Source organism: Notolabrus celidotus, chromosome 20, assembly GCF_009762535.1.
Source record: "Notolabrus celidotus isolate fNotCel1 chromosome 20, fNotCel1.pri, whole genome shotgun sequence".
NCBI lineage: Eukaryota > Metazoa > Chordata > Actinopteri > Labriformes > Labridae > Notolabrus > Notolabrus celidotus.
The window spans coordinates 8,807,159-8,918,221 of NC_048291.1; the positions used below are offsets into that span (position 1 = coordinate 8,807,159).

General features: G+C 40.0%; 4 protein-coding genes across 6 annotated transcripts; 1 reads left to right on the plus strand and 3 right to left on the minus strand.

Moving 5' to 3' along the window:
- Positions 1–7,423: 7,423 nt before the first annotated feature.
- Positions 7,424–21,032, minus strand: casc3 (casc3 exon junction complex subunit). Its single transcript, XM_034711352.1, has 12 exons — positions 20,814–21,032; positions 17,983–18,007; positions 17,118–17,173; positions 16,284–16,595; positions 15,588–15,736; positions 15,124–15,297; positions 13,838–14,835; positions 11,533–11,706; positions 10,489–10,587; positions 10,236–10,405; positions 9,840–10,047; positions 7,424–8,914 (listed from the first exon to the last, which is right to left on the minus strand). Exons 1-11 carry the CDS (start codon positions 20,997–20,999, stop codon positions 9,901–9,903), a joined length of 2,490 nt encoding a protein of 829 aa, XP_034567243.1. The 5' UTR covers positions 21,000–21,032; the 3' UTR covers positions 7,424–8,914; positions 9,840–9,900.
- A 9,212-nt stretch (positions 21,033–30,244) lies between these two features.
- On the plus strand, positions 30,245–34,248 carry LOC117832340. The gene is made up of 5 exons (XM_034711432.1): positions 30,245–30,266; positions 30,818–30,875; positions 32,139–32,612; positions 32,711–32,830; positions 32,922–34,248. Exons 1-5 carry the CDS (start codon positions 30,245–30,247, stop codon positions 33,892–33,894), a joined length of 1,647 nt encoding a protein of 548 aa, XP_034567323.1. The 3' UTR covers positions 33,895–34,248.
- Positions 34,249–35,981: 1,733 nt separating this feature from the next.
- eif3d (eukaryotic translation initiation factor 3, subunit D) lies at positions 35,982–43,819 on the minus strand. The gene is made up of 16 exons (XM_034711803.1): positions 43,688–43,819; positions 41,750–41,875; positions 41,592–41,637; positions 40,302–40,438; positions 40,124–40,209; positions 39,935–40,007; positions 39,597–39,718; positions 39,377–39,509; positions 39,138–39,285; positions 38,922–39,052; positions 38,745–38,830; positions 38,490–38,619; positions 36,885–37,027; positions 36,577–36,769; positions 36,362–36,455; positions 35,982–36,092 (listed from the first exon to the last, which is right to left on the minus strand). The coding sequence occupies exons 2-16, from the start codon at positions 41,870–41,872 to the stop codon at positions 36,079–36,081; spliced, it is 1,659 nt and encodes a 552-aa protein (XP_034567694.1). The 5' UTR covers positions 41,873–41,875; positions 43,688–43,819; the 3' UTR covers positions 35,982–36,078.
- A 6,243-nt stretch (positions 43,820–50,062) lies between these two features.
- On the minus strand, positions 50,063–78,805 carry sstr3 (somatostatin receptor 3). Of its 3 annotated transcripts, XM_034710555.1 has the most exons (4): positions 78,756–78,805; positions 78,518–78,589; positions 77,167–77,347; positions 51,288–55,142 (listed from the first exon to the last, which is right to left on the minus strand). In XM_034710555.1, exon 4 carries the CDS (start codon positions 55,054–55,056, stop codon positions 53,683–53,685), a length of 1,374 nt encoding a protein of 457 aa, XP_034566446.1. In that variant the 5' UTR covers positions 55,057–55,142; positions 77,167–77,347; positions 78,518–78,589; positions 78,756–78,805; the 3' UTR covers positions 51,288–53,682. The 3 variants fall into 3 exon arrangements, with proteins under 3 accessions (XP_034566445.1, XP_034566446.1, XP_034566447.1); XM_034710554.1 differs by lacking the exons at positions 78,518–78,589; positions 78,756–78,805 and having other exon boundaries at positions 50,063–55,142; positions 77,167–77,525; XM_034710556.1 differs by lacking the exons at positions 77,167–77,347; positions 78,518–78,589; positions 78,756–78,805 and adding an exon at positions 64,611–65,002.
- Positions 78,806–111,063: the final 32,258 nt, after the last annotated feature.

Below are 111,063 nucleotides of genomic sequence, written 5' to 3' on the forward strand. Positions count from 1 at the left end.
GCAAGACATGACAGATGTGTTTGTGGACTATCTTTTTAAAGCCTGTGTTTCGGCGTTTCAGGATTGCTGCCCTCTATTTTGGATCAAATTTAAGAGTTTCTTCAACCTTTTAAAGACCGAAGCAGAGACAAATGAACTACATTTTTGCACAGCAGAACGGAAGCTCACACAGGTGTGGCATAATAAAAATAAAAAATACATCCCAACAGTTCAAAAGGTTTTTTGCATATCTTACAAGTCCCCTACATAACATTTGTCCAGATCATTTCCTGTGTTTCATCTTGAAACTCAATTTCCTTGAACTTGCATGTTCTCAGTTTCTGCTCCTCCTCTCGCTATCTGAACGCTGTTGATTTGGTTTAGTACTCAGACATGTCCCAACAAAAACTTTAAACCTCTAGTGAAAATATATAAGACTTTTATGAGCTTAAACTTTCAAAATGCAATTTAAGGTATTTTAAGACCTTCAAGGACCTGCAGGGACCCTGTGTTTTGTCGATCACTTTCCTAAGAATGTATTGTTATCATTATTATAATAATTACAATAATGATGATAATTATTATAATAAATGTAATACTACTACTACTACTACTAATAAGAAAAATATTACTATTATTTTTCTAATCATTATTGTTTGTTTATTTATTTATTCATAATGATAATAATAACTATTAAAACATTCTAATAACTTTTTATGGACATTTTTTGGGACATTATGACAAAAATATGCGAGGAATGGGTATTTCTGGAAGAAAACATTTTGAAAAACATTTGTGTGTTGGGGGGGTTATGAGTTGGTCATCTTTTTTTATGACTCAAGTTTATTGGATTTTGAATTTTTAACAACACATATCAACAACATACAGGACAAGATAGTGCCAAGCCGAAGAGTGGAAAAAAAACAACAAAAATCACGATAAAATGTGTGATGAGTTGGTCATCTTGAAAATTGAGGCTGTTTTTGGAAAGGCGGCTGCTGAATAAACAACAGCGTTTGAGGTTTTTATTATTGTTCATAATTTTGGAAATTTATTTTTTGGTGATTATTTCTAAATCAAGGGTGGAGTTTTGAAGTGAGGACAATTTTAATTGATCTGGGGCTGTATTTTTTATGTTCTAGTTTTGGGGGCTTTTACACCTTTATTTTTATAGAGGAGAGGACAGTGGATAGTGTAGGAAACTGGGAGAGAGTCAGGGAATGACATGCCGGAAAGAGGCCACAGACTGGCTTTGAACCTGGGCTGCATGCTACATTGGCGTGCAACATAACCATTAGGCAAAGTCTGCACCTGTGATAGTATACTTTTGTGAGTTGGAAACATTTTCAGTGACACACTTGGCAAAGTAGGGGATCTGTTTAACCTGATATAATTTTTTGAATTGTACCTGGGGTAGTATTAAAATTGAGGCCATTTTTCAATGTGGGGACATTTTAGGGGACCAAGGGCAATTTGAGAAAGAGACAACTGGGAAATAAGGACATTTTGGGCAGTTGCAAAAAGAATTGAGAGATTATTTTATAAAGACAGCCATTTTTCTACAAAAGGGTACATTTAATCCATAAAGAAGTGAGACACTTGTTTTTGTAAAGTTATTAACGCATTTTAAAATCGAGGATGTTTTTCTGAAATTAGGAGTTGGAACTTTTTAAAGCCGTCTTTAGTAAACTGGGGACATTTCCGTTTCACCCTTTTTATGGTTCAGACTCTAGTTTAGTTTCAATTTTAGAGTCAGATTCTGGACAGTGACTGACCTCACAAAGAGAGCATCACGTTTATGTAAGTGTGTCAACATCAACATGTGCAATATTGATCTCCAATGGTGTCGCATGACCCTTCATTGATCTGTGTGTATGTATGGATGTATGGAGTCATTATGTGAGTGTGTGTGTGTGTGTGTGTGTGTGTGTGTGGTAATCTGATCATGTCACAGGTTCATAACCGCAACAATCAGCTGGTCACCAGGCTGTAACTCAATACACTGTGACCCTCCTCCTCCTCCCCTGTCAGGAAGACAGCATGAAGCTGTCAAGTCTTGAACATTGAAACTTGAAGCCCTCAAAGCTATGACAGAAAAACAAATATTAAAAAGGCATATACAGTTTGTTTTGTTTTTACCTTAAAGGCTCCCAAAGACGCCATCTTTAAATTTGACTATTAGTCATTTGTTCACTGTTCTTTCACACAGTGATCAGATGTAATTAGTTAATTTTTCTACTGGACCGGTCTGATCTGAGGTCTGTTTATGTGTCACTGAGCAAAAACACAACAAGACAACAAGACCCACTGTTTGTGTTACATAATACATTACAACAGTGTGCATTCGTGAGTGTGTGTGCGCTCATGTCTGGATTCAAACAGTATGCTCACGTCCAACGCATCACTGAACATGTGTGTAACAGTGTGTGTGTGTGTGATACATCAGTAGGCTGACAGAATGGGAGCTCACTTTTGCACACGCTCAGTGGCTCAGATGACAGACAGACACATGACTCAGTTTGGGGAAACACACACACACACACACACACACACACACACACACACACACACACACACACACAATAAGTGTGTCATGAAATTAAACAACTTTCTATATTTATATGTTCATTTAAATAAACTGGGGAATTACAGCAACATGTCACTGTAAAAATGATCTAATTTTCTATTGGGTGCTGTTAAAATTATTTATATATTCATATATATCTTATCATTGTTTTTCTGTTAATTTTTGTTATTTTGTGTTCTCGATAACATCGACTTTTTTCAACTTTTAGTTCTAACTGTTGGTTTATTTCCTCTGAAGCTACAAAGCGCTAATCTCAGGTGTTAGGTGTTGAAAAATGAGGACATTGTAAATTTCCAAAATCTGCAGTTCTTCAAATGGACACTGAAGGCAGTGTCCAAAAAGAGTCAATCCCAAGCAGCAACTTGAGAAAATTAAGCTAATGCAGAAATGCTAACACCTGCAGTTCTTCATGTGTCCACTAGGGGCTAGCTGCAAACTAAACGTGTTTACAGCCTGGTTCAAAAAATTATCTTGGTTTGAATAGCTCACAATGTTCGGGGTCGAATGTTTTTATAACTCATTAGTATTAAAGTTATTACAGTTACATGTTTTGCATAATTAGGGGCGTGGCTGACTTGGCTTGACTGACAGCCGTGCATACTGTAGCCCTTGGAAAGGAGGCTAAAGGCTTTAACTCCACCTCTTTGCTTCTTTAGGTTGAGTCAGCATTTCCAACATGGCGGCCATCGCCATAGGCTTCAAAACTCGAATTCGAAAACTCGAAAACTTGAAACTGCCTGTTACATACTACCTACGAACGTACTATGCAGTACGTACTACATACTGCATACTACATTTGAAGGTAGTATTTAGTATGACAGTTCTTTTTCATCTGTTTTGCAGTATGCCAGGTCGGGCGTCACAGAATTTCCAGTTTCAGAAAACAATGGCCAAGCTGATTGTGAAACTGCTTCTTTAGCATCCACTTATGATTAAAAAAGTAAAGAAGTGGTTTATATGGAATTTAATTTTCACAGCACCTAAAAACATAGTTTCCCTGTGTCATGTAAGGACAAAAAAGAAGAGGAACGTTGGCGTTAGTGAGAAATTTTCCCAAATCAGTAAGACAACCGGGTAGTTTCGGCATACTGCAGATTTTGCTCATTCACATACTACATACTGAATTTAGGCTAAATCAGTATGTTCTGCTGGTATAGTAGTCGGTTTCGAAAAAACAGCCTATGTCCGTGTATCATACAGTCTATGGTCAGTTCCCATAGAGCTCCATGATCAAATGTACAACTCTACAACAAAAATATGTTTACAGCCTGGTACAAAAAAAAGTATTTGTCTTTAAACTTGTTTCATTATCTGTGACAACTGAGGGGGTGAATTGTTTTGGTAATTCAAATGATTTAAAGGCTAACAGTTATGTGTTCATTTGCATATTTATGGGAGTTGCAAGTTTGACTGACAGGAGGAGGTCAGGTGTCACAGCTATTAGCTAGTTACTAGACAAGATGGAAGTTAGTTGAATTATTTGTTTCCAATATGGAAACCGACATCTTTGGGCATCAGAAACCTCTTCAGAAACCAAAGGGTGATGTCACTGAAACTAACAGGATATGATTGCCATTCCGTCAACTATGTTTGATTTTGTTCACTTGTGTCTTTAGTGTATGTAAATATACAAATTAAGAGAAAATGACAAAAAGTGTTGATCTGAGTTTTAAAAGTGCTTGTAAGTGCATTACTTTTGACAGTCAGCCTAATTTTTTCCACGTTTCCAGTCTTTATGCTAAGCTAGGCTAACCACGATTTGAAATACATCTAATATCTCTTTAAATATTTTACTGTTTTTTCATAAAACCTTCTAAACTTGAAACATAAGATTGATAAGCAAATTATTACTAGAGTGTGGTGCCCAGGTGAAAGACAGAGGAAGGATGGAAGAAAGGAAATATGAAGACGGATATAAAAAGAAAAAATGAAGTGACAAAAAGATAAAAGAAAAACCAAATACAGGTCGAAGAAAGGATGAGTGGCACAAAAAATGCAGAAGGATGGCAAGAAAAAGTAAGGATGAAAAAAGACACATGGACAACAGAATAAAAGGAGGTCAGGCAGAGAGATGGAGGGGAATAATATGAGTGGTCGTAGGCTGTTACATCATCATAACGAGCCAATCACAGAGCAGGAGGCTTCACGTCCCTCCATTGTCAGGAAGCAGAGCCGTTACATCATCACCCACTTCAGCTGTCAATCACAGCTCATCGCCGTGGTGCAGCCGGACCAGCGACCAATCAGACAGCAGGGAACAACACAAAACCTGACTTTTGACCTCCACGTCATCTTTCTTCCTTCTGGCCTCCATTCCTCTTTTCTTCCCTTCTTCTTTTCCTCCAGCCACTTCCTCTAATCTCTCAAATTTCCTTTCAGCCTTTATCCTCATTTCTACATTCCTCTGTCCTTTCCTCCATCCTTTCTTTTTCTTTTATTTCCATGCTTTCTTCCTTTCCTCCGTTTTCTCCCTTGTTTCTCTCCAGCTCCCTCCTTCCCATTCCTTTTCACCTACTTTTCTTTCATCTGTGCTTCCTTTAAACTCTCCTCCACCCCTTCATAATCTTTCTTTATCTCCTTTTTCAGTAGTTCATCTTTTCCTCTCTCAATTTTCCTTCCATCAGTCACCTTTCTCCCTTTATTTTACTTCATCCTTTTTCCTTTTATATTTTTTTCTTCATCTTCTGTTCTTTACTCTTTCCTCCCCCTTTTCCCTTATTCTCTTTTGCCATCTCTGCTTTTGCCTCATTTTTTATTTTCTTCCTTTCTGCACTTAAATCTTAAATCTATTCTCCCCTTCTCTTTTCTCTTGCTCCTCATTTTTTTAATGTCCCTGCCTCTCAAATTATTTTTATTGTACTCTTTCCTTCATCCCTTCTTTCCTCTTTTCAGACTTTCCTCTTGTTAGCTCTCTATTCTTCCTCTTTTTCCATCCTTCCTTTGCAGTCTTTTTTAAAAAATTCTCAGCTCTTTCCTTCATCCTCCTTTCTTTTTGCATCCTTTCATTTAAAAAAAACAATTTAAGAAATGAACACAACAAATGATAATCCAAATAAAATGAATGAATAAATGGAGAGAACAATAGAAGAGGGAGGTTGTGTTTCATGTTTGGCTGCAGCTCTAGGACTGTGAGCGAGTCTCTCTGCCAGTTAAAGGGTTAAATAAATTGAGCGGTCTTCTCCTTTAACAGCTGAGGGGTCTTTGTGTCCAGCAGCTGCTGCTGAATATTCACAAACCAATCTTCTGCAAGCCGATTGGCTGTTGGAGTCTGTCAATCACACTGTTTATTCAAGAAGTGCCCTCCCCCTCCTCTCTATACATATTCATATCAACCGACAGCGCAGCTGCGTGAGAGTGTGTGTGTGTGTGTGTGTGTGTGTGTGTGTGTGTGTGTGTGTGTGTGTGTGTGTGTGTGTGAAATGAAACTATCTTTTCATGAATGTGTGTTTGGAAAGAAGAAAAGAAAGGGAGAAATAATAAAAGTGTAGAGAGAAGGAAAGGGGGATATAAGGAAAGGTACAAGAAAGAAGATGAATGGTAGGGAAATAAGGTGGGAAAAAGCTGAAGTCAATAAGCAAAGAGAATGTAAAGAAGTTCGGAAAATGTAACATTTTTTAAACATTAGCTAAGAAAAATTCAAACCAGGATGCAGTGAATTTCCAACCCATTTGAAGCACCTTAACAAATGTTGCAGTTTCTTTAAAAATCACAACATTTTACAACCCGTTTACTCCCACATGACAGAAATTCAAGTTTTTATTTTAGTTTAACAGATGCAGCAGAGTGAGATGTCGACCTTATAGAGGATCTCTGCATGTCAATTTTAAATCATCCCAGATAAATAATCCAAACTTGATGGTTTTGAAAATGGACCTTTTGATTTAGACACTAATGAAGAAGAAGCGGTGACACAGAAAATTTAACATTTTTTTTACATTATCTAGGAAAAATTAAAATTACTTTGAAAGACACTGGATCCTGGTCCATTTTCAAGTACCAAACCCATTTGAAGCACCTTAAATGTTGCAGTTTCAATAAAAATCACAACATTTTTACTACCCGTTTACTCCCAGAAGAAGGAATTCAAGTTTTTAATTTAGTTTAACAGCTGAAACAGAGTGAGATGTCAACCCTATAGAGGATATGCATGTTGATTTTAAATCCTCCCAGATAAATAATCCAAACTTAATGGTTTTGAAAATGGAACTTTTGATTTATACAATCATAAAGGTGTGACAAAGCTGAATGGTAGTGAAAAAGGGAAACAAGGCTGAAGTCAAATAGCAAAGAAAAGGATGAAAAAAAGTTCAGAAAAATTTTACTTTTTTTTTTTTAACATAATCTAAGAGCAATTCAAATTACTTGGGTACTGGAAAAGGGACCAGGATGCAGTGACTATAAAACCAAATTGAGGCACCTTAAAAAATGTTGCAGTTTCTTTAAAAATCAAAATTTTTACAAACCCTTTCCTCCCAGAAGACAAAAAAATCAAGTTTTTTTGTAAATCAACAGCTGCAGCACAGTGAGATGGCGACCCTGTAGAGGATCTCTGCATGTCAATTTTAAATCATCCCAGATAAATAATGCAAACTTGATGGTTTCTAAAATGGACCTTTTAATTTAGAAGCTCATGAAGAAGATGTGACAAATATAATATTTCGAACCCTCTGGAGTTTAAAGTTTTTTTGTTTTCTTATAGTAAGCTCTGTATGTTTGTTTCAGGATCACTCAGGTGTGTTGGTTTCATTTTCAGGTTGCAGTTTGAGTCGTTAGTTTTCAGTCACAACAAGCTTTCGATTTCACCCAATTTTGCTGCTCATGAACTAGAGTGTAAAATCAGGACTAAAACATAATCCGTAAGACTTCTCCTTTTTTATTTGACAACAAACCAGGAACATTCTTTACCTTGAATAGAAAATGAACAGCTGGAATAGAGGGAGAAATGGAAAAATACACTGTAACAAGCTTTTCTGGTTAATTTCAACTCTGAAAATGTCTTTTATTCATTTGTAGAGAAGGAGTTAGTCGTTACGTTTTATAAAGTGTTTTCCTCACTGTGCCTTTGAGGGTGTTAACATGTGAAAACAAATAACTCATCGTTTCTCTCCTGCATTCACTAACAATAATAATAATAATAAAAAAAAAACAGTATTAAAATTAAACAGTGACATTTGAAAAAAAAAAAAAGGAAAAACAGAAAACAGACAGAAGCTAAAGTCACACAGCTCCTTCTCTAAATTAAATCCACCGTTAACATTCGAGGTCCCTGCCGATGTGTTTCAATCAGAAGCTGAATGCTCTGTAGCTCTAATAATCTTATTAGAATCTGTTTACTGCTCTATTTTATCTCTTCAAGCTCCTATTTACACATTTAGATCTCTATATACAGCAACCAACGGAGAGAAATGACAGCAGAACAACGTCAACAATTAACCATTGTTTGATTCATCTATTTCTACATAGAGAAAATTAAATGACTATAAATCTGATAACTGTTATAATACTTCAGTGACTTATGTAAATCAGATCCTCCCAGGATGCAGCTTCTTCAATGTATTCTCTTTTATAGAACGATAATCTGGATCTCTGACAAAACAGGACATTTGAAGATTTGGTTGTTTTTTTTCTTAAACTATTTTCTGACATTTCACCCACTCCACTATTATATTTCATAGCTTCTTTAACTCTAAAAACTGTCTGTGTGAGAAGGAAAAAGATCCAAACTAACAAACATCTTCTTATGTAACATGACAGTAACATGTAGAAGTTTTCAGGAAGCACCAAGTCCACTGAGATCTGCACACAAACAACTCACTCTGAAGAGAAACTCAGGTTTTTACTCAAGTTTGTTTTTGTTTAGGGGTAAAAAAAACAAAACAAAAACACATTAGCCTCTTGTTGGTCAAAGTCAACAGCTGATGTTCAGGTGGAATAAAGTAACTGGAAAATAAAAGTGTGGGGAACTCCACACAGATAACTCTCATATTTGAAATCGCCTGTTTCCAGGATTCAGGACAAACAAAAAGACTCTGATGCAGTTCTCCTGCATCTGTGACTCTGTGACGTTAAATGCTTCAAAGTAGCTCTAAAGGGTTAAACTCATCAGGCAGATGGTTTCAGGTTCAAAGACACGTTGGTGGGATCGAACCTGTGACGCAGAGTTACAGAACAGTCTGTGCACGGCTGACCTGCCCGCTACACGCCTGAAAACTAAGAAAAAGAAAAGAAAGAAAAAAAAAAAAAAGGAAGAATCTGATTCCACCTGCAGTCCGTCTTCTCGTCCCTCTCTGGATGTCTGATGTCTGCTGTTTGAGACCGCAGCTCCTCACTGACCGTTCCATCCCGCTCCTGAAAACACAACAAAAAATAAAATCAGACCTCCTCAGAGAAAGAGTCTATCAAAAAAAATGAATAGATTAAAAAGACAAAACCAGGACCTGCTGTGAGTAGAGCTGGGCGATATCAACAAACATGTTACCACCATCACATTTTTAATATCAGTTGATATTGATAATTATCACGATGAATACAAAATCATTATTTCATTTAAATTTAAAGGCAAATTTTTGGTCCTGCGTGAAAGTTGAAGACAGTTTGTTAGCTTGTGTCTGGGATTTAGTTCTCTGATAAGCTTCTTGAATCCATCATTTCTGACGCTGCTAACAGGAAGCAGGACTTTTGTGTAAGATGAGATTTTTGCGTATTTTTAATTTGTAGATTCTTATTTTTCACAGTTTGAGGTTATTTGCATAATTTGACTTACATTTACAACAAAGATATTTCAAATTATACACTGTGTATCAGTTTAATGGAGTTTTGGTTTGAGTTTTGACTCCTTTTTGTTTCCCACGGTGCAGTGAATGCATCACAGTTATTCAGTGTTCAGTCGTACTGCGGTTACAGTGGACATTAAACATGTTAGAAATGCACAGCAGAAGTTGTCTCCGTGCTCTTCCTTCACCCACATCCTGAAAGCATATTTAATAAAGTGTAATAAGTTAATAGTTAACGCAGAGTCAACACAGTGTTAGACTAACGACTCTGCTTTGAGCTGGTCGGTTTTGCATATTCTTCAGTGTGATGCGATGTGCAAAATTTTAGAGATTCTAGAAATTTGATGGAGCATGAAAAGTATGACATTATAAATCTTTCCTCAATTTGTAAACGTCTGGGGCCCCTTTGTAGAATCATCTTGCAGAGCTTCAGTCTAAATGAACTGCAGCTCGTTTGTGCTGCTTTATCTCGGGTCACGAGTTTGTCTCGAGTCGCTCACCTGTACTTTTGTGATCAGAGTGAGGCTGAGCCTGGGAGGCGGAGAGGGGTGAGGGGCGGGGTCACTCTGAAGCGTAGGGCACCTCTGGAGGGGGGGGCTTGACAGTGACGGGTTGGGACGTGCGGCGGGGAGGCGAAGGTTTGGGCTGAGCCTGCTGCTGCATGGTGTCATAGTACGTCACGCCTCCGTACGTTACCTGGGCCTGACCCTAGAAACACACACACATAACACACACAGAGTCAAACACCACAAAACTTTATAAGACACCCACTGGAAGCAAACAGTATAACTTGAAAACACATTCTAACAGCTTGGCCTATCAGAGTTTATAACTTTAGTCAAATGGAACACTGTCGTCTGTATTATTTAGATCAATAATAGATCTTGTTAGCATACCTGTGGGGTCGGGTACATGGTGGGGTAAGGGAAAGTCATGACCCCAGGTGGAGGGTAGAAAGGCGGCGGCAGCAGCTGCTGTGGTGGTTGCCCTGGGGAAAGAGAAACGGGAGGGCCTCCGTAGATGGCTGGGTTAGCGATCGGCGCTCCTGATTGGTGGGGATGGAGACCTGAGGAGGGAGCAGAGCGCTGAGTATCAAAAACAGATCGATCAGAAAGAAAGTTGTTGCTCAAAGAAGAGAATTGGACTGACCTGGGTGGGGGAGATGCATCTCTGGCTGGACCAACATGCTTTGTGGTGGGATGGGGGCGGGGCCTTCCCCATGGGCGTAGATTGGTCCCTGGTACGACACTGCAGGACGGAGGGAAGTTATTAAGAATTTAAAAACATATTTCCTCAGAAAGAATGAAAATTAGTTTCACATTACAGGAACAGCAATAATCTACACAATGACTACTTTGAATTACGATGGAGTATTTTTGCTACTTTATCATACTAGTTTTCCAATCACTGATTGACAACCAGTTCAAAAACCGTTGTATGAACATGACCAGAATAAAAATACTCTGTATTTTGAGAATGCTGTTTGTAAAAATGAGCCCAGAGAGCTGAAATCCAACAGATCAGTAAAGCAGACATTAATGCAATGACTGATCTTTACTGACCTCTGCTGGTGAAGAGGTATTACACTAACTGCAACCTCAACCCTGCATTTCCAAACTCATGCCTTCTCTTTTTGTTTAAGTTCATTCTGCTGGGGCACCATTGAGCTAACAGTTTCAGTGCGTGTCCCATATAAAGAAGCTATAGTCCTCGTTGCAGGTGGTTGGACTACCGGCCATAGCCATTTGCTGCACGTCTTCCCCCATTCTCTGACCCCCACATATCCTGTTCTTCAGCTGTCCTATAAATAAATGTAAAAAAGCCCAAAAATACATATATAAAAAAAATAAAGAAAAGTTCCTTCTCCTGCTGTTTTAAGAAATGTCGTATTTTCCATGCAGTGTGACACAATGGGTCATTTCTATTCCGCTGTATTGCCGTCACATCCGTCGCACTAGGTAACTTCAAATCAGACGTTAACACTTTACTGTCCTGTCATGTGTCTGCGCTCTTTTATCAGAGCTGTCACAGATGTGACTCATCTCCGGCTGCAGAGGATTGTGGGTCAGAATAGCCGAGAGAAAAAAAGAAGCAGACCTACATGCTGCACATTGGACATGATGTAGTGTGGTATTTTAAGCGTACTGCATGAATCACTGAGCGGCAGAATTCAACATCTCGTTTTCATCTTACTGGGTTCGTAGTAGTGTCCCTCCATCACTCCCAGGTGCATGGGCGGTGCCGGCTCTGGGACGGCTCGCTGGCGTTGGGAGGAGTAGCGTTTGGCCCGGTTGGAGGCGACACCCATCTCCTCCATGCCGGAGAACTGAGGGGGGCCGCCGGTGAGGTGGATGGGGTTGGGGATGCCTGCAGACAGGAAGGAGGTTGAATTTACAGAATCACAGATAAAAAGATGCAGGGAGTGATGATGTCAGGTTACATTTCATATGTGTTAAAGCAAGTTAATAAGGAAGAGGTATTCTGTAACAAGGTAATGATACCACAATTTACTCCAGCTACAGAGGAGAGGAGCTCAAAGATATCAGAAGTGAAGCATCATCGTCACAGCTGCTGACTTTAGTTGAGAGCTTTCAAAAGGCATTCTTCAACAGATCACATTTTATGAAGGATTTATATTTCCCTTTATCGTGGTAAAGTTCTAACATACACTGATCAACTACAACATTATGACCACCTCACAGTGCAACACTGTAGGTCCTTGGCTTCACAACATCAAACTGACGCACTGTGTGTTCAGAAACCTTCCAATCAGAACCAGCTTTAACTCCTTCAGTTCTGCACTTCGAGCTCCAGCAGCTCTTCTGTTGAATCAGAACACACGAGCCAGCTAAGCTCCCAACGCAAATCAAGAAGTCCAGACTATTCATCTGTCTCTGGTTAACTGGTTTTCTTTCCTTGGATCACTTTTGGTAGACCTGACCCCTGTAGACCAGGAGCAGCCAATTAGAGCTGCAGTTTTTAGCCCTCATGGTCTGACAGGTGCCATTATAAAGAGAAATGACATTTAAGCAACAGTCATGATGTTATGGCTGATCAGCTATCATAACATACCCTAATCACTGTCTCCCACAGAATGAATTATGGCGATAAGGGTGGGGGGTTAAAATAAAGGAACACATTATCCCATTAATACAATGTCAAGATATCTATGAATTTCATTCCTTCAACTTTTATTCACCCCCCTTTCTCCCATCAGACCCACCCTTTGTTTTTACACTCAGCTGTGTGTCCCAACATGCCTCCTACCATTTTTTCCTCACCTTCATGTCCGATCTTTTGACAGTTTTCATCACCTCTACATTTTATAAAGACTTCCAAATAACACAACTCATGTTTCGACACATTTCACTCAGGAATCATGCTGTCACAACAGGTGATCTCACATAACTTTTAAAACAGTGGTGTGAGAAGGTTTATATTTAACATTACACATCACACCCAAGTCATTAACAGAGAGGAGTCACTGTCAGACCTCTCACCTGCTGCAGAACATTTGTCAGGTGCTGCTGGTTATATAGGACAAAAAGCAACAAGAGAGAGTCTAGTTGTTGATTGTGGGTGATCTTATGGTGATCTAATACGGTTATAGAAAAGGTTGCCGTATGTACGTCAGCAGCCAAACCAGGTACTGTGTATATGTGGGAAACACTGCCCACAGTACAAGCTGCAACTAACAAATATTTCAATACGTTTAGTCGTTGATTATTGAAACCATTAATTCACTGATCGTATCATGAATGGCACAATGACTCAAAGGTTCTCGTTTAGCGCTCAGCTTTTGGATTTAATGTTATTTAAAACCCTTAACATGCTACCAAAAATCTTAATCCATGTAAGATAAGTTTTAATGTGTTGCATGTTTACTGCATTATGGTCAGAGTTTGCTCCACTGTTAAATGGTAGGAGAGGAGGAAGAAAAAAAGGTGAGAAGAAAAGAAAGCTTGCAGTACAGCGTGTAGTATTAAGTTGGATGTATCTCTTTTAAACATCAATGGTAACATGGTGACTGATGTGCTCCAATCATGATCTACCAGACGTTACAGAATTTTACAACATCATGGTGTTGAATCAGCCATCATGCTATGTCTTACTTCTTGCTTCCTGGTCACTGTTTGTCATGTGCCACGTTAGCACTCCTCCACAATTCCATTCAAGAAAACGTTGTCTGCTCACAGCTTCAAAACGTGCACGATGATGTCACCAATTAACTGACAATTAATTGTCATTAGTTACGTACCTCAACAGATTGTTGCACATCTACCCCAAAGCCCTGAAACTGAAACCCCTCTCTGTTGCCCCCAAAACATAAATGAAGGTTCTTTGTTAAGATGTAATGCAAAGATCCGTGATCAGTGTATCACTTCTTCAGACGTCACATTTGGTGGCTTAAGCTGTTGTATCGTACACCTACATGAGACCAGTGAATGAAACTCACTCTGCAAAGTTAAAATAATCTGAAGATGAGCCATGTTCTCACCTCTCATCTCAGAGCGGATGTATGATGTAGGGCTCCGACTCCAGCTCTGTCCTGCATGACTGAGTCGAGCTACATCCTGGTCAAGCTCAGTCACTCCTCCTCCTCCTCCTCCTCCTCCTCCTCCTCCTCCTCCTCCTCCTCCTCCTCCTCCTCCTCCTCCTCCTCCTCCTCCCCCCACGGTCTGACTCGGGGCTTCTCCTACCCCTGCCCAGCTCTTTCCTCCCACGCTGCTAGGGGAGGAGGCGTTCCCTCCTGTTGCAGATTCCTCCATGGACGGCTGTTTGCTGCCCAGATCAGCCGGTCGGGAGCGAGTCCTGCGGGCCAGAGAGTACGATTTACGCTCAACCGGCCGCTCTATAGGAGGTGAGGCCTCCCGATTGGTCGCTGTGGTTGCCGATGACTGCACGGCAGGGTCAGTGTTGGAGGAGGGAGCAGCCAATCCTGACGCAGATCGGTCTACGCTTCCTCTTTGTTCCTGCTGCTGTCGCCGAGGTGACGCCGACTGGTAACTGCCCGGCTGAGACGCTGCCACTGCTGCCGTTACAGCACTGAGGTCCTGTTCTCTAGCCCCTCCGTGGCTGACTGTAACATCCTCAATGACCACAGAGGGACCCCCTCTGCCCCCACCAGCAGCTCGCCCACCCCTGCTGACCCGCTCTCCTGTGGGGTCTGACAGAGCTTTATGCCCCTGGCGTTCTCGGGGATGCATATGGGGTACGTTCGATTCATTGTTCCTGTAATGAGACTGAGGTGGGGGGTGCATCTGACTCTGGTGAGGGGGTCTGCTCCGGGAAGGAGGAGGTCTGGAGTTGCTGCTCCGCTGATTAGAGGACAGAGGGAGCAGGGGGGGAGTTGTAGAGGAAGGATGGCTGGATGAGTGTTGAGGAGCTCCTCCCCGGTTGACGCCTCCTCCTTCTCTGTTGTGCCAGGATCGGACCGCTCGCTCTCCTCCTCCTCCGTCTCTCCATCGCTTGTCTCTGCTGGGAGACGTATTCTGTCTGTTAGGGGACATAGAGACATTAAGGGTCAACAACATTAGTAATAAAGACTTTTCTAAATCATAGAGCATTTTAATAATCAGGGTCATGAAGTGCGTTAAAGAAAAGAATAGAAAAAAAAAGCAGGATGAAAAGAGAGCGAGTGTTGGTCAGTTTAAATGTGCTGACATGTTCAAAATGTTGAGCCTTCTTTGAACTGATGCCAATCGTCTCCTTAGAAACAAAACATGCTGAAACAAGACTAAACATCCAGATTACACTCCCTTCCTGAATTCTTCCCGTGCTCACCTTGGTCTGCGCTGTCGGTACGTCTGCTCTCCATGCCTGCCTCCGTTTCTGATGTCATAACCGTAGATGGCGATAAGCTCCTCGCGGCTCTTCGGCGCCTGTTCCTCCTCTCTAAATCGGTCGTGTTCCCAGCGACCCTCGTCCTTCCACAACTTCCTGTTTCGGCCTTTAGGTCTGAAATGAGAAAGACGGAAAGATTTTATCGGTCAGGATTTATGTCACTTTATTTCTTTACAGGGTCACGTGGTGGGGTGGTCTGTAAAGTGGTACCAATGACTGAAGTACTAAATTTTGGAGTAGTTTATATTTGAAGACCTCTGATTCAGAGTGAAGCAAATGGCCATAAATATGAAGCTCATTAATCAGCACATTTAAATCCAGTTTAGACCTCTCTCCCTGAATCCAAACTCAATTACATTTAAAAACAATGACTAAAAAAAGCGTGCACGTGTGATGATGCCTACCTCTCCTCCTCCTGAGTGTGTCCCCTCACGTCGTGCTCAAAGAACAGACCCTTCCTCGGGATGTAGGCCGGGTTCTTTCTGTCCTCGTCATCGTCCAGCTTCAGACCCGGCTTCACCCCCGGCTTTGTTTCCGGGTCATCCGTGGACTCCTGAGTGTGTTTGAGGGTTGATTAAGTGAAAAAGAAAAACGACATAATGAGAGCATTCTCTTTGAGTTCATCATGGCAAACACTGTCCTGATTGCTTGTGTTGTATGACTGTTGAGCTAAAGGTGAGCGGGCTATCCTGGTCACACGGCCAATGACTGATGAGACGCTGAAGCCGCCTTCTGAGGAGTTTAAGGAGCTCATGAAGGATAGAGTTTAACTTGTTTTCTATGTTACAAAAATAAGCGATCATATTTCAGGTCCATAGGGGCTGTTTCAGCTCGTGTGTAGATCAAACACACTGAATGATGAAGTGCTGCTGCTTTTAGACTGCTCTGAATAAAACTGTGATTCTACAGATGTGTGTATGTGAACCAGAATGTTCTTTCTGTCACATTCTGCCAACTTAATCAAATCTACATCTGATTCTTCTATAGAAAGAAGCTTTAGTTTTGTTATGGGCTACTATCAGCGGCAGATGAATCCCTATTTTTCTCTGTTGTGAGTCCTTAAAGTAAAGAGCACTTGAAACAGGTGCAGGGAGTCTCACCTGTCCGTCTCCGCTCTGTCTCTCTCCGGCCAGGTTTTCTTTCTCCTCCGCCTTGCTCTCCTCTTTACTCTCTTCTCCCGTCTCCTCTTCTGCCTCACCCTCCCCCTCCCCCTCCCCCTCCCCCTCTTCTCCTTCTCCTTCTCCTTCTCCCTCTCCCTCTCCCTCTCCCTCTCCCTCTCCCTCCTCTCCTCCTTGATGCTCCTCCTCTTCCTTCTTTATTGGGATGTCAGCGACAGAGGGTTTGGGCTCGCTGGCTGCCGCGGGAGCTTCTTCTTCACTGTAGTGCTCCGCCTCCTCCTCCTCTTCCACTCCCTGAGGGGACAGGATGATGTTAACGAAACGCCAATTGTTTTTTTTTTCTCTCAGCTTATAGTTCATTTCTCTTCATATTTTATTTTCTAAAAAAAACTTCACAATCAAAAGATTGCTTCATGACAAATTGCAGTTGGGTGGGTGTTTATCATTTATGTTTCTCCATGTATGTTTACTTGTACAGACTGTGGCAAAACATTTCCTTGCTAAGCACAATAAAGATCGATCTATCCATCTATCTATCTATCTATCTATCAAACTGATGCATAAAAATACACAAATAATGTGTTGGGCACTTAACATTTAATGGAGGAAGACCCTCCAAAATGTTTGCAATATCAATACAATTATAATGACCATGCTCATCGCGAAACCGTGACTACAATTGTACCACAAAAACCTCTAATCACTGCTCCCCTTGTTGTGAGAGCTGCACTGCTGGAGGTTTTACAGGATTTACATCAGTGATTCAGCTCCCTGAGTGACCTCAGTTAAACCTGTAGAAGATGATGCAGCTCTTACCTCTGAATGGGAGCCATTTTCCTCTGGATCTGCACTGTCGTAGTCGGAGAGAACAGCTGCATGAATAGAAGGAGAAATAATCTAATTATTGTAAATAAGAACACAGAGGCAACTGAAGCTTCATAGAGCAACAGGACTTGTGTTTTAGATTCAAATCTAGCTGTTCTAGCTAGGGATGGGCAATGATTTTTGAATGTTCGAATATTCATTCACTTACTAAAAATCGAAGAGTTACTTTGAATTTTTTCTCATTTTAAAAGTACAATTTTTCATCCTTTGTACCGGCGCCTGGTTGTAATACAGTATTCCGGCCAGACGGTGGCTATAGAGTGTCTTAAAGCCGTTTGCTTACCACATTAAGAACAGAAGAAGAATGCTAACTGCATTAAATAGCAAAAGAACAAGAAAACATTTGCGACAGGCGATTTTCTCCATTTCTGAATCTCACACTACTACACACGTGTTTCCAGAGACTGAGCACGGCTGTAAAATGTAAACACACCTGCCACGCTGTGTCACAGTAACACAGACGTAAAGATCGAGACAGACGCTGTCAGTGCCCGACTGTCCGCTACTAGCAGCACCTCGTCCTGCTGCTGGTTAACGTGACTGCCACACAAACGGGATGTTAATGGGGCAGGTGTGTGTGTGTGTGTGTGTGTGTGTGTGTGTGTGTGTGTGTGTGTGTGTGTGAGAGGGAGAGGGGGTTGATTATTCGAACAATCGTCGAATAGATACCAATGATTATCGAAAAAAGTGTTTTGGCTTGAAATGCCCTTCCCTAGTTAAAGCTCAAATGGTATGCCGTTTCAAGTCATCAGATTTGATGTTGTGTGCTGGATGTTTGTATGGAGTGATGTCTCACCTTCTCCTACTCCATCTTCACTCTCCTGCAAAGAAAGAAACACAGATATCAGTGTCACTACTTCCAATTCACTGAAACCTTGAGAGCATGGACTCATGAGAATGGACTCAGCTTCACTGATGGGAGTCTGACAGCTACTTTATTCAGTGATTTCCTTCTTGAAAGAGGTTCTACATAAACATCAGGACAAACATTTCCAATTAACAACCTTCTTGTTGTTTTTGTCAGCTCTTTATGTTCCAAATCGCATCTCTGTGACATTCAGAAGAGCGCTGGAAAATCACTGATATGTTCTCTCCTATTTCAAATCTACCATGTGTACGCAATCCTTTAGTCTGTTTTGGAGGGAATCAGACCTCTGTTGATAGTCCAGTTTGAAGTTACACCTCTTTAATGATGAGGTCTGAAAACATGCAGAGCAACTTCAAACGGCTTAAGGAGCACAACAGAAGCAGCTCATCAGCTTGCAGCTCTTTCTGCAGAAGAAAACCAGAAATCACTGATTTCCATTTTTACAGAATTTACCCAACCCTCCTATTATCCTTGGGGTCAATTGGACCCCATTCAATGTTGAACGTCTCTAAATGAATGACTAACATAATTTTTTTGGCTTCATATTTCATGACTTTTCCTAATTTAATAAGGAGAACAGGGAAAACGTAAAATTAAAATGTGGATATGTAAAAAAATTGTACGCATCAGTGTTCCTTAGGGTCAATTTGACCCCAGACTGTTTTAGCTGTATGTAACAAGAAATATCAACATTTTAAACACATATTTGTTTTGGTTGTTCTAGGTGATATTGAGGTCATTATAGGACACTTCCGCATGTGACTGCAGGAGCTGGGATCAAACCTTTAGATTGAGATGAGATTTCCAGCCACCATGTCTCTAAAGACATTCAATGATGTGTCCTGTCATACGTTTTGATAACATAGAAACAAGGCAGAGCCAACAAGAGCATGACAGACTCGCAGCAGTTTGATGCTATGTTTTACAAATAAAGTCCTTCTAAATGCTTTTAATTGTGTTTAAGCTAAATATATGTTTTATTTAAAGAGCTATTTAGGTAGTCAACAAAGAAACATAAAGAAACTGACACATAAACCTGGGTAACAATCAGTTTCTGGAGGTTTAAATTGCTGGGGTCAAATTGACCCCAAGGATAAAAGATGTTACCCCAGAACTAGGGACTTTACCCCTGAACTACATGCGTTTCGATCGGAGGAATCAGGTCTAAATTTAGTTCAGGGGTAATTAATCTCCCCCTGAATAGCCCCTGCTTGAGGGGAAGTACTTTTCAAAGGTCCTGGGACTTTCGGTTGAACGTAAGGGCGTTTGTGGAGTTTACACAGTTGTTGAAACACAGGGGGAGTTCCTGGGAATGGATACTAGTTTAGTTATTTATTAAGAATTCAAAATATTATTTAATATAATTTCTTTTCTCCATATGTCACAGGCCTGATTTGCACAATCTACCTGGGACTTCAGTCCGCGGTCAAAATGCAGACAGCAATGGGGGGAGAGGAACCTTTTAGTTTAAGGTAAAGTAGTTCTGGAGACTAAAAGACCCTGGAACTCTTGGTCGAAATGCACCTTTAGTAAAATTAAGGGTAACAGGAGGGTTAACAGTTAAATCATGTGCACACAGACATCCAGTCTCCTAGTGTTGTGAGGCTGCATGCTTTTGCAGTAATCAATGAAACTATGACCCAATTTATAGCACCTCTAAAAGCTTCTGTTTTCACCTTTTATCCACATTTTGATCAAATAAATGTAGCTCAAGAGAAGTTCATTCAGCTGTTAGTTTGATGTCTTTATGTAAACAAACATCTCCTCGTTGTTCACAAGCAGCGTCAACTTTGCTGGACGTGGCAGCGAGCTGCAGGGTTAGCTGGGCCTGTCTGGTTGCCAGTCCAAAATTACCTCCGCAACGGCTTCACAACAGCACACATACACTGCCCTCAAAGCCAGCCCACTCCCTGATCAAGCTGTAGCAGGAAATGTCTTAAATGTGGGGTAAAAAATCTCTAGAGGCAAAGTAACCACAGCGACTCGCGTGTGGGTGTTATGGTCAAATCTGTGACCCTGTAAATGCGTTCCAACTGGCGCCTTTACATCTCAGTTTCACCACAGAAGACACGTAACGATTAAATCATCTGTTTTAACTTCATATAGTGGAAAACACACATTATTGTGTTAAATTGTATGTATTTTAACCATCTCTGTGTTGAAGTGATGTTCCTAAAGAGCTGAGAGCTAGTCCAATGGTCGTTAACCGTCAACACACTGTACAATTGTTTCCTGACGCCGCCTCCTAGTAGAGAATCAGGTTTGTATTTATCTAAATTAAACCCTCATTTAAAAAAGCCCACTCAGGAAAGATTCTGACCACGGAAAAGTTTTAAAGGAAGCGGAATCTGTCACAAAATCCCACAGGGTGTTTCATCGAATAATGCTACCTGTCGAAATGTGCTCCCAGCGGCTTTTCTCGCGTCTGCGCGTGTGCAGAGCAACGATCCTCGGCGTTTGTCACCACAACCTGAAGTTACAGCTTCCACTGATTTTGTACGTTTCTCCTTCAAAGTTAACACATTAAGGTTGTGTGATAGAGTCTCAAAACACACCTCCAATACTCTGACAATACAATTAAATGAGTAGAAATATAATATTGACTGATTCTGTACTGATAACATGATTTAGCTGGGGGTATCTGCTCTGGATTCGCGCTCCAGTAACATTTGCGACAGTGCAACAAATCTTGACAGAACACCAGGAGACGCAGCCGTCAGCTCGAGGAGCTAGCAGAGCCCCCGGACTTAGCTACTCACACACTCGGACTCCACTTGGCTCTTCGCCTCCACCCGGGGTACTGTCGGTTCCGGTGGTTCGGGGTCTCTAACACGGGCCTTGGTACCCGGGGACCCCGACCTCCCGCTGTCCGAACCCGAACCGGACTCGTCATCGTCCTCGCTGTCCTGGGACGCGCGCCTCCTCCTTCGCCGCCGGTCCGCCATCTTAGGTCTCGAATGGCTGGAACCGGAAGAACGCAATGAATTGTGGGAGGACTGGTTCTTCCTCGCTGAGCTATTATAGGCATATCAAACACGTTGTTTTATATACTTCCCTCTTGTGGTAAGGACATCCAATTGAAAATATATTAGTGAAATTTTAAAAAAGAGTAAGAGCTGTCCGTGTGAAGTGTATTTATTCTTCTACAATATTAAGTTGAGTCATTGCATTTTAATTTTCCACGACTTTGAGAAGTGCCTTTTACTTTTACTTTTCATGTAACTGGAATCTAAGATTTAACCTGAATGAGAACAATGTTCACCAACAGAATCTCTCCCTTTCATCAGTTATTTTATTAATGGTTTCAGTTCAATTAAATGCAGTCAAAGTTTCAGCAGTAGAAGTACAGCAAGAGTCACAGCCGCAAATAATTACAGTACTCAGAAAAAATATCTGCATTATGTACTACTACTACTACTAATAAAAATAATAATAACTGGGATTTATAAAGTGCCTTTCAAGAAACCAAAGGTTGCTTCACATGGTCACGTAGTTAAACCATCACTAATAGAGCAGTTTCACTGTTAAAGAGTTAAAGTTTCACAGTAAAAGTACAGCAGTGATCTCAGTTTGGTGTGCCATAGATGCCACTGGCCCTGCAGCTTCATGTAATTAAAGTATCAGAACAAAAGTAAGGCTTTAATTAGTTGAAGTTAAAACAAAATTGAAGAGAAAAAAACACAACTGAGTAATATATTTCTATTGTGCTGGTATGGTTTCCAGCTTCTGATTGCCTCGCAGCCTACAGCTTGCAGATAAATGTGCTGATCGCCTACTTCTGATGATGTAGACGGTATACTCACTCCAATAGGCTAGGCTAAGACCGGCCCTGTGTTAAAGAACAATATTTTCTAAAGAGATATTGTAGAATAGATTTAAAATAAATTAAAATTGAAATGTTCAACTTAAAGTACCTGAAGTACAATGAGTACGTGTACCTTGGACTGTGTGCATATTTCAGCCTCACATCAATCAGTTATAGTTTTGTTTGCAATTTTATTTAGTAAATATTGATTCAAATACTGGATATATTTATCATCTGAACTAGCTTGCTGATATCCACCTACGGGGGAACCAGCCAAAAGCAGGAGACATCTGGGGGTAAGCACAGACACCTCATAATGAGCAGGTTCTGCGTTCAAATTCAGCCTTCTTGTGGGTGTTTAATTTTTTGGTGGATTGTGAACCATAATCTTTAACTTGAAGAATGTACATGAAACACCCTCTTTTAGCTCCGTCATCCACCTCCTCTCTTTCTTCCTGATTCCCTCATCATCTGACCATTGGAGAGAATAATATCATTGCTGTCATTTCATGAAATGCCATATTATGCAGATGAATGCTGTCTGTTATGCTCTGACTGAAATAACCGTCCTGTTCTCACCATACATTTTATGGATTTTCAGAGTCAGATAAGCTCAGTCATTTCCTTAAATGAAATATAAGGCAACTGCACTCTGCTGAATGTGGGCTCATTTAACTGACAGTAAATGTTCCAGGATCCTCCCTTCTAACAGAAAAAGCGAAAGAGGAATAAAAAGGTATAAAACAATAAAAATATGGTATTAGGTTTCTTTGCTGCTCGATGTTGAACTTTATACCTGTCTGCTGCCTTCTATATCAATCATAAGACCCCAATTTACTGTCAGCATGAAAAGATGAAGAAAAAATAAGATTCCCTTGTTGATGTTTTCACCTGTTTGGTTCATCTTTTGACAATGTGGTTTGAACCAGTTTTTCGACTGATCATCTGCAAAACAATTTGTGTTTTATAATACAACACTCCTCTAAATGATTGCTCTGAGCTCTTTGCTAATTCATCATAACAGTAAATGAACTTTTCAACAAACCAAAGGTCAACATTGAAAATGTTTGTGAAATATAAAATAAATGTTAATTCTTTACAAAACAAAACAAAAACATTTAGAAGTTAATTAAATTACATTTTAACAGTTATAATACTGTACAATTTCAATAACCTGTCAGTGATGCTGCTTGTTTTTTGTTAATTTTCACTGGTTTGTTTAACCCCACCTCAGTGAGCTGAATGAAGAGGAAGATCACACAGATTTAAAGTGATTTAATCAATAAGTGATCAACCATATTATAAAATCTCTGTTTAAAAAAGACTCTCGGTGTGTAAATCAGTGGCGTTTGCAATGATGCATTTTGTGCAGAAAAAATGCAGTCAATAAACTAAAGATATGATGATAGAAAAGAAAGAGGAAGAACTTGTTTCGGCTATGAAAAAAAAGGGAAGTGGTTAAAATGTGTTCCATATAGTTATGGTGATGCATTACTGTGAGTTAAAAAACAAAAAAGGTAACCATTAACAGTATGAGGGAACTTGTTGTTAGTTGCTGCATCTGAGCAGAATTTAAGTGTGTTTTATGGAAATGCAAAAACTCAATTTCATTCAAAATGAACATTTTGGACCTATTTCTTTATGAAATTAAATATCATTATGTGAATACAACCATCTCGTCTCTTGACTTTTGAATCTTAGAATTTTCAGAGAATGTGTTGTTCAATTGTTCCAGTTGACAATTCATTTCACTGTAGCCTGCTTTTTCAGCCTAATGATAAGTCTGAGTTATTGAAACAGCCCGTCTCACTCTGATAAAAACTGTGACGCTGGACTTTATAACCCTGTTTACGTTGATATACAAAACAACCAAATACCAGGTGTTTTATGGTTTTATGGTTTTATGGTTGTAACTGCACCTGGTGAGGTGGGGGAAGGAGAAATCAACAAACCTCAGTATTCAGACTTGAGTGAAGGACATCTGCTGCATCTATGTCATCAGATTCAGTTATCAATTGAGTCAGGGTAGAGATCTCTAAATCAGAAATGATCAGACTTTTGGGTTGGATATGTTTTTATTTTCACCAAGCAGATAACAAGATGAGTGGTACGACGGATCCTCAAAAACACCAAGGGATGAAACATGTCAAGGTAACAAAGTTTGATCTTCGATTAAATGTTTCAAAGCAAATTAGATAAAAGCTTTTAGTAAATAAAATAGTCAAATAAAGTAACAAGTCTTTGTAATAACAAAGAGCTAGACTGCTGAACGTCTGAAAGTTGTTCATGAATGTGATTTGATTTGTATGTTGTATGTGTATGACAGTGTTTGCTTTTATTCTTTTATTTATTACTTTTTATACCTTGATTGTTGTTGTTTTTGTTTCTTTTAAATGGCATCTAATAAGGACTGCACCTTTCAAATTTGTTGTACTTGTTGCAATGACAATAAAGGCATTCTATTCTATTCTATTCTATTCTGTTCTATTCTATTGCAGTAGAATGCAAAACGTTAAGTGTACACTTCTAATACTGCTTTACAGAAACTAATGTGTGAAATGTCTATTCTAATGTATTTTATAAATCAAAGTAAACAATCAAGAAAAAAAGTGTCTCAGAGTTGGTTAGGTTCATCACAGTACAAATCATTTAAAATCTATTTTTGGTCATTTTGTGTCTCGTAGACACTTGTTCTCTTTCTACAAGTCTCTTTGATTCTTTGTAATTTTGTCTTTTTGTAAATAAATAAATGTATGCATTTCTATTTTTTGTACACTTTGGTCCGTTTCTTGGTTTAGAAAAAAAGTATACTTTCCAGTCCATCTTCTAGTTGAATTTTCACTTTCTTAAATCGATAATTTGTAGTACCATGGTATGACCAAAATGTCACTAACACTCCATTGGGTCATATTAATCAGCCATGGATGAAACTGATTCATTGAGAGGTAGTTGAGGAAACAGAATAATAATGAAAGACAGACAGATTCTTCTTTGTGGGTGGATGGAAGGTTGAATTACCTTAAAAGAACAATGTGTACAATCAGCTGATAAAAACAACCAACTGATAAAAAAATCAGTGAAACCGAGCATATTGTGTCTTCATAGGAATCTTAATGTTTGATGCCCTCTTCTTTAAAAACTGTTTTTTTTATATCACTGAACAACTCTTACTAATAAACTCTCTCTCTCTCCCTCTTCCTAGTTTTTCGTCTCAGAAGAAGGAGAAGTAAATCAGGTCTGATTAATTTTGAAGGATAGATACTAAAGGATACCTGGTGCAGCTACACCATAGAAACACTCGACTACATCCACAAAGTGAAAGGACTCTCCCAATGGATTAATGCAAGGGAGAGGGAGTTGAAGAAAATAAAACTCATGAAACACAAGGCTGACAAAATCAAACAGGACTTTGGGTTTTGGGAGTATTATACCATATCTAGAAGGCAGAAAAGGCTGAGGAAATAGCTGAGGGAAGAGCTGGCTGGCGTATTAAAGGACACACTTGATGGTCTGGAGAAGCTCAATGACTTCATGTTTACAGTGGAGAAGCTGGCGCTCACCTCTTATCCTATGTTCATTAGGGACAGGCATTTGGTGTTTCACCTGCCTGCAGGGGTCAGCCTCAAGCACACTCGAGATGTCATCATTCGTCAACAGGGGATCAGCCCTGATGTCTTCTTTTTTAAGAAAGAAACATTGAGTGGGTCCTTCATCCCCAGACTTCAGAATCTTGAAGTGATGTTGAAACAGCTGAACGAGTCAGAAAACCCAGTGGATCTATGACTTTCTAGAGATAAGGTATGTACTGATCTTATTTATTGGCACAGTATGAAAAGTAAAATTGTGTTATTGACATTCTGAAATCATGGGTTATGTATAAGAAAAAAGTGTTTTAAGGAAATATCTGTTTAAAGGCAAATGACAAAGTTATTTACATAAAATGTATTTAATGATTCTTTCTTTTTTAGTCATTTCCCCCAGATGAGATCTATAAAAACCAAAGTGGAGCTCTGCGAGGACCTTTCTGATGATGACATTCAACATCTTGATGCATTCAGGTAAAACCTTCCTATGTTAGTTTGGCCAAACATTCTACATTTTATACTCAGTGGTCTCTGTAGTACTGTATAACAACCCAAACAACAGCTCCAATGAAAGCTTCTTTACAAAGCTGGAAGTTTTCAGTATTTTTTTAAATAATGAGTGAAGAGGTCATTTGGGGTTCTTAACATACAGGATTATGTTGACTGTAAAAACAAAACTCAGGTCTGTGTGTACATTTGTATTGGTACACAAAACTGGGCTATTATAATGGAAGTCCTCTGTACCACATTGTACTGTACTGCTTCTTTGCTACCTGTGAAACTACTTCCAATAAAGAAAGTTATTTTTTTTTAAAAGGGCTATTATATAACAGATAAAATCACAATCCACAAATAAATATGATCATGGCAGAGAGAGAGAGAGAGAGAGAGAGAGAGAGAGAGAGAGAGAGAGAGAGAGAGAGAGAGAGAGAGAGAGAGAGAGAGAGAGAGAGAGAGCTCTGTTAATATAATGCTTGAGTTGCTTTTCAACCAAACGCATCAGGAACTTTTTGTTCCAGGAACTTCTCTTCAAGGAACTAAATGGTTCCTGTGTCCAACTGTTGTCCATGACTCCACTGCGCACTGAAGTCCCATGTAGATGTGCTAATCAGGCTAGTGACGCATGGAGAAAAAAAAAATTGCACTACACTGCCAGACCAGTGGCAGGTCAGGCAGATAGAAAGAGACAATTGGTATTCAACAATGAAGACGTCATAGAAGGTGCAGAAAACAGAATAAAAATGAAAAGCCTGCTGACTCTACATTCATTGTGAGCAGATGAAAGACCTCAGGAAAACATACACCACTGTGGTTATGATGTATGAGCAAATTAATTTTCAGTAATCTTCTGCACACCTTTCCCTGAATCAATAAGTCCACAACTACATCATGTTCGTTTAGTTTAGTACAGTGACAATGGCAAATTCAATGTCTTGAAGGGTCCAATAGTCCATGGACTAATACTACTTTATATAATATATATATTATGTTCCATTTGTCTGTTCAGGTAAACACCACTAAACACTACACAATTCACCTTGAAAGTAGTGTTGGAGCCATGAAGGGATTCAAGTGTTTATATTGTGTTATTTTGAGGTTTAGGGTAGGATATTGTTTGTATACTTTTTGTGGTGTTATTCTTGTTGTTTGTTTACAATATAGTTTATTGTGGGATCATGTAATTATATTATTTACAGGTCATGTGTTAGGGGCGGGGATATTGATTTAATTTAGGCCACCTGTGTTCGTGCATCTGACAACAACTTGGCCCAGCCTCAGCCTCTCAGCGGCTTTTGGCTCTTAGTAGTCGCTGCAAGTAGCTCAAATTATTCAAAGTGCTGAGGGGGATCCATGACCTCATTTCAGGTTTCACATAATACTGTATTAAAAAACTATTGCCATTCTCTTCATCAGAATGGATCACAACTTATTCGAGGACTTCATTGGTGAGTATAAGAAGAGACAGCCCGGGATGTTGCAGTTCCTGAAGGACCTTGAGGGGGTCGCTGGGAAACTTGACTCCTTGAATAAGGGGTCAAAGATGTTTAGTGGGGTGGGATGTTCAGTGGGAGTGGTTGGGCTTGCCATTGCTGGTATTGCTTTAATTCCTTTGACAGCTGTAGCTTCTCTGGCTCTGACTGGAATTGGGATTGGGCTAGGAGTAACCAGTGGAGTCAACCATGCTGTCTCCACGGCAACAAACACTAGATTAATGGAAACGCAACAACAAAGAGCTGAGGAAATCTTCAAGAGCTTCATGAAGGATTCACAGAGTCTTCAGGATTGTCTGAATGTAGATCTCTACTTCATCTGCAAAGACAGCATGAGTCTGGCTAAAGGCAATGCGACTGAAATGTCAAAATCCATTAGAGCCATAGCTGCACAACTGGGGTCAGAGATGGACTCATGGCAGGAGACCTATGAGTATTCTTCATCATTGACAAAGAAGCCATTTTATCCACAGAAGTAAAAACTCCCATCAAGATACAGGGATGAAACAATGGACCTGTTTTGTGTGATAAAGCTGTTCTCAGCAAGCAGAGATTCATGTTTGGTAATCTTTGCAAATAGCAGCTTTACAAAATGATGAACCAAGCTTAAGATAAAAAGAAGGGATAATGTACTGAGATCTGGTGGATTTAGACTGATCACACAGCTACTTACAAAAATCAGTAATTTTACACAAATGACTTTACATTAATAACAGTTATTATTTACAGACTGTAACACTAAGTTTCACTTCTTTCAGAGGGATCACACTCCTTTATTGATTGATAATGTCGTGTTTGAGCTTTTAATAGCATTTACTTGGCATATTTGTTAAATACCAGAATAGACCAGATGTGTGTTTTATTTTAAATTTAGAGATCTTAAAGTTGTTGATGTGTAGTTCATACTTGTTGAATCCATACACTGTATATAAGAACATATTGATTTGTAAACTACATTAACCTGCTTTCTGTTATTTTTCTCTTTCAATGGGATCATAATTTACTAAGTGAACATCATGCTGTATGAAGAAGACAAGAAGCTAAAGACTGAGACCACAAACTCATTAAATAATGAATGGAGAGGCAGGACCATTTTCTCATCGATTTCTACACAGACTGCATTTTAACAACCAGTGGAGTCGCCCGTTGACGAACACTCAGATGACTACAGGTTTAAGACACTTCCTTATTGGCTTTGCTCCATAATTGAAGAACCCACTCCACCTCACTGCTTCTGTGGTTCTCATGTACTTATTTTTTTCCCCCTGTGCATACGGATAGTGTGGTCTTTTTTAAGATAACTTGTATATTGTATAACTTGGGCCATTCTTCTATAATTGTTTTAACAGTTATCACTTTGGTTTATTTCTCTGCCTACGATTTTTGAGTTTTCCATAATTGTACAGGAAAGGTATTATTCATATTTATATATAAATATATATCAAGTTCTGACAACTGTCTCAAGCATTGTATATTTAACTTTAAAACAAGCAAACATACTGGTGGCAAAGAGTCCAATATTTTTTTTATGAAGTCTATATATTTCTGGCTCAACCAGCTGAATTGAGAGAAGAACTCCATTGTTATTTTAAGTAATGAGAGCCATTTTATTTTTTTTATATAACAAGTGTTTAGAATTTTGTTTAGAATTTCAACTTACTTTAAGTCGCTTTAATCTTTCTGGTCACCATTCTTTATCACAATGTGGTGTTATTACGCAGGCTCTGAATTTTAATAGGTGGAGGAATTTATTTACCAGTTCACATAATTCTAGCTCAACCTAAGCACTTCCAAATCAAGTGAATTTCCACAACTGAAAAATCATATTCAAATGTTTGAACAATATTATAGTTTTACAATGAAACGTGATCAAAGCTGTCACATTCTTCAGTTACTTAAAACACAAATTTAAGCTATACAATTCAGATAAATACTGAAATGCTGATTCATGTTTTTATTATAAGATTGCAAAGTATATGTTTTCATTTGTTTCCTAAAATACCTCAACAACTTTAACATTCCTTTAATATTGCTGCAGCTATTATTTATACAACAGTGCCTTTTGTACTTATTGTGATTGAGTGTTCTTATCAGATCTTATTTTGTGTTGAATGTTTGAATTAAAGGGTCTGTACAAATAAAATGTGTCTTCTCTTTCCTCTCTATTATATTATTATTAGTGTTAGCATTATAGTTGTTGATGTTATTTCTATTAGTATTATTATTATTATTGTTGTAGTTATGTTATCATATCTTCTTCTTCTTCTTCTTCTTCTTCTTCTTCTTCTTCTTCTTCTTATTGTCGTTATTGTTATTACTTTGCTGAAGTCATTTCTTTCATCAATATATTCATGATATGGTTTCAGTCCTTGAGTACACTCTGGCTTCTGCTGACAGGCTTGTATGAGGTCTAGTGTTCGAAGTAAACTATTCCAAAATCAATACAGGGAAAGGGGGGAATTTCCTTCAGTCCATGTTTAGTTTCAGTTTTGCAATGATAAGCTTAAGATAATTTTATAAGAAAAATTTGGCTTCCTTTTGGCTCAGAACAAATATTTGAATTATTTTAGGTACAATTCATCCATGTTCTATAAAGTAAGAACAATAACAAGCCCACTGATTCCCATGATCAAAAATTTGGCTCATAACCCAGATTTTACTTCATGTAAACACACTCACTAAGGCACATAATCATTATTTTGAGACTCAAAATGCAATAACCAAGCACAATAAATGGCACATTAAAAAGCAGATTAACAAAAGTAAGTGGCTGTGATAAACCACATTTTCAATCAGCAGAACATAAAGACATGGAGGCTGAGAGCTCCAAAGGTTTGGTGCTTTAGCCTCAACAGCTTGATCACCTCTAATCCTTAAGGTGTACCAGAGGAGTGGACAGCAGGTGGTCATATGGTTAAATGAGTTCTGTTAAATACACTGGGACCTGAAGAATTTTGCATCAATTATAATTGATCCAGAGTCGTAAACAATAAAATCAACTTAGTAGGCCTGTATCGATCCTGATGTCTATCCATCCTTTTCCTGTTATCTCATCTTTCTGAAGATGGAAAAAAGGGCCTGTCATGATGTGCTGACTTCATCCTGTTTTACTTTCACCTTTATCCACAGCGGTATTTAAACCAGAGCGAGAGATACTGCTCTCAGACTTGTAGGACAGAGGAAGACAGCAGTGTGTGGTGAGCCCTGGATTTATGCATAGATTGAGTTTTATATGATAATAACCTTGTTTTCTTTCACAGAGAGCTTTATCTGTTCAATGATATAATTTACATCTCTCTAAAGCATTTATTATAAGAACACAGATTTAAAGGTTATTTGAGGTGAAACTCTGTTTGTTTTTTTGCCCTGAGTTGTGTCTGCAGGTTTTTTCCTTACAGCTCACCCACCCTTCATCAATAACTCGGAGCTCCTGTCTGTAAGGTAAGAGGTCGTTCTACACATTTCATTTAGCACTAAAAGATTTCTCAGCCAGCTGAATCATAATACAAACGTTGATATACTCTTGACATGTGTAACAGCTGCTCTTAGAAATCTTGAGATCAAGAGAGGGGATGGAACCTCAGGCGAGAGCTACAGTTCATCTCTCAAAGATCTACTCTGTCATTTGACATTTTAAAGTAGCTTTTAAAGACCCATGTCTTCTGGTGGCATTCAATTTAAGTCGACCACGCCTCTTCTTACCTGTTCTTTGTTTTCTAATCTAGCATATGGGCCCTCATTCATTAGGATTTCATTTTTGTCATCTCCCTGCTTGCACAGCACTTTGATATCTGTGATTTTTTTTTAAACGTGCTTCCTGTATGAGTTTAACCTAACTTAATTTGATGTTCTCTCTCAGCAGCACTTGGAATTAAAATCGGACCCGTTTTTAATCCTTTCAGCGAAGAGCTGAACAAGGACTCGTAGTGAGCACTGAGGAGACAAAGATGTCGGGGACAAGGTAGAGTCTGAACATTTCTTTATCTTCTTCAATAAAAGTGAGTTTAACAAACGTAAAGTCTATAATTTGAGCGTTATGCTTCTTCTTCAGCTTGACGAGGAAAGAATAATGTATAGTTAGCCGACACCCCTGACAAGACTCCTCTGCTTCATGTCGAGATCTTGTCTCACCCTGAGGGGATTCTATTTCGCATAACTATCGACTAACTATACATCATCCCACTTATTACCTGGCTACCAACCAAACATACAAACAAACTGACACTAAGTATTGATTTTTATTTTGGAAGATGAGTAAGAGAGCCAGGTAATAATTAGAATTAATAACAGTTGCACAGGGGGTTTTTACCAATCAGAATCAAGTCTTTAACACAACAGGGTGATGTATGAAAGCTGGGTAATAAGAAAACGGATGCCATTTTATCTATCAAACTCCAATACTGACTGTTATGAGGTATCAGCAGTGAAATTACGTAATGTATTACACAGAACCGTCAGGGCTCCTGTTTTTTTATAAAGTCCAAATAATACTTCAACAGTCATCAGTACAATTTTATTTTCAATTCATAATAAGACAGTCAAAATAAAATAAACGACTCTGTGACCATCTATCAGTTTTATACAAATAAATATGACAAGGAAAGCAAGAACATCAAAATTAAAAACATGGGGTAAGAACAATTTTAACAGCTACCTGTTTAACCGCTTACCTTAGACTGTTGTTGTAACTGTTCTGTGTGTCAGAGAGAAGCTGCAGAAGGCCTTGAGTCTGTACATCTCAGACACACTGGCCCTCACTGACACACTGAGAGGATTCCTTGAGAGTGCCTCCAAGTGGAAGGAAGAAAGAGAGACAGAGCTCAAGGAGATTAACAAGAAACCCAACCATCAGGATCTGGCTGCCGTGCTGACATGCACGCTTGGAGGTCTGCAGACACTCGGCTGCGTCCTGGGTGCGCTGGAGGAGCTGGCTGTCACCTCACTTCATGTATTCATGCAGAAGAAGCAGGTGGTGAATCACCTGCCAGCAGGGCTCAGCTTCGAGCACATCCAGGTGGTAATCTTTGCTGCTCAGCTGATCTCTCCGCTGCTCCTTGAGTTTAAAAGAGATCAAGGCGTTTTCTTCGAGCCCTGTGTGCAGAATGTGGAGGTGATGGCGTATCAGCTGGAGCGATACATGCAGGCCACGCAGAGGATCTGTGGCGTACTTGAGAAATGGTAAACCTATGTCTTAAAAATGAGACAGCTATATATGTTTGTCAAAATACATGACACCCGGTGTTAAAACAGTATAAATGTACTCATGTCTTTAACAGCTCTCTGGATGATATCTGCCCGGAGACAAACAGAGAGGTTGTGGTAGACCTACATAAGGATTTATCTGAGGATGACACAGAGAGGATGCTTTCTTACATCAATCAGCTCGCTGAAATCAGGTCAGTATTATGACTAACTTGAGTGAATTGGTATTGGGTATTTTCTTCTGAGGTTTTAAGTCATAATGTCATCCCTCTTCCTCCTCACCAGGATGGACGTGAATTTCAGGATGGTGTTCTTGTTCCAAGAAGTATCGTGCTCTGGCTTCATGGATGAGTTTGAGAAGCGGCAGCCAAGGATGCTGCAGTTCCTAAAGGATCTGGAGGGGGTCGCTGTGCAGCTCGACTCCATGAATAAGGGGGCAAAGATCTCCAATGTGGTTGGCAGCTCTGTGGGGGCAGTGGGAGGGGTTCTCGTGATTGCTGGTTTGGTTTTGATTCCTTTCACACTAGGTGGATCTCTTGCTTTGATCGGTGGGTTAGGGCTTGGAATCACCAGTGGCCTCAACAGTGTTGTCACCACATTCACAAAGTTAGGAGTCAACTTGACGCAGCAAGGAAAGGCCAATGAATTCTTCCAGAACTTCATGACTGATGTGCAGAGTCTGCAGGATTGTTTGCAGGAGGTGACAAGTCAGAAGGTCACTAAGTTAGAGTACAAATTTTTAGAAGTAATTGAGGAAGTTGTCAAGTCAGGTGTTAGCCTTTGCTCAGTTGAAAGTAAAATATCTTCGCTGGTTGAAGCTGTCTCTGCCTTCACAGCTGTGGAAAGTGAAGAGATAGCCGTCAGTGCCGGTGAGGTGGCAGTCCTAGAGGGCAGGGGTTTGAGTAGCGTGTCCAGACTGGCCTCAGAGATTCCAGAGGTAGCGATGGCGGCAGTAAAAGTTCCCCTCAGAGAGCTGCCTGCCGTCGGCCTCAATATTTTCTGTATTGGTTTGGATATCTACTTCATCTGTAGAGACAGCATCAGTCTGGCCAAAGGCAATGAGACTGAAGTGTCCCAGTTCATCAGAGCCAGATCTGCCCTCTTGAAGTCAGAGATCGACTCTTGGGAGAAGATTCATGATGCCCTGAGCAAAGGTCTGCCAACATCAGAGGAAAAACGAGCTGTGCTTGAGTCATGGTTTTACTGTGGTTACACTGATATCTACCTACAAGGAGGAGGAGAGATTATTTCGCTCTGATTAATGGGTAAAATAGGAAGAACAGTTATGTCCTGCTCTGTAGCGCTGACAGTTATGCCTCCTGGAACAGTTAACAACGTTCTCCTTAGCTGGACTTTTAACCACATTTATACGTCCACTGTTAAAAGGTTGCACTTATGAACACTTATCCCTGCATGCAGCAAAAAATATAATAGCTCTGTCATCCAAGTCTTCTTTTAAGGGATAAATATCTGCAACGCCATTTTTCTCAGTCCATTTTCAAGTCTTGTCGCCTTTCCAAGATCATCTACTAAACCTTGTGCCCCTGTCCTGATTACAGTGTAATGTATGTATGCATGATTCAGTATTAAATACTTCCCGGTGAAACGAAAATGTTTATGTTGTTATCTCTGGTTACTGTGGTTAGCTTAAGGAGGTTCACAAACACTGATGTCTAATGATACCTATATGATTATTAGGCTGTCAAGGTTAAGATGCTAATACCACTTTGTTGTACATTCTGTAACCAATATTTCGACACACGAGCACCGATCATGAGGTGCCATTTGTAAAGTTGTGCAAACTGAAAGCAACATTTCTCCACATTTAGCTCCAAAACGTCATCAAAACATAGTGGGAATCTTTAAAAGTCCATTTTCTATCACATCAGGAGCAAAATTTGTGATTTCTCCACTTTATTTTTGTTGTAACAAATATATTAAAGTTAAAATCACTGTTAAATCTAAATGCTAATTATAAATCTAAATGCTAATTTTAAATCTGCATTTATCTGTTGCTTTGCGATCCTAAAACTTTAGCTGGGCGGCAGGGTGAATTTAGCCAAGTATCTATGATCGCAGAGCAACATTCAACATTTAGTTTTAACATTCAGCATTTAAAGTTTAAATGTATATTTACATTTAAAAATGAACATTTCGATTTCAATTTTGATTTAGCGTTTAGATTTAACAGTGATTTTAACTTAAATATATTTGTCAGAACAAAATCAAATGTGAGAATGATCACTAATATTCCTCTAAATGTGATTAAAAGTGACTTTTCATAATACACACTACATTTTTAAGACAGTTTAGAGCTAAATGCAGTTTTCAGTGTGCACAACTTTACAAGCGGCGCCCCATGCACACATGCCCTATGATTGTGACCCTCTGCCAGCTCTGTCGGAAACTAGGAAGCAGTGGTTTAAAAGCACGCGAGCAGCTGCCTGGCAGTGCTTCTCTAACTGAGATTTAGGTGTTTTCATTTAAACATTTTATTGGGATACTTTAAAAGCACGTTAGACAGTGTGGAAAAAAGTGTTTCTCACATGGAAAGCCTCAGTCCAGGATGTGAACCAAGAATTATTTTGTTGAAGATTGTCAGTGCTAGCCACCGCACAATTGGCATGCCTGTAATGATCAGTTTTTTCCCCAAACGAATCAGAAAGAATACCATCCTGTTACTGCTCCTAAAGTCATTAGATTACATGTTATTAGATTATTCTCCCAAAAGAATTCATTTTACATATAATCGGAGTATTTTCCAGAGTAGTCTAATTACATGTAATCAGAACGTGAAAAAATGTGCTTCAGAAGTGAAAAAGACCCAATGCTTTCTCATCTGAGGTCCGACACCTGACTCAGAGACCTGAGGATGTCCTAATATGTCGGCTACACCATAGGAGTATTAGGCTACATTACATGTGTATCCTTTGTTGAAATATTCCTTTATTATTTCCATCTCCTCTTCCATTCCTTCCAACTCAGTTTAAAATTTGTGAAGCGACTCAGCAGAGTAGTATTAATAGAAACAGGAAATGATGTCAAGCCGTTTGGTTCTGTCCAATCAGAAACAAGAAGTGTTGTGCCTCCCCTTTATGTTTTGTGAAATGGAGTGCTTTCTTAAATGTTTTTGTGTTTTCTTAAATGATCTTGTTTTGTCCCCTTTAGGGCCACAGTAGATTTCGTTCTAGCTTATTTCAGCAGTATGAACCTAAAAAATGTCGATCAGTCAGGTCTGTCTTTAAATGGGAAGAAAACTACTTTTAAAATGTTTGTGCACGGAACAAGATCAAAACTAAATCGGAGAAACTGAAATGTTAGTATCATAAAACGCAGCAGAAAAAGTTTTGTATCCAGTCTGTTCTCTTTATTGAATTGTAAATTAATTAAACAGATTTTTTAAGGATGTTGAAGGATCGTTTGGTCTTAGGAACTTCAGTCTTTAATTCTCTTCGTCTGGAAGGAAAAAAAGAAAGAAAACAGGATTAATACAGAAACATGTTCTTATCAGTTATCTCAGCTACCGGTCGAGATAGTGAGAGTTTGAGATTTTGTTGAAATAATCCTGATTTAAGTTAACCTGCGTCCTGTAACATTCATTCATTCAAAGGATGTAAGAATATGTCACTTCAGAAACTTTGATCAAAGTGAGAATTGTTCCTTGTTCCTGAATTGCTCTGGCCCATTTTAAAACTCAACCAACACATTCAGAATACTATATTCACCTTCATCCTCCTCATCCTCTTCATCTTCCTCCTCCTCCTCCTCTTCATCAGAGCTGAAGGTTCCATCAGGCAGGCTGTACACTCTGATCACTTGCTGTTTACAGAAAATCAAACAGAACAGATCCATTAGTTCACAAATCCTTCCATAGCTTTAAACAGACAGTATTTCTGGCCCATCCCCCATCAGATCAGGAACAGGACCCAGATCAGCTGACCTTGTTGGGGTCCTTCAGGATCAGGTATTTCCCCTCATCCAGCTTGCGGCAGATGTCGATGACGCAGCGGAGGATCCCCCAGGCATTCTCCATGCTCAGGTTGATCTGGCTGGCGAACTCATTGGGTTTGAACTGCTGGGTGCCGAGGACGACGTGACGAGCAGAGTCCTTCACGTGGTACCGAGACACGTACCTGAAGAACGAGCAGATCATGAGACTATAGTTTGCCCAAGATTTGGCGAACACTGCGCTCTCAGAATATACTCTAAACTCATTCCTCGAACATGGAGGGCGTGTGTTTTCCTTACCCCAGTTTCAGGTACTCTGATCCAGCGAGCATGGCGCAGCAGGTCCAGCGGGCCAGTTTGTAGCTGTTGTTCTTCAGCTCAGTGGCCAGGACGGCTCCTCTCTGAGAGTCCAGCTTCTGACGCCAGTCCACCCCGTTACAGTACTGAGCAGAAACACAGAGACAATCTGTTACAGTACTGACAAAGAAGAACAGGAAGAATTCCCCTGACATGTGGAGGAGAAGCGCACTACCTGCTGAGCGGCTCAACATTTCAATTTGAACCTTTGGGTTAAACAAAACTTGACTATAGGAGTGCTGGATCAAATTCTTCAGATTACATTCAATGCAGGATCAATGCAGGACTATTTTATCAGGAATAAAGGCAGGAGGAGATATTTTTATTTTTGAAGTATTTGTAAATTACAGCTGATGTCTTTATAAGACATATGCCTTTGATACAAACAGTCAAATAAGAAGCTGAATTGCATTCATCCACACATCCATCCTTCTTTAACAGTCTACAGTATGATTTGTTGTCATTCAGTCTTCAAGCGTCCATCCTCCCATCAATCCATGCATCATACATCTATCATACATCCATCAATTCATGCATCCAACCAGCCAACCTTTCATTTATCCATCCATCCTTCCTTTACTAGTCTACTGTGAGATTGGTTGTCTTTCAGTCTTCATGCATCCATCCTTCCATCAATCCATTCATGCATACATCTATCCATCCATCATCCATTCATGCATACATCTATCCATCCATCATCCATTCATGCATACATCTATCCATCCAACCTTTCATTCATCCATCCATGCATCCATTTATTCATCCAACCATGCATCTATCCATTCATTCATCCATCATTATCCAACCTTTCATTCAACCATCCATGCATCCATCCATCCTTCCTTTACGACAGTCGACTGTAAGACTTGTTGTCATTCAGTCTTCATGTATCCATCCTTCCATCAATCCATGCATGCATACATCTATCATCCATCCATCAATTCATGCATCCAGCCATCCATTCATCCATCTAACCATCCATTGAACCTTTCATCCATCCATCCATGCATGCATCCATCCATTCATGCATCCATCCATCCATTCATGCATCCATCCATCCTTTACTACAGTCTACTGGGGGATTTGTTGTTACTTAGTCCTTGTATGTAACCCTTCTTGAGACACTATTTGTTTTAACTTACTGAAATAAAACAGAATGTGTCTCTATTATTATTTTAAACATGACTCGTCTTCTATACTGTATTTTTAATGTTTTCATTCCTGTGCATATTTCACATTAACAAACTTTTTATGATCTAAGTTATGTTGTTTTTACTGTTGCCTGTATTGTTCTGATTTTATGTTCCATCAAAGGTACTGAGCTGTGTCTGTTTGGTATCATTAGCCATGATAAATTGTCCCACTCAGACAATAAAGGAATCTAGTCAGATTGTTACTCATCAAGTCGAGACTACAACCAACACTGACTTATTTTAAATCCAACACTGTGTCAAAAGCCATGGTAATATCTTTGCAGCACATTACAATCTCTTCAGATGAACCTCATCACGAGTATTATAACCCAGCTCCCCTCTCCCCTCCACTCACCCTGGAGTCCCACTCGTTCAGAGTCTTCACATTGATGAAAGAAACTTCTCCGTTGGCGCCGGTCATCACGCCGTCATGCTCACAGCGGACGATCAGGTCGATGTCCTCCCCGAGCTTCCAGTGACGATATCTGAAGATTAAAAACATCTGTCAGCCTGAGAGGACGCCGTTAGAACTATAGTGGAAACTGATGACGTTCAGTTAGCAGAGGTGATGATTGATCATTAAACTCAACAGCTGCGTTCACCGTCTCACCTGTAGGCCACAGACGCCACTTCACTCTTGTCCATGTCCTCTTCCACAAACGGGTTAGAGGCTGGAAACTTGTGGCGATCTCCACCCTGATAACATAAATATAGATCCATGAGAAATCCCCCTCAAAATAATTGTGTGTGAGAGGTAGTGGGGGGGTTTTAATGGGTGCACTCTCACCATGCGTAAACACTGCTGACTGAAGTTGTGGTTGATGTAAGTCGCCTCCATTGCAAGATTGCGGGGAGAGTTGAAGGAGTTGCCCTCGTCCTGGGGCGGCTCATTGGCCGTCTCACTCACCGTGAGGAGATCTGAAGCGACAAGTTATACAATTGTTTATATGTTTATTCATATGTTCTGTGCTAAGGCGACGCCAAACAGTGCTCACAGTCTCACCAAAATCAGAGTTGTCTCTCTTGTCGAAGAACAGCTTGTTACCAACTCTCTGCACGATGATGTCCCAAGAGTTGACTGAGCGCGTGCAGCACATCAGGGTGGCCAGGATAGCGTCGGTGGCGAACACGTTGCCCTGAGTCTTAGCCAGCTGCAGGGAGACAGACAATCAGACCGCTGCTTTACAGAAACCCACACCACAATTCAAATGCTGAGTTCACTGAATCGGTTTGTTACGAGACCTTGCGGATGACGGGGTCGTCGGTGGTGGTGACGGTGTGGAAGATCCTCTTGATGCTCTTCAGCTGCTTCTCGTTGCGGGTGGTGATGCGGTCAAAGGCCTTGTCGTAGTACTCCAAGGCACCACAGCACTCTCTGCAGGTAGGAAGAACACAGTCATCATCATCATCATCCTCTCTCTGAGACAGGACTATAGACCTGAAGACAACCTAGTTGACTTACATGTCGAGGGGGTCGGCCACCTCCATGTATCTCATCTTCATCAGGCGGGGGAAGTCCATCTCCTCCTTCACCTCCCAGTCGCTCCTCACCTCCACAGAGGAGTCTCTGGGCTTCAGTTGAGCCTGAAAGTTCACAAATACTGCTGTTTGGAATGTTTTCTTAATGATACTTAAGAGTTTCCTTTTCTGGCACCTCCTTAGTGGGATCACAAGGATTCCTGTGTAATCTTTCCTCACATTTTTAAGAGGAAAAGCAGAAAATGTTACATATCAGAGACTGAAACCATAAAAACGTTTACTTAAAAAACCTCATGTTGAATCAACAAACAGGACCCATACCTGAGACTTCTGATCCCACTTCTGGCGGACTCCAAACTGCTTCTGGAACTTTTTCTGCAGACGCATACGATCCCTGAGGAGACAAAAAACAGAAGTCTTTCCAATATCACCTTTTAACACAAACTCTGCAGGGTGTGATTCCACGCAGGGATTAAATAAAACACGAAGTGTAAACTGTAAAACTCTCACCTCTCCTTCTGCTTGGCACTCTTGGGAAGCGTCTGCATGTTGAACTGAGTCATGTTCCTGCGGTCCTTGTCCCTTCGCAGATTCCTCTGTTCAAACACACAGCATGAAGTCAGAGGACATGCACAGATAAAACACAATCAGCTGTTATTTTGAGGAGTCTGTTTTCCTTTTTCGTTACCTGAGCAAACCTCATGCGGTTCCTCTGGTAGGCCGTCTTCTGCGTCTTGGCCGTGTCCACCAGCTGGAAGCTTGTCTCGTCCTCCTCGTGGAAGTAAGCGTACTGACTCCCTCCGCCGAACTGAGACGAATACTTATCTGTGGACGAAGTGCAAGAAACACAAGATGTGAACTTCAGACAATATTGAAACTGTCAAACTCATGAGTAGAAGCTCAAATGTTTCAGCCTGCTGTTAAAATGCATTGATTTCCCTGCAGAAGTAAATCACACAGGAGATGATCAATACAGCCGACAGTATTTGTAAAGGAAGGTGGATTTTTAAGAGAAAAATATGTCTATCATGCACTAAATATATGTATTGTGCCATATATGATTTAAATGCACAAACATTAAGGTACTCTTTCATTCTGGTATTGGCTTTTTCAGGGTTCCCACTCTTTCCCAGAGATCATTTTCCAGGACATTTCAAGGACATTTTCAGTGATGATCAAGCTGGTATGACCGTCTAAATTAAGTTCCTAATTTAGTTCCTAAATAATCTAATATGCTCCTCTCAGTGGAAGTCTACATTGAAAGTCTATGGCTATCCATGAAATCATCTCTTACGTGCTTAAAAATGATAGCAAATTTATTATAGAATAATGCAACCACAGATGTACAGCACTTCACTTTATTAGTGCAACCAAGTAACAATGATGTCCAACTCTCATCTCAGCTTTCTTTTTTCTCAAAAAATATAAAATTAGCTAAGAAAAAAACAAAAGAGCCAGCAAAGGAATCTGGAAGCTGCCTTACTGAAATAAATAAATAAATAATAATCCGAGGATCAGTGCATAAATTGACCTAAATAGAACTAAATGACAAAAATGGCCACAAATGTTGAATGGAGATCTGTTTTTTTAACTTTGTCAGGTCGCACGCAGTCATGTTGGAATAATTTTCCAGGACAATCTGTGATTTTCCAGGACATTTTACTTTTTCTCCCATTTTCCAGGTGTTTTCCAGTACTGGAAAACTAGTCAACTATTTTCCAGGTTTTCCAGGACGCGTGGGAACCCTGCTTTTTGTTCATTAAAGTTTGACAATGAAGGAAGCTGTGTTGAGTTCCATTAAATAACCGTTCTGCATTTCTTCAGTGTAGATTAAGGAAACCAACAACCTACTCTATAAGCCTATGAAGGTAAGAAATAACCGAGTCTGTTCCTGTGTAGCACCTTAAAGCGAAAGTAATACTTCATTTTGTTTTGTTTCAGGTACATGTGTGTCTGGATGGTAGTTTCTCTCACTCACTTGTGTATCTCTTGTCTTGGTAAGTGGCTCCTGTCCAGTCAGCGACCTGTCAAAAGAGGAATCCCAAAGTTAGACACCAAAGCTCGGGAACTGAGCTGAAGAAATCCAGTCGGAGGCGTTATAAACATGTAATAAGAGAATAATGAAAGAAATCAAACCTTTCCCAGGCGGTCTCCTTTGCTGAACGGCTGGTACGGCATGTCTTTGAACTTCTCTGGGACCGCACATGGACCCCAGCCGGACGGGTTGTCCTGGATCACGGGGGCGTTGAACTTAGCCATGACCTGACGAGAAGGAGAGAAGAGATGAGGAGAGCGCTTCTGTGAGAAAACATGAGGATGAAAAAGAAATGACAGAATACAGAACAACCTGAACATGTGATCACACACTCACATTCTGGGTCTCAGCCTAACAGCAGCACTGATATCTCCACATATGCACTGAAATATGCACTGATCAGCTTGCGCAGTGGGCTAGTCATCATTGACCCTCAAACATCCAACAAAAGTTAATCTACTAAAATGTGCCCTAGACCTGACTGCATCGAAGAATTGTTTTATCATCAATGTAACCAGTGGTGGACAGTAACAGAGTAAATTTACTTGAGTACTGTACTTGAATACATTTTTTGAGTATCTGTACTTTACTTGAGTATTATTTTTTGGGGAACTTATTACTTTTACTCCACTACATTCAGAAGACAATTTTTGTACTTTTGACTCCACTACATTTCTATCAGTGCTCTAGTTACTCACTACTTTTGCTTTGACATCTGCTCATGAATGTCCTTCTCTTTTCTGAAATCTGATCCCTAAGTCAGTAAACTGTGTTTGTGTAGTTCTGTTTGTCTCAGTGGTTTAGTCATACCTGTATATCGTGCATCTCCACGGTTGAATGTGGAGCAAACAGAGCAAATTTCACTCAGATCAGGCAGTTCATTTAGAGGTGGTAATGATGGCTATAATTCTCCACCTGAGCATCCATGGCCATATCTTCAGACCGTGTTAGAGGTTTTTGAAATGAAGAATGATACGTATTGTTTGAGATGTTCTCCCTGTTTCCCACTCTGCCTAAACATACAAACATTCACTGTCCAACCTGAGAAAGTGTGTTGAGCTCTGAGCTACGTAAGGTTTGTTTCATTCCAGATGAACATTTCAAACTTGTCTGTGCTTGGAGTAACTTAGTGTCTGTTTTTATTCCATGGTATAGTTTTTAGAGATTTCAAGTGATGGTTCCTAAATAAACATAGTGTAACAGAATGTTCTCATATGTATTCTTGACTGCACTTATGCTTTGTGAAAATACAATGTTTTGAGATTTTTTTAAGAAGCACTTCAGTATTTATAAAAGCAAGTACTTTAATTCAAGTAATAATCTGACAGAGCAACTTTCTCTTGTATTGGGGTGATATTTGACCTGGAGTATCTATAATTTGAATTAAGTAATGAAGCTGTGTACTTGTCCACCACTGAATGTAACTGGTATTTATTATCAATATGCCGGTTTTGATCATACTTCGAGGGTGTTTCCACCCTTCTGACAGAGGAAACAGTGCCTTAATGATGACTCTATAACAACAAATCCATCCACTTTACTGTGAATTAATGAGTGTCACTTTACATATACTTATTTTAAAAGAGGGGTGCTTACTTTAGAAACATTAGTGGTTTTTATTCTTTCAGTTCTGGGCTGCTTCTTCTTTACACTGACGCAACAGCAGACATCTGGGGCCGCTGACTGGCTTTCTACGCATAATGATACCATTGACGAGCAGTCAAATGCTAACGGGATGCTATAAGAGCTCAATATTTTATCTGGAGACAAAAACTCCTTCTGTCCTGTGATTTGTAAAACTGACAGTTTAGTTTTCGCCCTTCCAATACACCTATATCGCGGTTTCCTTTCAGGTCCAACTCATTAAGCTAGCAGATGCTAACGCTAGCCATTGTACCAGGTGGCCTCCCTAACGGTGCTAAGCTAACTGGTTAAAAAGGCCGCTTCGACTTCCATCAGGACTCACAACAATTCAGCTCCAAACTCGACTGAAAACAGAAAGTGTTTGAGCGTCTGTACATGGTTCAGTGTCGTCTTACCGTGGATGATGTGACCCTTAAGCGGTCCTTTTATTACACCGCTCCTCTCACGGTGAAAATCCCGACGAGGCGCCGGTGTGAAAGGAAGTGTGGAGCTGTCGTAAAGCAGGAACTGGTTCCTGCCGTAAAACTACTACTACTGCCGTAAAGCTGAAGGAACAGACACCAAGGCCCAACCTCAATGTCCTCCCCACTGGAATAGCAGATATATTTTACACAAGAAAAAATATTTATTCTGTGCAGACTGGCTTGAGAGAAACATATGGTTTATAAGTGGAGTAACTGATACAGATGGTAATCTTCTGAATGATTAACAATTCTACGACAAGCACTATTTTAACCTCCCAGAATCTGATTTTATTAAACTCCACAAAGCACTTCCCAAACTATTTGTATTCTTAACAAAAAATAGAATGACACATCAAAGAATAGCACCACAACTACCTTCACTGTCCATTCAAGGATTGTCAGTAGATACAAAAAAATGTAATACGAAATGGATAAGAAATAATCTTAATGAAATACTATTCCCAGGTAGACAGAACAGGAATGGTATTTTACACAAATTTTGACAAAAAATCAACGGAAAATTTAAGAACGATGTATCTCACATTTCCTATACCACCCAAAAGCAAAATATACAAACTTCAAAATTATAAACAATATTTATCCTTCTAAAGAATTACTCTGTGCACACTTTAAATCTGAAGACAATTTATGCTCCCTTTATGAAAATGTGGAGTCGACGAACCATGTTTTCTTCTCATGCCAAACTGTGAAAACCTTCTGGATTGATATCAATGAATGGTTAGAAGTATAAATTAAATCCATTACAATTTCCTTTTCAAAAAATGACATAAGAATTCCTCACTGAATTGTAAAATGATTCCCTCTTCTTACTCAACTTATTTCATTATTTATTTTCTATGTATGTATAATTTTCTCATTTACCCTAAATTAATAAGTGAAGCTGTATTGTTGCAGTGTCCCTAATGATTGTTTATGTATGATGCTTCTACTGAATGTAACCACTGTTTGTTATCTACATCTGAAATAAAGTAAAAAAAAAAAAAGAAAAGAATAAATGACAAGCAGATGAAAAATATCTTTCTTAAAAAATATGTTTACACCTACGTATAGCTTATGTCATGTTTATTCACGTATAAACTCCAGACTTTTACTTTGAAGGATTTTACCACAACGTTATCATGGGTAATTTGATATTCTGCAATGCTGTCACCAGAGAGCAGTATAGGCCTACATCAAGAAAAGTCTAGCAACCACTTGAACACACACAGGCTATGTTCACCCAGCAGGCAAAAGTAACCCAAATCAGATTGTATTATTATTGTTATTTTTTGCACATATGTGACTCAGATCTAATTTACTAGAACAGTATTGGGCCAATTTCATTTGTGGTCCAAAATCAGATGGAGTTCCAATAGCAGTCACATCACTGACTTTTAAACAGGTAAGTATATATATTCTTAATACTATTTACCTTACTCAGATGTCTTCAGAGAAGTCTTTCAAATCCAGTGACAACCCAATCCCACCACACCTGGCTCACTTCCACTGGGTGTGACGTCTTTGTTGATGGTTTTTTTGAACATGTGGATCAGGACTGTGACCAGTTCACATGAGAAGCTTACACAGGCCACATTTAAAAATGAATGTGAACAGCCAAACGAAAGATAACATATATTTACACTTATTATCGGTGTGTCTTAATCTCTCTTTAGAACGCTATATTATTTAGTAGCCGAATTAGACTCTGAGTGTACTTCACTTTAGAAGTGTAAATGAAGATCTCATCACCTCTCTCTGAGTGTGACCCTGTGTTTTTACATAAGAATAACACAAATCTTGTTGTTTGATCTCAAAGGGTCACACACACACACACACACACACACACACACACACACACACACACACACACACACACACACACACACACACACACACACACACTGAACATACTGATCCTCTGCTGCAGCATGAATGTGTGCACTGCCAGCATCTGCAGTATTTTTACAGTGTGGTATTGGTAAATTTAGTCCTCTAATAGTGACTTGAGTATTTCATTTATAATATCTGACAGTGAGTACATTTATAATCATTGACAATGTATTATATTTTTAACCTCTGAAATCAGACATTGAAGCGTCATGAGTTAAAGCTGGTCTGTGAGTCACTTCAAACTGTTTTCCTTCACAGACAGACAGGGAAGGCTGATTGACTTCCTCACATAGAGTTTAATCTGTACAGATTGACAGAGACAATATTACTTTCGCTAACACATTCGTCCCAAAAACTGCAGTTCCTTGAGTGTCCATTTGAGGCTGTTTCCAAAAGTTAGTCAATCCCCATAGAGCCCCATAATTTTCAATTGCTCAGGGCTGTGTTCTTTTTGTCTTTGGTAGCATTGAGGTGAAATCAACGATCACAAACAGTGCAGGACAGGAAGTTGTCTTTGGAATATGGAATATGATTTCAGGTATGACGTTTACTTAAATTTAAATGTTTTTTCTCAATGTGTAAGTCTTTTTGCGTAGATGAGTATATATCATTTATGTTAAAAACCAAACAGAAGCTGCTAAACAAGTTAAAATGTAGCCAACATTGGGGTCCCAAAACCTGCAGTTCCTCAAGTGTCCACTTGGGGTTGTCTCCAAAAGTGAGACAATCCCCATAGAGCCCCATGTTAAAATGTCCAACTAATGATTGATTCCAATGCAGAATCAAACATGTTTACAGCCTGATAAGAAAACTGTTTTAACCCCTGTGGCTCATTTCATTTTCTCATGACAACTGCTTAGGGTTGAATTTGTGTATAACTCACCGGTCTGTATTACAATAAAGCTTAAAATTATGTATAAATTGTGAATTATTTATTTATATTTATATTATAAATGGAGAATTATGGCCAATCTGTCATCTTTGATGAACCTTTTGTTTCTATATATATTCTTGTTGAAATTCTTGTACTGTACACCTTTTTGTTTGCTGCTGTAACTCCATGAATTTCCCTGTTGTGGGACGAATAAAGGAGTATCTTATCTTATCTTATCTTATCTTATCTTAAATGAGGGATGCAGCCTCTTAAAGTGACAGAGCTAACTTTAGGAGTTTAAAGAGCATTTCTGGATACCTGCCACCTAAAGTTTCAGCCTAGACTGAATTGATCTAGTTTAAAAAGAAAAAAGGAGGGTTCAACAAGATACGTTTTTACCTTTAACATATGATATATTTTATTGGTATAGATGTATTTCAATGTTATTTCTAAAGCTCCTGCAAAGAGTTTTTAGCTGATTATCAAATAAATACTGTATATATTCACAGTGATGCCTATTTGTGAACCACAAAGGTAAACAGACCATCAGCAACAACTTTCACAATTTCTATACTGTAATCTTTAATGCTTGTCGCCACTGTGAGGGGGCAGGTGTCAGACCTGATGAGATATTTAGTTAGAAAATGCTCCTGACGCATGGACAGGACAAGATCAGTGAAGAGAAAAGAGGTATTACTTTGTCAGCAGGGGACGCCAAAATTGACACAAAAGTTCCTTACTGGAGCTTTAACATGTTCAAAACAAATAAATATAATAAATTAAATGATATAATGAAATAAATAGAGTACAGTCACACACTATGAGACAAAAATGTCAAACTGTCTTCACACGTGTATTATTAAATACCTGCTTTATTCTTTAAAAATGCTGTTAAACACTCTGGACGTATAACAAGGTTGTACCGAGCTGTGTCTGCTGTGTAAATTTAAAGTGGTCTCAAATTGAGGACTGCAGGTATGTGATTATTGAGAGAAAATTGCAAACACCTGTGTTCATTAAGAGTCCCCCCTCACCACAATCACTGCAGATTGCTCCTTAATACCTGATGAAGAGCCTCAGGGTGGTATTACTGCATTTACTGCACATGACAACAAATCAATCACATTTTAATCACACAAATGCAAACACACACACAAACACACAGACACACATGATGTTGTACATAAGAACACAGTCCTTTCACTCTCCTCGGAGTATTGTGATGTTACACAGAAAAAAAACTGGCTTAGTGTCTTGTTGCTTAGCAACAATGGAAATGTTGTTGTTTCAGTTCTTTAGCTGTAAAGTCTGTGATGATGACCAGAGTATTTTTAGACTCTCAGGGCCACACAGTTAAATGTAGAATAATGATGTATTCAGTATCAAAATAAAAAAATCAGACGTCCTAGAAAACATGTTTCAATGCTGAGCTGGTGTGACTGAGATGAGACACTCATGTCTGAAATATATACAGCGGTGGAAAGACGTTTTTGGACATCCCAAATATTGCATTGAGAATCACTCTCAAGTCTTCAAGTGCAATTTCTTTTAGTACAGTCACAGCCAGGTTTATTTATTTTTTGCCCAGTTTTGAACACATTCTCTGTTATTTGTTGACTTAGATACCGACAATGTTGGGAACTGACATATTGAAACTGTCAAAAATATAGTTTTGTTTGTTTTTCTTGTAAACAATAAACAAAAAAATATAATTTGTATTTGTTTGTGTCTGTCTAATGCTTGAAACAGAAAAATGTTTGAGATTGTGTAAAATTGTAAGGGTGTCCGAAAACTTTTTTCCACCACTGCACATGTAGCTCTGGGCAGGGCCTCCTTAGATTAGCTTAGCATAAAACAAAGAGTGTGGTGTAAACCTGCTGTCTTGGAAAAGTGTTATTTGAAACGTTGTGCTATGTTTGGGAGTAATACAAATAAAAATGGATTGATGGATAACTGCTGTACACTTTATAGTAAACTTGAAAACTTTGTATTAATATCATGTATTAAATCTCAATTATTGGCTCTTTTATTTGCAGAATCAGAAAAAATGTCACTCTGGTTTTACATTATTCCCAATGCACAGACACATAAACTGAAATACTTCTACTACTGCTTTCAAATGAACATCAATGTAATGAGTTAATTAAGAAAATAACACAAATAATAAAGCATTATCAGAGTCTCCTGCCTTCAAGTGGAACTTGGAAAGTTGTGTGGAGAAGTCGTGCAAATGTGGCTTTGCGTTCAAGTGGTAAGCAATCAAACAAGCTGCGCCCTTGCTAACATTAGCTAGTTTGTCTCCTCTAACTATAGAACTTATCACTTACATAATAACGTAATGTATTTGCATGAAACTGGAGTTGATGGCTTTACCATATCTGTGGACGCCATCAGACATGTCACAACTTGTGAACTCAATGCTTTCACAAAATTTTGACTTACGATGTCAGGAATACGATAAGAGGGGGGCAATCATATGACTCATGAACCTGGTAAACACAACCCCATTTGAAGGCCCCAATAGACATGTGCCCTAGTTCTGGTTGTTCTGGGATTCTGACCTATCAGAAGCAAGTAGGCTATTAAGCATTGACTGTATAAATAATGGACACTGTTTTGAAGCCAATCATCGGCAGGAGCCATATTGGTAATGCTGAACTCAACCTAACTTAGTGTGAGGTAAAGAGGCAGGGGTTGAGCCTCCTAGCCTCTTTGTTCCCATCCAGGAGTCAAGTCAGTCATGTCCTTATTTGGGCAAAACTCGTAATCTTAATATCTTATGAACTGTTGCATTAGAACCCCCCCCCCCCCCTTACAGTGTGTGCTGATAGAGAAATTAACTACGTAGAGCCAAGCTGTTTTTTGAACCAGGCTGTAATGTTTATTAATGCTGCAAATATTGTCTTTTTTGAATTGGTGTCTATGTAGTTTCCGGTGTTTCTGCAGCCAGCCTCAAGCAGTTGTTTGATGAATTGCAGTTTATAACACTTCCGCATGGGCTTCATATTTCGAGACCCGAGGTTGGCGCTTGGTATTGACAAACAGCTAGGTAATGATAGATAGCAGTTTAATGGGCAGTGCAATGGTGTTGAGGTAATTACTGTATTGTATCCATACATGTTGCTCGTCCGATTATTCTGCTCTCTTCCCTACCCTTCTGTTTTGATGACCGATGACAGAGGTAATATCATTTGAGAGCTTTGGGATGCAAGGCAGGTCTGAGATTAAGTTATAATATTTAAAAGCGTGCAATACAATGCAAGTGTGCTACCACTTCATGTTGCATTCAAAACACATAAAGGTTCATAGCTGTTTTCACTGTTCTTCCTCTTTGAAGACACCACAGCAGCACAAACTCAACAGCTGATCTGAATATTTCCCTTGCACTCGATGTGAAGCAAGTCTTGTTCAGGATTCCAATATGCAAGACGGCCACTTCACTGCACAGTATCTCAAATCTAATACAATAATACTTGTTCTGTTTTGTCATGGAGTGTTTGCCCTCAGTAAGTGTGAAGAGTGAAGAACAAAGTCATCAAATTCCGTCAAACAAACTTTTATTTCTTCCAGTTGTAAATTTTAATGACATATCAGAGAACCTTTTTGTTTTATGGCACAAAACATTTGATTCTGCAGCTGCTCAAACAAAGACAAAGAAACATGTGAGACATAAATCTTTGTGAACTGCCTCCAGCAGGATTATGATGCAGATTTCCCCTGATGGGTTGAAGGAATCACAAATCACAAACTCTCCATTTTTATACGTTGGGTTGACAGTGTAATCTGCTTTCATTAGGGTTTACGGTCTGTGGGGAAAATGCCCCTGCTCTTGAATCAGAAATGACTTTAGACAAACACAAAGTCAGAAACACTCAGCGAGCACCACAGGGATCATTTTACATCTCCTGCTTTATTCTGCATGCGTGTGTAGCCAGTGTGGATGAGACAACTAAAACACGGCCCAGATAATTGAATCTTTATTGTTCATTAGATAATGTTGCACCTTGTGTTCACCCTGTTGTGTAAAGGGTTTGCATTGTGTGTGTTTGTGTGTTTTGTTTTCTGCCACACAAAGTGAAAACAGCCTGTTAGAGTGAAGCTGCAGCCTGTGGGTGGAGACTCTGACTCATCAGCTGACTCTCACCTCTGTGCTTGGATGGGTTATCACTGCAGGTAGTCTCCAGCACACAGAGTACACACTGGCATTATTTATAGACAACACACACACACACACACACACACACACACACACACACACACACACACACACACACACACACACACACACACACACACACACACAAGGAGGACAAACGAAATGAGGAAAACTCACACACACGCACACACTCACAGTGAATGAATGTTGGCTCTCATCAGACTGCAGCCTCAGGGGCCTCACAAACAGAGTATGAACCATGCAAATCCCTCCATAATGTGACTTTAATGATGGTTTCTGCTGCTCAGAGAAGGTCGGCAGAATGTGTGCGTGTGTGCGTGCGTGTGTGTGTGTATGTGTGTGTGCGCGTGCGGGTGTGTGTGTGTGTCTGTGTGTGTGTGTGGGCTGAAGACCAGCAGAGAGCAGAGCTAACACAGAGAAGGAGCAGAATCATCATTCAGCTTTACATACAGACAGATAAATATAACCAGTGTGCGCTCTCTCTGTGTTTGTGTGTCCTTTCATGAATGAACAGCACTCAGGTGAGTTTTTGAAGAATGATGGAGCATTGTTGTCTCATTGGATGTGGTATGAAGTATCTTTTTCCCCTGTATACACATTTTTTGGGACCCTTTGTCGATTAAATGTGTGACGTTATCAGTAATTGTGGGTTTAATATCTACAACAATGAACACACCTGCTTTATTAACACACCAACAGAGCAGGTTGAAGGATGTGTCATTAGTTCAACTTTCTTCTTAGATGATAAGCGTCACTCCTGAAAAAAAGGAACGAAAAAAGGGCAAATTATTCTGTTTTATTTGTGGAAAATGTCAGACTTGTGCTGGATTCACTGAAGAAGTAGAGTACCCAGAATTATCTTATCTTATTTTAATCATTGTTGTGTGGGATGGTGAACTGATGCAAAAATGTGACCCATTACATAGTAAATGCTTTTTTCCTTGTGATCAATGAAAAAAATGTAAGTTATGATGTTGTTCAAATTGAATGTGTTTTAATCCCTCCTGACCTGAAAGCAGTCAGCAGCAAAGGCTTCTTTAATGTCAAACATCATATGTACAACAAACTCAGTAATGAGTAAAGGTCATCACACACAGCTGGATGCTCGCATAAAATAAAAAAAGGTATTTTTTTTCACTTTAAAGTTGAAAACAAAGTCAATCCATATCAAAGACAAAGTAAATGATTGTATATTTTAAGACCAGTGCTTCAAACCTTGCGCCTCTGATCACATGTGGACTGTGCAGATAGCTACAAATATCTTTAGACAACTTTAGCCTTCAGACTGGCCTTTGCGAAGAATTGTGAGGCACTTTGTTAGACAACACATCAGTGTTTCATTTGAAGAAAACGGTCTTGTTCTCATTTTGAAAAACTCCTGATGATTTTATTTCATCACCCTTTTATTGAATCTATTCTTTCTGTGTCTCTTAAAACAAAAAGGCTCTTTATCAAACTGGCAAGTGAGTGCGCAGGCTTCTAGGTGATTCCAAACCCAACCTGTAGATCTTTATTTTTTACAGCTGCAGCTTAAAACCAGCTCCGTTCTCCATTATCCATTGAATGGTGACTTTTGGCTTCTTTGATGAAGAAGAACTACAGTGAATAAAACAAATTTGACCTAAAATGATGAAGTCATATTTAAAAAATGAGGTGAAATGGCAATAAAAATATATGTTTAGATACTTAGACAGAAATATATTTCATATTTTGGTGGCTAAACTAAGGTGGAGGATCAGGGCTACATTAAGGAAAAGGTGGGCTGTACAAAGGAGGTAAAAAAAAGAGATATTTAGAGAAAAATAAAATATCAATTGTAAGAGAAAAAAGCTCAAAATTAGCAAGATATAGAGTTTATAGTTTATAAAATTAAAGTTGTAAATTCATGCAGAAAAACAAATAAGCGTATAAAAAATATGCATGGAAATTCAATCATGGGAAAAATTTGTGAGTCAACGAGATTCATCCTAATCTTACCTCTCAAGTAATATATAGACTTAAATTTTGAACATATGACCTAAGTCTTGTAAATGTATGATTTTCTTCTTTTAATGTATGACTTTATTCACAAAATTTGATTGTTTTTCCTTCAATAACGCAGTCCTAACACCATGTTGTATTATGTACTTTTTCATTAAAACCAAACAGAAACCTTCAGAGCTGAAAAAATTACTTCAAACCTTGAGTTCCCAAAAATTGCATTTCCTTGAGTATCCATCAGAGGCCGTCTCCAATTGTGAGTCAATCCCCTTAGAGCCCCATGTTAAAGTGTCTGGCTTTGTAGCAGAAATAAACACGTTAACAGCCTTAGCCTGGTAAAAACAAAAAAAGAAGTTTGGGCTTTATAGCTTATTTTTCCACATACAACTACTTTACAGGGCTGAATTTTGTTGACATATTATATTAGGGGTGTGGTCTTTTTGAGTGACAGATGGGAGATGCTAACTGATGCTAGGTGAGACCTTCAATCCCTGAACTTAACCATTGGACTGTGTTGGGTTGTTGAAACCATGCAGTGGTGGCTACATCCAATATTTTAAAAGCTTACTTATAATAAAAAAAGGCAGGTGTTATATAAACACTAATCAACATAGAAGGGTTTTTTGTCGTGCATTTTCAAAAACGTAAATTAATTAACCACCATGTTTTCTGTGTTTAAGGTTGAGATACAGTAATGTTTAAGTACATGATTTTCACACTATAAAATGAAAAGGCTACAAGCACAAGGATCAATAAACATATGAGACTTGATAAAGGCACAACTTTGTACATTCAACCATGCATATGTACAAAATATAAACATGTATCCACTCTGTATGAGGGTAAAACTGTAGCATCTCTTATAATAAGAGTCCACTGATCAAAAATGATCCTAAGGCCTGTTTCAGTTTAAGTGTTCTTCATGTACTTTTATGGTTTAGCTTCATTACAATGATTGATGTGTTTCAGAGGCTGCTGTGAGTCCACCCCTGCCTGTGTGTTCAACTACAAATAGCTGATCTCCAGCGAGGTGCTCTGTTCTTGGTTCTCCTCTGGTAAAGTTTTAACACTCCCGTTCTTCGTCCCGTTAAGCAGCAGAGGGACCGTAAGCAAGGACCCGTTAACGGGGTCAGTCTTGAGTTCCCCAACAGTGTCCCTGTCTTTCGGGGTCGATGGCTGCAGTGAGCTGCTGTTACCGTTCTGGGCGATGCGGTAGATCTCAGTCATTTCTGAGACGTCCTCCTCATCATCGTCGTCTTCGTCCTTGATGGCTCGTCTCAGACTCTCTCTGGGCATGAGCGCCGTCCGCCCTTCCTCTTGCTGCTGCTGCTGCTGCTCCTTTGGCTCGTGGTTCTCCACCTTCCTTGTTGGGCGGCAGAGAGCTTTCCGGAGACCTCTCTTGAAGTTGTCTGACAGGAAGCCGTAGACGATGGGGTTAGCGCAGCTGTTAGCATAGCCAAGCACCACAACAAAGTAATAAAGCCCCTGATACTCTGAGGGCAGCGACATCAGCAGGTTGAGGATGTTGAGGGCATAGAACGGTAACCAGCAGAACACAAACACGGCAACGATGATCACAACCATGCGCGTCACCTTTCTCTCCGACTTCCTGCGTTTGGTGGAGGTGGCGTGGACCTTCTTTCCTGAGCTGCGGATCTTGAAGACGATGAGCAGGTAGCAGAGGCAGATGATGAGGAGGGGGCAGAAGAATCCTACTGTGGCGGTGTAGATGATGAAGGCCGCCCTCCAGATGTTGGCAGGCTGAGGCCAGGCGATGTTGCAGGTCCCTCCAGGTTTCTGAATGTTGGCGAAGATGACGACAGGCAGGACAACAAGAAAGGACAGAGCCCACACTGTGCCGTTCACCACTTTTGCCACTTGAGGGCGCCGCCACTTTGAGGATTTGATGGGGTGGACGACGGCTAGATAGCGATCAATGCTCATGACGGTTAGGCAGAAAATGCTGGTGAACTGGTTGATGGAGTCGACAGTCATGACGAGGCGACACATGAAAGAGCCGAATGGCCATGACTGCAGCGTGTTCTGTACGGCCAGAAAAGGCAGGCCCAGCATGAAGAGCTCGTCTGCTATGGCGAGGTTCAGGATGTAGATGTTTGTCACGGACTCGATCTTAGAGTAGTGCAGCACAATGTGAATCACTAACGTGTTCCCCCCAAGGCCGATGATGCAGACGATGGTGTAGATGAGTGGGATGAGGACCCCCGCCACGCTGGGCCCTGAGAAGGCGTCAGGATCGGTGGAGTTGGTGGAGTTGTACAGTGTCTCGTTCAGATTGCTGTCGTTGAACATCAGGAAGAACAGCGATGGTGAGGGCGAAGGGTCGGCCAAGCTGCCGTTCTCCCACGTCTCCTCCGTCATCTCCAGCCAGGGAGGCGAGGAGACCCCCGCGATGTGCTCCTCCTGTGGCTTTGTCCTTCCGCCGCCTCAGCTCTCATCCATCTGTTCTGTTAGAGAGAAAAAACAATCTGTTATCTGACTGAATATTTGACGTTCTCTACGTGTTCTCATCTCCGAAGAGACTGAAAAGGAATGAATCATAAACCCATCTTCACTAGCCAAGGACAGGAGGAAGGTTTCAGAGTCATACAATCACAATGAGCTTTCTGTGCTGCTGACGTCAAAAGATGCTTCTTTCTTTTAAGAAAACACTGCATTTGTGCACAATGCTGCTTTAAACACTATCAGCAGGCATGTGGACTGTGCTCTCATGAAATATTTAAGGCAATTGTGACACACTTAGTTACTTTACTGAGTAGTTATGGAAAAGGAGATGGAAATAGAAAGCTCTATACAGGGTACATCCAAGATGAGAAAAGCTCCACTGTTACTAGAAGACTCTCAAACATCCAGAGTAACATAGCAAACATGCATTCAAATAAAACTATGTCTATTTTACAGTAAATAATGTATTTAGCATGGTAGATAATGCACATTGTACAGTGATAAATAATTGCTCTTGTACAGGAAAAATACAGAAAATATTAAATGATTTCAATGGAAATTGTAAATTATGTAAGATGCCTTCTGTTACAGCATAATTTTGCGAAAAGAAAATGAGTCAATATAGAAGCATGTTGAGTGTTATAGTAATTAAGGATGTTCCAAAGCGACTCATTCTCTTATCATTTGAATGGAAATTTAAATTCAAGCTAACCGACCATCTAAAGGTAAGAAAAAGCTCAGACAAAAAGTTTAAATTCAGCAGATTGTATTTTACATGGCTATTCACAGGATCACAGAGTTTGCAGGTAAACAGTGTCAATGGGTTTAGGCAAGGCAAGGCAAGGCAGCTTTATTTGTATAGCGCATTTCACACACAAGGGCTACTCAATGTGCTTTACATTAAAACATTAAAAACATTGGAGACATTCAGACAGGCATAAAAGAACATAATTAAAATGACAAATATAATAAAACAGAAAAGAAAAAGAAAATTAGAATATATTAAAAATTACATTAAAATTTTAATTTAAAGTGGGTTAAAATAATCTAAGATAGGAAGGCAGTGGCAAATAAAAAAGTCTTAATCTTGGATTTAAAAGAGGTGAGAGTTGGAGCAGACCTACAGCTTTCAGGGAGTGTGTTCCAGATATATGATGCATAATGACTAAACGCTGCTTCACCATGTTTTCGCTCTGACTCTAGGGACTGAAAGCAGACCAGTACCTGATGACGTCAGAGGTCGAGGTGGTTCATAAAGTAGTAGCAGATCAGCAATGTATTTTGGGCCTAAACCATTCAGTGTTTTATAAACCATCAGCAGGATTTTAAAGTCTATTCTCTGACAGACAGGAAGCCAGTGTAGAGATCTAAGAACTGGAGTGATGTGGTCTACTTTTTTGGTCCTTGTTAGGACTCATGCAGCAGCATTCTGTATGAGCTGCAGCCGTCGGATGGACTTTTTAGGGAGTCCTGTAAAGACCCCATTACAGTAGTCTAGTCTGTTAAAGATAAATGCATGGACGAGTTTTTCTGCATCCTGCTGAGACATAAGTCCTTCAATCCTTGATATATTCTTAAGGTGATAGTAGGCAGACTTTGTAATTGTCTTAATGTGGCTGCTGAAATTAAGGTCTGAGTCTATGATTACACCAAGGTTTCTGGCTTGGTTTGAACATTTCATCATTGCAAATTGGAGCTGAGCAGTGACCTTTAACCTTTCTTCCTTGGCTCCAAAAACAATCATTTCAGTTTTTTCTTTGATTAACTGAAGAAAGTTCTGGCTCGTCCAGTCATTGATTTGTTCAAAGCATTTACTCAGTGTTTGTATGGGACTATAATCCCCTGGTGATATGGTGATGTAAATGTGTGTGTCGTCTGCATAGCTATGGTATTTTATTTAGTTGTTTCTTATTATCTGACCTAAGGGGAGCATGTAGATGTTGAATAGCAGAGGCCCCAGAATGGATCCCTGAGGTACTCCACATACGATTTTCATCCGCTCAGATGTGTATTTACCTATAGACACAAAATAGTCCCGGTCATTTAAATAGGACTTAAGCCAATTTAGTACTGCACCAGAGAGTCCCACCCAGTTTTCAAGTCTGTCCAGTAGTATCTTGTGGTCAACTGTGTCAAAAGCAGCACTAAGATCAAAACAGTCATTTATCATTAGATAATTGTTCAATTGTTGAAAAACAGCTTTTTCAATAATTTTACTTAAAAAAGGGAGGTTTGATATCGGCCTATAGTTGTTCATTTCTGATGCATCTAAATTGTTCTTCTTCAGAGTGGTTTAATTACTGCTGTTTTCATGGCCTGGGGGAAGACACCTGAAAGAAGAGACATGTTGACAATTTGAAGCAGATCTGAGGTCATGCAGTCTGAAACCTTTTTGAAAAATGGTGATGGTATCAAGGCAGCAGGATGAGGATTTCAAATGTTGTATTATATCTTGTAGGTTTTTGTAATTTATTGGATTAAATTGTGTCATAGTGATTGAGTTGTTTTTTGGTGGACACACAGATAACACATTCCCAGTACCTCGTACAGTAGTGCTGACTGCTTGTCTGATTTTCTGAATTTTGGCAGTGAAGAAGGATGCAAATTCATTGCAGGCCTTGGTAGATAAATGTTCAGAGGCCACTGGCACAGGGGGGTTTGTTAGCCTGTCGACTGTAGCAAACGGCGCGTGTATTATCTTTGTTTTTGGAGATAATGTCTGAGAAGAAGGTCTGCCTTGACTTTTTCAGTTCTAGATTAAACATGTGAAGTCTTTCTTTATAAATGTCATAATGAACCTGAAGCTTTGTTTTACACCACCTGTGCTCAGCTTTTCGACATTCCTTTTTTTCATGTTTGACCTGCATGGTATTCCTCCAAGGCGATTTTTTCTTATTGGAGACCACTTTTACTTTAGTTGGTGCAATGGAATCAATAATATTTGTAATTTTTAAAGTGAAATCTTCTACAAGTTCATTTGCAGAGAACCCAGAGAGGGGGGTTATGGAAGAGAAAGCCTGAATAAATATATCACTGGTACTTTCAGTAATGTAACGTTTTGAGATAACCTCAGTTTGAACATTAGTGTTCAAAGATAAATCACTTTCAAAGAAACAGCAGTGATCAGAGAGAGCAACATCAGATACCAGAACCTTGGAAATGTTTAGACCCTTAGAGATAACCAAGTCTAGGATGTGGCCCCTTTTGTGTGTGGGCTGCATCACATGCTGAGTTGTCAAGGACATAACACAGTTCTTCAGTCACTCTGTCCTCAGGTTTGTCAACATGGATGTTAAAATCACCAACAATTAAAACATAAGAGATAGTAGTTCAACATGGTTCATCAGAGAAATCAGTACAGTATTTAGGTGGTCTGTAAATATTAAGAAATATAGACCGAGAGGATGTATTTAACTGAAGAGCCACATATTCAAAAGAATGTAGCAGGACAGGAAACAGGTGACCATTTTGGTGTAGTATTGCTGCTCAACACGGATAGATCAACACACAAGACTGTAGGGCTTATGTTTGGGTCGGCCACTGTTGCATAGCATCAACGCAGAAGTAAAAACCAGGCTTAAGAAACAACAAATGACCCGCATTTCCGGCCTAGGATATTAAAAATACTAATAACTTGTTTAACCGACTAGTACCTCTGGTGTCAACTAGCGATGGTGATGATGTTTAATTATTTAGTTGACAAAACAAGCACATCTCTAGTCGTAGGATTCTGCAAAAGCATCCACAAATGTACTGATTTGTTCAATATGTTTAAGCAATAAAAGTTGCATTGTATTGAGTTATGTGGTACAAGTTTAGAATTTGTTCTTCTATGCATCTTGTGGTTAAAGAAGTGAAACAGTTTTGAAGCTTGGTTTGATTCTTTGCACATTAAAACTCTTTTTTTTTATATAATTTTATTTTATTGAGTGTACAGGTCCAAATACATCAGTACATCCTGTGATTCAAATAATTAGTCGTCTTGATTCCAAATAATAAAAAATAAAATACAAATAAAAACACAACAAACAAGCAAAAGACAGAAACAAAACAAAGAAATCAAATTTCATTTAATAGATTCTGTGTTGTTCATTCACATTACAGATATATTAATTTGATCTCACAGGTAGTGGGTATCCCTTACACCCACTCTGACATGTTTACACCTGTCCACCATACACCTTCACCGACATATAGACTCACACCAACACTAATACCAACACCCACATCCACCCACCCACCCTCACACCCACCCTCACACCCACCCACACACCCACCCACACACCCACACACACACACCCACACCCACACCCACACACATACACACACACACACACACACACGCACACACACGCACACACACACACACACACGTGCGCTAATACAACAAGTCTGAGGGGGGTTCCTTAATGTTTATGGTACTCAGGTGACTTTGTGGCTTCTCTCGTCTACAGAGCTTCATAAATCTTGCTCCATATACTGTCAAATAGTTTTCCTTTATTGCTGTCCTCCGATATTGTCCTTTCAATACTCAAATAATATTTCATGAGTGTTTTCCACATTTGAAGCGTAGGTGCTTCCTTATTTTTCCAATTTTTCAAAATAAGTTTCTTAAAAACTAATGATGAAAACAGAATGTGACATCCAGACGGGTGTCTCATTTTGTCACAGTTTTGGAAAATACAAACAACGGGTGAGAACTCAACTTTGTAATCATATATATTAGACATCCATATTTCAATATCATTCCAAGTTTTCCTAATTTTGGCACAATACCAAAAAGCATGTATCAGGGAGTCGCTGTGGAAGTTACATTTTAAACATCTATCTGAGCAGCTGGGGTCAAATTTATGAATTTTATCTCTACTATAATACATTCTTGTCATTAACTTATACTGGATTAGGCGCAGATTTTCATTAGTGCTTATGTTATATGTTAGTTTTAAGCAATCCTTCCATTTTGTTTTTGCATCTACAGTGTTGAGATCCTCATTCCACTTATCATATAACTTTTGTAACAGTTCTTCGTTGCTTTTGGCCCTGATAAGAATATTATACACAGCACCTACTAGTCTTTTCTTTTTATTTTTTTTGTTTAAAATTTCCTCTAATTCTGTTGATATTCCATTTTCAAGGTTGAGGTTTCCTGTTATCCAGTTTTTCAATTGTAAATACTTAAAAAATTGAGTGTCTATTAGTTGATATTTAGACTTCAATTCTTGAAAGGAAAGAACACAATTTTGGTTTATAATGTCTGATAAATTCTGAATTCCACAGTTAATCCACGTCTCCCAATGGAGCTGGGAGTTTTGAATAGTTATGAATGGGTTATTCCAAATTTTAATGTGTTTCGGGACTCCTATTTCTTCCCCTATTCTTTTTTTTATTTTTTTCCAAGCATTTATGGTACTGTTAATTACAAAATTTACTGTTTTCATTTTGTGATTGGAAAAAAGAGCTAAAAGTAAGTTGTTGGGCTGTAACTGTTGATTTTCTATATGTATCCAAGGCTCCTTGTTTGTGTGGTTTATTACCTGATCAATATAAAACATCTGAGCTGCACTATGATACAGTTCTAAGTCGGGTAGACCAAGGCCTCCTTCTTCTTTTGGGTAGTGCAATATTTTTCTCTTCAGTCGGCAAGCTTTCTTAGCCCAAATAAAGGATGACAGGAGAGAGTTCACTTCTTTGAAAAAATTTTTTGGAGGAGAAATAGGTAATGTCTGAAATACGAACAGAAATTTTGGTAACCACATCATCTTAAAGAGATGTATTCTACCTATTAAATTTATCTTCAAATCACACCACCTGTCCAAGTCTTTTTTCAGGTCTTTAACTAATGGGAGGTAATTGTCCTTGTATAGCTGGAGCTTGTCTGCACTAATATAACAACCAAGATATTTAATATTCCTTGTTTGTACTTTAAATTGCTTTAGCTTTCCCAAATCTTTTGTGTTGTGATCTAGAACCATAACTTCTGTTTTCCCTACATTCATTTTATATCCTGATATCTTTGAGAAGTCCTTCATGATTTCAATAACATATGGGATAGAGCTGTGAACATTGCTTAAGTAAAGTAATAAATCATCTGCAAATAAATTAAGCTTATACTCCTTTGTACCAATTGTAATGCCAGTTATTGGTTCAGTTTGTCGTATTTTTTGAGCTAAAGGTTCTATTGCCAATGCAAACAAAGAAGGTGAGAGGGGACATCCTTGAGCTGTGCCTCTACTTAAGGAAAAGGGCTCTGAAATAATTCCATTTGTATATACTTGTGCCTTTGGAGACTTGTAAATTGTTTTGACCATATTAATAAATCTTAAGGGGAAGTTGTACACCTCTAGTACTTTAAACAAATAATCCAGTTCAAGTCGGTCGAAAGCTTTCTCTGCATCGATCGCCATTAGTGTTAGATCCTTCTTAAATTTTTTTGCATACTGTATCAAAGATATACATGTTCTGACATTAGTTTTTAAGTCTCTGTTTTTTATGAAACCTGTTTGATCATGATGGATAACATCTGGTAATACCTGGGCTAGTCTGTTGTTTAAAGCTTTGGTAATAATTTTTTTATCACAATTAATTAAGCTAATAGGTCTGAAATCAGAAGGCGTATCACATTCTCTGCCAGGTTTTGGTATTACTGAGATTATTGCAGAGTACATTGTTTGTGGGAGTGTTTGGTTAGTTTGGGCAGAGTTTACCATATCCATAAACAGAGAGTCTATACTTGACCAAAATGTTGAATAAAATTCAACTGGAAGGCCGTCCGGTCCTGGAGCTTTTTTTAAGGGGGAAGTTTTAATAGCATCTTTAATCTCTGCCCAAGTCAATTCTTTATTGAGTTCCTCTTTTTGTTCCTCTGATAAACACTTCAAATTAATTGATTTTAGAAAGGGAAGAGGGTCCTGTTCTTTTATTTCAGTTGTGTATAAGTCCTGATAAAAGGATTTAAATTCTCTGTTAATGATCTGATTATTTCTGCAGATAGAATCTGATGTTTTGTTTTTTAATGATATAGGTTGTCTTTTCAATACTTTTTTAACTAGAGATGTTAACTGTTTACCTGATTTATTAGCAGAAATATAGTTGAGTTTGTTACAGTTGTGTCTAAAATCATTGGCTTTCTTGGATAACAAGCTATCGAGTTTCAGCTTTAAGTCCTGTAACTGAGTCGCAGTCCTGTTGTTGACTTGTGTCTTGTGTTTTTTCTCTAAGATCTTTATATGTTCCCTCAGTTTATCGATTTCATTGTTCAAATTTGCTTTCCTTTTTGCTGCAAATCCTAACATTATCCCTCTTATATATGCCTTGAAGGCATCCCATATTACATCTATTGCAGGCCTGTCCTGAGCGTCCCCATCTTTTACATTAGTTTGAATAAATAAGTCGATATGCATCTTAATATACTTCAAAAATTCATTATCCATTATAAATGTCCTATTCATTCTCCATATCCTATGAGATGTTGTGTTTTGTTTTGGGGATATAGTACATGTAACAATGGCATGATCAGATATGATAATTTCATTGATTTTGCTCGATATTACCCTATCCAGAGCTGACTTTGATATAAATATGTAATCTATTCGACTATAGCTTTTTTGAGAGTGTGAGAAGTATGTATAGTCTATTGTATTGGGATGTAAGATTCTCCATATATCTTGTAGTTCGTTTACTGAGAGAAAATTCAAGAGTTTTTTTGGTGGGTTGATTTTCCTGCTCTTAGTTGTGCTATCATGAGAGCTGAAAATATTATTCAGGTCTCCCCCTAGTATAATCACTCCTGAAGGAGAGCTGTCCAGCACATTTTGAATTTTGCTTAAAAATGACATATCTGAAATAGGTGGTTTGTAAATGTTTACAAGGGTGTAGATTTCTCCGAACAGTTCACATTTGACCACTAGGTATCTACCATAGACATCTGCATGTTTGGAGACCAACTTAAATGGTATCCTCTTATTAATTAATATCCCCACCCCCCTACTCCTGGAATTCAATGCTGCTTCAAAGGCCTCCCCCACCCATTGCCTTTTAAGGTATTCTATTTGTCCTGTTTCAAAATGAAGTTCTTGCAAAAAAACAATGTCAGAGGACAATTTTCCTAAATGATATAAGACTTTATGTTTTTTTGTGCCTTCTTGTAGTCCATTCACATTCCAAGTTGCAACCTGGACAGTTATCGGAAGAGTTTGTATTGGATTATTAAGAGCCATATTCTACGTTGGGGTCGACATTTTATTAGCAGTAAAGCCACAAAAGCACCAGGTAGTTGAATATCGTATCAATTTGTCATAAGGAAGCCCCCTAAAGCTGAAGCACACGCAGATGCACATCCATACATACACAAGCACACAAACATATATCACCAACACCAAACACCATAACCCCTTACGTGTATCCCTAAACTCTTTTTTGAGAGACATGCTTTGCTAGAGCTATAAACCCCTAAACCCTGCTCTATTTTGGCATGTCAGCGATGGTCCAATACATCCTACTGCGCTCTCCCACACCAACTCAGACCCGCTTTCTCTCTGAAATACCTGCAAACTCTCATCTCCCTCCATGTAGATGTCAACACCATCTCAACACCCACACATACTCATCACATCCTACCCTATATTATAACTAACCGAGAACTTAGATTTCAGTCCCACATATTTACACAAATAACTCAAATGTATCTATTTATGCACTTTTATACAGTACTCGTTTTACAGGGACACATAAAATGAGCAGAGTGAAAGAAAATAAGTCCCTTTTGTTTGAGGACATCAATTTTACTAAATAAATGAATCAATAAATTGGTTAGATAGGATAATTAAATAAAAAAATAGAAAAGACTACAATTCCCACAGAAATTAAAATATATACATATATACATATATATACATACACATACACATATATATATATATATATACATACATACATACATATATACACACACACACCCACACACGCTTGTATATGTATATACCCATATGTACACACACATACACACACGAATACATAAACAAGAAATAAAAAAAGTAAAAAATATTGATAAGATGAGAAAGAAATAGAAAAAATAAATAAAATGAGAGAGAGAGAGAGAGAGAGAGAGAGAGAGAGAGAGAGAGAGAGAGGATGAGTGAAATAAAGTTCCAATCCACAGACACTTTGCTGTCAGCTCCAGACAAAATTCGGTAAGGGGAGAGAAGATACCAAAACGGCATCAAAGTTCCGCTCTCAGTTTAACTCAGTAACGTGTGGACGTACGCTGCAATTAACTCAGTCCATAGTTCTCTGTTCATCAAGGATATTGTGATATCAAGTCCATTGTTTAGAACTATTGTCATTTGTCCTTATCAGTTCATTTAATTCTGGCTTGGGTACAATTACTTCATGGCCAGCTTCACTAATGAATGCCCATCCGCTCTTTAACCTGGCGTGGCTTACCAGTTAAAAATAAATAATACATTCCTTACCGACCACAGATGTCTTGCCTCAGACCTTGGGATCCCATTATGGATTCTTTTTGATAATAGAGGGGTATTTTTGTTGTAACTCCACTTTGGCCTCCTCAAAGGATCCGAAGCTCATCACTGTCCCTCCGTCCTCCACGCACAGTGTTGCCGGGTGCCGCAGAAATGTCTTTACATTCAGCCGGTGTAGTTGTTCTCTTAAGGGCCAGAACTCAGCTCTCCTTGCGCGGGTCTGAGCGGACATATCCGTAACCACTCTGAAGTTGCTCCCATCTTGTCTCCCCTTGGCCTGTTTCAAGATCTGCAGTTTCTTCTGAAAATGATGGAGCTTGAAGATGATGGCGCGGGGGTGTTTTGCGTTGTCCTTAATTGGCCCCACGCGATGCGCTCTTTCAAAATCCTCTTCCTTTAGTGTTAGGCTCCATTTCTCCTTTAAAGTTTTAACTAAAAAGGTAATCATTGGCAAATCCCTTTCTTCCCTCTCCGGTACGTTCAGGAGTCTTAAATTGTTCTGGCGGTGCCGGTTTTCAAGTTGATCAATGTAATCAGTGGCCAGCTGCATTTTCCTTTCTAATTTGGAGACTCGGTTTTCCTGTGTGTCTAACTTCACTCCTTGATCGTGCATTTCACCTACTAGATTTTCCATTCTTCCATCGAAGGCATCCATTCGCTGAACAACAGAGTTCAGCAGTGTGTTCGTAGAGGCATTGAGTTCCAGTATTTTGTCCAATTTCGATTCCAGTTCGTCGAACCTGGCGTTGTAACTGGATCCTCCCCCTGAAGTTGGCATTTTGTTTTGCTGTCTCGTGAGCATCAGCTATGTGTGGTTGTAGATGTCTTTAAATCAGGTAGTTGTCACCTAAGTGATCCTTGGCTGCTCTTTGTTATGGGACTTCATCCAGTAAATTTAAATGGAACTTTTTTAGCGAGTTTAAATCCACCGCGCTTGACACGCCGTCAGGAGCTCTCAGCCCTTCCGACCTCTCACGCCGCGCATGCTCCTCACGCAATTAAAACTCAACCATAACAAACCGCCATGTTCAGGATGAAGACACACAGAGCAGCTCAGATACAACTCAGAGGACGTGTGATAGAGACAAAAAAAGAAAAACTCTAACTTCAGATAAAGTGATGAAAAAGAGTGGTTAAGATGAATAGAGGAGTCTGACATACAACTGTTGAATCTTAATTGCAGGTACATTGATTTTTATAGCAGCAGCTTCATAAATTAACCACATTGCTTCATTGCACACGATCAATGATGATAATTGACGTTTCATTATCAGCTCAGCAGCACTCTGCTGAACATGAAGTCAGACACAAAGAGGGGGCGTGAGAGTGTGAGGTCTCTGCAGACTCGGAAAACATCTTATGTCAAAGTCAGACTAACGCAATATAAGGAGGATTATATCCCGATCTGTCAGACAATCACTTGTTTCTATTCAGTGTAGTGTGTCATAGTGAATGACAATTAGCCTCACACTCTACACGCCGCAAGCGTAAACAAACAAAATGGCGAAGCAAAAGAAAAATGATGAAGTCGGTGCTGCAAGATGGAACTATGAGACAGAGTTTGTCGAGCTACATGGTAACAACATCCCAGCTTTATGATGTTTCAGCGAGGGATTATCATGATAGATGTAAAAAGTAGAAAGATTGCTGAAAAATAGACGCACTTTAGCTACTTGGTGAGAGTGCTTTGAAACAAAAATGGCAGATGAGCTTCAAGTCTTTCTTTATCTCAGTGTTAAGATTCTGCAGACTGAAGCACAGCTGCTCTGCATTTTGATCAACAGAGTACTAATAATAACAGATTCAAGCTGTCTTCTTCCACGGCTGTTGGTCACATATCTGCTGTGATCCCGTCTCGAATGAGCTATGAGGTTTGATGTGTGTTTAAACTGTTTCTAGTAGTTCCTTCTCTTGAATATTCTGTGTGACGGATCTTACAAACTGCATGTTGCTGACCCGACCCAGAGATAGTGTAACACTCCCACACTGCTGGTATTTTCTTTCACATTATCCACGAAGACAAATCACAGTAAGTGTATCTGGTGACGTCTAGGAATGCACTGATCTGATCCTGGTATCCGATATCAGCTAGATTGGACTCAAAACGCTAGATCAGATATCGGTGACAAAGGGCCGATATATAGCACTGATCCATATGGCAGATCTCTTCAACTCAGTTCTATGCTTTTCTGTGTTTACAACAGCCATGTGCGTCTCCTACGTCATCAGCTACGGCCGGTCTGTGCAATTTTGCCCGGTGGAGCATGATGGAGGGTAACTACAGAGGCTCTGCAGTTTAGGTGCATGTCAGGCTTCTTTTGCTAACAACTCTGCCGGAAATTTGCAACATGTGCAGCAGTAATGTTTCGATGGATGGCAGTCACGCTGAAAAATATAATGGAAACTCAAAGGAAGAAGTTTACGTGAGCTGTAGCGTACTGCAAAGAAACAAGAAACCTTCTAAAAATGGATTCAAAGTGTGAAAAAACTGACAGGTTATTGGATTTAATTGTTCCGGATCCTTGAAATTAAGGGATTCCAGCCTCTGGCACTTAGCACTTGAAACCCAGGTACAGTTCAACATCATGTCAGAAAAGCCTTAAGTTGCCAAAACATGATTCTATCCTCACATTAAGGAATAGAGATTGTTAAATCAATACCAGGATCAGATCGGATCGGCTAGTATGGGTATCGGCAGATACCAAAGCCCAGGTATTGATATCGGTATCAGGACCTAAAAAGTAGGATCAGTGCATCCCTAGTGACGTCTCCTAGCTTGATGCTACACTACACATCAGATTAACATTGGCTGAAGACATTGGTGAAACCAAAGTTGAATTGATACATCAGTGCATTCCTCATGGACCACCCCATGTATGTTTGTATAGAAATGGGCATTGAATTATAAAATGTTCATTGTGGGGCGCTGGTGGCCTAGCTGTCTAAGCGCCCCACATACAGAGGCCATAGTCCTAGTCGCAGAGGTTGACTCCCGGCTGCGATCATTAGCTGCATGTCTCTACTCCCCACATCTCAGGTCTTTCTTCAGCTGTACTATCATAAAGGCAAAAAAAGACCCCAACAATTACTTTAAAAATTTAAATAAATGTTAATTGCATTGAAAAAGTGAGTTTTCTCCACTTGCCATTGATGCAAACACGACTGACATAAGCTAACTGAGCAGCTAGTTGTAGCTTCATAGTTAGCTTAAGAGATTATGGGTGGTATCAAGTACGGATGGGTGCATTGAGTCAACTTGACGTTAAAACTTTGTCACCCTTGCTAGTCAATTAAAGCAGTTATTAACCGTAGCTCGCCGTAGCTGTACATCAGATCAATGGCTACAGCCATAATACTATAATGCTGAACCACCTGGATGTAAACAAACAAAGGGGACAGATGTTATCTCATGGTGTGGCGTGGTTTAGCAGTATTTTAAACTAGAAAATGAAGAGAAAGGTATAGGTCGTGTCTGGAGCAATGAGTTACAAACACAGACAAGTGGATGTTAAACTCCAAGAAAGACCGAATGCTGGTGGTGCTAGCACTGCTAATGTTAGTCATACTCTCAAATTTGTCTGTCTCCTGAGTTGTCTTACCTTTGGATTAGTCGATTACTCAGCATTTAAATTTCTCTTTAAACAACTTAGAAGTGAGGCCAAACAACATTATATTATGAAACTATTTTTGCTGTAGTACAAGTATATCTGAAATATTTTCTGACAACCCACCATGAAGATACAGACTGTAGGGGGTCATTTCATTTCACTTGCCATTAGCTGTATGATGCAGAATTCAATCTCACAGCACTACAGAAGCACTATGAACACAGTCTCAGAGGAAAGTCATGTCAAAGTTATTATTATACCGTCTACTTCAACAAAATAGGATATTTTAAGAGTGTCTGATGATGCTCTCAGAGACTCAGCAGATGAAAACACAGATGAGTCTAGAGCTCACTAATAGACTTCATCAAACAAACACACAGAAAGCTGATTGTTCCGACAGTGAGACAGCTGCAGAGTCTGCAGACCCCGTCTTTCTGCCTTACTGGAGGTTCACTTAAAGATGCACAAGAAAACAACAATCAAAGAAAAACAACCAGAAGCAGCAAAACAAAGAAAATCATAAATGTTCTTTGTTTTTTTTCATGAAACCAGAGTGTTTTCTATGATTCAGCACCCTGACTGTCACATTTATCATTTTCCAATATCTGCAATTCCTCTTGATTACAGACGTTTCACATCACATTTAGCAATCTGGATCACCATGGAAACCAGAGGAGGAGAGAAACAGAGAGATCAGTGCCATAAATCAAACAGAACCAAATAAACTGCGGGAGAACAAGACCAGATTTCTCCCTTTCCTCTCCTTGGAGGGTGGTTCAGAGGGAGAAAGAAAAATACTCTGCAGGTCCTCAGAGATAGGATAAAATAACTTTTGCAGCAGCTCAGGTCAAGTCTGAATCTGAGTCTTCCTGTACCCTTTGAAGGAGCATTTCCCCAACGTCTCTCCTGGCATGCTGGCAAAAAAGAAGAGCATGCAATCTCCTTCATATCCTCCATCCTTCTTACTTCTGTAGTTCTCCCTTACAGAAGCCAGCACAAGATTCAGAAAACTCTGAAACTGTATGAAGATTGGCTTTTCTCTAGTGGCAGTGTCAGGACTCGGTGCACTCATTGCAGCTGCGTTTCATCAGGTACGGAAATTATCTTTTACACACATTTAGTTGATTCAGAAAGTTCTCAAACTTTTACCCTTGATGGAACCTGTCTGTGGTAACTGTGGTAAAATTCCTCACACAATATGGCACATTTGTTTAGGATGTTTCATGTTGCTTTACAGATTCAAATCCAAGTAGCATTGACAATCATGTACCAGCAGGCTTTGGTGTACACAGGATTAACAGTCAGTACAGAGAGTAAAAGCAGGCAGAACAAAATCCACCACACCAACATCCAAACTTTCATCTGACACTTTATCTATCCCTATAAACAGATATCTGTATGCAAGCACAGCTAACAATCTACACTAGATCAAACATTTCAACATGAGCATCACATTTGCTTGCGGCTGTTTTGCGAAAGCCGATCAGAATCAGATTTCCCAGGCTTCCTGGAATGCATCAGAAATGATCGATCTGGCCTCCATTCAACAAAGAAATACTTCAAAATTTTTGATTAATAACAATACTTTTGTTTGTTCGTTCTTACTTCATATCACAGTAAAGCCTCAGTGTGACTCACTATTTACTGTACAGTGAAACTGAGACTCACAAGACACAGATGAACAGTTCTCTGCCTAAGGGATGTAATAAACCAAGGAATGATGCTATGTTTTCTCAGAGACAGGGCCGCTGTTTGCAAGTACAGGTATGAACTCATAATATAAAATCTGTTACATTTATGGACACACTTTTCCGGAAATTGTACCAAAAATTGTGTATCCTGGTATCAGATATCGGCTAGATTGGACTCAAAAAGCTCGATCGGATATTGGTGGCAAGGGGCCGATATATAGTGCCGATCCATACGGCAGATTTATTCATCTCAGTTCTATGCTTGTCTGTGTTTACAACAGCCATGTGCGTCTCCTACGTCATCAGCAATGGCTGGTCTGTGCAATTTTGCCCGGTGGAGCATGATGGAGGATAACTACAGAGGCTCTGCAGTTTAGGTGCATGCTTCTTTTGCTAACAACTCCGCCGGAAACTTGCAACGTGTGCAGCCGGGAAGTTTCGACGGATGGCAGTCGCGCTGAGAAATATAATGGGAGCCCAAAGGAAGAAGTTTACCTGAGCTGTAGCCTACTTTAAAAAAGCAAGAAACGTTCTATTAATGGATTCAAGTGTGAAAAAACTGACAGGTTATTGGATTTAATTGTTTTGGTTGCATGGAATTAAGGGATTCCAGCCTCTGGTTTAGCACTTGAAACCCATGTACAGTACACCATCTAGTCAGAAAAGCCTGAAGTTGCCAAAACATGATTCTATCCTCACATTAAAGAATATAGGTTGTTAAATCAATACCAGGATTGGATCTGCTAGTATGGGTATCGGCCGATACCAAAGCCCAGGTATCGATATCGGTATTGGTTCCTAAAAAGTAGGATTGGTGCATCCCTAGGGGTTAACATGGTTATCATCGATGTTAAAGCTTCTCTGTCATGCTGTAGTTAAAAAAGGGACTATATCTGTTTTTCACAAATTGAAGCTCATAATCTGAAGGTGAGAACAGGTGAAAGGATGTTTGTGTGTCAAAGGTGAGTCTGAAGCTCAACCAGCTCAGTGAGCATCAGTCTCAAAGGTCAGAGCCTGTGACAGGAAGAGGACTTTAAAGGTTTCAGGGTGGAGACACAACATTTGGACGAACATGAGGACAGAGCAGATGATGCATTCAGGTACACGCAGGACTTTAAAGTACTGTAGGAAAAACAAACAAACTAGAAGTCCTCATGCTAAGTGCAACTCACTTTAAAAAACAGAGGTTTAAGAGTTTTTAGCTTGATTTAGCTTGTATTTGTTGTAACTTTTCACTTTTATATTAGATGTGTATTTTAATGATAAGAAATATCAGAGGGTTAAGTATTTTTTTCATAACATTTTAAAATCAACATTCTGATAAACTAGCTAAAATGAACGTGCTGCTTTAACTCCTGGCATGATCTTTTTATGATAGTCGGCTGATGTTGATACTGTCTTCAGGTGGATGTTAAAATCAAAGTAAATGTATTCACTCTGAGGTTTGGGAGGAGTGACGTGGGTTCCTCCTGTGGGTTCAATGAGTCAGATTTAATAAACTAAGAGAATCACACACAGCCTAGAGGAGATTAGTGTGACCTCAGATTAATCTTTCTGACCTTTTCCCGTTTTATGGATGACAACTTGAACGAAAACATCACAGGGACATAGATCTGAAAGCCAATCACTGATTTTTACTTCATCCTCAGGGGGACTGGACGAGTTTATTCTACCTGTCCAGATCAGATCTGTTTTACCTTCAGCGTGACTGAAGTCTGACCTGACATTAGCATGCAGACTGAAGCAGCACACAGTCAAACATGAACAGAGATTTACTGTTTAACTTCATGTCTCTGTCGTTTTAAGGCATTGGACACTGCTGTCTCTCAGACACGTGACATTAACACACCTGTCTCTCAGTGTAAACATCCTATCCTGTCTGACTGACGCTGCACTGAAGCCAAAAACACATCTCATCCTCAGCTCCATGCAGCCACAACAAAATCTAATTTAATGCCTAAAAAAAGAGATAAAAGAAGACCTCCCATTTTCAAAGTGTAACTGATACACTTTTTAATCTGAATTTTCATGTTGCAAACTCTAAGACTTGATTTCCTTTCTACTTTTTTGACTCTGAAAAAATACAAGTTTCTGTCTGAAATGATGCTGCAGGTCTAGATTAACTTCCACCTGCAGTGGGTGCAGGGGTGTGCCAAGACTTTTGACTGAGGGGGCCCAACTGTGAAACTGACTCATGCAAAATACTGACACAATCCACAGAAAGGAATAACAATACTTCTAGTGTACTAGTTATGATTTAGCCTCTTACAGTTGACATTGCATCAGAAATGTAACTTACTGATAGCATCAGTAAACACAGAGGATACTTTCAATATCATTCTTCATTTATTTGTAGAGCACACAACTTTAAATTGGTAGTTAATATCTGACCAGTCAATAGCTAAGAAAAGAAGACAAGAGAAGGAAAATTTGCGAGGGATATTTAGACCAACAAGGTGCTGAGTGAAAAAGACATCCACCAAATTGAAGAAAACAGACACAAAAAACCTCAACCAGAAACATGTGAGGAGTTTTTAGATTGTTACAAACCGGACTGAAATAACACTGATGTCTGTTTATGTGCTACAAAGGCAATCAAGACCCTTTTTAATTTTATCCGTTTGTTTTTTTATGTCTAAAACCACTGGTTATGTAGGTGCCAGTCAAAGTGATTAACTGCAAGCTGCCTTTGTTTACAGTTTTTGTATGAGTCATAGATTATAGTTAAAATACAGCAGGATGAGATTTTAAAAAATCTAAACGACTTACACAGGGGGCGCTAGAATCAATGCAAACTGAAAAGGTCCTCACAGGTTCTTTGACGCACTTTAAAGCTGAAGCAAAGTCCTCCACAGTCTACCTCTAAATATACAAGAATCAACAACATATTCTTCATGTCTAGGTTGAAACTACTTCCTGTAAATGGAAAACAACATGCCTTCATTTCCCCTCTGATGTGAAGCCACCACACATCCACTGCTGCTGAAAATCTCATTCTGACTGGTGCAGCCAAGACATAACCTATGACCTCATGACCAGTAGGGGGAGCTCTAAATCTTTTGGTGTCACAGTCAGTGAACACTTAACGCTCTATTTTGGTATAGTGCATGGCTGCAACACAATCAAACAGCTGATTTTAACACAAGTCTCACCTCTTCACAAAGTAAACAGCCAATCATTGTTCAGAATTTTAGGTCGGTACTTGGAGAAGCCAATCAGATTTCAAGGAGGCCCATGCCACTCCTCTAGACATGCCCCTGGGTTTTGTGTGTCTGTGTGTGAGCCTGTTTTACTTTGAGATGGCCTAATTACTTTTTAGCGCATGAGCACATGATTTACTCCTCCAGGATCATACATCAAATGACCTCTGAATACTCTGCCTTCATATCGTTATAATCGTTTTCTTTCCTTTCAAAGATTAAAAAAAAAAAACAGAGGAAATGCAGCAGAAAGTTATATAATTTTTCACATGAAGTGTTTTTCAGTGATGCATTTTTTCTCTGATCTAAACAGATCACGTCAGATGGGAATCAAGCTCACGCTGCCTCACACACAGCGGGGACTTTTGACAGAAAGCGCGTTTGCCTCACGCCCTGATGTGACTGTAGGGCATGTAAAAGGAGCTCACTGTGCTCGAGTGGAATGAACGAGGACGGATTCATTATTACAAAGCTTTTTACAGAGATAATCTGTCATTCAATAACAGATTATAAATCTAAAAACACTGTATTTTTCCATTTAGAAAGAACAGTAATATTCCTTGCGACATAGAATTCTTTTTTTTTTTTTTTTTTACAGTCTATTAAATCTTTAATATGAAAAAAAAACTGATAAAACACCACTACCAGTGATACTATGGAAATATTAATCATTGCAGAGGCAGAGCCAGGGGATGACCAGAAATCTGAAATGAAATCTGAATGGCCACCTCATTGGCCACACTAAGCCATGATTGGCTATTTGCCTTGTCAGTAGAGCTGGGCGATAATTCAATAACAGTAATTATGGTAACATGATTTTTGGAACTATAAATATAAGAAATGTTTGATAAAAATTTGATACACTTAAACCTGTAATTACAACAACATCACTCCGCCTTTAACCCATAGTAACCTTAAAGCTGGGGTTGGTAGTCAGATTTAGATACACTTTTTGTCATACTGGTTAAAATGATCTTTATGTCCTGATGGCAATCATTACATGATGTGTTCCTAAAAAAGAATGAAAAAAAACTGCTATCTACAGCCGGAGTAAACCTGGGAAAACACCAACCAATCACCGTTTTTTGGCTCCCCAAATTTTAAACCAATCAAATCCCGTCCAGCCGTACTGCCCTCCTCCTGCACGAACATTTCCCCTAGCATGGCAGTTGTGAGTGCTAACAGCAGCCATGTTTGTTTGTGTTTTTAACTTTCACTACGAGAATGTTTTGGTGAGGACCGGTTTTGAATCAGTCACCATCATATGGTCGAGAATCAGCGGCGCTCGTGCATGTGAGCGGGGGGGGGGGCGTCGTTTTGGAGGAGCTCCGAGGGAGGAGGGGAAAAGCTACATTCAAATTCATGCTGGTTTTCCGAGACTACCAACCCTAGCTTTAAAGGGGAGTGAACTACTCACAACAATACTCTATAAACTGATACACAGTATATAATGTGATATATATTTCTCCTTATTTTATATCAAATTATGTAAATCACCCCAACCTGAGAAAAATAAGAATCTACAAACTAAAACTTCACAAAAATCTCATCTTATACAAAATACCTGCTTCTTGTTACCAGCGTCAAAAATGAAGGCTTCAAGAAGTTTATCAGAAAACTAAATCCAGATACAAGCGAACAAACTGTCTTAAACTTTAAAAAAGCTGTCTCTAAATTCAAATGAAATAATGATTTGATATATATCGTGATAATTATCGATTTCAACTGGTATTAAAATTTTTTATTGTGATAACATCTTTTTCAATATCGCCCAGCCCTACTTGTCGGATGTATGGCTTTAAGAAATCAACTATTTGGGTTACTGCAACACAACTCTGACTGGACAAGGTCTAATACACACACTGACACAGAAACAAAAAGAGAAAAACAAATAAATAAACAAACAAATAGATATGATAACCACAGGACAAGACTTAGACAAGGGATGGAGCATATATATTGCTGAGTGAATAGAAAAGGAAATAGAAAATTGAAAAGATGTAGACATTCATGTTCATTCAAAACTGATGGGTTTAAAACTCAAATATCGATAGGAGTCTATCAGAATTGAACGGCATTTGGGGTGATAGACAACTTCAATCTTTAGAATAGCCATCATGGCCTTTCATCAAGCACTAACAAAATAAAACTCAACTGTGGCCACTGCCCAGCTCTACAAGCGCTGATGCTGCTTGCTTCATAGATATCAGTTCCAAATACTCTTTAAGACAGCTATCTATATCATTTTGTTTCCTCACCTTCCAATTCATTAAAATTGTCTGTTTCACTAATAGAAGTGCTAACTCAATCAAGTGTTGTACTTCTCTGGAGGTTACTCCATCTATCTTGTTTCCCAATATAACGCCACTAGCGCTTTTTTGCATTTCAACGTGGAACATCGTCTTTCAGTGGAACTTAATTGTCGCTGTGGACTACCATCTTCTTTTTGTGTTCTTAGATGTGATTGGTGGAAAAACCCCCCTTGGTTCGGGGTAAGCCCCTTTATTTACCAAGCTTGGCCCCCTTACTAAAGTCTGTGCCCGAGATTGGACTACCCCAAAAAGAAGTCTGGCTCCACTTCTGGATATTTGATTTGAACACGGAGTAAAAGCAGAAAGATTAAAAAAAAGCGAAAAGCAAGAATATGTATAAATAAGGGGGGATGCAAAAGTAAACAGAACTATAGAAATAAATGGGGAAAAGGTGAAGAAGAAGAAAAAGAAAAAGGACCGAAAGAGGAAGAAGAAGAATGAGGAGAAGAGGAGGAGGAGGAGGAGGAGGAGGAGGAGGAGGAGGAGGAGGAGGGGGACGAGGAGGAGGAGGAGGAGGAGGAGGGGGAGGAGGAGGAGGAGACGGGAAAGAAGGGACAAGGAGGAAAAAAGAAAAGGGGAGATGAGATTAATGAGAATAGGTGGGAGAAAGGAGTGCAATAAATTAGGAAGATAAAGAGGATGAGGAGGAGAAATAGGTGAAGATGAAGGAGAAGTGAAATAATGGAAAAAAGAAGGATGGGAGAAAAGAATACAAAAGTATAACTGTATAATTAAATGGGGGAAAGGAAAGTTATAAAAGGGTAAAAAAAAAGAAGTAGGAGAAAGAAAAAGGAGTGAAAGAAGAAGAAGTAAGAAAAAAGAAGAAGGAGTAGAAGAGGAGGAGAAGGTAAAAGGAGAAAGAAGAAAAGGGAAGATGAGATTAATGAAAATAGGTAGGAGAAAGGAGTACAATAAATTATAAAGATAAAGAGGAGGCGGAGGGGAGATAGGTGAAGGTGAAGGAGAAGTGAAATAAAGCAAAGAAGAAGAAAAAAAGAACACAAAAGTAACTGTAGAAATAAATGGTGAAAAATGAAAGATACGTAAAAATAGAAAATGAAGTAGGGGAAGAAAAATAAAAGGAGAGAAAGAAATGGAAGTAAGAAGGACAAGAAGAAGAAGGAGTAGTAGAGAATGAGGAGAAGGTAAAAGGAAGAAAGAAGAAAGGGGGAGATGAGATTAATAAGAATAGGTGGGAGAAATGAGTACAATAAATTAAGTTAAAGAGGAATGGGAGGAAGAGGAGAGATAGATGAAGGTGCAGGAGAAGTGAAATAAGAAGAATGGAAAAATAAAACGAATGAAAATAAACCATATCAGGAGATTTAAAACGACTAACAGGGGAAGATAAGAACCGAGTATAGCTCCACGAACACCCACAAAGTGACGCAACATATTTGTGTCTGTCCTCTTCGAAACTGATTGGAGCATCATCTGTTCATTCATCATTTCATCCCAACATACAAATGTCAGAAAGTATAGTGAAAGCTGTCACCACGATTAACCATAAGGGATAAACCTGATATGAATGTTTATAACTGAATCTCTGCAGATCTTCTAACCTCTGCAGTATATAGTTCAGAGCGTTACATGGTTTACTGTTTTTTGGTCCGATGTTGTTTGAATCGATGACACAGTTGCTTCAGAGTAGCATCACACATACATATGATCACTGTTATCAGTCCGGTACATGGACTCCGATCTCTCGTGATAAACAATGAATGTTTTGAACTTACCTCCAGAGACGGAGTCCTCAGACCGCGGTGATCCGGTGTGTTCTTTTCGATTGACGATGAAACAACGCGAGATGATCAGATCTATTCTCTGCCAGGACAAGTTTTATTCTCATCCCTCGGTCCTCCGGTATGCTCTCCGTCAGTTTGCGTCCGTCTGGTACCGGGACGAGGCTGTGAGGCTCTGAAACATGCAGAGGGAGACACTGAAACATGCTCTGCTGCAAAAGTCTGCAGCATCATCCGAGCAGAGCGCAGACCGTCTCAGTCTGTAACCTGGTAACAGACTGAACACACAAGTAGGAGGTGTTAAAATCCTACAGTGTGAGTGTGTGTGTGTGTGTGTGTGTGTGTGTGTGTGTGTGTGAGAGAGAGAGAGAGAGAGAGAGAGAGAGAGAGAGAGAGAGAGAGAGAGAGAGAGAGAGAGAGAGAGAGAGAGAGAGAGAGAGAGAGAGAGAGAGAGAGCTGTATTACTTGTTAAAAGTAAAAAGTTAAGGGAAGCAAACCTATCTATCTATATTAAAATATCCATCCATCCATCCATCCATCCATCAATCCATTTATCCATTTACCCATCCATCCAACATCCATCTTTTCATCTGTCCATCTTTCCTCCATCCCATCATCCATCTTTTCACTCACCCATCCAGCCATGTTTAATCCATCCATCCATCCATCCATCCATCCATCCATCCATCCATCCATTTATCCATTTACCCATCCATCCAACATCCCTCTTTTCATCTGTCCATCTTTCCTCCATCCCATCATCCATCTTTTCACTCACCCATCCAGCCATGTTTAATCCATCCATCCATCCATCCATCCATCCATCCATCCATCCATCCATCCATCCATCCATCCATCTATGTATTTATCTATTAATCTATCTTTTCATTTGTCCATCCATGTTTCATCCATCCATCTTTTCATCTATCATCATCCATCCATCCATCCATCCATCCATCCATCCATCCATCCATCCATCCATCCATCCATCCATCCATCCATCCACCCATGTTTCATCTCTCCATCCATCCATCATCCATCTAATCCTCCATACATCCATCTGGCATCTTTTCATTGATCCATCCATCCGTCCATCTATTTATCCTTTTACCAATCCATCATGTCTTTTTATCTATCCATCCATCCATCCATCCATCCATCCATCCATCCATCCATCCATCCATCCATCCATCCATCCATCCATCGATCATCCATCCATCCATCCATTCATCCCTCCATCCAACCATCCAATCTACATCTTACTATCTACCCACAGAGATAAAAATGAAGAGGCTTAGAATAGAAAAGTTGGAAGCAGTGTCTAACAGATTCAACGAAAACTTACCAGTCTTGATTTGTTATCAGCCTCAGAGTTTAGAGTTCTCTTTACTGACACTGTATCAGAGCTGTAGAGTCACTGTCACAGTCACAGTAAGGCTTTTATTATACTCTATCAAAACATATTACAATTACAGTTTTTCTCAGTCGCATTGGTACATTTCTCAAATCATCCTCGACATTTACAAAATAGTAAGTGCATTTCTCAAAACAATTAGTACAAATAGCAAAACAACATGTATTACCTGCAAAAGCCAGTATCTTGCTCAAAATCCTTAGTTCATCTTTCAAAAGTAAATATCTGTGTCAATGAACATGTCAGTACCATTAGAATGACAAGTCCTTGTGTCATTGTGTACGGATAAGAAAGTCAAATTGCTTACTCATGTTGTCAATATAACAGTGTACTCTGGAGGGACGTTCTGATGTAAACTATGGCTAAAGTTTTGATGACAGTTAGTGTAAATTGTAAGTTACACCTTAGGGCCCGATCTACTAAAGGTTTGCAAAAAACACGTGCAAACTTGATAGCGTGCGCAAAACTGACGTACTAACCGGGAGCAAATGGGATTGCGTCTGTCAAATAAGCAGAATAGCACTCGCAAATCATTTAGCGTGTTTGCATTCATGAATATGCAGAATACATGTAGATCATCATAACGCGCAAAATACTGGGAGGAGGAGATGCAAATGTAATCATTTAGCACACGCAATGTGATCTATCAAACCTGAAGCAGATAGCGCACGCTGTATTTGCGTCTATTTGCGTTTGAAAGGCATGTGCAAACTGGCACAGCGTTACGCACACATGGCAGCGGTCACTGTAAAGCTCATCATAACATCGCTTTACAACATGCCCGCAAAAGCTGGGCTTACAAGCATTACTACATGTTTTAGTCAATCAAACCAAGAGAACAAAATAATAATAATAATAATAATAATAATAATAATAATAATAATAATAATAATAATAAAACAACACAAATTCAAAGCAGTTCAGCACCACGGATAGCGACCGCATCATTCTGACACCCACTTTAACTTTTTCATATAATGAGAGCACAGTAGGTCACTGTATCAACAGCTATAAAGTTTAGTCAAATTGGCACAGCATCACACATGTTCACATACAAACAAAAAAACAATATGAAGTACTCGGCCTACTCACCACTGTCTGGACGAGCCTTAAGCTCCGCGGACTTGTCCACGATGCACTATATGTCCATTTTCTTTGATCTGTCATTCTCAATAGATAACATGACATGTCCACTCAGTCTATTCTGTCCCATCGTGCTCATCAAGGGGTTTTTAGTTAGTTTTAACTTGGAGAATGATTGCTCACTGAGCTGCGCCAGGCAGCTCTGCGTAACTCCTCATCTCGTGCTTGCAGCAGTGTGTTGGGGTGAATTGACTCAAATATGTTCACAGTTCCATTTAAGCTGGGGAATCTTTGACAGTTGCTGGATGATGATATCAGGCATTGAAAACGTTCACCCGAAAGTTGCTCCCTGGGACAGTGAGGCGACTGTCTTCATCCAAGTGACGCCTAACTTTTCTAGAGCAAGAGTGGCAGACAAAGCCTCATCAAATCGCTCTCTAAACTCCATCAAAACACTGATTGCGTTTTGGAGAAGAGTAGATGCGTTTCTTTCATTGGCAGATCTTCTGTTTTTTCTCCCATCATTCACCTTTTCACAGATGGCCTCCCAAATCACGTTTTAACGCTGAGATGTCTCTGCTGGAGTTCACCGATGTGTTTATTTCCCTCCTCGAATAAAACCTCCAACTCTATGTCTTCAAACTTCATTTATCGCTTAAGGCCACTCTGTTCTCTCAAACTCTCCATGGTGACAGCCGATAGCACACGCAAAATCCTCGTAAAATAGGGCGGTCCGCACCACTTTTGCACTCGTTATCATTTGCGCACGCAGTTTCAGTAGATCACCTGCAACACGCCCAGAAATAGCACATGCAAAATTATTATTTGCACACGCAAATTAGCGCTCGTTATTTGGGATCCTAAGGGCCTGATCTACTAAGATCCCAAATGCCTGGCGCAGCTCAGTGATCAATCATTCTCCAAGTTAAAACTAACTAAAAACCCCTTGATGAGCACGATGGGACAGAATAGACTGAGTGGACATGTCATGTTATCTATTGAGAATGACAGATCAAAGAAAATGGACATATAGTGCATCGTGGACAAGTCCGCGGAGCTTAAGGCTCGTCCAGACAGTGGTGAGTAGGCCGAGTACTTCATATTGTTTTTTTGTTTGTATGTGAACATGTGTGACGCTGTGCCAATTTGACTAAACTTTATAGCTGTTGATACAGTGACCTACTGTGCCCTCATTATATGAAAAAGTTAAAGTGGGCGTCCGAATGATGCGGTCGCTATCCGTGGTGCTGAACTGCTTTGAATTTGTGTTGTTTTATTATTATTATTATTATTATTATTATTATTTTGTTCTCTTGGTTTGATTAACTAAAACATGTTGTAATGCTTGTAAGCCCAGCTTTTGCGAGCATGTTGTAAAGCGATGAGCTTTACAGTGACCGCAGCCATGTGTGCGTAACGCTGTGCCAGTTTGCACCTGCCTTTCAAACGTGCTAAATATAGACGCAAATACAGCATGCGCTATCTGCTTCAGGTTTGATAGATCACATTGCGTGTGCTAAATGATTACATTTGCATCTCCTCCTCCCAGTATTTTGCGCGTTCTGATGATCTACATGTATTCTGCATATTCATGAATGCAAACACGCTAAATGATTTGCGAGTGCTATTTTGCTCATTTGACAGACGCAATCCTCCGTGCTCCCGGTTAGTACGTCAGCTTTGCGCGCACTATCAAGTTTGCACGTGTTTTTATACACGCAAACCTTTAGTAGATCGGGCCCTAAGGTGTATTGTGGCTCTCATCTCGTCAGGAAATATGTCCTCTGCCTCTTCCTCTATTTTGCCTCCCAACTCCTCCACCACGCAGCCTCACCCCTCTTCCTCTTCTTCTTCTCTCTGGCTGTTGACCCAGTCCAATTCCTTGTCCTTCCATTGTCAGACAAATTTTAACATTGTGTTGTGCTCTGGCTATATATATATATACTTGCCAGTTGATGGTTCATGAGATGCACCTTTGAATATGTCAGAAAACTGGTAGATCATTGGTTGATCTAATGCTTTACATATTTCCCTTCCTTAAAGAAAGTCAAGATTCACCTGGGAGCAATTTACCAATTCAGGACAGATTTAGAAAAAAAGTCTAATGGGCATGTACAGAAATATGACTGACATATTCTGACAACATGTTCAACCATTTTGCATGTGAAGACTTATGGGATGAACTAATGCCTAAATGTTGTGGAGGGTGAGACTATTCAACAGAGACCCATTATAATACATTTTCATCAACATGACATAAGCACTTGATAATGGAGGAAACAGCAGAGAATTGTTACAATGTTACAATGACATTTAGCAGACGCTTTTATCCAAAGCGACTTACATACGAGATTGTACATAATCATTTGCATGGATTTGCCAAAGCATTTGCAACTTGTTCAAAGAAATGAGAAACTGTTTCTTTGATGTGCACAAGTGACGCAATGATGTGAAGATTGAACAAGTAGTTTTAAGAATTTCAATTCTGATCCGAGAAATGTACCAAAGCGACTGAGAAAAACTTTAATGTCTGTGATTGAATTTGACGGCCGTGTAGATTTGTCCACAAGTACTCACAGGGACTCGGTCTGAGCTTCATCCGGCCTCACATACAGCTCATGTTTCTCTGCGAGCACAGTTTCAAAGGAAGATATTAAATTCTTTTTGTGAAACCACTAAAGAGAATTTTAAATCAATGCAGAGCCTAACTAAAAAGACTAAAAAGACTCCAGAGTCTTAGTGCCACACAGGACGAAAAAAAGGATAAACCTAATTAATTTCTCCATTTCTTTCCCTGCACAATAATTCACTTTGAGTTTGTCCTCTAATTTGAGGGGGTGTCATATTTGTGTAATGTTCCTAAAGTGTCCTCATTAAAGCCCCATATCTGTCCCTGCAGTGTGCTAAGAGATGACTTCTATTTCGTTATGTAATTGTAGTTTCAGTATCTTGGAATGTGTCCTTGGATAACTTCTATCATCATCTGTGGCTGTTTGATGTAGATCTATTTAACCGACGAACAGTATATCTTAGGTGTTGAATCTGAATGTGGGACAGCTTACTTGAAGAAATCTCCACAGGAACCTACAACTTTAGACTTCATGCAGTTTGACCCATAAAGCTAAAATGTGGCCTTTCACACCGTCTCTAAACAACCAAAAAATTATTACTGAATGAAAATGAGACCAAAGATTTCCTGTCTGCTCCCCCATCTTTCATTTGATGAATATTTTCTTCTTAAAAGCAATAAGAGGTAATAAAAATCTTACAAGCTCATAAAGTTCATGAGATTATGACTGTGGTTCAAAATGTTTTTAGCACCTCTGATAAATAAGAGGAGACATTTTTATTAGGGTTAAACCTTCCCGTGTGTGTGTTTTACAGTATTTTACAGCCTATGGATTTTCCTCCTCTTGTTGTCACTGATCAGCTGATTGCTGCCTCGAGGCTCATAAAACAGATGCTTCTTGGTCGTGTCCCTTTCACATGTATTGATCGATTTAAAAGTGCTGAGATGGATCAATACATTGTTGTATTTTTCAATCTCTGACTCATGATCACGTCACACACAGACCGTCTGTTAGACCCTCTGACAGAAAGTATTCTCTCCTCCAGGGCCACAAACGAGGCGTTCAGTGTCGTCAGAAAGACGCTGAATACAGGAACCCTTCGCCATCTGCTGTGAGAGAGAGAGAGAGAGAGAGAGAGAGAGAGAGAGAGAGAGAGAGAGAGAGAGAGAGAGAGAGAGAGGGAGGTTTGTCTTATTGGTTCACATAACTGAGGGTTTCCTTTTTAGGAAAAAAACAGAAAGACAAAGCCTTCATTGTTGATACCATAGGTTGATACGCACAGTAAATAATGTTGTCACGTCGTAAACAACATATACTTTTGAAAAATGTAATGCACAGTAGGCAATGTAAATAATTTATATTTAAAAGTAATATAAAATAATCTAAAATGTATGTTTCAATGTATGTTGCACCAGAACTAATACATTGCACTTATAGAAAAATAATGCATGAAAGATGTAAAAACTAAAAGCTCATTAAAATCACATAAATTGCACAGTAAAAGAATAAAAACTGCACTGCAAAATATTTTTTTTAAGTCTCAGTAACAGTATTATTTTTACCGGAAAAAAATGGGATTCACCACGGCAAAAAAAATATTACATGACTGATAATTCAAACTGCTTTATTTAAATAATGTCAGGTGTATGTTAAAATCACAGAACTGCACTGTAAAATGCTCAGTAAAATAACTGGTTTCTCCAGGTAAAAGCAAAATATACCAGTTGAAAAGTGAATGAATGGTAGACTATGTAAATTGCATCACTAACAGATTTTGTTGATCAGTTTTTTCTTCCCTTCATCCTTAATGAAACCTGGTGTAAAAGCATTCAGCACACTGAGTCTGTTGCCATAATTTTCTTAATCAGCTGATACAGAACATTGATCTGACGACACTGTGAGAAGTTAAAAAAACATGGCGTCCATCATGATCCAAAGAAACCGATTGGTGATGGCACACCGAGACTATGATTATGTTTTATACAGTCTATGGGTCTCCACACACACACACACACACATCAGGATATGGGAATTTCATATTTATGATTAGATATAGTGCAGCCACAATGTTCTATAATCACTCTTTACAGACCTCACTCTAAAGTCTAAAAATAATCTTAAGCACCTTACTTTTGTTGTCAGAGTGGAATCTGCTTGATTACCTTCTACTGTTTACCCACTAAATGGAAATGTGTAGTAATATTACCACAAAAAACAGCTCACATACATACACACACACACACACACACACACACACACACACGCACACACACACACAAGCACACGCATACTTAAGTAAATTCAAGTATTTTGAGCTACAGGTGCAAACAACACAGATAATATCTCACTGTGAGGTGCTGGTGTGAAAGGACAGGTCTGGAAAATATCAGGACCTGTTCCTAGAAAATAAATAAATAGAATAAATATATATATTCATATATTTTTATATTTTTTAGTCATATAAGAAAACATACTGTCACTAGATGTCCATGAGTGCCTCACATGTTCTCGTATAAACCCAGACACAGGTATGTGAGACCAGATTGAAAATATAAAAATCAATCAAGGACAATGACTCCCCTGAAAGAATCTACCCCAGTGCCTCTCTTTTGTTACTCCTCCAACATTTGGTGTGATTTACGTCCCTCTTCACCTTCACTTTTCTCCCCTGATTGGTTGGCAATACCTGTGGTTACCGTGGTAACAGGCACACCTCAAGGAGCTTCTCTACAGCAATACATTAGAAGAGCTTTTTAAGTAATTTCAGTTTCCAGCAGCTGCAGACTCAAGAGCAGTGAATCGATTGTGTTTTTTTTCATCATGTTTAGAGAGAGAAGTGGATGACATAACCCACTATGAGGGGAAAAATGTAAGAGCTGCTTTCAGAAAAGCGGCAATCACATTGTTTGTTATGACCTCATTATGGTTGGGAAACTGCTTTGGCAAACAAAATCTAATATTTCTTGTGACGGTTTCAAAATAAAAGCCTCCGTTGAAGTGGCATTACGCCTCTTAAAATAGGAAAGTTCAGCGATATTGTTTGTTTTATAAGCACAGCAGTTTTTGACCGCTGAAGTAAAGCCTATGATGAATTGAAAATAGTGTAAAGACAACATATCAATAATGAGGCTGAAACATTTTCTTGTTTGATGAAAAATATATGCTCATTTTAAATTTGATGCCAGTAACATGATTGTTTTTAAAGATGTTCTGCGACTACAAAGGAGGCTTTTATTTTGCAAAAGTCACAGAAAATATAATATTTTTTCTTAAAAGCCGTTACACACTGTGAGGAGAAATCCGATCAGCCCATCCAAGCAGGGGCATCTGATTTTTCTCAATGCCAACCTGCACTGAGGACATTAATAATGCTTGCTCCAGTTTGGTTCTGGTTCTGTTTGCTTGAGTTTGGTTCTGGTTCTGTTCTGTGGATATGTTTGCAGTATTTTGTTAATTTGTGCAATAAAAAAGTTTGATTAAAATATTAAACAAAAGTAAGAATGGTTTTGTAACAGAATAAATGCACAGAAGTAGGCAATTATAAGGCTTCTCATAAAAACAGTGTACATAAAAGGGTTTTCAACACACAAACCATTAGTTTTTGCAAAGTTCAGGTTAAATATTAAGCTAAAAAAGATCCTAAATTAAGAGCCATTCGGGGGTCAAAAGAGCCGGCTCTTCTTTGGGAGCCGAGTCAAAAGAGCCGGCTCTGTGAAAAGAGCCGAACTTTTGAAAGTGAAATATTCTCCCATTCCTGCCTGCTGTAGGAATTCAGCTGCTTGACAGGTTGGGATCTCCGATGTCATATTTCTTGTGTCATGAAATTCTTACAGTGGGTGAAAAGTTGGGGTTGCAGGTGGACTACTTTAGCTCCAGGACTCTTCTACTACAGAGTCATGCTGTTGTAATGCATGCAAAATGTTGTTCGGCATCTTCTTGATGTATTTTGTAAGGTCTCCCCTGAAAAAGGAAACGTCTGGATGACATCATGTTGCTCCAAAACCTTTATATCTCGATCCATATTAATGATGGCTTCCAAGATGGGAGAGCAAGCCATGCCATGGACATTAATGCATCTCTATATCATCATGGATTCTGGCTTTTGAACTGTGAGCCAATAAGAAACTGGGTGATCCCTCCAGTCTTTAGAGAGGACTCCATAATTTGCAATAAGAATGTCAGACTTTGATTTATCAGACCACAGGACAGTTTCTCACCATATTTTAAATATATGCTTGTGTGTGTGTGTGTGTGTGTGTGTGTGTGTGTGTGTGTGTGTGTGTGTGTGTGTGTGTGTGTGTGTGTGTGTGTGTGTGTGTGTGTGTGTGTGTGTGTGTGAGTGTGCGTGTGTATTGTAGGAGGGGTAGAGCACCTCAGGGACTAACTCCCACTGCGTCACAAAGGTCAGAATCAGCCCACATTCATCCTGTTGTCTTCATCACCACCAATAACAACATATGTGAAACACAAACTGATCACTGTAGGAGAAAACTCAAGTCTGTTATGTTTCCGCTGAATAGCAAGGACATCAGAAAGTACAAAATCAAATCCAGGGAAAGAAGAGGGGAATTATGTGTAAGTAAAAGCAAGACATTGGTTTACAATTTAGTGCAATGTGAAGCAACACAAGCTTCAAAAACAAAGAGAGAATGCTGATCTATTTATTTATAGTCAATTCTGTAGAAACTACAAAGAAAACACTTCACAGAGTAAGGCTGTATTTCTCCACATGATGAAGTAAACACTTGAGCAGATTGAGGTCAGAGACATGTTTACCTGTATGTACAGACTCTTTCTAATAATGTAGAATCTGCACTCAGTTTCAGTGTGAGTTGGTTCCTTTGTATTGTTAGTAGCATCAGTAGGATATCAACGGGAAAAACAGACTGCAGAGAGAAAACAGGCTTAGCACAGTTCACCATCATGACATCCTAGCTCCCATCGTCAGAAATCTGAAAACTTTCTGCTCAATACTGCGTTGTAAAAGTCAATCACCGTATAGATTTCCCAATTTCCAGGGAGGGATCAGAAATGAGTGATCCGGCCTCAAGTCAACAAAAAAAAAAACATTTTAAAAGTTGGTTGACTTTTTCAATTTTACAAATCTGCATCTAGATGTTATTTCAGCAAACTTCAGACCTGTTAACAACAAGAAAATAAAAATAAAAGGGTTTCTTCTTTGGCTTCATACTGCTAAAGTAAGCCAGGAAAATCCTCTGTTATTTACTATATACAGTGAAACTGAGACTCACCTGAAAAAGATGAACAGGTGTTACTCCGGGGGATTCAATTAATAAAGAAATGACAGTGTTTAGAGCTTCAAAAAATAAGTTTTAATCGAAGACTTTCACTTGTAAGGAGTCTCTGGACATTATTGTATGGACACATTAAATTTGTTCACAGTTAATACTTGTGTAACTTCTGCTACATTAATGATCTATGAATAACAGTCTGATGGAGAGCTCTGGAGTTTAAAGGTCAACCTGCTGAGGGGCTGACAGCTTTCACATCCATGCTCGCAGGTCGTCTCCTCTCTGTGAGCAGTAATCAATGGCCCCTCCAGAGATCAACCGCTGACATTCAATACATTCATTAATTTAGATTTCAGTTGGAGAACAGAGTCAAGAGACCCGCCTGAGGCAGAGCTGAAAAGATCTCTCATCTTGGAGGGAAAAATCTTTAAAAATGATCTTGGATACCGAATTAATAGTCTTAGCATCTGGTGATTTTTATGCTGCTGCCACTTTCAAAAACGGGGGCACATGCACGGCAGCTCAAGTTAGCTTAGCCTTGCACATAAATATTTTCACACTCTGAGTTTTGTATTGATTAAACTTCCAAGAGGAACGTGTAGACCTTTAGATCTGACAGAAGAAACATAACTGAACTTTTAGATGCAGCCCGGCTGAGTCATGGGTCTAACCTTGCACATGAAATAAGCCTCAAGACAGAACATTTTGTGTTTATGGTACTTTAAATATCTCTGTAATAAATGTATCTGTATATATGTGTATTTTCACTGTATTCTTTGTATATCAGTGTATTAACATCAGCACACACTCAGTGACTCATGAAGAGCTTTGAAGAGAAACATTTCCATAAAACTGGAACTTTCTTCTCTTGAGCGAAAGAACAGAAACAAACATGTTCTCCTTTTTTTTCCACAGACCTTTCAATTAAAGTCTATTGCATTTGTCTGCTGTTCTCCATCAGGTCTGTTAATGAATTTCTCTCCTGATTCAGAGGAGATAAGGGAGATCCAAAAAGCTTTAACTGCTGATGATTCTCTCTCAGGTCTCAGTAAAACCTTGAAACAGGAATGACTATTTCTGGAGATTCAAACTGGCAATCATATGTCCAGCAATCAATGCAGGGTGAGTGATTACTTTTCTTTTACTGATCTTTAATAAACTGGATGAAGATAATCTCATGAGGCCCTGAATATGGAGCGTCTCAGGGATGCTTGTGACGAGCCGACTAAATGATCAAACATCGAGTCTGCGAAGCCACAGAATTTCCGCCCTAGAGCGTAGCGTCACAAGATCCTATGGAGTTTCCCTCTACGGCAGCTGTCAATCAAAGTAAAACAGGAAGTAAAACCCTGTTTTTAAAACTCCAATGCTGCATTTTGTTTCTGGCAGCAGTTACCTGGATCTGTGACCTTAACCCTTTTTGTTCAGTCTGTTTAAAGCTGTCATTCAAGACTGGAGGAGTTGATTAGCAATGTTAGAGCATAGCAATTTGACCCCTAACCTCTAAGAAAGCGCACTGAGAAAAAAAAATCCCCAGCTATACATTCTTTACACCTGGAAAGATAACACAGTAGCAGAAGAAACATCACATACAAGCTGTAACCTTCAAATCTGAGTGGACATGTTAAAATGTATTATTACCAGAGGTGGACAAAGTACACAGCTTCATTACTTAAGTCAAAGTATAGATCCTCAAATATTAAAATATTACTCAAATACAGATGAAAGTTGCTCTGTCAGATTTTTACTTGTGTTAAAGTACTGTAGTACTTGCTTTTAAAAAAAACTTAAGTATTCAAAGTACTTTTTAGGCCCGGAAGTAAAACCCTGTTTTTTTAAACTCTAATAACGAAAAAGAAACTTTTCAGAAAAAAGAGGTCTTGAACACAAAACAATCAAATACTAACTACATATCACCACAGCATACGGATGTGAGAAACATTCGTACCACGTGTATTTATTTTTTAAAGTTTGATCACAGACCCTTTCAAATGACTGGGGGAGACAGAGTTTTTGACCTATACTGCAGCCAGCCACCAGGGGACAGACGCTTTGCTGGAAGCTTCACTTTCAGCTGAGCCAGATCCACCCCTGGTATATACTAGTTGGATGAACAAATGATGAATATTTTGTAATGTTGGCTCGGAATGCTGCCATATATTGGGTCTAAGTTGTAGCATAGCCACCCAACACTAGCTGGGGATGTTGCAGTTATAGAAATCGGAGAAGCACAAATGTTTGAGTATTTGGCCAAAGCTACAAAGCTATGTGTGCTGCTTGTGCTGAAGCTTTATCTCTCCCCTCTAAATGAAAAGTGAAGTAGGTTTCTGTGTTTCTTCTTACATCTCTGACAAAAGCAGCTGCAGCTTAGATGAGATAAGTTTCTTTCTTTCAAACTGTCGCCTTCACACCATCTTAGCATCATTTTTATCTCTCTCAGACCATCTGCAGCTCACTCACAATCAAAACATAGAAAACACACTTTGCGTCTGTTCCTTTGACCGAAGCATTTATATACAGTTTCTATACATCTTTTTTTTTCTATAGATCTGAGTCATGGGGATATGTGCATGTTCTTTACCATAACCATTACTTGAAATCTCTAAAAACTATACCATGGAATAAAAACAGAAACTAAGTTACTCCAAGCACAGACAAATTAGTTTGAAATGTTCATCTGGAATTTAACAAATCTGATGTAGCTCGATACGATAAGCATCATTCTTCATTTCAAAACCTCTAACACGGGCTGAAGATATGACCATGGATGCTCAGGTGGAGAATTATAGCCATCATTACCACCTCTACATGAACTGCCTGATCTGAGTGAAATTTGCTGTTCGCTCCACATTCAACCGTGGAGACGCACGATATACAGGTATGTCTAAACCACTGAGACAAACAGAACTACACAAACACATTTTACTGTCTTAGGGATCAGACTTCAGAAAAGAGAAGGAAATTCATGAGCTGACTTCAAAGCAAAAGTAGTGAGTAACTAGAGCATTGATAGCAATGTAGTGGAGTAAAAAGTACAATAATTGTCTTCTGAATGTAGTGGAGTAAAAAATAATAAGTATCCTCCAAAAATGATACTCAAGTAAAGTACAGATACTCAAAAAATGTACTTAATTACAGTACTCAAGTACACATTTACTCCGTTACTGTCCACCACTGATTATTACCCAGCTCTCTTCTTTCAGTTGTGTAAGATGCTTGATTCTGATTGGTCAAAGCCCCCTTGACGACGGTTATTAACTTACACTAACATGAGCAATACCAGAGGCAAACTGATCACACATCATGACAAATCAATGCAGGAAAAAGAGATCCGACACATTTTGTTCTGCTTGTTGACAACATAGACCATAAAGTGAGATAAAAACCATTAGCATGCTGAGCAGCTGAGAGCAACTTTAGGTTACCGGTAGCTACAAAGAAACTTAAACTATGAGCAGTGGTGATGATAGCAGCAGTGTTCAAAGTTGTGACATTGGCCTGGTTTATCTTTAAAGGTGTGTGAACCGCAGAGCTCAGAAACAAAGGAGAGCTGAATGAGATAAGAATCCGATGCCATGTAACACTAACTGACGTGGAATCACTGGGACTGTTTTTAAAAACTGTATACATAAATCGTTTTAAATCAATAAAATAATATTTGAATCTATGTTTTTTTGGCAATGTTTTCTTTATCTTAAGATAGTAGCCGGCTAATAAACTGGATTATGTATGGTTATGTAAGGTGTAGGGTGCTTCTCAAAGCTCTAAACGTTCATCTTTGAGTCTCTTCCTCGCGTCTCTTCCTGGTGTCTTAGTTGCGCCCACCAGAGATGCGAGGAAATGAAACCAGAGGAGAGAGGAATGAGGAGATTTGTATTTAGAGAAATGAGACGTCCTCTCCTCCGGAGCGTCACGTGAAGCGACTTCGGTTTGTGATGACGGCTTTAACAGCTGTTTGTGTCTGCACACATGTTCTCTGTAATAACTCTGATAAATATAAACAGTAACAGAGCTCTGTCTCTGTGTTTACCTGTTTAACAAACACCTGCAAATGAAGAGAATCTGCTCTCTGTTTATTCTGTCCTGAAGCATCACGGATCGATTCATCAGTAAAATACTTCATTATCAAATTATTTATTACTTTAAGGGAAAATAGAAACCATGCAACTCTTTTCCAATCCCGTGCTCATTAATGATCAGCCTTATATGAAACTTTATTAACCTGACAGGAAATATAACAAGTGTTTTTACTAACAGACAAACTTTACTGTCAGATTTCTCTTCATGAAGAAAACCAGAACAAACGGGGAAACTAACATGAGAAATAACTGATCATTAATATATATTCTATCTATGATATTAGACTCTATTACTCTATTTCGTTAGACAGTGAATCTGACAAAAACAATAAGATATAACATAATCCACCCTCTGTTATATTTAATGTATGATTTTGCGTTCAGTATATTGATACATTATATATCAAACACTTTTTAATCTCAGCTCATCATATACAACCTGTTTAGAAACCGACGGATGTTTATGATCTGTTTCAGGGCACCCTTAGTGACTGTTTTAAGGTCCATCTTTTCTCTGTTATTAAACTCAGCTGATGTTAAGTTTCGGTTAAGTCCGAGCCGCTGCAGTGTCCAATCAGTGAGTGATATTCGATAAGGGGGCGTGTCTGTCAGAGAAAAGACTTCCGCAAAGTCAGCTCTCGTGTTTCCTCGATTATCCCTCCTCCGATCAGTCTCCTCGTTCCTCGCTCCTCGCTCTTCTCTCCTCCAGCAGTGTTTAGAGCAAGCGGCAACCTCCAGTCTAAAAATATGAGTCAATGCAGAAGTGTTAAAAGCTGCAGTTCATCGAGGATACGCTTGAGGCTGGCTCCGGAAGTACCAGAAGTCACATACACATGAATGGGAAAAAGACGATCTTTGCAGCATTAATAAACATGTTTACAGCCTGGTACAAAAGATGAGTGTAGTCTGAATAGCTCATTTCTCAATGTCCTCTCACTGTGAGGGGGGTGAATTTTTTTTCTAATTCGGCAATTTCGAAGATATTTGATATTACTAGTCTTCCAATGAGAGGCACAGCTGCCTGCAGGAACACTGCAGCTGTTGGCTAGGAGGCTCAAAGCCCGCCTCTTTACGTCACACTGGCTCGACAGAAGCAATATGGCTGCCGCTGCCGATTGGCTTCAAAACAGCGTTCAGAAATAGATGGGTGACGTCACAGATACTACGTCCATATTTTTTACAGTCTATGGTTTAGAGCTTTGGGACGCAAGTTAAAATGGCGCGTCAGTAACTACTTCCGGTTTAGCCGAGGAGCAAGGAGACTGCAGTTTAGAGCTTTGAGATGCACCCATAGAACCCCTTCAGGATGGACCAGACCACACGCTAACCATACATTATCCCTTAATTAACTTGATTTTTAACACCTCAAACTAGATGACAGCACAGATTAAATGCAAATTACCTCAAAACAAAACACCTATCATACTTCAACAAAATATTCAGTAGCCTATATAACTCTTAGAGACAACAGTGACTGGTGTTCGGAAGAAACATGGAACACGTTTGTAATGCTAAAAAAGGTACAGCCTTGTACAAAGAACAAAATAGGTCTCTTAGCTAATTTCTCTGTTGATGACTGTAGATTAACACCTTGTATAACACCACGTAGGCCAAAAAAAGGTCTCAGAGGGCAGCAGACTTTACACAGCAGGATTGTGATTTTATTTCTCAACAAAAAATGTTCAAATAACAAAATAAATCTCAATCAATTAACCAAAATCAAATAAACATTACAGGGAAAAACCCCAGCCTCACAGCAGCCTCTCACCAGCCACCTTCTCCACTTTTGGTGAAGACAGACACTCATCAGGTGCTCCACATTCACCACTCAGGCACAGGTGGCCTCACTTCGCTTGATTACTATGCTGTGGGGAAATGTGGTTCATGTGAAAAGGCATGGAGGAAGCCTTTTTACATTTCCCATCTGCATTAGTTGGAAAAACTGGGCTGGCAGTTTGAACAAGGCCAAGTTATTGTCAAGTTATGATTCACGTTTTTCTCTGACATCAGCACAAGTCCTCTGCCCTCTGCAAAGAAGTTGTCCTTCAGTACAACTCTTTTGTTGATTTTGAACTATTTCCAACGATCTTGATAAACTTGACTGCCTCTAGAACTATTGAAACTCTGAACAAAAACACGCAGTGATTCAGAATTAAATTAGTGTTTTATAACCTCTTAAAGTGTGGTTCAATGAAAAGCAGCAACGTTGATCTTTATTATAGAGCGGTGGAAACTTCACTCCAGCAATTTCAAAAACTACAGGGTTTAGGAGGCGTTAGAGTTCGAGGAAATTAATAAAGACTATTCAGGCAATGTTCTGCTTTTATCATCCAACCTTCAGGATTGAATCACCTCTATGTTCCCGATAAGAAAAAAAGACACAGACAAGCAGAGGAACTGCACATGAAGTAAACTAACAATCAGCAGGCAAGGTCAGAGATGTTCTTGATGTTTATACCTTGTTAGACTTCTTTGGGGTAACTGTATGAGATGAACTTTTGGTACATTTTGAATACAATGGACATTTTTAGCCATGCTAGCAGCCTGAGCCTCTGAACTGAAATGTCTGACAGCAGGTTCAGACTGATCAGCATGTATCATCATTAGAATCAGAATTTGAAGATGATTAAGGCTTTTGTATGTGAGTTGTCTGACTCTATATCAATCAAACCTGATCAAACCACACTCTAAGTCTCTCTTCAGGACCCAAAGGCAGACTGTCAAATGTGTTTTGTTAGAACTAAAAAGAAAAACTGAAGGCTAACTGTGATTCAGTCTTTGAGGAGCAGTTTGAATGAAGCATCCAGAAAGGGCTACAAGTGCTTATATGACTAACATCACAACTCTCCTGCTTATATGTTTAATAACATAACAACTCTTGCGCTAACACAAACACAGACTGCAACAGACTATAAGGACTGCAGAAAAAATCATCGGTGTCGACCTGCCCCCCATCCAGGACTTGTACCGGTCCCGGGCCAGGAAACGGGCAGGTAGCATCACCGCCGACCCCTCACACCCTGGACACAAATTCTTCAAACTCCTCCCCTCCGGCAGGCGCTACAGATCACTGTGCGCCAAAACAACGCGCCATAAGAACAGTTTCTTCCCACAGGCTGTCACTCTGATGAACACTAAACCATAACAGTGTCATACCTGTTGGACCAATACTCTCTGTAAATATACATGTAGATACACAATGCAACAATTCTCAAGCAGAATTCCATATTTCTATTTTTTGTACTATTTAACTTCTATTTTATAATGTAAAACTACCTCTGCAACTCACCACTGCACTTTATATTATTATTTTAGCCTGTACATATTAGTCATGCCTATTTGTTGTTTCTTTGTATTTATAGCTAAGGTTATTGTTATTATATTTTTATTTTATTTTTTATTGTAGTTCTTATTCTTATTCCTATTCTTATGCCTTGTACAAAGAGAGCACAGTTTACTAAAGTCAAATTCCTTGTGTGTTCAAGCATACTTGGCGAATAAAGCTGATTCTGATTCTGATTCTGATTCTACTCAGGCCAACAATAACTATTCTGCTAATATAACATAAATCACAACTCTTCTGCCATATAGCTGGGAAGTTATAATGTTGATCAAATCAACTCTGCTAATAGAGGTACCATCACTTCTCTCCTGCTTTTTAAGCTCACATTAAAACCACTCTGCTTTTAGCAATCCCAACTCTTCTGCTATGGTAGCTTAAATGACAACTCACCAGCTAATATGGGTCACATCAAAACCATTCTTCTAATACAGCTAACATCATAGCCCTTTTGCTTCTTAAAGCTGATGTTGGTAGTCACAGAGTAAACATCTGTTCAGAGAGAGGGACTTTGAATGTCAACACTATCCCTCCCAACCAGATTTCCTCTTACCCCCCCAACACAGATCGGCGTGTGCAGTCATGATAGTTCCGGACTCATAACCAATCGGAGGACGCAGTAGGGGCCGCCCCTTAACCAATCAGGACAGATGATTGGAGATTAGCTATGATTGGTCCGTCATTACGGGAACAAGGGGAATAATAACATTGCTTGATACAAAGGCATTGGAAAACGCAGAGATTTCGCAATAGTCTCAAATGACTCCACTTACCAATGAGTACCAATGGACATTATGACCTTTCCTCCAAACCGAGCAGAAAAAAGTAACGTTTTTTACACCATTCCTACCAACAGCAGCTTTAAGCTAACATCGTCATCTCTAACATCAAAACCACTCTGTTAATACAGCTCACATAGAAACCCCAAGAAAGTTGGAAGGAAAGAAAACTATAGAGATGACTCTGATTTTAGTTATCGTAGGTCTTTTGCTAGTTTAGTTTAAATCACAATTGATTGGCTAATCAGAACTACTTTGCTAATACAGCTAACATCAAAACCCTCCTTCTACATGGCAGGGAGTGGGACTCCATCCAAGGCCACCCTATCCATATGAATGACATATTATGTACTCTAATATATATCGTTGCTTTTAACGACTTATTTGTTGGCCATAGACACCAAACTGGCTACATTTGCAGTGGTGTTTTTTGCTATTTTTGTTCCTGTGTGTGTCTGGAGATCCTGCGCGTATCCATGGTAACATTGTTTACATACGAGATCAGCTGTTAGCAGCCCGTAGCATGTTGATGCTAAACGATGCTAGGCCCCATGTTTCCTGCGAGCTGAGGAGAAGGAGGCAAGGACGACGTGCTGGTATTGAGGTGCAAGCTAAAAAACACGACATCGACCTGTCCTTCCACCCACCATTATAGGAATGTAAGATCTATCTACGATAAGGTGGACGAGCTAACCCAGCACCAGAGGGAATTCACAAACACACAAAGAATTATACTTACCTTGGTCTGAACATATCTGTTACGGCTGTGTAAAGGAGAGCCAGAACCCAGATGCCGAGTCGAACAAAAAATGTTTATTTTCCAAAAGGTATTTAAACAGAAAATCACCTTAACGGGAAACGAGAAACAAAAGGTCAAAAATAACTAAGGGTGTCCAGGAGGGAAAAAACTCACTAGAAAACAAAAGCTAGAGTAACAACGCTGAGCACAATACTAGACAGAAGATCTTTATGGGAGCGAGGACACACGAGATACCAGCATGGGCGATAATCATCTGGCACTGAGGAGAATTTGGAGCAGGCTTAAGAAGCCGGGCTGATTGCGGGATGAGAGGCAGGTGTGTCTAGTGAGCCTTGCTCCCGTGGAGATCGGCCCCGCCCCTCTGCATGTACCTGCTGAGGGAGAGAGAAAAAGGATCAGGAGGGAGGGCAAAACACACACACAAAAAACCAGACCCTGACAGTACCCCCCCCCTAACGGACGTCTCCAGGCGTCCTACCCGGCTTACCCGGGTACCTACGGTAGAAGTCCCGCAGCAGCTGCGGGTCGAGGATGAGGGAGTGCGAGATCCAGGAGCGCTCCTCGGGACCGTATCCCTCCCAATCCACCAGATATTGATAACCTCGGCCCCGCCTGCGGACGTCCAGAACACCGGTGACTGTGTATGCGGGGTGACCCTCGATGAGACGGGGGGGAGGAGGCGGCGGCACTGGCGGTTGGAGAGGACTGGCCGAGACAGGTTTCAGGAGGGAGACGTGGAACACCGGGTGGACGTTCAGGGAGGCAGGAAGGCGGAGCCGGACGGCACTGGGGTTGACCACTTTCTCCACTGGGTAGGGACCGACGTACCTCGGGGCCATTTTCCTGGACTCGGTCTGGAGGGGGAGATCACGCGAAGACAGCCATACCTCCTGACCCACCCTGTAGTGGGGAGCAGGGATCCGGTGACGGTCCGCCAACCGCCGATTCCGTTCAGCGGTCCTACCTAGAGCCGCCCTGGTCTCACGCCACACCCGTCTGACCCGACGGAACTGGTCCCGAACCGAGGGCACCGCTGCGTCGGATTCCTGACTGGGGAATAGAGGGGGTTGGAATCCTGTGTTGACCATGAACGGGGACATACCCGTGGCCGAGCTGACCAGCGAGTTGTGGGCATACTCCACCCAGGGAAGGTGTGTGGCCCAGGAGGAGGGGAGCCGGGAAGCGACGCAGCGGAGAGCAGTCTCGAGGTCCTGATTGGCCCGTTCCGTTTGCCCGTTAGATTGGGGATGGTAGCCTGAGGTGAGACTGGTGACGGCCCCCAGAGCCCGACAGAAAGCCTTCCACACCTGGGAGGTGAATTGTGGGCCTCGGTCCGATACAATGTCCTGAGGAATTCCATGGAGCCTGAACACATGCTGGACCAACAGATTGGCGGTCTCTAAGGCGGAGGGAAGCTTGGGAAGGGGAACAAAGTGAACCGCCTTAGAGAACCGATCCACAATTGTCAAAATGGTGTCGTTCCCCTCTGAGGGGGGCAGACCCGTAACAAAATCCACTGCAATGTGGGACCACGGGCGTGGAGGAATGGGTAGGGGCTGGAGGAGACCCGCTGGGGGCCGGTGTGAGGCTTTGTTGCGAGCACACACCGTGCAGGCGGCAATGAAGGCTCGAACATCAGCGGCCATGGACGGCCACCAAAAACGCTGCTGCACCAAAGCGAGGGTGCGGTGGACTCCCGGGTGGCAGGCTATCCGGGAGGCGTGTCCCCAAGAGAGCACTGAAGATCTCGCTGCCACAGGAACGAAAAGCCGTCCAGGGGGGCACCCGTCCGGCACCGTTTGTCCCTGAAGGCCTGCCTGGACCTCTTTTTCGACCTGCCACGAGAGCGCCCCTACCACACAGGCAGGGGAAAGAATGGTCTCATCGCTAGATTCCCTCTCTTCCTCGGAGAACTGTCGGGATAGCGCATCCGGCTTGGTGTTCCTCGAGCCAGGGCGATAAGTGAGGGTGAAGGAGAACCGACCCAGAAGGAGAGCCCACCGGGCCTGACGGGCCTGACGGGAGTTGAGGCGCCGCGCCGTGCGCAGGTATGACAGGTTCTTGTGATCCGTCCACACGATGAATGGTTGTGCAGAACCTTCCAACCAGTGTCGCCACTCCTGAAGAGCCAGAACCACCGCCAACAGTTCACGGTTTCCCACGTCGTAGTTGCGCTCCGCAGGACTGAGGCGACGCGAGAAGAAAGCGCAGGGATGGAGCTTGCCGTCCGCAGGCTGGCGCTGGGAGAGAACGGCCCCGACCCCCGTATCCGAGGCATCCACCTCGACCACAAACTGCTGCTCAGGATCTGGGTGAGTAAGGATAGGTGCATCTGTAAACATGCGTTTCAGAGAACAAAAAGCAGCATCGGCAGTAGGAGACCAGTCAAAGTGTACTTTACTGGAGGTGAGAAAAGAGAGAGGGGCCGCTATCCGGCTATAGTCTTTTATAAATCTCCTGTAAAAATTGGCAAACCCTAGGAAGCGTTGTAGTTGCTTGCGAGTGGTGGGAACGGGCCACTCCCTGACTGCTCCCACCTTTGAGGGGTCGGCCCGAAGCTGCCCCTTTTCCACCACGTAACCTAGGAAACCCACAGAAGACACATGAAACTCGCATTTCTCGGCCTTGACATAGAGCTTGTTTTCCAGGAGTCTTTGTAAGACATCCCGGACATGACTAACATGTTCATCTAGAGACCGTGAGAAAATCAATATGTCATCGAGATAAACAAACACCACCTTGTTCAGCAAGTCACGTAACACATCATTCACTAGACATTGAAAAACAGCAGGAGCATTTGTCAGTCCAAACGGCATCACCAGATACTCAAAGTGTCCCAGGGGCGTGTTAAACGCAGTCTTCCATTCATCCCCCTCACGGATCCTGACGAGATGGTAGGCGTTTCTCAAATCTAATTTGGAGAAGACGCCGGCGTCGTGTAGGGGGCTGAACGCAGAGTCTATGAGGGGAAGAGGGTACTTGTTTTTTATCGTGATGTCGTTCAGTCTTGTGTAGTCAATACAGGGGCGGAGTGTTTTGTCCTTCTTCGAAACGAAGAAAAAACCCGCCCCTACAGGTGAGGAAGAGGGCCGGATCAACCCCGCCGCTACCGAGTCGGTGATGTAACTCTCCATAGCCTCCCTTTCAGGCTTGGAGAGATTATACAACCGCTCGGTAGGGAGAGGCGACCCTGGAAGCAGCTCGATTGCACAGTCGTAAGGTCGATGAGGGGGTAGGGTGCCGGCAGAGGTCTTACTGAAGACTTCCTTTAAGTCGTGGTACTCAGAGGGAACATTAGTCAGGTCGATTACCTCGGGTTGCTGGGAGGAGCTGGAGATCCGGGCCGGAACTGCAGATTGCAGGCAGTGAGCATGACAGTGGAGACTCCACTTGCGGATGGTGCCTGTAACCCAGTCGATGTGGGGGTTATGCCGCTTGAGCCAGGGGATGCCCAAGATAACATTGTTAAGGGGGGAGGTGATAACAAAAAGTTCAATATGCTCGTGATGATTACTGGAGAGAAGTAGCTTAAGGGACTCAGTCTTGTGAGTAACAATTTCCAACAATTTACCGTCTATAGAGTGGATCTCCTTGGGTGAGGTTAGTTTATACACAGGCAGGCCATAGGTTTTAACGAAATCAATGTCAATGAAATTGTCATCTGCCCCCGAGTCGACCAAAACCTCGACCGAAAGGGATTGTTGTGTGGCAAGAATCGTACCTGCAACCCTGAGGCGTGAAGCGGAGGGAGACGAGATTCGGCTCACCAGGAGCCTCCTGCTCCCTGGTGAGCCTGGTCTTTTGGCGTCTCCGGACAGCGGCTGGCGTAATGTCCCCCTTGGCCGCAGTAGAGGCAGAGTTTCCCAGTCATCCGCCTCTGTCGTTCCGCTGGAGTCAAGCGCGCCCTTCCGAGCTGCATGGGTTCCTCCGCCGGGGTTTGGCGGGACTCGTGAGCGAGGAGGGTGGAGCTTTGAGTAGGTGGTGCGGGGTCCTGGACGGGGAACGAAGAGCTGGCTGCAGGTCGTCGTCTCCTGGTGTCCAGTCTTTCCCTAGTCCTCTCCCTTATTCGGTTATCTAGCCTAATGGCTAACTCTATGAGTTGATTAAGTGAGGAGCAGTCTTCACGTACTGCCAGCTCGTCTTTAATGTCACTAGAGAGCCCTTTACAAAAAACAGCCTGAAGAGCTGCGTCCCCCCACCCGCTCTCCGCGGCTAAAATGCGGAAACTTATGGCGAACTGTGACACTGACTGATTTCCCTGCTGCAGATCTAACAACTGACCTACTGCCTGTCTACCCTTGACGGGGTGGTCGAAAACCCGCTTCATCTCTTCTGAGAACAATGTATAGTCAGTGAGGAGTACTGATTGCTGCCCCGAGATGGCTAAGGACCAGGCGGCTGCCTGTCCTGTGAGTAAACTCATGACAAAAGAAACTTTAGCTGGCTGGGAAGCGTATGTATTAGGCTGTTGGCTAAACACTAGTGAACACTGATGTAAAAACTGAGTACATGTCCCTAGATCGCCGGAATACCTGGCTGGTATCGGGATGTAGGGCTCCCTGGTCTGCTGCGCCGGGCTGGAGGTCTGGTCAGCTGCTTGGAGTCGAGAGGGAGCGCCGGAAGGTTGAACCATTAGGTCTTTGATTGCCGTCAGCTGACCGCCCAGTTGAGACACGCTGGTGCTGAGCTGCTGGAGGTGTTCCATTACCTTGAGCAGGGAGGCCTCGTGTTGATTTATCAACAATGCTTGGTTGGAGATAACCATCTTGATGTTCTCCGACTCTGCTGGGTCCATGTTGGCCAGATGATTCTGTTACGGCTGTGTAAAGGAGAGCCAGAACCCAGATGCCGAGTCGAACAAAAAATGTTTATTTTCCAAAAGGTATTTAAACAGAAAATCACCTTAACGGGAAACGAGAAACAAAAGGTCAAAAATAACTAAGGGTGTCCAGGAGGGAAAAAACTCACTAGAAAACAAAAGCTAGAGTAACAACGCTGAGCACAATACTAGACAGAAGATCTTTACGGGAGCGAGGACACACGAGATACCAGCATGGGCGATAATCATCTGGCACTGAGGAGAATTTGGAGCAGGCTTAAGAAGCCGGGCTGATTGCGGGATGAGAGGCAGGTGTGTCTAGTGAGCCTTGCTCCCGTGGAGATCGGCCCCGCCCCTCTGCATGTACCTGCTGAGGGAGAGAGAAAAAGGATCAGGAGGGAGGGCAAAACACACACACAAAAAACCAGACCCTGACAATATCTGCATCAGGAAATTTTAACATGGCAATAAATGCACTTAAAGAAAAGCACAAAGGGCAATCTATGCATTAAAAACCAAATTATTCAAGATTAACATTCCAATTAGAATCTGGACAAAAATATTTGATAGTGTAATTGTACCTATAGCTCTGTATGGAAGTGAGATCTGGGGCCCCCTCAGTAGACTGGAGCATGGCTCATGGGATAAACACCCAATAGAGGCTCTCCATACTGAATTCTGTAGAAGAATCCTACATGTTCAAAGAAAAACTCTAAATAATGCCTGCCAGGCAGAACTGGGACGTTTCCCATTACTATTAAACATTCAGAAACGGGCAATCAAATTTTGGACCCATCTAAATTTAAGCCCAAAAGACTCACTTCAATATAAAGCACTAAAAACCCAAGAGCTGAACCCTGAAAACTGTCCCCTTAGTCAGCTGGTGAGGAAGCTAATCAGCCAGACTCCAATCAGCACTGATCCAAAACACAACCAAATTAAACTCATCATGAAGCACTCCAAAGATCTGTATTTAGAGCACTGGAGAAACCAAACAAAGACTCAAAGTAGAATTAATTGTTATTTGACCCTAAACCGTGATTATAAATTGTCTGAATATCTGTACAGTGTCAGAGATACAAAACAAAGATGTATCCTGACCAAATAGAGGCTGAGTGACCACCAGCTGGCTATAGAGACAGGGAGACACAGGTAGACAAGGCTGACAAGAGAGGAGCGTCTATGTGCTCACTACTCTACAGGGGACATAGAGACAGAGATGCACTTCCTCCTCCACTGTAGCAAGTTCTCTTTACTAAGAGATTCCCACTACAGGGAAATTACTAAAATGGTACCAAACTTCCCAACATTAACCTCAGAAGAGAAACTGTCAGTTCTCCTGGGGGAAGGGTCAGCAGCTCCTCTGGCTGCTAAATATGTGTCTGCCTGTCACAGCCTGAGGGACGCACCATCCCATGGTGTTTGATTTTGGGTGGAGGTTTTGTGAGCGCGCCGCATCGGGTGAGGACATTGAGATATGCTGTATAGGTGACACCATCGTTCATTAATACATATAAAATATGTAATATATGGTTGATATGTATGTGATGAATATAATATGTAATGAATATGGTGTGTGATTAATGTATATATGGTGTAGTGTAATGTGTTGTGAATATATATAATGTACTGTATGAATTTATGTGCTTTGGCAATAATATCTCGTTGTTCATGCCAATAAAGCAAATTTGAATTGAATTGAATTGAATTGAATACTGGCAGAGTAGCATCATGCTAACAGAGCTAACACCGGACACGAACGCCACGTTGGAAGGATTTCACCTGTTGTGGGTGGCCAGGATACAGGAGAGCAAGACTGAATTAAATAGGGAAGAAGGCCAGCTCAGCCCTGGACCCTGTGGAGGTGGTGGCTGACAGGAGAATTATGGCCAAGCTGTCGTCTTTGATGAACATTTATATATACATATGTATATATATATATATATATATATATATATATATATATATATATATATATATATATATATATATATATATATATATTCTTGTTGAAATTCTTGTACTGTACACCTTTTTGTTTGCTGCTGTAACTCGATGAATTTCCCCATCGTGGGACGAATAAAGGAGTATCTTATCTTAACTGTGTCCCTTTTATCATTAAAACCTCATATCATAGATCCACTGTTATAGTGTAGCAACAGATGGTGCTATTGACATTTGAATCCAATGACATTATAAAGCAACTGTAATTCATGTATTAGCTGTAGGCTACATTATGTATGAACTTTTATTCGCTTTTGCTATTTTGACTGGTTGAAACACACTGCCTTCAATGTTACACCATCACTCTGTTGCACTTGTCATTGCTATGATTAATTCCTCAACAGAGGGACATGCTCACTGTGTAGCATATCTGCTGTTAGTCATACTATTATTGGCACAGCTACTTAGCTAGCCATGTTGGTTATGAGTAGACTAACCTGGTCACTTACATGTCACTCTTTTTGTTGTATAATACTGAAAGAGCCATCCTTTTTCTAATTCCCTCCCTCTGTGCTCTACCCCCTTCTCTTCCTTTCAAATCACATTGCGAAAATGATGTCTGTGTCAATTAAGAGGCAACGAGTAGATGGGTGTTGTGTGTAGCTCAAGGGATGCTACAAGAGTTGCATTTGCATATGGTGATGCATGCATTCAGGGAGGTCTATTCACTCATTTTTGCTGTTCACAGAGACTGCTCACAGCAGCTCAAATACCCTGGAAGAAACAACCTCGGAAAATACATAATTATTGAACCAAAGCATGCAATTCTTAGCAAAAACTATCACACAGCAGGGTGAAATATCAATGCTTTGAGAGTCTGAAACTTTTGTTTTTTTACATTCAGGAACATATATTTTACTTTACACAAAAACTGACTGACTGACCAAAAGTAGCACACTGCAAAAACTAAAAATCTTACAAAGTGAAATTGTCTAATTTTTAGTCAAAATGTCTTATCCCACTTGATTTAAGATAAATTTACTTAACAAGTAAAATTTGAGCAAGATAGAGGGACTTGTTTTAAGACTATGCATCTTAAATATCATGTTAAGTCAAACAATGTTGAAATTAACTTGTTTTGAGTTGTATTTTAGAAGAAACAACTTATTCGTAGAAGACGGATAATCTTGATTTAAGACAAACACTTTACTTGATTTAAGTAAAAGCATTTTGTTTGAGAATCGATCAGAAAACAGCTCCATTGATAAAAGAAAGAAAGAAAGAAAGAAAGAAAGAAAGAAAGAAAGAAAGAAAGAAAGAAAGAAAAGTTGTTTTTTTAAGGGTGGGTTACAGTTTTCAGGCACTGTTTCTTCTAAATCAGATAAAAATATACATCCTCAAACTACATGCACACAATGAAACACCTACTTCTGAGCATAGCTGGCTTATCCTAAAAGACAACATGACTCACTATGAGAAGACATTATATCTCACTGCTCAAATTAAACTTTGTAATCTTATTTCAAGTATAAGATGGTCTTAAACCTAGAGCAGTGCCGCTATAATACAACTCAAATTAAGGTGAATATATCTTAAATGAAGAAGTGGATATGAAATTTATTAGTGCAAAAATCTTTTTTTGAGTGAAAAAATACTATTTTTTTGCATTCCTGGCTTATTCTGAGACACTAGGCTTTAAAATACTGGTATAATATTGCTTAAAATAAGTTTTCCCTTCTAATTTTAAGATCACAGTTTTTCTAAATATTACGTCTTATTTTTAGAAATCTTACCAAGTAAATTTTCATTTGTTCTGTTGGCAGATTTTTTTGCTTATTTCGAGGCAAAAGTACATTGAAGTAAGTTTGTTTTTCTTGTTTTTGGAGGGGCATTTTTTCCAGTGCAGCTGAAAGTCAATGCCCAAAGCAAGGACAAAAGCTACTCTGCTAGCATTGGGACTGCATAATGCATTCATGCAAATTTTTAGCCTTCAGTAAGTTAATGGGGAACTACTTCAGGGAGCAGAAGCAGTACCAAAATAGAGAATAGTTACAATCTGAAGGTCCAGTGAAGATGTGAGAAACCACTGACCAGAATCTTTAGTGATGTTTCTGACTTTCGACGTCCCCACACAGCAGACTGAAGCAGCCAACAGTTCATAATGTTCGCTCCATATCTCAACATCCAGTCACTGCTCTCTGCCTACACTCCCTGCTGTAAATAGATCTGCATTTATTCCACAAGGTCTCTAATCTGACAAAGCAGTATTTGCATTATGGATTTCAAATTACTATGGTAACTGACTAAAACATGAGGGCCTTGCCAAAGAGGCTACAGAGGAATGTACAGATTCTTAGTCACACCTAAGGAGACGTGAAAGTAAACTTTTGTGTATGGTACAGAGGGATGGAGACGAGACTAAACACTGATTGCTGTTGTTTTTGCAGGTAGAGAGATTCTAAATAGCACAAATTGGGATGGATGGCGCTGCTGTAATTACAGATATGAAGAACTGGTTATCTCGGTGCACCTGTGATTTATGCAGCAGGCTCAGAGTAAATGCTCATTCCTGTTCATGTGAGGGACTGTCAACACAACAGCTGCTGGAGACCACTTTGGAAGCAATTACATTTGCTCTGACTGAAAATTGAGCAGCATACTTGTTCAACTGAAGTGTCTTGTACTTCAAGTGCTATTAACACTTCAGACACGGAAAGGAATAAAGCTGTCACTTATTTGTGTCCATTTGCTCAGTTAATTTGTATTTATTTGTGCATTTTTCTGTTGTTTGTTATGTATCTTTTTAATTACTAATTGTCTCTTTATGGTTGTTTAGTATGTTTGTATTGTTTCTATTGTATCTTTTCAGTCAGTATTTGTCTCTTTGTGGCAGTTTTTGTATGTTTGTGTTGTTTGTTTTGTATCTTTATAGTAAGTAATTGACTCTTTGGTTATTTTTGTATGTTTGTGTTGTTTGTTTCATATCTTTGCAGTCAGATTGTCTCTTTGTGGCTGTGTTTGTCTGTTTGTGTTGTTTCTTTTGTTTCTTTTCAGTCGGTAATTGTGTTTTTGTGGTTGTTTTTGTCTGTTTGTGTTGTTTCTTTTGTTTCTTTTCGGTCGGTAATTGTGTTTTTGTGGTTGTTTTGGTATGTTTGTGTTGTTTTTTTTGTTTCTATTCAGTCGGTAATTGTGTTTTTGTGGTTGTTTTGGTAAGTTTGTGTTGTTTGTTTTGTATCTTTGCAGTCAGAGATTGTCTCTTTGTGGCTGTTTTTGTCTGTTTGTGTTGGTTTTTGTATCTTTATAGTGAGTAGTTGACTCTTTGTGGTTACTTTTGTATGTTTTTGTTTTATTTGTTTTGAATCTTTGCATACAGTTATTGTCTTTTTGGTTGTTTTGGTATGTTTGTGTTGTTTTTTCCGTGTCTTAGCAGTCATTAATTGTCTCTGTGGTTGTTTTGGTATGTTTGTTTTGTAGCTTACAGTTATTATCTCTGTGATTTTTCTGTTTGGTTTGTATTGTTTGTGTTGTGTCTCTGCATGAAGGTTTTGTCTCTTTGTCTCTTTTTCCACATCTTAGCAGTCAGTTATTGTCTCTTTGTGGCTGTTTTGGTATGTTTGTATTTGTGACATCATGAGAGGTTTCTAGGGCGGTACAAGGTGGGAAAGTGTAAAATCAATCCAAAACAGTCTCAGGTCAGGTTCAACAAAAAGGAGGGGTTTATTTAACCACAGGTGTAATCACACAAAACAAAAAGTTAACTCAGGTCATTCTTCAAACAAGGTCTCAAAGGTAACTTAAAACTTCCCGGAGGAGAAAATAGTTCCTTTTAAAAGTAATCAAAAATTAGTCCAGTTCAACTTAAAGTCTCTGTTATCAAAAACAATGTTCCTTTCAGTCACTTTCCTGTGCTCAGTTCCCAGGGCTCTTTTTCCTCTTCCAGCCGTGTGCTCCCCCCTCCCAGTCTGACTTCCAGCTCCTTTGTCCTGCCTCAATCAAGGCTCTTAAGCACCTGCAGCTGTCCAGGTAGTGGTGGCTGCTGGGAGTTGTAGTGTGCTTACTGGCGGCCATTTTGACTGGTTGCTGATAGCCATGGATTTTATAGCACCCATCCACAACTTGTCCCCTTGTGATGCCCTCTCCCCGGGCCTGACGTCCTCGGCAGGGCACAGGAGGACCAGAAGGCATCATGGCGGGACAGTGCATCTGCATTTCCATGGTGCTGTCCAGGCCTGTGAATTACAGAGAAATTAAACGGCTGGAGACTCAAAAACCATCTGGTAACCCTGCTGTTTGTCTCTATTTCTAGCTATCCACTGTAAGGGGGAATGATCAGTCACCAGGTAAACTGTCTCCCAAGTAGGTAATACTTGAGGGTCTCCAGCGCCCATTTTATGGCCAGACATTCCTTCTCTACTGTGGCATAGTTCTTCTCTCTTGGAAGCAATTTCCGACTCAGATACAGTACAGGATGTTCCTCACCTTCCTTGACTTGGGCTAGCACTGCACCGAGATCCACCTCAGAAGCATCGGCCTGGACCACAAACTCCTTGCTGAAGTCAGGGGCCGTTAGGACTGGTTTGGAACACAAGGCTGTTTTCAGGTTGGAAAACGCTTCTTCTGCTGCTGTGTTCCATTTCACCATTCTGGAGTGTTTCTTAGTTGTCAACTCTGTGAGGGGGGCAGCTACCATAGCAAAGTCAGGGATGAAACGCTGGTAGTAGTTAACCAGGCCCAAAAAAGATCTCACCTGCTTCTTGGTCAGTGGTTTTGGCCAACTCTAGATGGCCTCTAGTTTCGCCACTTGGGGTTTGACGAGGCCCAGGCCAATGGTCTAACCCAGGTAGTTTGTCTCACTGAAGGCCAGCTTACACTTCTTTGGATTTGCCGTCAAGCCAGCCTGTCGAGGGACTAGGACTCTCTGCACCCAAGGTAAGTGACTTTCCCAGTCTGGGCTGTGGATGATAACATCATCTAGATAGGCAGCAGCATATTGTTGATGTGCTTTTAGTACCTGATCCATTAGTCTTTGGAAGGTGGCCGGAGCTCCAAACAGTCCAAAGGGCATCACGCGATACTGCCAGAGGCCTCCGGGAGTGATGAAGGCGGTTTCCTCTTTTGACTCTGCAGACAAGGGGACCTGCCAATAACCTTTTGTGAGATCCAGGGTGGTTATGAACCGTGCATTGCCCAAACTTTCAATTAGTTCATCCACCATAGGATATGCATCAAACTCTGAAACTTCATTGACCTTTCTGAAATAGTTAAAAGAACCGTACCGTGTTGTCAGGCTTTCCCGTCAGAACAATGGGGCTGGCCAAGGCACTCTTGGAGGGTTCAATGATATTTAACTCAAGCATCTTCCTCACCTCTTCCTTGTTTTAAATACATCAAACAACACAAAGAGGTTGTCACTCTGATGAACACTAAACCATAACAGTGTCATACCTTTCAGATAAATACTCTCTGTAAATATACATGTAAATATACAATGCAACAATTATTCGATATTTAATTTTTTTTTATTATTTAACTACTATTTTTATAATGTAAAAACTACCACTGCACTTTATCATATTACTGCTACTCACCACTGCACTTTATCATATTATTTTAGCCTGTACATATTAGTCATGCCTATTTGTTGTTCTTTTGTATTTATAGCTGATGTTATTGTTATTATTTTCATTTTATTTTTATTTGTAGGTCTTATTCTTATGCCTTGTACAAAGAGAGCACAGTTTACAAAAGTCAAATTCCTTGTGTGTTCAAGCATACCTGGCCAATAAAGCTGATTCTGATTCTGATTCTGATTCTGATGTAAACCCACCTAATGAGGCGTCTAAAAAAAACAACGTATGTTTTGGATCGTATGTATCCACAGCTGGGTTTCCGTAAATATGCAGATAATAACATTTATAAATGAATTAGACCTGTTAATTAATTCAAATTCTGTTCTGCCAAAGTTATGTCAGTATCAGACCTAATCTCAATTTCTGACTTTGTAACCGAAATCATGTATCATTGTTAACGTTTTACTGCATTTATAAGTCTAATCAGAAACAAACAGATGGCACCAACAGATTTTAAATAAAAAATAGAAAAACAAATGTAAGTATTGAAACAATAATTATCTGCAGAATCCCTTCTCTTGCTTTCATTGCAGCAGAAACAGTTTCCCTTTCATGTTATTTATTCCATGAAGTCCATTTCAGCACATACTATTCTTCTCAAAATGACATTAGGGAGCAACATATTCCTCATTATGGACCAACGAATACAAAGACAGAGGTAATTACAGGGGATCAAAGCACAGCAGAGACAACAGGCTACAGCTAGTAACTTCATTTTGATTTGAACAAAGACATCCCATTATTGATGGAAGAGACTCATTTGGAAAAACTCACCCTTCTCAACCAGCTGTGAGTACGGTCTCAGGGATTCATTTTGCAGGGTCTATTTATATCTACAACGGTTCAGGTAGTGAGGAGTCACATTTTGTCCCCATTAGAGCTGACACAAGGCTTGTGCAGACATGTTTTTTTTTTTTAAGAGACTTGCACAATTTCATCCTGCTGGACCAGAATAGCTATTTAAACACCTCAGAATAAATGTTAAGATTTTAGGGGACGCTGCTCGGGTTCTTCTAAAAAAGGTTTTTAAGTTTCTGGTGTGATAAGCCCACCACATGACCCCCACAACCCAAGTTTGGAGAAAGATGTGCAGCGAGAAGCAGTGCATCCTCGTGTTAATGAGGTGGGCAACTTCTTCACCTGTGTTTTGTCAAGTTAGACCCATGACACCTTTGAGGGCCTCAACAATTAGCTTCCATGCTGGTACTCACTTCCTAACAATCCACACACCAAAATAGACATGAAGAAGAAGAGAGAAGATTCCATTCTCCTGCCATGGAGATGAATGGTGTTCTCCTCCATATGTTTTGGCCTTCAACAGACATTATCTTTCCTCTAGATCCACTGACTTGTTTTAACTGTTGTATATGTATGAAGCTGTTAAATAAACTGAAGGTGTCCATAAAGTTTTTTCTCACTTTGAAAGAAATAAACACCAAATGAGTCACAGCGCTTGAAAATTCACAATGACTCATGTTTAAGTTTGAATAATAACCTCCCCTCATTGTCTCCAACACAAAAACACAAACAGAGAAATCCGAGTTTAACGACTTCCGTTGACAAAAAACACATCAAAGTTTTTTTTAACTGTGTTCAACTTATCTCTCTATCTCACTGTTGAGGATCTACGGTGGCCCTGGCAGGCAAAACACAGCAACATTACAGAAAACACAACAACATGTTGCCTATCCTCAGCACCACAGGTCTGTTTGGTGAGCTCTTTTCTGGAAGTCTTTTCATTCCACCACTTGGATAGTATACTTCAAAAGCGCTGTTCAAAATACAGTGTGCCAAAAAGATGTGTGTGCCCCTCCAAGATTCAAACCCAGGATCCATGCATTACCACACCACAAGCCAACTTTGCAGTAATTTCCTCTTTAGGTCTTTTAATTTTACACTTTTTTTCGTAGTGGTTTTGAAGCACAGCTCATGCATATTGTGCCAATCTGAATGAAGCTTAAAGGAAAATCTTTTTTAAAGGTGACATATGCAAAATCGGCTTTTTAACAGTTCTCTACCTGAAATATGTTTCCCTGGCATGTCTACAAACCCCCCTGAGAATGAAAAAAATCCATTCTGCCCCTTTTCTGATTTCTCCACCTTTCTGTAAATGTGTGTGAAACGAGCCGTTTCAGACTTCCGTGTTTTTGTTACGTCACAACAATATCCGGTCTGTCACGGAGTCAGAGCTCGAAGCTTGTTCAGCCCATAGACTGTATAA

Coding starts and splice junctions, on each gene's coding strand:
- casc3 (XM_034711352.1), bottom strand. CDS start 20,999: ATGGCGGACCGGCGGCGAAGGAGGAGGCGCGCGTCCCAGGACAGCGAG. Junction 17,174..17,982: donor TGAAGATGGAGTAGGAGAAG/GTGAGACATCAC, acceptor CTATTCATGCAG/CTGTTCTCTCCGACTACGAC. Junction 15,298..15,587: donor CACACTCAGGAGGAGGAGAG/GTAGGCATCATC, acceptor TTCTCATTTCAG/ACCTAAAGGCCGAAACAGGA.
- LOC117832340 (XM_034711432.1), top strand. CDS start 30,245: ATGGAGGCTGAGAGCTCCAAAG. Junction 30,267..30,817: donor GGAGGCTGAGAGCTCCAAAG/GTTTGGTGCTTT, acceptor TTGTGTCTGCAG/GTTTTTTCCTTACAGCTCAC. Junction 30,876..32,138: donor TCGGAGCTCCTGTCTGTAAG/GTAAGAGGTCGT, acceptor TCTGTGTGTCAG/AGAGAAGCTGCAGAAGGCCT.
- eif3d (XM_034711803.1), bottom strand. CDS start 41,872: ATGGCTAAGTTCAACGCCCCCGTGATCCAGGACAACCCGTCCGGCTGG. Junction 38,831..38,921: donor GTCAGCAGTGTTTACGCATG/GTGAGAGTGCAC, acceptor TTATGTTATCAG/GGTGGAGATCGCCACAAGTT. Junction 38,620..38,744: donor GTGGCGTCTGTGGCCTACAG/GTGAGACGGTGA, acceptor TTTAATCTTCAG/ATATCGTCACTGGAAGCTCG.
- sstr3 (XM_034710554.1), bottom strand. CDS start 55,056: ATGACGGAGGAGACGTGGGAGAACGGCAGCTTGGCCGACCCTTCGCCC.